The following is a 144,179-nucleotide window of genomic DNA, read 5'->3' on the forward strand; positions in this document are numbered from 1 at the left end:
GTATAGAAAAATGATATTTATTTGATGATCAATAAGGTACCTCTTTTTGTTCAGAAAAATATGCTCTAAAACTGATTACTACAATATCAACAATCAACTTTAATATATATATAAAAGCGAAGTACTACTCACACATCATCACAAAATCTCCAGAACCATAAAGCCTAAAAACATGAAATTTGCCACATATGTACCTCTTGGCTTCTAGGTGCTCACTAAGAAAGGATTTTTCAAAATGACCATCAGAGCATTAGTATTTCCTATATTATTATTAACACATTCTGATGCTAAGGAGTTCTATTCCCCGTCCCCACCTGAAAAGAAATCTGTTCCAAATGCAAAACACAAGCAGAGGAGAGGAGTTTCAGTTTCAGTTTTTTTTAACTTTCACAGCAGCAAGCAGGGGATAGGATAGGGGAGGTTTCTATGAGGCAAAGCTGAGTGAGAGAAGGGGGATAGGATAGGGGAGGCTTCTGTGCAGCAAGCCTGAGGGAGAGAAGGGGATAGGATAGGTTTCTGTGGGACAAGCCTGAGGGAGAGAAGGGGAGAGGAGAGGCAGATTTTTACTACTCATTAATTTTCAAGCTCTAAGTGTAAATTTATCAAGCCCAATCACACAGTTTCATAGCGGAGCACAGGTATTCAGGTAGTAGAAGATAAAACTACAGAGTTTCAGGCCTGCCTCCATTCAAATCCTAAGAAAAAAAAAACCCAACTCCCATTGAAATAGAGAAGAGGTACTTTTACTGAATTTGAAATGATAGCAGTGAAAGAAAAGCAAGATCTGAGCCAACAAATCCCTCCCCCGAGGGACTCAGGCTGAATGTCCAATCCACATCCTGCATAGTGTCATGTGAAGCACATATTCAGGTCCTTTCGTCCATCTGGAGTTCTAGGACGGTTTGCCTTGACTGGGTGTAAACAACTCCATGTCAGGCCTGGAAGCCATCTTTGCATTGGATCTTCAGGCCTGCCAGATTTAGTGCTGTGGGAAACTGGGAGGGGGGAATTGTATGGAGCAGGGGAGATATATAGTCATAATAACATTCCTTTCTCTCAGAGTCAAGGCCATCTTGCCCTGCGCCTTAAGGGGATGTGACTGGGAGGCATCTCCAGTTGGGATGGTGCTTTGATTGGGCCATGTGATGGACATGTGGGTGCTGGGCAGGGACTTGGACTTTTCTATAGGTGGGGAAAACCTGGAAGCTTTCAGATTCGGGTTTTCCCAGATGTGCCAATATGACATCTCTGATAAAATGGAACTTTGAGGAACTAGCTTCGGAGTCTTCTTTCATTGGGGTGTTACTTGGAACCCTGATACATTCAGCAGCACAGTAATTCTTGAGAGCAAACCTCCCTTTTAGTTCACATGGGCCTTCATCACACCAGCTCACTTCCCAAACCCCAATGCCATGCCCCCCCCTCCCCATTACTATGGCAGCCAATAGCAAGCATGCATCAAATGGAAAGCCCAAGCTGGAGATCCGGCTGAGACAAAGAGTACATAAACACATCAAGCACCTCAATGCAAAAACAGAAATAAATAATGAAGCAAAGAAATTAAGACAAGATCAAGAAAAGGATGCATAGCTACATTTTTTGGGGGGGTTTTTTTGTTTGTTTTAAAAAACAAACTTTATTAGCTTTTTAAAAAATAAAGTTGTATAAAACATTCACAACCTTAAAATACAATCAACAGTATCAACAAACAACAAAGTATATATAATGTATATAAGTACACATATATACAAAAACTTGTTTTCCTTTTTTTCCTTAATGACGGTGTATAATTATTACTTTTAATTTCTTACTAAATTTTGACTTTACCTTCTTTTCCATTGGTTTATCCACTCATACCAACTGTCCCATATCTTAAAATACTGTGAGTCTTCCTTATCTTTCAATTTCAACGTTAGTCTATCCATTTCTGCACATGTGTAAATTTTTTGAATTATTTGCTGCTCTGTTTGCAATTGATCTGTTTTCCAGACTTGTGCTAGGGCTAACCTAGCTGCCGTAATTATATCTAATATTAGGTACTTTTTTTTCTTTCTAATGTTTTGTTTAAGCATTCCTAACAAAAAAAATTCTGGTTCTAACTCAATATCCTCCGCAAATATTTCTGATATCCAAATTTTTATTTTTATCCAATATTTCTTAATTTTTGGGCAAAGCCACCAGACATGAAAGAAGGTTCCCTGTGCTTGCTTACATTTCCAACACGTTGGATTAAGATTTGCATACATCCTCGCCAATCTCGCAGGGGCTAGATACCATCTGTTCCACATCTTGTAGTGGTTCTCCTTATATGCTACGGATTTTGTTATTCTATAGTTGGTTTCCCATACCCTTTCCCATTCTTCCAATTGTATGTTTTTACCAATATTCCTTGCCCAAGCTATCATTTGTCCTTTGACTAGATTTTCTGCTAGGTCGAATTCTAATAAGTATTTGTAAATCTTTGAAATCAAATTTCCCTCTTTAGCTCCTAATAATTTGTCTAGTCGGTTGGGATTTATTTCGATTCCTCCTTCCTCACTATCTTTATTGTATCTAGTTTGTATTTGTAGGTAGGGCCACCAATCTATTTCTATACCTTGTTCCCTGAGTTCCTGCCGTGTTTTTAATCTTCCTTGGGGATCCAGTAATTCTTTATATCTTATTAATTTATGGGGGGCTAGTGTGTTGGGGTGCGTTGCCACCTCCAATGCAGATATCCAGCTGGGAACCTTCATATAATGTTTATTTTTAATTTTGAACCAAGTGCCAATCAGTGAATTTCTTATTATGTGGTTTTTAAAATGTTTATATGTTTTGTTCCCGGCGTTCCACAAGAAGGCATGCCACCCCTTTAATAGATCGTGGCCTTCCAATTTTAATAATCTGTAATTATATCTGGATGGGGAGGAACAGGCTCAGGCTCAACCCTTCCAAGACTGAGTGGCTGTGGCTCCCGGCCTCCCGATATAGTCAGTTGACTCCATCACTGACTATTGGGGGTGAGTCGTTGGCCCCCACAGAGAGGGCTCGCAATCTGGGAGTCCTCCTGGATAGGCAGCTGTCCTTGGAGGAACATCTGACGGCTGTAACCAGGGGGACCTTTTGTCAGGTTCGCCTGATCCGCCAGTTGCGGCCCTTTCTTGATCGGGATTCCCTGTGCACAGTCACTCATGCCCTCGTCACCTCTCGCCTTGACTACTGCAACGCTCTCTACATGGGGCTCCCCTTGAGGAGCACCCGGAGGCTCCAACTGGTCCAGAATGCAGCAGTGCGGGTAGTGATGGGAGCAGCATGGCGCTCCCATGTAACACCGCTCCTGCGCGAGCTGCACTGGCTCCCAGTGGTCTTCCGGGTGCGCTTCAAGGTGTTGGTTATCACCTTTAAAGCGCTCCATGGCATAGGGCCTAGCTATCTTCGAGACCGCCTGCTGCCACCGACGACCTCCCATCGACCCGTGCGCTCCCACAGAGAGGGCCTCCTCGGGGTGCCATCAGCCAAACAGTGCTGGCTGGTGACCCCCAGGGGGAGGGCCTTCTCTGTGGGGGTACCTACCCTCTGGAATCAATTGCCTCCAGAGATAAGGAGAATCCAAGACCTCAGTGCCTTCCGCCGTGCCTTAAAACCTTCTTTTTCCAGCAAGCCGGGCTGGCCTAATTTTTTAAGTGTTTTTAAGTGTTTTGTTTATTGTTTTTAATTAATGGGGCCAAATTTATATATATATATATATATATTAACTGTATTTTAATATTTGTACTTGATGTTTTTACTTGGCTGTTCACCGCCCTGAGTCCTCAGGGAGAAGGGCGGTATACAAATTCAAAATAAAATAAAATAAAATAAAATAAAAATAAATTATCCAAATTGACCCACTCCTTAATGCATGTTAAACTTGCTGCCTTATAGTATTTTTCCCACGCTGGTAGGCCAAAACCCCCTCTAGATCTATCATCCTGTAATATGTTTAAATTTATTCTTGGTTTTTTCCCCTCCCATATGAATTTTGATGTTATTTTATTCAAATTTGTAAAAAAGATTTTTCTCTAATTTAACTGGAATAGTTTGAAATAAGTAGAGGAACCTCGGGAGTATATTCATCTTTATCGCCCCAATTCTTCCTAGCAATGATAACTTTAGTTTCCCCCATCTTTCTAAATCATTTTTAATTTGTTGTACTAACTCTCTGTAATTATTATCTTTTATAGCCATATTCCTAGTTGTCAGATTAATACCTAAATAGCTAAATTTTATTCACCCCACTACCAACTACTATGCCATCTCTTTCAAGTCACTGCTTGCCATTTATTTATTTTATTTATATGCCATTCATCTCACTGTCAAGAGATTCTGGGCAGTTTACAACCGTAATCTTTTGTCTTTAATCTTTTTGCCTCTTTTTCAGGATCTCATCAATTCCATCCAACCATCACATTCTCCATTTTTTTCTTCCTATCAGCTTGTTCTATCTTCCTTCCTATTCCCAAATACTTCGTTTCCTGTCCTCATACCTGCTCTTTTTCATTATCCTGCAATCATCCCAATCAGTGGTGAAATCCATTTTTTTTTTACTACCGGTTCTATGGGCGTGGCTTGGTGGGCGTGGCAGGGGAAGGATACTGCAAAATCTCCATTCCCACCCCACTCCAGGGTAAGGATATTGCAAAATCCCCATTCCCACCCCACTCTGGGGCCAGCCAGAGGTGGCATTTGCCGGTTCTCCAAACTGCTCAAAATTTCCACTACTGGTTCTCCAGAACCTGTCAGAACCTGCTGGATTTCGCCCCTGATCCCAAAGTATTTTTTTCACACTAGCCGTTCAATCCACATTCTTTCAGCACCCCTTCATTCTTAATCCTCTCTCCAGCTGACCATGCATCCTTCTTAAATCCCTATTCCAACTGCATTCAATTTTACTTGTATGTTTCTTCTGGCATCTCTCCTTTCCATAGAAGAAAAGAGGCAAAAGCAGCTTCATACATGCAACCCTGTGATATGGTCAATTAGACTAATCAATTAATAAATTATCTGCCAATACACAACCTCATTTACTTCATTAGACTATGCATCTAATATATACTGTATGTATCTGATGAAATGAGCTGCTGTTCACGAAAGCTTGTCGTTTTTATTAAAATTTGCTACTAAGAAAAGATGCTATTCAATTCCTTATAATATGCAGTAGTTCGTTACAGGAGATAATACACAAAACATGGAGTTTGGGTAGAAGAACGATTGGGCTTCAGGACAAATAGAACTCTTCTCCCACTATTCTGCCCACAATCCTTGGGAGGAGCAGCTGTCTTCCTTTTCATCAAGCCAAAGTTTCTGAATGATCCAAAGCAGACTGTGACTTCATCCTTGCTCTCTTAACTGGGGCCTCCAAGATCTCCATCAGTCAGCTGGTCTTTCCAACACTGACACTTAATTATCTATTACTATAGACTTAGGCTTTGGTGCTTGGACTGGACTCTCAACATGGTCAAATAGCAAAGCCTTGACAAGCATCCCTCTTACTTTACTTTGGAAGAGTGGATAATTGAAGGTCAAGGAAGCTACTGGGATGCTAAAGTAAAGCAATTGGGAAGGATTTTGAGTTGAGAAGGCAAGCCATCTATTTTGTTACTAGTTGCAATCAACTTTACAAAGTGTGACCCAAGTGAGCATCATTTTGCTGCCAGCTTCAGCAGCATCTTTGGACAGAAAAATCAAGCTGCGGATTGCAACAGTGAAAGCAAAGACTTGCCCCCCCCTTTTTTTTTACATTTTTATCTACAACAAATGAATAAAAGGGGGGCAGGGCTCCTTCTCTTACCTTCTCCCCTTTATATCACCATGAATATGAGATCCAGTCTGGGATACAGGCATTCCTTGACTTATAACCACAACTGGGACCAGAATTTAACCGAATCATATCGAATTTATGACCTTTTACTCGAGGGGCTGCCACAGAGAGGAGGGGGTCAAGCTATTTTCCAAAGTATCTGAAGGCCAGACAAGGAATAATGAATGGGAACTTATCAAGGAGAGATTCAACCGGGAAATAAGGAGAAATTTTCTGACAGTAAGAACAATCAACTGATGGAACAGAAGTTGCCTTCGGAAGTTGTGGGAGCTTCATCCCTGGAGGTTTTCAAGAAGAGACTGGACTGCCATCTGTCAAAAATGTTATAGGGTCTCCTGCTTGGGTTGGGGGGGTTGGACTAGATGACCTACAAGGTCCCTTCCAACTCTGTTATTCTATTCTATTCTATTCTATTCTATTCTATTCTATTCTATTCTATTCTATTCTATTCTATTCTATTCTATTCTATTCTATTCTATTCCTGCAGTTGTTAAGTGAATCACACAATCATTAAACAATTACAGCTTCCCTTATTGACTTGCCTTGTCGGAAGCCAACTTGGAAAGTCAAAAATGGCAAGCACTTGACCATGGATGTGTTGCAGCAGTCATAAGTGTGAAAACTGTTTATAAGTCACTTTTTTCAATGCTGTTGTAACTTTTGACAGTCACTAAACAAATGGTTGTAAGTTGAGGACTACCTGTTGTGGTGATGGTGCTGGCTTTGAAACCAGGAGATTGTGACTTCTAGGCCTTTCTTAGGCATGAAAAATGGCTGGGTGACCTTGGACCAATCCATCTCTCTCAGCCCAATTCACTTCACAGGGTTGCTGTTGTTGAGAAAATAGGAGAGAAGAATATTATTTTATTTTATTTTATTTTATTGAAGTTCTATACCGCCCTTCTCCCGAAGGACTCAGGGCATGTACAGCCAAAAATAAAACCATGACAATATAAAAATTAAAAGCAATTTAAAACAATTAAATAAATTGGCCAAAAAACTCTAATAAAACAACCCATTAAAATAGTAAAATGTTATTATTATTTAGGCCAGCCCTGCTTGTTGGAATAACGTTTTTAGGGCGCGACAAAAGGTACGAAGGTCGTGAATCCTACAAATTTCCGGGGGCAGCTCATTCCAGAGGGTAGGGGCCCCCACAGAGAATGCTCTCCCCCTAGGGGTTGTCAGCTGACATTGCCTAGCCAACGGCACCCGGAGGAGCTCCTCTCTGTGGGAGCGTACCGGTCGATGGGAGGCTATTGGTGGCAGAAGGCGGTCTCGTAAATACCCAGTATATACTCACTGCCTTTGTTTGTTTGTTTATAATTATTATTTTTACAGATAACTCTAAACATATTCAACACATCTTCCTGCTCCTATTTTCCCCACAACAACCCTGTGAGGTGGGTTGGACTGAGAGAGAGAGAGAGTGACTGGCCCAACATCACCTAGCAGGTTTTCATGGGAAAGGCAGGACTTGAACTTACTGTCTGCCCCTTTAACCACTAGACAAAACTGGCACAAATTAGCTCACCTAGATCAAACTATCTCAAATTTCCCAAACATTAAAAAAGTAGGATCATCATCATCATCATCATCATCATCATCATCATCATCATCATCATCATCATCCTTGCATTACTTAATGCAAAGCACAACTCAGAAGCAAACGGGCCAGGTCCTGGGACCAAAGAGTTAATCCTCCAAGTGTTGGCAATGAGAGCAACACAACAGATCAAGGAAAAAACAAATACAACTTTTCAGCATCTGCACGCACACATAGCAACTTAGATTTTGTTTGGACTGAAAGCTGGCAATCTTCCCCATGGGACAGAAAAATAAAACAGTCACTGACCCAGGATTCTGTCAGCAGATTGACACCATGTTGGCAGCTGGTGTCCTGGGATTCGAAGCAAGAAGGGAGTGATTGAACATCTGGAATTGCTGCCAACGAATCAATGGCAGAGTGAACCTTGTGCAACGCTGAATGAGAAAACATTTTTTCCTCAGATGGTAAACACTTAATTACCTGTTAGGCTTAGCGGGATACACAAGAAGTGCTTTTTATGCCCTCACTCAATCAATACCTATATTAAATGATCAAACAAGAATGCAGAGCTAGGTTCTCTCTGCTCTACAGAGCCTGTCACGAAGCTTACATAAAAGGGGGGAGGATATATTATAAAAGGACAGGGAAAGAGGGTTAGCATCTTTAAAAGTTAATTGCATGAAGTCATTAGTGGTTAACTCATCTGCTCATTTCTGGAAGTCGTCTCGGCACTCCGAATGGGGGTGGGGGAGAGGTCTGGGCCTCCTAAACCAGGCGTCTCATGGATGGGGAAAGCTATTGGCTCCAAAATCATTAATTTGAAAACTTAATTGCATTTCTGGAGGGTTTAACCTTATGCTGCAATTTTCAAGCAGTCCTTTAAGAAGCTATTTTTCAACCACCCAGGGACCCATTTCCTTCAGCAAACAGAAGACACATAGTTTACTTGTTAGTGCCAAGGCCTTAAAAGGAAGTTATTCGCCTCTCCCCCTCTTAATCCTTCTTCAAGATTGCTAGTAATGGACAATTCATCAAAAGGAAATAAGATTTGTCCTGGCTGTGGGGTTTTTTTCTCCCTCAGATTCATCACTCAGAAACTTGTTGGCTTTGAATGGGCTAGGGCAGTGTTTCTCAACCTTGGAAGCTTGAAGATGGGTGGACTTCAACTCCCAGAATCCCCCAGCCAGTGCTGCTAGCTGGGGGATTCTGGGAGTTGAAGTCCATCCATCTTCAAGCTACCAAGGTTGAGAAACACTGGGCTAGGGACTGGTAAATGATCTTGGACAGTTCAACACAGAGTTATCTACACCGAAGTGTACACACACACACACACATACCAACTACCATCATTAATACCACAATAAAAGTAAACTAGATATAAGCATGTTGGATGGTCCTAGCAATCAGTGTGAATAACTTGGATTCTAAGGAATAGCAAAGTACAGTAACAGGATTTTTCTTGCACATTGCAGAGAGTTGGATTAGGTCGATGTTTTCCAAATTTGGATACTTTACATTGTGTGGACATCAGCTCCCAGAATTCCCAATCATCCATGCTGGGTGGAGAATTCTGGAAGTTGAAGTCTACCCACCTTAAAGTTTCTCAGTTTGGAAAACACTGAAGTAGCTGATTTTTGTAGTCTCTTCCAACTCCGTTGATTCTATTGAAAGCAATGTACATTATTCTCTTATGCAATTATTTTATCTCACCCATTTGATTTTACTTTCATGCTATAGATTTTCAATTTTTGCTGGTCATTGACTGAATAAATCAATGTTTCTCAAACTTGGCAACTGTAAGATGGGAGGACTTCAAATTACAGAATTACCCAGTCAGCATGGCTCACTGTAAAGAACTGTAAAGTTCCAAGTTTGAGAAACACTGAAATAAACAGTATTTCAGATTTCTGATTCTATTGAAGGCTACAATTGAAAACAAGACTGAAGAAACCAACAGCAAAATATAGGTAGGAATGAACTCCTTGTTTTCCTGGTATTCCATTTTGTTTTCTTTCTGAAACCTTTTCTCCATCCTTACAACCCATGATAAGAAGTTGCAGAGAAGGAATACGTAGTTGTTTACAGCAATTTGAATGTCTCTTACATAAATTCAATTCCAAAACGAATGGCCATCAATAGCCTACATAGGCCTAACAGAACCCAGAGCCAGTAGAGTTAAGGTTTTGTTTTGTTTTTTTGCAAATTATTTAAAAGGGCAAAATTCAACTGCAGTAGAAGGTGCCTTGTTCGTATTAAGCATCTGAGGCTGCTGTAGGCAACCCTCTCCTTTCAAAATTGGCACAACATTGCACTTCTTAATGCTTGATGATTTTACTGATTAATATAATGGGGCAATTTTGTGAGGAATAACTCTGGGGACCTTAAAATAGAATTTGGGGATGGCCAACCCTGAGAAAGAGACATTTGAGCTTCTCTAAAAAAAAAGAACATACTCAGAATTAAGAGTCCCAGTACATTCAGAAAATATCAAGTTATGGTAGACTAAAAGGCTGATATACAATATATTGCAACATCTTTCCTCTCTCCAACACAGAAAAGAAGACAAGGGATCTGATCAATTGAGCTTCTAAAGAGCCATTATTCAAGGCTGATTAATAAGGTGATACAAACCCTATTAAGTCATTCAAATGACTTAAACATTTGAATCAATTCAAAAGATTGATCCCATTCAATTCAAGTATGCAGATTCAGTGCATGGATCCAATACAATGTGGCTTCACTTGGACTGATTCAGACCATTAGCACCTATGTACAGAAGAACAGATAGGGTCTTAATTGATCTGAATCAGTTTGACTCCATTTCAATACATTCATTTGATTGATTCCAAAGTCTGGATCAGTCCCATATGTTCAATATTCAGATTATTCTACAGAATATAAGCACCAGTTGGGCATGTCTGAGCAGGCAGGGGTGAAATGCTCCCAGTTTGGACCGGATCGCCCAATCCGGTAGCAATGGAGGCGGGTGGTTCGGAGAACTGGTAGCAAAAATCCCTACCCACCCCCCATACCCAGCTGAGCCGCACAATCATCAGAGGCTTTTTTTTTTACTTTTAAAAGCATTTTTTCTACAACCTCTTTGGTCGAAAAAATGCTTTTAAAAGTAAAAAGAAAAGCCTCTGATGATCATGCGGCTCAGCTGGGATCATCAAAGGCTTTTAAAAGAAAAAAACCCTTTTTTTCTTTTAAATGCCTCTGACGATCCAAGCTGAGTTGCCTGATTGTCAGAGGCATTTAAAAGAAAAAAAGTCTCTGCCGATCAGGCAACTCAGCTGGGATCATCAGAGCCTTTTGAAAGCATTTTTCGCTGAAGAGGTTGTAGAAAAAATGCTTTTAAAAGTAAAAAAAAAAATTGGCCACACCCACCCAGTCACATTACCCCACCACCACCAAGCCACGCCCACAGAACTGGTAGTAACAAATTTTAGATTTCACCACTGTGAGCAGGTATCAGGTTTCTAGAGTAAACCTGATGGTACAGTGGTTAGAATGCAGTACTGCAAGCTAACTCTGCCCACAGCCAGGAGTTCAGTCCTGACCAACTCAAAATTGACTCAGCCTTCCAGCCTTCCAAGGTCAGTAAAAGGAGGCTCCAGATTGTCGAGGGCAATATGCTGACTCTAAACCTCCCAGAGAGTGTTGTAAAGCACTATGAAGCGGTATATAAATCTATCTAAAGTATATAAGTGCCAGTGGTGAAATCTGAACTGGTTTACTACCAGTTCGCTGGCCGCATACGCGTGCTGTGCACCAAGTGTGCGCATGCGCACCAAATGCATGCTGTGTGTGCATGTGCAGTGCACACGAAACATGCGCTGCATGTTTAAAAAGCTACCAGTTTGGTCAAACTGGTCGTTAAAAAAAGCTACGATCCGACTATCACCTGTGCCACGCGGTTTAGGATTTCCTGCTTTCTAGCTAAACTGTGCACCACAGCTGATTCCCCCCCCTCACTGTTCTATTTACCTTCCCAAGCCTCCTTTTGGCGTGTACTGCGCACGTACGCACAAAGCTTTTTTTTACTACCGGTTCACCAAACTGGTAGTTTTTATCACTACCGAACTGGAGCAAACCGGTAGCATTTCACTCCTGATAAGTGGTATATATAATAAGGTGTTCTGCCCCAGCTATGGATCCCAAAGAATGCAGCACACACAAAGTCTGTACAAACCTTAGTTTACTAATTAAGGACTACTAATGAGCTTTCTTAGTAGTTGTTCCAACACAAGTACAGTTTAAATCAGTCTTTTCTGAACAAGGGCTGTTAATTTAACTTCATTAATAGCCAACAAGAATCCAAAGAATAATAATTCAATTCTGAGGCACAGTATTTCAGATAACCGTAATCTTACTGTGGTTGGCAGAATGCCCAGAAGCAATTTACAGGAAAACTGACAAGAGAGAAACAAGAGCCGAATCAAACGTTTCTGGAATCAAGACGCGAAGGAATATGAATGAAGTTGTTTCCTGAAAATTGCATCAGTCATTGTCCTTCCTTAAATAGGCTAAGGGAGTGGCCAATTAGCCCCAAGCCTTACTCTCGAGGAGACCTCCTCCTGAGGAGCTACTCCTGTCTTTTGGCAGTTCTGCGCGCCCGTGCATCGAGAAGAGGCTCCTCCTCTTCATCCTCTTCACTTAAGGGAGCTTCTGGAGGTTCTGAAGGCCCTGGCTGAATCCCCGCCTCACCACATCTCCCCCAGCCTCCTCATTGTCCGACTCGAGCGCCAGCTGCACAGGCTCTGGCGCAGCACCACACCAGCCTCCTTGCTGTCGGAATCAGCTACTAATTCCACAGGCCACTGATGGGCCACAACAATAAGGTATTGCTAATATAGATAGATAGATAGATAGATAGATAGATAGATAGATAGATAGATAGATAGATAGATAGATAGATAGATAGATAATTGTTTTCTCAGGTTTTCGCGGGTGTTTGTATGTAGGTCTTTGGTTATTCGGGTCTTCTCCCACGTAAAATTGGAAGTGTCTTGGCGACGTTTCGATGAAGTCTCATTCGTCATCTTCAGACTGGTGTTCTCGGCTTCATGCTTCCAGGAGCAATTCCACGAAGCCGAGAATACCAGCTTGAAGATGACAAATGAGACTTCGTCGAAACGTCGCCAAGACACTTCCAATTTTATGTGGGAGAAGACCCGAATAACCAAAGACCTATATATAGATAATTTATATATACATATAAATAAATTTTATGTCTAGAGGAAAAACATATACATACTTATATATATAATAAGGTATTGCTATTGCCACTGGTATCGCTAACCGATCTCTACAGTGATTTGTAGGATGAATTGTGTGTCAAAGACCAGATGAATGTGAATGTTCAGACATGGGCGAGCAAAGAGAAGTCCTGCTGATTGTGATCATGTTGGAATCAGGGACAATGGGCTTTACACATCTCACCGAGTCAAAATGCAACTTTCCTGGTTTTGATTTTGCCACTTGAAACTTGATTGTGGTTCATAATACAATGGTATCATTTCACTCAACTATCTGACAATAACTACTTCTTTAAGTTCCTACAAGCTCATGCTTGTGTCAACAGTGATAATCTCTGGCTACCTTGCCTCCTGTCAGCCTCTATTTTAGCTGCCTTTGATTTCTCCAAGCACTGCCATTTTTGTTCTCCAGCGAGTCTTCCTTTCTCATTATGTGTCCAAAATATTTAAGCTTTAGTTCCATCTTTAGTGCTTCCAGAGAGCAGGGTGGTTTTATTTAATCTACAATGAATGATTTGTTCTTCTTGTAGTCCATGATATTCTCAATCATTTCTCTAGCACCAGAGTTCAAAAGCGTTGATTTTATAATACGTGTCTTTATTGCCAGTGTGAGATCTCTGCACTTTAATATTTTGTCTTGATCTGTCATTATCTTTCTTCCAAATAGTAACCATCTCTGTTTCATGGTTACAGTACTATTCTGGTGAAGTTATGGGTTCATTATTATCACTTCCAGCAAGGTATTCTCAGCAGGTCCCCCACCCCCACCAAACAATAATTCAAACCACCAGTAGCCTATGAAGCCAATGGAAACTCAGTTGACCTGTTTCATCACAGCATTTCCTTTTACTGGTTACCTTGTTGGCTTCCAAAAGAAATCAATTTGCACCCCCTCCTGGTGAAAATGAAACCCTGTTCTGGAATGGCTTTCCTGGCTTGGTGCCCCGCAGAGCTATCGTGATAAGAAATAGATCCCAGAGTTCCCCAGCCATAGGAGCTGAGTGTCAGCCACCAGCCACCACAGCTACTTTTAAACATCTAAAGTGAGCCACTTTATTGTACTTTCCCCAGACTGCTTGACTTTCTCTGGGAATGACCAGACAAGGCTTCGTGGAATCTGGGGGAGGTAAAATGTATGCCTTTTGTGGCTATGCAAGAACTTTAAGCTAAGCCCCCACTTGACTCCTCCTTCCCAACACTAAGAATCCTAATACCAACCGTCCAGAGAGTATCTTGTAGGGGAGTTTGGTCTGGATGGCACTCTACAAGAAATGTTTGGTGAAGCCCCAGCCAGCTGCTTTAGAAACATAAATAGCAAAGTAGAGATTTTCATAACGTTCAAATTCTCCCTTTATGCAGTCTCCCAGGAATCTTGACGAGACTCACTCTGTGGCCTGAAGTCTTTCAGGCACCGACTCTAATTCTTTTATTGACAAATCCTCCATAGAAACTTTCCCCAGAGAGCTCTTTCATCTGATGGTGTTGAGTTTGTTTCAAGGAATTTTCTTCTGATGCCAATTCTCCTGCCTTTGCACTCTATTACTTCCCCTGTTGGTTCATTTGCACTTCATTAAACTGTAATTTATTAATGTGCCTCCTCCCTGTCTATTATAAACCATTTAGGTGTTACTAACAGAGGTTAAACAAAGTTCAGTGAAAGGAAGTGGAATAGCCAACTCACCCAGGCTAAATAGCAGCAGATGAAGACCAGAGTATGGTTGCATGGCATCTGCTGTTGTTGAAGGTCACTTGATGTCTGTACTCTGGAATATGAAGGTCAGGCCATTGCCAGATATTCTTTAAAAGAAGACATTTTGCAGATTCAGAGGTGATTATCGTTAAACTGTATCAACCATCTTTCCCCAACTGATTTGTAACCTTGAGATCAGGGAAGAATTGAGCAACCTTTAAGGAGGACTTCTGAAAAAGTTACTCAGTCCTACAAAAGAGGTACACATGAATAATGCTATTTGTTTAGGTGTTGAAATTTTATTTTATTTTTTATTTTGCTGTTTTTATGGCTCCTTGTCATGTGAGCTGCCCAGAGTCAATCTGGAGCTGGGCAGTGCTTAAATTGAGCATGCAAAGAAACAGATACATAAAAGGAGAATGAAACACAAAATAAATGGCAAAGATTGATGTTGGTATGCTTTTCAGCTGGCCTGATCCTAACTTCTACAGTTCTTTTGCAGCATTTTAAGGATGAGGATATCGGTGCCATATTTGGCCAAGTTCTTCTGGTGGAATCCTCATCAAAAGACAAAGGCGATCTACCAGGCAGCTTGAAGATCCTACTTGATTTGAAATAAAGCTCAGGAAGCAAAGATTCAGCACTTGGAGATGCCGTCAGTTAAAACAGTATTGGCAACTTTAAGGTGTGTGGATTCCATCTTCCAAGCTGGCTGGAGAATTCTGGGAATTCTTCCACACATCTTAGTTATCAGACTTAGAAGGATAAGTCAAAGTCCCACTGCCATTAGCCCTAGGGAAGTGTGAATGGAGGAGGAATAACTTGCTTGTGCAGATGTGTGTTTTAATTCACCTTTACAGTTAGATGTAGTGGGAGCATGGCCAATGTTTTAGTACCAGCACCTGACCTTCTGTGTCCCTGAATTGCCTTGGTTCTGTTTTAATCATCTCAGTCTCAGCATGATGTCATATCCAAACATTGACTTGAACCTGGACCTTTCTCCTTTCTTCACCTCCTTGGGAAATCAGAAAAGCGGGATAGTGAGGAATAGATTGGCAACCCAATTTAAAGGAGACCCTTTGGAGATGTGCCTACTCTGTTGTAACTGATATAATTGGCATCGAGCTAATCACACCTTTCGTTCCCCTCACCATTCCCTTTTGAAAGATTGCTCCCTGTGGCTCTGATAATGAGCAAAAGCCAAAATATTTTGCCTTTCCGTGCCATCCATCAGTTTTAAAGTTCCAGCTGCCATCTGTTTGCAGCACAGCTACAAACAGGTGATGAGTGAACCCTGGTAGTGAGCTTCAAAAAAGTTTACCTGGGCTCACATCAGTGAAAATCTGGATTAGTTCATTCTTGATTTCACTCACCTTCCATTGACCCATCCATCCACTAAAGAGGCTTTGAGAACACGATGTCTTCTCTCTCCAAGGGAAATGGAATATTGCAGCATTGAAGACAGGGGCATTATTTTTACGGATCTCCCCATCAGTAGATCAGTTTTCCTCTAAGTAACAGTTTGGCCAGATGGTGCAGAACATTGCTGTGAGTTTGATGGTATCCATTGGAGAGCCTTCCAAACCTTCTTGAATGTGAAAAATGGTGGCATCTCATTTAGATGATTCTCAACACCCTCTGAACGGACATATGCCCCAAGCCCATCAACTCAGATCTTGAACAGCTTTATGGCGCGGGTGGTTATGGGAGCAACATGGAGCTCCCATGTAACACCTCTCCTGCGCGAGCTGCACTGGCTCCCGGTGGTCTTCCGGGTGCGCTTCAAGGTTCTGGTTACCACCTTTAAAGCGCTCCATGGCTTGGGACCTGGTTACTTACGGGACCGCCTACTACCATCAACAGCCTCCCACCAACCAGTACGCTCCCACAGAGAGGGGCTCCTCCAGGTGCCGTCGGCCAAACAATGTCGGCTGTCGGCCCCTAGGGGGAGAGCCTTCTCTGTGGGGGCACCGACGATCTGGAATGAGCTCCCCCCAGAGATACGGAGGATTCCGGATCTGCGCACCTTCCACCGCGAGTTGAAGACGCTTTTATTTCATCAAGCTGGCCTCGCCTAAATCTTCTCCCTTTTAAGTGTAAATTCTAAATTTTTAATGTATTTTAAAATATGGGTATCTTAAATTATTGGTATTAATTCAGCCAAATTTATTTAATTCATTTTATTCGATTTTAAATTTTGTATATCTATGTGTTTTATCTCATGGCTGTGCACCGCCCTGAGTCCTTCAGGAGTAGGGCGGTATAGAAATTCAATAAATAATAAATAATAATAAATAATATGGCAAGAACAAACATTCTTGAGGGTACATAAGAACAAATTGGAATTAAAAGATGGAGGAAAGAGACTATTCAACAAGGAATGACATTAAAGGAGGATCTGGCTGAAGGATCTGACCTCCCTAATACTATTTAGAGGACCCTGAATAGGTTGAGAGTTGGAATGCCTAAATGTACAACCAATATGTTCAAGAAGAGGCTCTTAGAGGATAACACACTATATGAATGTGGAGAAACACAGGAGTCCGGCCCATCTGCTGGTATGTCAGCTACTACCAGAAACATGTCCCAATAATGACTTATTTTTGGTCAATCACAAAGCCAAGAAGGTGGCTTCATTCTGGCAGTTTGATCTAGATACAGAAGAAGAAGAATTTCATTTAATGGAGAGGCAAGCTTGACACCAGAAGGGACAACTTTTCTGCTCACCTGTTTCTTAAAGGAGAAGCAGCCATTAACAAAAAGTTTCTGTCAGATGTAAATGCCTTATTCCCTAATGTGTAAATAATGTATATATGGGATATCAGGGGTTAACTTATTCTTTGTTTCTTAATGTATTCATAATTCACCACTCCCACTCTTGGCTCCACCCTTTGTATATATAAGGAGCCACCTTCACCATTTTCTTTGCTTCTATCTGTGAATATTCAGTGAATATAGAATGCCTATTATAATTAAAGAGAAATATATTTAAACCTCTAACTCTCATTATTATTATTGAGTCTGATCCTAAAAATATTGCAACAATCTGGTAGCAGAGGATGGTTAATTGACTCAATAAATACCTAAAAATGTCTAAGAAAGATAGGCCCAACACCAGGGCCTACAGCAAAGAAATAGAAACTGAACAAGAAATAATCAACGAATCCACAAACACGATTTCGAGAGAATCCGAAGAATACACCACTGAAGAAGAAGAATTAATAAATGAAAATGATGGCCAGGAGGAAATCGAAATAGAAAATAACGAACTCAGGTCAGAGATACTGAAGCTATTAAAAAGCCAGAAGAATGATGAAAGCCTCATCGCGAACCTCCAAGAAATGCTGAAGAACAGCGGAGCAGCGAGAGAGAAAAACATCGCTAAAGAGAAACCCAAAGACCAAAAAAATGTGAGTGATATAACTACAGAGAAAGTCGTTATGAAAAAGAAAAGATGTGATCCCGCGCGAAATTTTGAATGGCAGCCATCTTGGTTTCAACAAGCCTCCAAAGTGAGCGAAGCAGAGCCAATCAAAATGCTCAGTTCAAAATTTCTGGCGCAAAAAACGTTATCAGACAACGAAAGTGAAAAGGAGGATTCAAACTCTTCGGAAGAGCCAGAATCAGAAAATGAAGACGACTTAACGAAATCCCAAGTAAAGTCAGCAATGAAGACGCTTTTTGCTGCATTTGGGCCAAAATTAAAAATTTCCAAAGCGCCAACGAAGAAGCAAGCGAACAAGCCGATACTTCAAGACCTGCACGCTCCCATCCTGACTTCGAGAACGACGACGCCCGAGCCCAGAGAGCCATGTCGATTCCGCCCTACACCGCAGACCGAAGCAAGTGCCAACGCACCCAAAAGAAAGAGAAGAACAGTCGCCGCCATCAGAACTCCTAAGACCGAGCCAGAGACCGACTCGTCTGAAGAGGAGCGGAGCGAGCGAGCTACAATGGAGAGAACCTTCCACGACGACGTCAAAGAAGAAATGAACAACGCGCATGTGCGAAACTACGTAGACGGTCCGGAAAGACTTGAACTGGCCAGAGAACCGCGCAGACTCGTTGCGAGCATTCCCATGCCGTTTTGCAATTTCCTACACTTGCGAGACCACGGACTACCTCAGGTTGTAAGTAATGGACAAAACAATGTGGGTAACTTACCCAGTGACTTCCCAAAACTTAGGGTTGATGGCATTAATTTACAAGAATGGTATCAACAGCTCCAGGTTGTCTTTATGAAAGAAAATTTACTATTTTTTATCACTAGTCCCCCAAGAAGACCTTGGACTTTAAAAATAGATTGTTTACACCATAAGGCATTTTTCTTAATAATATCTAGCGTGTCTCCTGCAATGTATCATAGCATCAAACCAAATCTAACTGTTTCAGAAATAATTCAATGCATGTTTAATTTGTTTCACAGCGATAGTGTAGCTACCACCACAAGAATGTCTAAGGACTTCTTTTCTTCCAGAGTAAAACCAGGGGTTTCCATAAGTGAGCATTTAATATCTTTAAACAAAATAAGAGCTGAGCTGCATTTGAGGGGGGAAGTGATTTCAGATCAAACAATGAAAAGTGTTATTATCAACTCACTTGATTCATCATGGGATAGTTTTATGTCACACTTAGACACCATCAATCTAGGATATTTGTCAATAGAAAGTCTGTCTAACAAATTGATAGCAGAAGACAATTCAAGAAAAAATCGTTATAGCAATCACACAGAACACAAATCTTTTAGGAAGGTAGCTTTCCAAGAAAAATATAATGAAACTTTTAAATGCCACAATTGTGGGTCCAGAGAACACAATAGAAGAGATTGTCCCAAAATTTCAAAGGAAAGACATAGGTCAGAATATAGGAATAAATACAATTATAGACAGTCTTCCACAGATAGACATAAATATAGAAGCCCACCAAATTACAGAGAAAGTAGAGGGGGCAGAGAAAATTCAAAAGAGAGAAAATCTGGTTCACTGAATGGACTAAATAAACAAGACAGCACTAAAACGCAACAAAATGAGAACAATAATTGGCTTATTGATTCTGGAGCAACTAATCACACCACTAATAACAAAAATATATTGTCTTCATTTACAGAAGATAAGTTTGTAATAAAGGTAGCTAATCAAGAAAAAGTTCAAGTATTAGGCAGAGGGAATGTGACCTTGCCTGGTCTAGGAAAAATAGAGGGGGTATTGTTAATACCAGAAATACCTCATAACATACTAAGTGCCATAAAACTAAGCAGAGATTCTGACATCAATATAGTTTTCTCAAAGGGAAAAGCAACTTTAGAGAAGAATAAAACAAATGTAGGCACTGTCATGATTAAAGGAGGCCTACCCTATCTGATAACAAAAGAAAGATGGTTACATAACATTGATTCAAATATGGAAGATTGTATTGAGGCAGATGATGAAAATATTAGTAACAGTGACAATGATGAATGTAAAATATCTCATGATCACACAGATACACACAATGAGAAGAAACCAAAAATAGGCAAACCAATTCATGACGAGTGTGCTCATATCTTACATAGGAAGTTAGGACATGCAAGTTTTCCTGTAGTACAAAAAATGACTGAACACGCAGAAGGTGTCAAAATAAAAAATTGTGAAAATTATTTGGAATGCTCAGTATGTAAATCTACTAAATTAAAAACTAGTCCCAGGCCAAAAAAATCCACCAGATCAACTAACAAAATTTTTGACTTAGTACACATGGACTTAGTTGGTCCATTAACTCCATCAATCACTTATAGAAAACGTTACTTCCTAACAATAGTAGACGATTACAGTCGCTATGGTTTTGTTTACACATTAAAACACAAGGATGAAACCTTTCAAAAATTTAAGGAATTTTACAAACGCATAGAAACACAACATAATATCAGAATAAAACAAATTATGACAGATAGGGGATGTGAATTCATGTCTAAAGAATTCTCCCAATGGTTAAAGGATAGAGGAATGCTACATTACACGTCTAGTCCATTTTCTGCGTTCCAGAACGGGATTGCAGAGAGAAAGAATTCCACATTACAAACCATGATTAGATGCACATTAGAGGATGCTGGTTTAGGCAAACAATTTTGGTCAGAAGCCCTACATTATTCAAATTACACTCAAAATAGAACCTGGTCCAGTATTGTGAATAAGACACCATATGAGGTGATGTATAATAGGAAACCAAAATTAGCACACATGCACATATTTGGGGTCACTGCAGACGTACACATACCCAAACAGTTGAGAAGAAAGGGAGAAAACGTATCCAGAAGACTAAGATTTATGGGATATGAAACTGGCACCAAAGGGTACAGATTCATTGATAATAATAATAAATTTATAGTTTCCAGAACAGCTGTGTTCCATGAACAGGCCAACTGGTCTAAATTACATCTTAATGAAATATTTCCGAATAAATGCAAAGATACCAAATCTCGTGAGGAAGGGACAATAGAAAATCAAAATGTCAACAAAGATAAAAACAAAACCAAAACATGGACAAATAGTCAACACAAAATAAAGACAGACACATTAACAAAAAAGGAAGCAAGATATTTGCATGACTACCATAGCAAACCAGAAAGAGCTATTAGGAACAACAGAAATCAAATACCAAATAAATACAGAGATTACATAATGCATATGGATGGTGAACAAATAACACCTAATACATATGAGGAAGTATTAAAACTACCTCGTGAAGAAAAGGAAAAATGGGAACTAGCTATGAAAAAAGAGATGGAAAGTTTGCAAGGATTAAATGTATTCACACCTGCGATTGCACCCAAAGATAAAACAATTATTGGTACCAGGTGGATTTATAAAATTAAGAACCTAGAAGGAGGCAATACCTTATACAAAGCTAGATTGGTTGCACAAGGTTATGCACAAAAATATCCGGAGGACTATACTGACACATACTCCCCCACAGTAAGAACAGAGAGTGTTAAAACAGCTCTAGTAGTAGCATCCGCACTCAATCTTGATGTATTTCAATATGACATACAGACTGCGTACCTACACGCAAAACTAGATAAGGAAATATATGTAAGAGCACCTCACAGTCAATACACTAATAAAAATGAAATTTGGCTATTGAACAAGAGTTTATACGGATTAAAGCAATCTGGCAAAAGATGGTACGATTGCTTGGTAAAAGTACTTAAGACCATGGATTTCAACGCTACCACTGCTGATAACTGTTTCTTTGTCAAAAAGAGTGATGATCACATTGAATTTGTATTGATTTATGTAGATGATATTTTATATATAGGAAAACACAAAGAGAGAAGAGAAATCTTTGTAAACAAGTTAAATGAACATTTCTCGTTGAAATCTCTAGGTAAAGTAAACAAATACCTTGGTGTACAAATTAACAAAACTAGAAGGGGATTCAAACTTACTCAGAAAGATAAGATTATTGAACTTCTAAACAAATGCAATTTAAACAATGCCAAACCCTGTGACACTCCTATGCAAACTGATTTCCTTAGAAATACTGATGAATCTTCCCCTGAATTCAGGGATAATACATTTTATAGATCAGTCATAGGTTCACTTCTTTATATATCTAATTGGACCAGGCCAGATATTGCATTACCACTCAATTTATTATCAAGGCACGTTAGCAAACCAACAATGTATCACTGGGAAGCTGTCAAAAGAATTTTAAGATATCTGAAAAGTACATTAGACTTTTGCCTAGTATTAGAACCTAGTGATAATAAAGAACCAAGACTTACATGTTACGCAGATGCGGATTGGGCTGGAGATATATCATGCAGAAAAAGTACTTCTGGTTATATTTTTCTGTTAAATGACTGTCCAGTTTACTGGTACACTGGTAAACAAGAACTGGTAGCCACTTCAACCACAGAAGCGGAATATGTTTGTTTATCCAAAGCTGCAAATAACCTTGTATGGTTTAATGATTTAATTTCAGATGTTTGGAAAAAACCTGCTTTGCCTTTTGTTATGCATGAAGACAATAAAGCGGCCATTGAAATATCTAGATCCGATGCCATTGGACAAAGATCCAGGCATATAGATATAAAATTTAAGCATGTGAGACAATTGTCTCAAGATGGATTTATCAAAGCAGTGCATTGTGATACCTCTGAACAATTAGCTGACATATTGACGAAGCCTTTACCTTCTAAACAGCACAAATACTTAACTTCCAAATTGTATGTCTTATATTGTCCTGAATCTGAATGTAATTGGTGTTGTATAGCGAACCGGCATTTAGAGGGGGATTTGTCAGATGTAAATGCCTTATTCCCTAATGTGTAAATAATGTATATATGGGATATCAGGGGTTAACTTATTCTTTGTTTCTTAATGTATTCATAATTCACCACTCCCACTCTTGGCTCCACCCTTTGTATATATAAGGAGCCACCTTCACCATTTTCTTTGCTTCTATCTGTGAATATTCAGTGAATATAGAATGCCTATTATAATTAAAGAGAAATATATTTAAACCTCTAACTCTCATTATTATTATTGAGTCTGATCCTAAAAATATTGCAACAGTTTCCAATGCAATTTTGGTGAAATTCAAAATTTTTCCCTACCGGTTCTGTGGGCGTGGCTTGGTGGGCATGGCTTGATTGTCATGGCTTGGCGGTCATGTGACTGGGTGGGCGTGGCTTGGTGGTCATGTGACTGGGTGACTGACTCTCACAGAATGTAAAAGCACACAAAATGTCTCCTGTAACAATCAGGAACCTCACAGAGTCACAGAGAGCTCAAAAACCAACTATCACACTTTACACACAAAATGTCACATACAGCTTTGTGAGATTTTGTGTGTTTATGTAGTGAGGGTGAAACACTGCAGAAAGACACAAAACCTCACAAAGCAGCACAAATCTAAAAATATAAAAACAGCTAAAATTTCCTAAATTTTATATGGCTATTTCCTAAAAAAAAAAAAAAAAATCCTTTAAAAAAAACCAATTAACTATTAAAAAAAACCAAAACACCTACTTACCCAATTGAAGGCACAAGGCAGATTCAGTTGCTCACTGATGAGATGGATGCAGGCTGCAGCCGTGGGATTGCAGCAAGTGAAGCAAGGCAGGCTTGTCTGCGACCAGCGGCTCGGGATTCGGTCCAAAGAGTGAAGGTAAGCAAGCTGGAAGCTGCGGGGAAGGTGGGTAGTTAGCTAGGCCCGCCTGGGATGGGGCTGAGGTGACTTAGACAGCCAGGCAAGCCCGGGGACAGGGGGACGGCATGCTAGGTCGCAATTGATCCCTGGCAGCTTCGCAAACTATGTGAGGGCAGGGATGGGGGGGCAGCACACTAGGCCGCAACCGGCAATGCTTATCTTTGAGGTGGGCGTCAGTGAGGCGACTGAGCGAAGCGCTGAGCTGAGCAGGCATCAGCAAAGCGAGTAGCTGGGCCACGTGGTGAAAGGAACTTAAATAGGGCAGGGGAGGGTGGGTAGGCCGAGCAGCCAGAAGCAGTGAGCGAGTCAGAAGGGGCGAGCCAGCTGGAAGAGGTGAGTGACGAACGGGCAAGCGCGGGTGAGCGGTGTGTGTGTGTGTGTGTGATTATTACCGGTTCGGTGAACCAATGCAAATCATCCCTACCGGTTCTCCCGAACCAGTCCGAACCAGTCAGATTTCACCCCTGTTCCAATGTCAACCAGAACCTCTGCTTGAAAGACAAAACAAATCCATTTGGTTCATTGGTCTAGAACAGGGGTCTGCAATCTGCAGCTCTGGAGTCGCATGTGGCTCTTTCATCCCTCTGCTGCGGCTCCCCTGTCACTCAAAATACGTGTCACAACCACCAATATGTGACACCCGCCGGCATGTGATTTATTGAGCTTTTTGACCCATCTTTTTTTTTTTTTTTGGAGTTCAAAATGTTTTTGTTGCATGCAGAAATACAAATTTGTTTTCTCTGTAGCCCTTCATTGATTTCATAAATGCAACACATTATAGTTTTTTTATACATAGCATAAAGGTAAAAAACGATATATGCAGTGTTATCTTCATTTTGGATGTCAAAAGGGTTTTGTGGCTCCCGATGTTTTCTTTTCTGTGGGAAACGGGTCCAGATGGCTCTCTGAGTGTTTAAGGTTGCTGACCCCTGGTCTAGAAGTTTAGAGACCCGGGTGCTAATCTACACACAAGCACTGAAGCCTCTCTTTTTTTTGTCCCTTGCAGGTTCCTCATGCATTTGCTAAAGGTCACTTTTGTCCCTTGAGCCCAACTCAATAAATGTACGGTTTTCTTGGCTACAATATAGAAGAAAATTGACTGTGACTTTTGTAGAATATGTACTCTTACCCACTCACACCACTATTGTTCTAGCAATGACCTTTGGATTTCCTGGTGATTACCCATGCAAGTATGAACCATCTCCCACCCTTATTAGATTTTTCAGATCAGCCAAGGTCAGTTAGATGTTGCCACTAACTGGTCTTAACACTTCCCAGTGTCAACTCAACATCTGATATTTATATGGAGATATTCTTGGGATGAATATGAAATAACCTAAGTCAGTGTTTCTTGACAACTTTAAGATATGTGGATTTCAACTCCCAGAATTCATACTGGCTGGGGAATTCTGGGAGTTGAAGTCCCAGATATCTTAAAGTTGCTAAGGTTGAGAAACACTGGCCTAAGTCAGTTGTGGATTTTGCCAGTTTTCCTTTTCTAAAGTTGTCAAGTTTACATTACTAAACTTGAGAGGTTTTTTTTTTAAAAAAAGTTTTCATTTTGTTTGTATCTTTTCGCTGCAGGTTTTTCCAGGCATGCAATGTTTTCTCCATATGCCCTATTTTCCCATGTTTACCACTATAATGCATTCTGTACAATACATGAATGTCTGAATGTATTTTTCGGAGTATAAGATGCACTTTCCCCCCCCCTAAAAGGGGGTGAAAATTTAGGTGCGTCTTATACACTGAATGTAGCCCCGCCCACCCACTGGCCCCCACCCTTTGGCCTCTGCCTTGCAGCAGTTACCTTCTTGCAAGCAAACAGCAAGAAAAACATCTCCTTTCAGCTTCAACACAGCCTAATTAGCACAAGTTGATTGGATCGGCCTCCCAACTCTCAGCTGATTTGCTCTCAGCTGTTTTGCACAGGGCTCTGCTGCTTGCTGCTGGAGCAGATTTTTTTTCCCCTTGTGCTAATCAAGCTATGCTGAAAACGAAAATGAAAGTAAAGCAGGCTGTTTGCTGCAACAAGGCAAAATTGCTCAGAAGCAGAGGGAGATTTCTTTTTCTTCTTTTCCTCACCCAAAAAGGTAGGTGCATCTTATACTCTGAAAAATACAGTACTTTTTTTTAAATTGGCAAATTGGCAATTAAAACTCAGAAAAGTGTCAGTTCAAAAGAACAATCACATTTTTGACTCACATATACCATTTGGCAATGCAAAAAAAAACCCCAAGCCCACATTTGAATGTTACACAGATTTTAGCTCCGTCCATAAATGGATAAAAATCGGCAGGCGAAATACTACCTTGAAGACGCGCACGATATAAAATGCAGGATACAAATTTTATAAATAAACATGAATAACGGAAGATGGTGTTCTGGTCGGCAGAAAGACATCAATGGTTTGTCTCAGGCCTGAAGGAAAACTTTCTTCAGAGCAAAATCATTTCCATGGGGAGAAGCCTGTTCTGAAACGAAGTTGCAAGAAGGAAATGTAAAGATATAAACATGTTCAAGCAAGAATTTCAAAGGTCATTTCTGGCTGTGAATTTTAATTTGTGCTCACAGACATGAAGTTCATTTGTTAATCATAGTTTATATTTTTTAAAAATTGAGAGATCTCTGAAGCAAGCTGGGAGAAAAGAAGGACAGGGCAAATTTGAATTTCAAAGGCAAGCTGTTTTCTGAATCAACAGAGAGGAAACTGATATCCAGAGAAAAGCAGGAAAGTACATTAGACCTCTGGGCAGCCTTTCCTTTTTCCTCTTCCAGGGACTGGAGGGGCATGATCCCATGTGAAGGTGGTGTCTACACACCATTTTTTTTCCCCAGTGGTGATCGATCCATGCCTTGACAAGAATGATGGGCTATATACTCATACATAGCAGGGCCTGTAAGTCACTGATTGGTTTCTTGGTTGAGGGGGAGAACATCAAGAGAAGTACACAATTCCCTCAATGAATTTGCTGGTCTGCTGGAAAGAGATTTTACTGCCTTGAAGTTCTTTCAGATCTATCAGCTCCACATAGTCCCCCTCTCTAGCTTAATGTAAATGTTCCTACATGTGAAATTTTCTGTAGCTGTAAACACATCTGAAGAAGAGGAAGAGGCATACGTACCAAAGGACCAAGATACTAAAGGACCAACACACACACACACACACACAGAGAGAGAGAGAGAGAGAGAGAGAGAGAGAGAGAGAGAGAGGGAGGGAGGGAGGGAGGGAGGGAGGGAGGGAGGGAGAGAGACTTTTCTATTCTTACTGGAAATTGGGATGGATGGATGGGTAGAGATGCTCCCCAATTGCAAAACACTCTTTGTGGCTCATAAAGAACAACATTAAAAACAGCAAGCAAATAAGGATACAATAAAATTAATCCACCTCCTATTACAAAATAGTTACAAAATGGCAATTCTGAAAAGCATTTCAATCTTAAACAGGAGATCCATCCACCTTACACCAAAGCCTGAGAGAAAAGCGAAGTTTTTAAGGCCTTTGGAATGTCATCAGAGTGATGTGGAGTCCAAGACCAAGAATGATATGTGGTGATTCTTCCAAGCTGAATTCATCGTTGTTCCAAATGTACAGACAAAAATCTTGCCAGACTGAGTACACTACTATCTGCATCTACAACATACTCTGGGAACTGAGTATATATGGGCTGAGTTGCCTCTTCCTCCTCTGGAATGCATCCCCTCCCTCCTGGGAATCTATTCCATCACAGGTGGGAGGGAGCATTTAGATCTCGAGAGGAATTGCTACAAAGGAGGTGTTTCAGGGATCTGATAGATGGCATTGTTTAATCGAGGGAACCCAGAGTGCACCAACCCTGCAAGATTGATTGGCTGGGCAGGTATTATGGGAGACAAGCGGTCCCACAGATTACCGAGTCTCATGCTATGTAGGGCTTTCTAGGTAACAGAATAACAGAGTTGGAAAGGGACATTGGAGATCTTCTAGCCCAACCTGTTAGATACCATTTTAGATAAATGGTTGTCCAGTCCCCTCTTAAAAGCCTCTAGAGTTGGAGGATCCACAACTTCTGAAGGCAAGCCATTCGGCTGATTAATTGTTCTGTCAGGAAATTTCTCTTTAGTTCTAGGTTGTTTCTCCCCTTGATTAGTTTCCATCCATTGCTTCTTGTCTTGCCTTCTGGTGTTTTGGAAAATAGCTTGAACCCCTCTTCTTTGGGCAACCCCTCAAATATTGGAACACTGCTATCATGTCACCCCTAGTCATCCTTTTCTCTAAACTAGCCATACCCAATTCCTGCAACCGTTCTCCGTACATTTTAGCCTCCATTCTCCTAATCATGTTCATCACTCTTCTCTGCATTCTTTCCAGAGTCTCAACATCTTTTTTTATATTCTGTTGACTAAAATTGGATGCAGTATTCCAAGTTTGGTCTTACCAAGGCATTATAAAGCAATAGTATCATTTCATGTGATCTTGATTCTATCCCTCTAACAACAACAACAATTAGCACTAGAACAGTACCTGGAAATTCAGTGCAATTTTATGGTGGCAACTAGCACAGCTCGCACTATTTAATGCCTTAGATAAGTCTTCAGCAGGAATGTTCAGATGTGTTGGATCATGCCTGCTGGTTATAATTAAGAACTATAATCCAAAAATAGGATGTTCTTGAAGGTTGGCAGTTGTAGAAATTTACTGAAAATTTAATCAGGGTTGGGAGAGAGGGTCATGGTGACTTACTAAATGAGACAAATGGCTCCAAAGTTTGGGTTTGTTTCATTTTGCTGAGGTTGTAAAATCTTGCTGCCAAATGAGGAACATGCAGAATTCCTTCAAATCCCCTGATTTGCTACCGCTTCGGTAGTGATGGTGGCGGGTGGTTGGGAGAACCTGTAGCGATGGCAGCGCGAGGCTCCGCCCACCCACCCGGTTGTCGTTACTTCCTGGTTTTAACCAGGAAGTAACCTGTTTTTTACCCTCTGCGCATGCACAGAAGAGTTTGAGCATGCGCAGAGTGTACAGGCGCTCATGTGACGCGGTGAGTGCACTCCCGAACCGGTAGGGAAGCTAAGTAGATTTCACCCCTGCTTCAAATATATTTGCCACGTGAGAAGGTTCAGGGAAGAAATGTACATCTCTTTTTTTTTTTTTACTCCTGTGGATGTTCTCTTTAAAAACACATGAAATCACATTTATTGAGATTTACTAAAGAAGCATGAAGTAAAGAAGAATAAAATAAAGCCCACCAATGCCTCAAGTGAACAAGCTGGGATTTTGTGGCAAGAAAACTGACATATTCACGGAGAAAGTTCTCTATACATTTCTCTATATTATCTGCTGCAGAACAATAAAACATAAGTAAGACTAGCTGCTGCATTTTTATTGTATTTTATTGTAGGTTTTATTGCGAGTTCCTCTGTACGTTTCTTCAGTAGCGGATATGGAGAAATCCCACCTCGAGAGGTTTGAACATGAAAGAGTGGAAGAAAAACTAATCCTGCCAATCTAGAGAGTGGGCAGACATGATCAGAGCACAGAAAAATCGAACTCTGAGAAACTAATCAGGAGCGAGAAAATTTCCCCTCTCAGGAGAGATAGAAAAGGAGGGAGAAAGTCAGCTTTGCCTTTGTTGTAGCTTCTTCCTCACGGGAGAAGCCCAGCAGAACTTTCCTGGTTGATTGAGAGCCAGGTGAGCAAAGCTCCGAGTCATAAAATTCCAGAAATTTTAAGGAACGTGTTCATGGTCCCATTAGTCAAGATAGTGGTCCTGGCTAGGCAATCTGAGCTCTGCTATTTTTAGGTGATTCTCAAAAATGAAACATTTATTATGTACCATATTTTTCGGAGTATAAGACACACCTTTTTCCCCCAAAAAAGAGGGTGAAAATCTGGGTGTGTCTTATACTCCAAATGTATCCCCTCCCAGCCTCTCAAACAGAGGTTTCAGAGGATGAAAAAAGCCTTAGAAACGAAGCTTCAGAAAAAAAGCCTCCAAACAGAGCTTCAGGGGGAAAAAAGCCTCTGAAACAGAGCTTCAGAAAAAAACTTCGTTTCAGAGGCTTTTTTTCTGAAGCTCTGTTTCGGAGGCTTTCAGAGGCAGGAAAAAAAGTTTTTTCTGAAACAGTTTCAGAAGTTTCAGAGGCTGGGGAAAAAAAGCAAGGCACAGAGCTCACAACCAAGAAGCCTGTTGCTAAAATTCACCTTTGGGAACAGCTGATTGGGGATTATTCTGGGAGGCAGATCCACCCGCCAATCAGCTTTTTTCTTATTTTCCTCCCCAAAAACTAAGGTGCATCTTATACTCCGGTGCGTCTTATACTCTGAAAAATATGGTATTTATTATAAATCCCACTTTTATTATTTTTATAAACAACTCAAGGCAGGGAAAATATCTAGTATTCCTTCCTCCTCCTAGTTTCCCAACAACAACCCTGTGAGGTGGGTTGGGTTGAGAAAGGGGGACAGGCCAAAGGTCACTCAGCTGTCTTTCATGCCTAAGGCAGGAATATAATTTACCATCTCCTAGTGATTGACCCAAAGTCACCCAAATGGCTTTATGCCTAAGGTAAGACTAGAACTCACTGCAGCCTGGTTATTGGCCTTAAGTCACCCAGCCAACTTTTATGCCTAAACTGGGACTAGAACTCACAGTCCCCTGGTGATTGGCCCAAAGTCACCCAGCTAGCTTTCATGGCTAAGGCGAAGTTAGAACTCACAGTCTCCCAGGTTCTAGCCATGTGCCTTAACCACTAGACCAAGCTAGCTCACTAACCTTTAGCACAGGGGTCAGCAACCCGTGGCTCTGGAGCCGCATGTGGCTCTTTCATCCCTCTGCTGAGGCTCCCTGTTGCTAGTCAGCTCCACAAATGAGAGGGCTTTCGGTTAGGACAGGCAGAGGAAAAAGGACGCTGTGTTAGGAGGAAACTCTATGGTGGGGGAACTGGACTTCCGGTCAGCAGAGAAAAAAGGATGCTACATTGGGAGGAATCTCTATGGTGGGGGAACCGGACTTCCGATCGGCTCCAAAATTGAACGGGGGCTTCGGGACCTGTGTGGCTCTTTGAGTGTTTAAGGTTGCCGACCCCTGCTTTAGCATAACACATCTCAAAAAAGAGGGCTCCATCATCACCAGGATCTTGACTTTTTGACCCCTCCTTCATGTTCCTTATTGCAGAATCAAGAACAATACAGCACTTTTAAGACCAGTTAGATTATATTTCATTTGTGAAATTATTGGAAGTGCTGCTTATTTTTGATCGCTATTATTTCAATTTATTATCCTGTGTCCTATTTTTCTCTGGCCTGGTTCTGAGTGGAGGGGCGCTTGACTGAGAGAAGCCGACTTGAGACAGTAACTGAATTCTCCTTTTTGTTCTTCGTTCCCATTTCTTCTGTCTTTCTCTCTCTCTTGTTAATTCACTATCTTTGATATACATAACAAAATACTTAAATTCTTTACTGAATCAGCCCACTCATTCCGAGAGGATTTTAACTTTAGCACATTTCCTAATAGGCTGACCTACTAAGGAAAGACACAGGAGGTACTGCCTGACTACTCCCAAATTAAATTCTTGCAGACAGGAACTTTTTCTGGAATATAGTGAAAGAAAGTGCCATGCTCAACTCAGATTTGGAAAAGTCTGAATTAGAAGATGCTGCTTCTGATGCCCTGCACAAAAGTATTTATTTATTAAATTTTTTATCTTTATTACTATACTAGCTGGATGCCCATGCTTCACTATGAAACTATGTGCTCGGGCTTGATAAATTGACACTTGAAGCCTGAAACTTAATGTAGAATGTGTAACTCCATAGCATCAGAGTGAGTTAATGTAATGCAACTGGCAGTTGGAACAGTGGGGGAGGGGGAGTAGAATGTCCCAGCCTGCAGCATCCATTGGTATTCATCTGGCTAGCATCCTGTCAGTGTGTGAGAGAGTTGAGGGGTGTTTGGAAACTCAAACAGTATTTGCTGTGTGAGCAAGAAGGAGACAGGAAGGAGGCTGGGCATGGCTTAGCTCAATTGTTCTGTAGTAAAGCTTCTTGCTGCTGTGAAAGTAAAACTGAAACTGAAACTCCTCTCCTCTGCTTGTGTTTTGCATTTGGAACAGGTGGGGAGGGGGAGTAGAACTCCTTAGCATCAGAGCGTGTTAATAATAATATAGGAAATACTAATGCTCTGATGGTCATTTTGAAAAATCCTTTTTAGTGAGCACCTAGAAGCCAAGAGGAACATACGTGGCAAATTTCAAGTTTGTATGCTTTATGGTTCTGGAGATTTTGTGATGAATGCGTGAGTGGTTTTTGCTTTTATATATATAGATAAATCACTCAAAGAAGCAAAAGTACCTAACACTCCTTTTTCCTCATTTTCTACACAACAATACAGAGAATCTTTGACTTACAACAGTTCATTTAGTGACCATTCAAAATTACACCAGCACAGGAAAAAGTTACCTATGACCATTTTTCACACTTACGACCACTGCAGCATCCCCATGGTCATGTGATCAAAATTCAGGCACTTGACAACTAACTCATAATTATTACGGTTGCAGTGTCCGCAGTCATCTGATCCCCTTTTGCAACCTTCTGACAAGCATAGTCAATGGGGAAGCCAGATTTGCTTAACAACCATATTACTAGCTCAACTACAGCAGTGATTCACTTAATAACTGTGGCACGAAAGGCAAAATTCACTTAAAAGTCTCACTTAGCAACAGAAACTTTTGGCTCAAATGTGGTCATACATCGAGGACTACCTGTAACATTGTGAGATGGCTTTAGATAGAGAGGATGCCAGCTTTCATTAAAACCTTGAGTGAGTGAGTGAGTGAGTGAGTGAGTGAGTGAGTGAATGAATAAATGCCAGGATGAGCTGAAGGACACCATCCCAGAAGCCGAAGATGAATGCCAGCCTCAGGAAGAGCCTAGCCACCAGGCACCCGAGGACGACAATGTCAGGGACCATATAAGTACCTGGCAGCATCAGGTGACAAGGGATCGGATCTAGGATCCCTCCCAACCTGGCAGTACAACACACCGTACGTACTGGACTGTGAAAGCATTCTGCATGGCTTCTCGCCCATCAAGGGTATTTCTGTCCTTGACTGCCTGAATTGACAGCAAGCTCTATTTGAAAAACATCACCACCCATCAATCTTTCATTGGGAAGAACTGCTCCATTTACTCAATATTCTGCAGTTCGCTTCCTGAAAAACCTTGCTGTGGGTAGGCTTCTCCCTTGCAAGCCAAACAGGCTGGCAGCAGTAGTGAAATCCACATTTTTTTACTACCAGTTCTGTGGGCGTGGCTTGGTGGTCATGCTGTGGCTTGGTGGTTGTGGTGTGGCTTGGTGGGCATGGCAGGGGATGGCTATTTCAAAATCTCCATTCCCTCCCCACTGGGGCCAGCCAGAGGTGGTATTTGCTGGTTCTCCGAACTACTCAAAATTTCCGCTGCCGGTTCTCCAAACTGCTCAAAATTTCCGCTACCGGTTTTCCAGAACCTGTCAGAACCTGTTGGATTTCACCCCTGGCTGGCAGCCCTGCTACAATGACCTGCCCCCCCCCCCCAGATTATGCCTCTGTTTGTCTCAGATCCAGAGAACCAAGAATCAGGAGCCTGAGTGGCGCAGCAGACTAATGCTACTGTTAAAGATAGTATTTAGTTTCCAGCTGTCTGCAATTACTGCGAGTTCAATTCTCACCAGGCTCAAGGTTGACTCAGCCTTCCATTCTTTCTAAGGTAGGTAAAATGAGGACCCGGTTTGTGGGAGAAATAAGATGACTTTGTATAAAATATACAAAAGTATGAAGGCTATTGCTTAACGCATTGTAAGCTGCCCTGAGTATCCGGAGAAGGGAGGCATATAAATAAATAAATAAATAAAATGTGTGGAGTTAGTTCTGAATAATTTATTTATTGTTGTTCACCTACAAACAGAATCTTGCCTGACTAACGTGATTATCTGCGTAACTATAGATATGCTCTGCAAATTTCTAGGGAGGAACCAACCTTGTTCTCTTCCTGCCCAAAAGACATTCCAAGCTTTGCAGTCTCTGTGACCAACCCTCTCTCCTGTAACCAGATGTTTCACCACAGTTTGCTCCTCAAGACTTTGACTACCAGTAAGCTCATCCTGGCAAGTTTTTCCGGATTGGGAACTCAGGGAACTGTGTGTGCACATTCTTCCATGCCCTGCCAGGAGTTGCTACCTAATTTTGCCTCTCCCGGTAAAAACCATTCACCTACGGCGCCTCTGTATTTGTACATGCTTAACCTGAGACAGGACCAGTGGCCTACTGAACAGCTGTCCTCAAGGAGTGTAGGAGAATATGGTAGTTGGAGTCAGACATTTGGTAATTAAATATTGCAAATTCAGTGGGTTGGCTTTTCTGATCTGGTTAAAGCTACTGTAGATAGCTTTATTCCAGTGGTGAAATGTAAAATTTGTTACTACCGGTTCTGTGGGCGTGGCTTGGTGGGGGGGGGTAATGTGACTGGGTGGGTGTGGCCAACTTTTTTTTTTTTTAACTTTTAAAAGCATTTTTTCTACAACCTCTTCGGCCGAAGAGATTAATGTCTTTAAAAGGCTCTAATGATGAGGCAAATAATGATCAGCTGGGATCGTCAAAGCCTGTTAAAAGCATTTTTTTTTGCAACCTTTTCAGCCAAAGAGGTTGTAGAAAAAATGCTTTTAAAAGCCTCTGATGATCCCAGCTGAGCTGTGTGATCATCAGAGGCTTTTTTTTTTTTTACTTTTAGAAGCATTTTTTTCTACAACCTCTTCAGATATTTTAGAAAAAATGCTTTTAAAAGAAAAAAAAAAGCTTCTGATGATTGTGCAGCTCAGCTGGGCATGGGGGGGGGCAGGGATTTTTGCTACCGGTTCTCTGAACCACCCGCCGCCATAGCTACCGGATCGGGTGATCCGGTCCGAACCGGGAGCATTTCACCCCTGCTTTATTCTTTAGATAAGAATACATAGGGGCCTGTTGGCTCAGCAGACTGAAAGCATTGTGATTAACACCAGCTGTCTGCAATTACTGTAAGTTCGAATCTCACCAGGCTCAAGGTTGACTCAGCCTTCCATCCTTTCTAAGGTAGGTAAATTGAGGACCTAGTTTGTGGGGGCAATAAGCTGACTTTGTATAAATATACAAAAGTATGAAGGCTATTGCTTAACGCATTGTAAGCCGCCCTGAGTCTCCGGAGAAGGGCGGCATATAAATCAAATTTTAAAAAAAAGAGTAGCTCAATATCAATTCATATTCAAGAAAACAGAAGCTTGCAAGGAGCTGAAACAGTCAATCAAACCCCATCAATGCAGGGCTAACATTTTCATCAAGGATGGATCACCAAAGCTTCCGTATGTGGCCTGGGGTTGAAGTGGCTGTGAAGTCGAAGACGGACAAGTGTGGGTTTCCCTCTTAGGTTGAGAAATAACAAAGAATCAAATGCATGTGAAGAGAGGCAACCGGAGAAATGTTTGAAACTGCTGAGTGACACTGTCCTCTCCCAACACCTATGGAAGGCTTCAGCTTGGGAAAGCCAATGTTGGCACTTGCAAAATATTTCCAGCTCCTTCACCTCGGCTAATGCTGAACGCGCAGCACTGCCATCAAATGAAAAGTCAAACATTTATTTTTCTGCATGGATTCAAAGAGCAAACTTGGTGTGAAACACACACACGTACACACACACAAAGAGAGAGAGAGAGGCTTAGCAGAAATTGACTTAAAGGGTTGGCGGCTTGATTAAGTGGGCAATTTGATGGAGTAAAGAGTTTTCATTTCTTTCGTTGGTTCATGCACGGAGTTACCAATAAGTTGTGCCTGAGGTTGTCAACGAAAGATGAAAGAAGGCAAAGTTATAGAATTAATGAATGAATAAATGAACCACGCCATTCAATATTAAAAGTTTTGGATCCATATTATTTAGCCAGTCCAGAGATTTCTCATAAGGTTCTCTGCAGGCATTTGACATGATTTGTACAATATACCTTCTGGCTGCAAAGCATGCAGTGATGTAAATACAGGGAAGGTGGGAAGGTGATTCCTTAGGCGTAATGAGGCTTCGAACTCTTCTCAGTTTTTCTCAACGTCAGCAACTTTAAGCTAGATGGATTTCAATTCCCAGAATCTGCAGCCAGCATGTGCCCAAATTCTTTTTTTAATTCCTTTAGGGTGTAATAGGACTGAGTTGAACCTACAGGCAAGCTGGGGTCATTCCCATCAATGCCCCTTTTTTATGGTCAACAAGAAAGTGCAGTGGGCTGATACAACAAGGAAAAAGGTGCCATATTTTTTGGAGTATAAGACGCTCCGAACTATAAGACGCATCTACCTTTTTTGGTGAGGAAAACAAGAAAAAGAAATCTGCCTCTGCCTCCCAGCAATTTTGCCTCGTTGCAGCAAACAGCAAATAGCCTGTTTTATTTTCATTTTTGTTTTCAGCATATCTTGATTAGCATGAGAAAAAAAAAATCTGCTCCCAGCAATTTACCTCCTTGCAGCAAGCAGCAGAGGCCCGCGCAAAACAGCTGAGAGTTGGGAGGCAGATCCACCTGACAATCAACTTGTGCTAATTAGGCTGTGCTGAAGCTGAAACGACCTGTTTCTTCTTGCTGTTTGCTGCAAAAAGGTAAATTGCTGGGAGGCAGAGGCCAAAGGGTGGGGGCCAGTGGGTGGGCGGGGCTACATTCGGCCACCCACTAGCCTCCAAGATGCACCTAAATTTTCACCAATTTTTAGGGGGGGAAAGGTGCTCTTTATACCCCGAAATATATGGTAAGTGGAAACTTTGTGGAACCCACCAACCTCCTTAACCTCCTTAACCAACACCTTCTTCTAAAAACAACATCAGTAAGAAGAAGAGTGTAGAGTGTGAGGAAGATGACTTTGATGGGAGAGATATGCAGGTACCATTTTCTAGCAAAAGGTGCTTTTTAAAGAGGCAATTGGACTTTCTTGTTTTTCTTTGAAGATGTCTCACTTCTCATCCAAGAAGCTTCTACAGCTCTGACTGGATGGTGGGGGATTGAAGGATTTATACTCCTTGCAGACAGTTGGTCATTTGCATCCTTTTAGAGAGTCGTTGAGGCCTAAACTTAAAAGAAAACACCTTTGGGACAACCATGGCTTGGATGACTGAGAATCTCCATAGACAAGGGGCTGAAATATTTTTCAAGTCCAGAATAAAAGGATAATATTTGAAGGAGAGGTACCACACAATCAGACTTTGCTACTAGAGCCAATCTCAATAAAAGTAATTTTGGCCCTCCTATGGAGTTGAATTTGTGGTCTAGTGCGGGGTGAAATCCAGCAGTTTTGACAGGTTCTGGAGAACCGGTAGAGGAAATTTTGAGCAGTTCGGAGAACCGGCAAATACCACCTCTGGCTGGCCCCAGAGTGGGGTGGGAATGGAGATTTTGCAGTATCCTTCACCCAGGAGTGGGGTGGGAATGGGGATTTTGCAGTATCCTTCCCCTGGAGTGGGGAGGGAATGGAGATTTTGCAGTATCCTTCGCCCAGGAGTGGGGTGGGAATGGGGATTTTGCAGTATCCTTCCCCTGGAGTGGAGAGGGAATGGAGATTTTGCAATATCCTTCCCCCAGGAGTGGGGAGGGAATGGGGATTTTGCAGTATCCTTCCCCTGGAGTGGAGAGGGAATGGAGATTTTGCAGTATCCTTCCCCTGCCATACCCACCAAGTCACACTACACCCACCAAGCCATGCCCACAGAACCATTAGTATAAAAAACTGGATTTCACCACTGGTCTAGTGTACATGATGGGGCTGACAGAAGCATAGAGAGAAGGAGGCTTTAATTTTTTCCCATGTCCTTTCATAAACTGAGCCCTGTATTTTGCCTCCGGTCTTCAAGGTAAGTCTTTTAAATATACTACCCCCAGTGGACAATGAGCAATGAGAAGTTCATTTCTTCTGCAGGATTCTATTGCCAACCATGCCAACAATCCCTTTCAACTTGAGATGAACCTGTGCTTCCATTCTGTCCTTAAATTCAATTTGAAGCAGTTTCAAAATAACAATTGTAGGTTTCTCTACTGTCCTTTTCCATAGGAGTTAGCACGATCTGTTGGTAGGAAAACCAATCATCAATTGCTCCCTTGTACCTGTGGTGGCTGAACATTTGACTGTCGTACAATTCTTATTGGTTGAGTAACTATGAAGGCAGGGGACAGAGTAGCTCAGTAGGTAAGACATTGAGCTTGTCGATCGAAAGGTCGGCATTTCAGCAGTTCGAATCCCTAGTGCCGCATAACAGGATGAGCTCCCGTGACTTGTCCCAGCTTCTGCCAACCTAGCAGTTCGAAAGCACATAAAAAGTGCAAGTAGAAAAATAGGGACCACCTTTAGTGGGAAGTTAACAGCTTTCCGTGCGCCTTTGTCATTTAGTCATGCTGGCCACATGACCACGGAGATGTCTTCGGACATCACTGGCTCTTCGGCTTTGAAACGGAGATGAGCACCGCCCCCTAGAGTCGGGAATAACTAGCACATATGTGCAAGGGGGACCTTTACCTTTACCTTAACTATGAAGGCCTTGGAAAAGATGTTCAGGTATGGTGATGTGCTATACCTACAAGGAGGCTGGTTAGGGAATTCTGGGAAATGAAGTCTATACATCTTAAAGTGACTAAGGTTGAAATATAGTTCCATAAAGTGTTACAGAGCTGCATAATTCTGATGTTTGTAGGGCTGGCCATAAACCACTTTTCCAAAAATGCAAATCTACAATAGAACCCAAAAAATCCAGACATTGCATATCCTAAAATAAATGGGAAGTTGAGAAATAAGGACTCCTTTTTAAATAAATATGCAGCACCATTGTACCAAGTGATTAAGGGCCTTTTGGAAGAGGCCATCTAGTTAACAGCCTTTAGCGAACTTTGATTGATCTTGAAAAACAAAGCAGGCCATAAACATTATTAGATGCTCTTTGTTTTGTTTTGTTTTTTGGAGATGGAAGACCTCAGGACATCTCAGGAATGCAAGTTAGAATGAAAAATTAAACAAAACTTGGAAGAAGCCATGACATGCTATTTTCTGCTTTATTGCTAAACCCCAAGAAGCAGTAAGCAGCAAAAACATAATTTTAAGGAGGAGGAATACGATTCCCTGAAATGTCCATGAAGTTCCTATGGTTTGAGCTTGCCTTAAAGCAAGTGGAACTGTGAGTGGGGAAGTCAAAAAAGTCAAGTTTGTGGCCTTCCCCATGTGATAGAAACCATATCACTAGAAGTAAAGATGGTGGCCAGGATATCCCAAAGTCATGGCTGCCATCTTGTACTTTTTGACCTCCTTAATAACAGAATATCAGAGTTGGAAGGGACCTTGGAGGTCTTCTAATCCAATCCCCTGCTCAAGCAGGAGACTCTATACCATGTTAGACAAATGGCTGTCCCATAGCTTCTTAAAAACCTCCTGTAATGAAGCACCCACAGTTTCTTGAGAAAAGCCATTCCAATGATTAATTGTTTTAACTGTCAGGAACTTCTCCTTACTTGTACATTGGTTCTCTCCTTGGTTAGTTTTCATCCATTGCTTCTTGTTTTGCCTTCAAGTGCTTTGAAGAAGACGTTGAACCCCTCTTCTTTGTAGCAGCCTGATAGATATTGGACCATTGCTATCATGTCACCCCTAGTCATTCTTTTAATTAAACTAGACAGATGGAAGATTGGCCTATTGACATAACAGGTGTGAGGAGGAGGAGCTTCGAATTTGGTTTTCTTCCTTATATTTTTGGCTCATTATTTTTATTAAGCTCGAGTTGAACCAAACATCTCTCCAATAGAGAACCAGTTTGGTTCAGTGGTGAAGGAACCAGGCTAGAAACTGGGAGAGTGTGAGTTCTAGTCCAGCATTAAGCACAACAATTGACTGGATAACTTTGGGCCAGTTCCTCTCCCTCAGGTCAGTAATTAATAACCTCATGTGGTTGGAGGAAAATAGGAGGAGGGAGAAGTATTAATGCTTGCTGTCTTGAGCTATTTATAAAAATAATAAAGGCAGGATGATAGAGATAATAGAGATAGATAGATAGATGATAGATGATAGATAGATAGATAGATAGATAGATAGATAGATAGATAGATAGATAGATACCCCGTTTTCCCCAAAATAAGACATCCCCTGATAATAAGCCCAATCGGGCTTTTGAGCACATGGCAATAAGGCCAAATGCTTATTTCAGGGTTCAAAAAAATATAAGACAGGGTCTTATTTTCAGGAAAACACGGTAGGTAGATACATAGATAAATAGATAGATAGATAGATAGATAGATAGATAGATAGATAGATAGATAGATAGATGATAGATAGATAGATAGATAGATAGATAGATAGATAGATAGATAGATAGATAGATAGATATTCATATCCTGAGGCATTGGATTAAATCTTTGATATTTAAACCTTGGATATTTGGATAATTAAACCTTGGATATTTTCTTCAGAGACCTCAAAAAAGTTCTTACAAATTGGAATTTTTAATGTGCCAAAAAGGGGCTCTTATTAAATACATGCTTGGAGACTAATCCTGTTAACTGGACTTAATTTGAATGCACTCTAGCTGGAGTTCTCCTCAAGATGAATCTGGAAGTTGAGAATTATGCCAAAAGGCAGCCAAGAGGTTGCTAACAAGCACACAAGATTGCAATTGAACGATTCCAAGGTTGAGAAGTCGGCTCTCTTTGCCAGATGTTTCCTGGAGGTTATTTATGGTATGGGTATTCATTTTTTAAAAAGCCCCAGTCTAGAGTGCATACTCAGGGACTAGGACCCTGTCCTGGCATCAGGAGAATAAAACTGCCCTTTCTTGCCCAGGACCCGTCTATCTGACCTGCAGGAAAAGATCTGGAGAAGATCCAGATTACTAAAAGCCCTCTCTTGAGAGCTGTTGTTTATGCCAACAAAACTAGCAATGTTTCCTTCTTCTCTTATTTGCATAGTGTTGCAGGGCTACAATTTGCTGCCAAGGGGGACATGCAGAGAGAGCGGGATAAATGGGCAACTAGGTGCATGGCTGACAGTTGGCTTCCAGCACTAGAGAGGGTGGGGAATGGAAGCAGCTGGGTTGCTGCTGCCTTACATTGGGGTACAAGGAGCAAGATGGGGCTACTCTTGCCGTCTCTTCTACCCGCGTTGCCAGATATGGCAGGGCTTTCTGTCCCTCACTTCAGCCGATTCACTGAACTCCAAAAAAATTTAGCTATTAGTTCTACCGAACCGGTGCGAACCAATGCGAACTGGCTTAATCCCATCACTGGACAGAGGGAATTAAATATCTGCCCTGTGCTGACCCAATTATCCATGGTTTTCTGCTTTCCTGAGTTTGTTAACTTACTTACTTACTTATTTACTTACTTACTTATTTATGATGTCTATGGAGATTCTCAGTCATTCATGTCATGGTTGCCCCAAAGCTGCTCTTTCAAAAGGCAACTGGATTTTGTTTTTCCATGAAGACTTTTAACTTCTTATCCAAGAAGCTTCTTCAGTTCTGACTGAATGGTGGAGGGTAGAAGGATTAATGACTACAAGGAATATAAATCCTTCCTTACTCTGCCATTCAGTCAGAACCGAAGAAGCTTCTTGGATGAGAAGCGAAACGTCTTCATGGAAGAAGAAAGTCCAATTTGCCTTTTGAAAGAGGCATGTTTATTTTAGAATAGAATAGAATTCTTTATTGGCCAAGTGTGATTGGACACACAAGGAATTTGTCTTCGGTGCATACGCTCTCAGTGTACATAAAAGAAAAGATACATTCGTCAAGAATCATAAGGTGCAACACTTAATGAGTGCTGAATTAGGGTTTTTAAAAAACTATTATTTTTATAAACAACTCAAGAAGTGATAGAAAATCCTTTGTATTGCTAGTGTTGTATTGACACCAATACTATTAACAATTATGTGTTATCAGCCATGGGGTTTTCTGCCAGCAGCAGAGTTGTTATTCCCCATTCAAGTAGCTGGACAACAAATTTCCCTGACCACCATATGGAAATGATTTCTCCTTGCCATCTTCTGGGAGAGGATTCCATCTTGTGGGATTTCAAGAGGATCCCCCTCCCCAATTACTATCCAGAGCTGATCCTGTTTAATTTCTAAATCCATCCAAGTTCATGTATTAACCCCCTGCTATGCTATTTAAAGATGCAGAACATCTATAACATTAGATGTCTTTAGCCTGTGAAAAGCAATGATTTCATAGTCACTGTTTTAATTTACTTTTGGATGTATACAGGCAGTCCTCGACGTACGACCACAGTAGAGGCCAAAATTTCTGTTGCTAAGTGAGACATTTGTTAAGTGAATTTGGCCCCATTTTACCACCTTTCTTGCCACAGTTGTTAGGTGAATCCAGTGGTAAAATCTAAAATTTGTTACTACTGGTTCTGTGGGCATGGCTTGGTGGGGTGGGGGGTAATGTGACTGGATGGGCGTGGCCAATTTTTTTTTTTTTTTTACTTTTAAAAGCATTTTTTCTACAACCTCTTTGGTGAAGAGGTTGTAAAAATGCTTTCAAAAGGCTCTGAGGATCCGCTGATCTGCTGAACTAGCAGTCAGCTGAACTAGCTGCAGTACTGCACTCTAAGCACTGCGCCACCTTGGCTCATTGTCATTATTGACAGATGTTCTGGTCCTAATTGTGATGGGAAATCAAGGACTACCTGTATTTGGGATGCCAGCAGACTTGAACACTGGGCCCTGTCTAAAAAAATGAAATTCAATTAAAAAATAAGGTTTTACACTTAGGCAAGAAAAACCAACTATACAGGTACAGACTAGGTCAAACATGTCTCAGTGCCAGTGTCAATGGTCTGACTAGCAAACCCAAGAAAAGTAGGCACTTTAAGGAACTTCGTAATCCCAAAAGCAAAACTTTATTGGAAGCACCATTTCGATACTGAAGAAACGAAACCAGCTCTGAGTTTTTCTGTGCAATGCTCACATGGTTAAACAATAGCTTCTCCCCACTCATGGATGATCACACTGTCCAATTATGAATTAGTCTTTTGTTTTGAGAAAAGTTTGTTTCTTGGCAGATCCTGCAGTAGTGACCTTGGTGGGTTCTTGGCTCACATGGTCTATTCCTGGAGCCTCTTCATTCTTTCTCGCCCTTCCCTGTAGGGAGTTGGACTACATGACCTCTAAGGTCCCTTCCAACCTTGTTATTCTACGGTCTATGTAAACCAGATTTCAAGTGCCACCTTTGGTCCACAAATATAAACTGTAAAAGCATGCCTAACCCTGGTGGAAATCAGGATTAGACTCAAGCATAAAGCTGTTTTCTAAGCATTTTTTTCCCCAAGGATCAAGACCAGTGGTGAAATCTGAACCAGTTTGCTACCGGTTTGCTGGCTGTGCATGCGCAGTGCAGACAAAATGCACGCTGCGTACATGTGCATGCACAGTACATGCCAAACACGCGGAAAAAGGAGGCTTTGGAAGGTAAGTATAACAGTGAGGGGGGGGAACAGCTGTGCCACACGATTTAGATTCACTAAAAAGCAGGATTTCCTGCTTTCTAGTGATTTTAAATCACACGGCATAGCTGATCATCAGAAATACCGGTTTGCAGGAACTGGTAGTTTTTATCACTACCGGTTTGCCCAAACCAGTGCGAACCAGTAGGATTTCACTGCTGACCAGGACTCTTTAAAATCAGTGGGATTACATTTTTAGTTGACCTGTGCAGGATCCCTCAGGTGTCTCCCTCCTGAGGTGGATTTCAAGCTCTTCCAGTTAGCAGGACCAGACTCCTTGCCTTTCTTTGATTCTAGACCCATGGAAATTAAGGCAAGAGTGGAAAGATATCAGCATTCCAGAAAATATTGCCATGCAAAAGGCGGCAGGGCATGGGGGGATAGAGAGAGAGAGAATCAGTTAAGCGAGGAACATAAATTTCAAAATTATCATAACATTAAAGAGTAAGTGCAATGGGGTGCCGCCAATTTCTTTCTCTTTACAGCCACTCGCATGAAAAATACAGGATCCAGAATGGCCTTTGGAGATTACGAGCTGAACAAAAGCTCTTAAGTGCTGGTTCGCCTCTGTCTTTATTTAAAAGGAAAACAATAACCCCAAACTGAAAGCAGAGCTATAAAACTTCACAAAATAAGCCCCCTGGATGCTCCACGATACACATCCCATCCTGGCAATTGTAGCTGAATGTCTCCACTATAATGCGGTCTATAAATATTTATACCGTCGCAGGTTTTGCAGATATAAACAGTGCTTCTCTTTCTGCCATTGAAATATATCTTCTCCCTCTTCATAGAGTCTTTGTGGGTTTCTCCTGATACAAGGATTTGGGGCGGGGGGGAACATGCAGGGGGCTCTTAGATGTAGGGTGCAGAGTGGGCTAGCCATTCCTAGCCTTCATGGGAAGAGCTGGCCAAGTTAAGCCCCCAATACAATTGATCCCGCAGAGGAGCAGTTTGGATGAATGACAGAGCTTGCAAGTTAACACTTGAACTAACACCGGTGAATTACAGATAAATGAGCGCAGAACAAATGTTACAAAACGCACCATCTATTTATTCTTTAATCAGAAGGTTCCCTGGTTGGCTTGCTCTTGTATTATCACTGGAACAAATTTTGCATTTTAAATCTATCAGATCTTGGCTTCAGCTCCACTAGAAGTAGCAAAAGGGAGAAATCAATGCTGGACATTGCCTCACTGCGAAGGCCAGGGACCCACATCTGTGTAAGCGACATTAATGCATTGGGTTAATGTATGGTACATTTATTAGAAAAAGCACAATTTGGTGAGCTTATATTTTGCTTGGTGGTAGGTAGACAACTTTTAGAACATAGGACATGGAATAATAGAGTTGGAAGGGAGACCTTGGAGGTCTTCTAGACCAATTCCTTGTTCGAGCAGAAGACCCTATACCCGTGCTGGCTAACCTTTTTGCCGTTGCATGCCAAAAGCAGGGGGAGTACAGGGGGTCGTGTATGTGTGTGCCCACACCCATAATTCAATGGTCCCCCGCGCCCCATCCCCCCCACATGTGTCTGCGACCTTCCCACGCTCACCCCGCTTTTGGCAGACGATGGCCAAAAGGTAACCGGTGGGCCCGGTAAGCCTGTTTTTCACCCTCCCCAGGCTCCAGAGGCTTTCTTGGAACCTGGGGAAAGCAAAAACAGCCTCCCCCCCACCCCTGGAGGCTCTCCGGAGGACGGAAATGGCCCATTTTCCAACTTCCAGTGGGCCTGCAAGGCCCACTTTTTGTCCTTCCCAGGCTCCAGAGGCTTTCTTGGAGCCTGAGGAGGGCGAAAAGAGCCTTCTCCCTCCCCCCTGGGGGCTCTTCAGAGGTTGGAAATGGCCTATTTCCCGACTTCCGATGGACTCGGAAGGCCCAAAAATCAGCTGGCCGGCACACGCATGCACGCTGGAGCTGAGCTAGGACAATTCTCGTGTGCCCACAGATATGGCTCCGTATGCCACCTGTGGCTCACGTGCCATAAGTTCGTCATCACGGCCCTATACCATTCCAGACAAGTGACTGTCCATTCTCTGTTTGAAAACCTCCAGTGATAAAACACCCACAACTTCTGAAGGCAATCCATTCCACTGATTAATTGTTCTCACTGTCAGGAAATTTCTCCTTAAATCTAGGTTGGATCTCTCTTTAATGATCTTCTATCTGTTACTTCTTGTCTTGCTTTCAGTACTTTGAAGAATAGGTTGACCCCTTCTTCTCTTTGACAACTCCTCAAGTACTTTTTAGGAATTAGGAGCCACACCTGACTTTCTTGGAGAGGTACAGCTTAGAAGATATGAAATAGATGGGACAATGTGAAAAGGCTGGAGAGGGTAGGTTTCTTTTGGTTGTCCCTAGCTGGAGAAGAGAGGGAAAAATGGATGTTCCTTTTTCTCACATCTATTTTAGAGTTTACACCTACACAGTGGTGGGATTCAGCCAGTTTGCACCACTTCAGGAGAACCAGTTGTTAACTTTCTCAGCAGTTTGGTGAACTGGTTGTTGGAAGAAATCATTAGGGCAGAGAACCAGTTGTTAAATTATTTGAATCCCACCCCTGCACCTACATGTTGTCTCTAAACAGTCAATCATGACTCAAATGTTTTGGTCAGATAGGGTTGAGAGATACACAAAACTTCCTATATAAAATGAAAAAAGAAAATAAGGAAAATAAGAGATTGGCCTTTTCATGAAGTAGTTATTGAATTAAATCTTTCAGTCATAGGCCAGAACAAAATAAGAATTACAACCTTACAATAATAACACTGAAATCCACAATATTTGTTTTATTTGATTGTTGTACACTACCCAGAATCACTTCTTGGGAGAGGGGTAGCCATGTAAACTGATATGCATATGCATATATAGTACATATGCAAACACACAAATACTGCCAACACTGCTATAATATCACAGCCAGATCTTTATATGTTGTTCTTAATATCTAGACTAAGCTTATTAACTAAGAAGTGGAAATAAAAGAGAATGTAAAGTAGTATAGTATAATGGCAAAATGATTAAAATTCAACTACTAATTAGTTCTTATCTAATCTACTAATTAGCCACAGTAAGTACATCCAGTCACAAAAGCCCAATTTACCAGAAGTGGTACAATGAGTATTTATTTATTATTCAATTTATATAGCTGCCCATCTCACATGCGTGACTCTAGGTGGCTCACGGAATGAAAAATAACAAACAAAAAAGCCCCAAAATACATATAAATAGATAATCAAAACCAACAATATCAAAAACCATTAAGCACAAGCTGAAACGGTTAAAACAATTGAATGCTGGAGAATGCCAACCCTCAGCTTTTGAACAACACAGCCATTTTGCAGGATCCACATCTCTAAATGATCTCCAAGCCTGATGCCACTAAAGTGGCCTCCTGGGTTTTCTGAAAGGCCAAGAAAATCAGGATGAAAGATCTTTCAGAGGGCAGGTACCATAGTAGAAAATGCTCTCCTCCTGAGTCACATCAGATGAAACTCATTGGTAGATGGGACCCATAACATACTCCTTTTGTCAGATATGATGGAATGAGTAGATGTAACCTCAGAAAGATGGTCCCTCAAGTAACCCAAACCCATGCCAAGTAGGGCTCTATAGGTCATTGGTTACGTTTGATTGAGCCCAGAAGCAAACTGCAACCAATGCAGCTTGCAGAGCAGAGGTATATAATATGCACTGATTCTGGAGTGCATAACTGACTGCATCACCACCAACTTTTGGATGCTCTTCATGCATGTACAGTGATACTTCCAAGAGGTGAACAGGACATGAATGACCATTCAGGATGGTCTCAACGGAGGTACAATTTGACCCTGTGCAAAGGACCTCTTAACCATGACTGTCACCTCTTCATCCAACATGAGTCATAAGTCCAGAAGGATCCCTCAGATTGCACACCATGTCTGTTTGGAGCAGTCCAACCCCATCCAGCACCAAAGATGATACGTTCCCAAATCCTGAAGGTGCCCAAAGCCAAATACACTCAGTCTTGCCAAAGTTTGTTCTCCATCCAAACAAGCCACATAAACCCTCCAAACACTGAGACAAGACATCGGTTGCATTTGCTAGGGGTGGAGAGGTACAGCTGGGTATCATCAATGCTTTGATGGTGCTTCACTCCTTCAAGATGGTATTCAGTCACACAGAGATGTCTAATCCTAACCATGATGAAACATGTGATTTCATAATGCAGGCTCTGCTTTACCATCATTGTGCTGCCACGTTACATAAAAGTATGGAAACAATCTTGTTTGCATCACAATTGCATGATATGTTCCTGGGAGATTCCTTTGATCCCATTCTTCCTCTATCTATCCCTGTGAGACCAAGAATGGAAATGGGGATACCCAAGTCCACGTCCTCTTTTCAGTCATAGAAACTTGGCTGTGTTCATTTCACACCTCCTCCCTCCAATCCCCTTCACATTTATAGGAGTAAAACCATAGGGAGCACTTACATGCATAAGAGAAACTGCTAGGGCGGCACCCTGTCATTTTTGCTAGTCACACACCTCCTCCCGATTTTCATCAATTTCCAATTTCCATTGTCTTTTTAACTGTGCATGGGTGGGTTCTTTAAAAGACAGAGCACAGAAGCGCTGCCACCCTCTACTTTTCTTTTCCAAGAATAGTTATAGGGCATATGTAGAGTCTAAGGATTAAAAAAAAGAAGATTCTGAAGACTTTGCAACATGCTAGCTTCCTATCGAATTTTGCTTAAACTTTCAAAACCCCAAAGTTAAAACCAAGATAGTGGTACCAAATCAAATATCGGTGGCCTCGCAGCACTAGCACTAGCATTCTCCTTTCAACAGAAGGCGATCCCACTTTGGATGACTGTCACCCTGCTGTGATGAAGATCAAAGGTTTGGAAGAAGCATGTGAAATGCTTGGCTTTTTGGTGGAGGTCATCCGTTGCTTTGAAGGTATATTGTAGGTTGGCTAAGAAACTGCAACCTTGGATGGCTTTCTGAAAATGCATCAAATAGGAACTACAAAGAGAATTACGTGGAAGTGGGTACCTTATGTCTTTCCCACAAGTCTCTTTCTAGAAATTCCATTTTCAAGATATATATATATAGGGAGGAAGGAAGGAAGTTGGTTTGCTTCCCCTAATACAGGGGTCAGCAACCTTAAACACTCAGAGCCATCTGGACAATATATATATTGCAAAAGCAGATTCCAACTGCAGGTATCATAGTTGTTGTGGTTTTGTGGGATGGATGGATGGATGGATGGATAAGAAACAGAGGGAGGGAGGGAAGAAGGGAGGGAGGGAGGGAGGGAGGGAGGGAGGGAGGGAGGAAGGAAGGAAGGAAGGAAGGAAGGAAGGAAGGAAGGAAGGAAGGAAGGAAGGAAGGAAGGAAGTTGGATTGCTTCCCCTAATACAGGGGTCAGCAACCTTAAACACTCAGAGAGCCATTTGGACCCGTTTCCCACAGAAAAGAAAACATTGGGAGCCACAAAACCCTTTTGACATCTAAAATGAAGATAACACTCCATATATTGTTTTTTACCTTTATGCTATGTATAAAAAAATTATAATGTGTTGCATTTATGAAATCAATGAACGGCTACAGAGAAAACAAATTTGTATTTCTGCATGCAACAAAAACATTTTGAACTCCAAAAAAAAAAAAAGATGGGTCAAAAAGCTCAATAAATCACGTGCCTGCAGGTGTCACACGTTGGCGGTTATGACGCATATTTTGAGTGACAGGGAGCCACAGCAGAGGGATGAAAGAGCCACATGCGGCTCCAGAGCCGTGGGTTGCAGACTCCTTTCCTAATACTATATCCACTATGCCCTCAGACTCAAATATAAAAGACTAGGCAGAAATCTCATTCAAACCAATATATTGTCTAGAATGGGCTCATTTTCTCAAATACCCTGGAGAATGTACTTCAAAAATGAAATATTTACATAAGATCTGATTGAAATAAAGTAACACCAACGACTTGCAAAGATTTCAAATCTGAACAATCAAATCCCCTGCTGTCTTTCTTTCTTTTTTTCCCCTTTTTTTCTTTCTCTCCAATCTTCAGATAGATAAATCACCTGTTTTACCTCTGTCAATATTGGGGAGAACAATTATAATTCCAGAGTTTTAGTTTTAGATTGGCTAAAACTAAAATTAGGTTAGAAAAAGTCAAAATAACAGTCACAGCGGTCATGACAGCCACAACCTCTAATCAACCAACACACACACATTCACAGCACCACAATCATCATTAGCACCACCACTAACTGGCAACTAGCAAAAGTATATTACTTTGATCTGAAACACCTTTTTTGTACATGGATTGTGATGTTGCCTGCATGTCCAAGATTGTCAACACATGTTTGTTGATGACAGCACAGTTCTATGAACATCCAAGGTTTCTCTTCCTTCCTTCCTTCCTTCCTTCCTTCCTTCCTTCCTTCCTTCCCCCGTCCTTTGCTCTTTTTTCCTCTTCCTCCTCCTCCTCCTGCTCCTGCTCTTCCTCCTTCCTCTTCCTCCTCCTCCTCCTCCTCCAATTTATTTGTGCAATGTTCAGAACTCTTTGGATTAAGAAGCAAGGTTTCAGGCTGGGAGAAAAAGGAAATATAATAAATAGATGAATTAAAAATAAACATTTACACTGAGCTCACAATACTCCTCTTATGCAAAACACAGAATTCATCTGTGGAACTCTGGCCTTTAAATTGTTGTCATAGTTCAGCAAGGCAGCCAGAAACAAAGAGATGAGATTTCAATATATGTAATGAAAGAACTTGTCTGTTATTAACACTGGCCTGAATACAAATGTACAAGATGTATAAAACCATCTACTTGTACCACTGTTAGCTCAGCCACTTGGAAACATTTTCTGCATGGCCTCCTTGCTGCAGAGATTTGAATTGCGTTCTACTCAAGGCTGTCAGGAAGAGTTATTTTAAAGCACATCAAAGCTATTGATATGTATATGCAAAGAGAGCTCTATGAAGCGGTATACAAGTCTAAGTGCTATTACTATGTATATGTGAAATATACCCTAATAGGAGCTGTATCTCAGGTGACTTTGCATACCTGGCTCAGGCTATGACCCAGTTGTATCTCTATTGGGCAGGCTGTGGCTTGAGTTTTCCAATATCTAGTTTATTAAGTGAAATTTAGTTGCCCCCAATTATTTCCCACTCTATAATGGGCAACCCCAAATGATGCTTTCCCCAAATCTATTTGCTTTACAGATTTGTCCTGTATTCACAGTATCTTGGCAATTTATGTTGAATTTTTGTTATATATGGTATTTGTTGCTGGAGGCATAATAGTAGATATGGCTGTTTTGTAATTTCTTATTATGTCTGGCTTTTCTACAGAGAAAACAATTGCTACCAACCTGCCTTCCATTGAGGTCCTGTATATTACATGAGTCAAAAAGAAGGCTGTGAAAATATTTACATACCCTTCGCATCCTGAACATAAATTGCTTCAACTCCTACTCTCAAAACAACGCTATAGAGCACTACACAGCAGAACAACTAGACACAAGGACAGTTTTTCCCGAACGCCATCACTCTGCTAAACAAATAATCTCCTCAACACTGTCAAACTATTCACTAAATCTGCATTACTATTACTATTAATCTTCTCATCCTTCCTATCACCCATCTCTTCCCACTTATGACTGTATGACTGCAACTTTGTTGCTTGTATCCTTAGGATTTATATTGATATTGTTTCCTGATTGCTTATTTGTTCCCTATGACTGTCATTAAGTGTTGTACCTTCTGATTCTTGACGAACGTATCTTTTCTTTTTATGTACACTGAGAGCGTATGCACCAAGACAAATTCCTTGTGTGTCCAATCACACTTGGCCAATAAAGAATTCTATTCTATTCTATTCTATTCTATTCTATTCTATTCTATTCTATTCTATTCTATTCTATTCTATTCTATTCTATTCTTATTCTACTCTACTCTACTCTACTCTACTCTACTCTACTCTACTCTACTCTACTCTACTCCATTCTATTCCATTCTATTCTATTCCACTTTTCCCAATCTAAAGAAGCCTCAGGGGGGATTTATTCGAAGTGGAAGAAGCCAAGAAGGTAGCAGACCAATGCAGAAGGGATTGTTCAATGAAAGAAACACCAGGCATAGAGACCTTTAGCAGTATTGTAATAGATCAATGCAAGAACACCACATCACCACACTTTTTTTCAAATGTTAGGGCAGGGATAAAGTGATTTTGGGGGGGAGGGAGGGGGGGTTCAGAAATAATGAGCACTCAAGCTAATAAAAAGATTTGAAGCTTCGCAATAGTGGTGTATCTCGGGTGTAGGATGGTGAAGGAGGTTCGTTCTCGGAGCTTGTGGGTTGGTTTCTGAACTTTTCCTTACCAGGCTAGGTAACATCTTCAGTAGAGTTTAGTGTCAGTTTTCTTCTGTTTATAAGGGCTTCCGGTGTGGGTGTGTCAAGTGAGGGTGTCAGGCTTGCCTCCGTTCAAAACTCAAGAAAGAAAAACCCCAACTCCATTGAATTAGAGAAGAGGTACTTTTACTAAGTTTGAAGGCAAGATCTGATTCAAAACGCGCAAAGGTTACACATTGAAAGTCACCCCAAATCCCTCCCCCCAGGGCCCAGCCCTGAGAGTCCAATCAACATCCAGTACGATGTTGTGGGAAAGCTCCTCTTCAGATATTTCTTGCATCTGGAGTCTCAGGACAGTTGGCCTTGAAGAAGTATAAACAGCTCCACTCAGCAGCACCATAATTCATGAGTGCAAACCTCCCTTCCAGTTCTCATGGGATTACTACACACCAGTTTGCTTCCCCATTCCAAATGCCCATGCCCCCCTCTCCGTTTCTATGGCAGCCGATAACAAGTATGCTGCAGAAACCCATGCTGGAGATCCGGCTGACCGAGGGTGAGTCATCAGTGAGTCACAGTGAGTCTTGTGATGGGTCTTGTGATAAGGAGATTACATCAAGTCAGGGTCATTGGGAGGTGAACTGCTGGTGGGGGTGGGGGTTGTGGGGGTTGGTTGTGTGTTGGTGCTGTCTCTGGTTGGCTGTGCAGTTTATTTGGATTCTGAGGGATCCATAGGCTAGTCATAGGTCAATATGTCTATTGATGGTGTTGGAAGATATGTCCATCTGGGTTCAGTTCCAAGTGGGGAAAAAGACACTGAAAACATGGAGACTGCTTGGAAAGATGGTTTAATGGTGGACAGGAATCACATGGCTTGAGTTCCTGAGCAGAATCACATGGCTTGAGTTCCTGGGTAGAAAACAAAGAAGCCCCAGATACTGGGAGTGCCTTGGTTTTATGCCCTCTGTTGGGCCTCACCTCAGAGTTTCCTGTTCCTGTATAAGAAATGTATCCTGATTGGTTTTGAGACTCCCAGGGGGTGGGAGTCTCCCAAGTTTGCTTGAGCCTTGCCATGTGGTGTTTCTATTGTTAGTGAGTTTCTGTTGTTATATGGGTCCTATTGTGTTGCAGATGATGATCCATTGACAAAAGTGGGGGGAATGGGTGAGCTTGGCTGAGGCCTTAATAGCCCATTGACAAAGGTGGAGGGGGGACAGGGAGCTTCAGGGAGTTGCTTTGTCTTTAAAACATGTTTCTCCATTTCTCATCCAGGGAAATATAATATTCTGCCTTTTTAATATTTCCCAAAATATTTCATTCTTCCAGGAGAGGGGTGGGTGCTAACTTCCTACAATGGAATTGCTTGTGGAGTGCCAGGCTTTGATGAACTCATGAGTGTGGCGGGTGGTAGTGTGGCTGATGATTTTGGTGTTGCTCTAATCGAACTGGTGCTCTTTGGTGTCAGTGTGGGTAGAGACCTTCACCCTCATTTTAACCGTCATTATTAATTCAAGCAAACCGAGACTGCAAAACCTGACCTTGATTGGGTGGGCACAAGACTCTGGAGTGGGAACCAAAAGTCTGAGCCTTTCTCAGTTTTTCAGCTGTGTGAAGCAGTGGTGAAATGTAAAATTTGTTACTACTGGTTCTGTGGGTGTGGCTTGGTGGGAGGGTAATGTGACCGGGTGGGCATGGCCAACTTTTTTTTTTACTTTTACTTTTAAAAGCATTTTTTCGTCCGAAGAGGTTGTAGGAAAAAAAATGCCTTTAAAAGCCTCTGATGATCCCAGCTGAGCCACGGGATCATTTTATTTATTTTTTATTTATTTATTTCGAATTTATATACCGCACCTTCTCCCGAGGGACTCAGGGCGGTGCATCAAAGGCTTTTTGCTTTTACTTTTATAAGTTTTTTTAAAAAAACCTCTGATGATCGCGTGGGTCAGGTGGGCATGGGGGGGGTGCAGGGATTTTTGCTACCAGTTCTCCGAACCACCCACCGTCATCGCTACCAGATCGGGCAATCTGGTCCAAACCGGGAGCATTTCACCCCGGTCTGAAGATCAACCGTCCCCCCACCTTCTCTTTATCTCAGCAGAGAAGAATGAAAAACAACAATGAGCTGTAAACATCTAGACATTTCTTAATATGAAGGAGAAATTTAAATGTCATTAAATTCCTTGAAATAACTATGGTCTTCTGCATTGCCCCTATGTACACTCAACTCAAAATTTCTTCTAAATATGCTTCTCCTTTCAAAGTAATGTTAAAGAAGTCTCTCTCTTCTACCTTTTGACTGACAACAGCGGGGAAACTGCTTAAGATTTTTTTTACCACAATCGTAGTACTTTCCTTAGTGATTTCATAAAGGAAATCAACCCTGATCGTTCTTTGGAAGGACAGTTACTGAAGCTGAAGCTCAAATACTTTGGCCACCTAATGAGAAGAGTGTCAGGTTTCCAAGGAACACCCCCAACGAAAGAAAACTCCAAGGCTTGAGTTTCCTCAAAGTTCCATTTTATTAGAGATGTCATATTGGCACATCTGGGAAAACCTGAATCTGAAAGTTTCCAGGTTTTCAAGTTTCCAAAGAAAAGTTCAAGTCCTGCCCAGCACCCACATGTCCATCACATAGTCCAATCCAAGCACCGTCCCAACTGGAGATGCCTCCCAGTTCCAGCCAGGTACAGGGCAAGACGGCCTTGACTTTCTGTGAAAGGAATGTTATTATGACTATATATCACCTTGGCGCCATACAATCCCCCCTCCCAGTTTCCCACAGCAGTAATTGTGGCAGGACTGAAGGCCTAAATGCATAAGATGGCTTCCAGGCAGTGGTGGGTTTCAAATTTTTTTACTACTGGTTCAATGGGTGTGGCTTGGTGGGCATGGCAGGGGAAGGTTATTGCAAAATCCCCATTTCCTCCCGATCAGCTGGGACTCGGGAGGCAGGGAATAGACGGGGGCAGGCCCAGTCAGAGGTGATATTTACCGGTTCTCTGAACTACTCAAAATATCTGCTACCTGTTCTCCAGAACTGGTCAGAACCTGCTGAAACCCACCTCTGCTTCCAGGTCTGACAAAGAGAGGACTCCTTGGAGAAGACAATGAAGCTGGGAAAGATTGAAGGCAAACAGAGAAGGGGATGGCAGAAGATGAGATGGTTAGATAGTGTCATTGACCCAAGGAAGATGAATTTGGGCAAACCCCAGGAGACAGTGTAGGACAAAGGGGCCTGGCATGCTATACTTGTGAAGAGTTGAACACAACTTAGCAAATGAACAACAAAGTAATTTCCTTCTGCCAGACACTTTTCCTGCTAAGTACAACAAAATGGGAACCTTTAAGGAAGCATTAATTAAAAGCTGTCCACACACTTCTCCAGATCTAGACTCCTAGGAAAAAAATATCTTGTGGCAAAGCAGGGCTATATTGTGCAAATAGCCAAGAACCACTCCTAAAATGGCGGTCTTGTAGAAAATTCTTCAGAAATCAATCTCTTTCTTTTGCCGGTCTGGAGGAAAAGCTACATAAAATGGCTTACAGTCAACCATGAAAAGCAGTTGCAAGGTCAAAAGCTATTCATGGATATAGGAACGCATGCATTTAATTGGAATAAATGGAACCAGTTTTGCACACTTTGTTTCATCTCAGTGAAGCTACTCTCCAAGAGTACCTTCATAACGGATGTAATCATGATGGACAGTGACAGAAGGCTGATATGGCTCTCTGCAAGGCAATTGTTCCTTGAAAAACAACAGGGTTCCTGTGGGTAAGGCCTCTCCACAGCCAGAAGAGCATAAAGCAGGGGTGAAATGCTACCAGTTCGGACCGGTTCGGCCGAATTGGTAGCGATGGCAGTGGGTGGTTCAGAGAACCGGTAGTGACAGTAGCGTGAGGCTCCGCCCACCCGCCCAGTCGCAGTTACTTTCTGGTTTTAACGAGGAAATAACCTGTTTTTTACTCTCTGTGCATGTGCAGAAGGATTTGCGTGTGCACAGTGAGTCCGTGCGCGCACGTGATGCAGCGAGTGCACTTCCGAACCGGTAGGGAAGATAAGTAGATTTCACTCCTGGCATAAAGTGCTTATTGGCTAGATTCATACAAGGCATTGAATTTGGTTCTTGAATCAATTGGTTTTTAGGGTTTATACCATATCTGAACCATAAACAAACCCGAAGTGCTGAGTTTGCTCACACAATTACAAAAGGAAGAAATACCCAAAATTAAAATAAACCAAGTTTGTTTGAGTTGCAGTTTCAGCTGGTTTTCAGCTGATGTAGTTAAATGAGTTGCGCGCATCAACCCAGGCAGTGCAGAGATATATTTTATGTTGTAGGCATGTACCCTCTTTCTTCATTAATGCCAGGGAATATAAATGAATGATGGGGGTGACAACTCCATGTTTGTGATTCATACCCACTGACATCCCCAACTGCAGCCTTAGAACTTTTCAACAGCTAAGTCAAACAGACATCCTGGGCAGGGGTGAAATGCTCCCGGTTCAGACCAGATCGCCTGATCCGGTAGTGATGGCAGCGGGTGGTTCAGAGAACCGGTAGCAAAAATCCCTGCGCCCTCCCACCATGCCCAGCTGAGTCGCTCGATCATCAGAGGCTTTTTTTTTTTACTTTTAAAAGCATTTTTTCTACAACCTCTTCCGATGAAAAAATGCTTTTAAAAGTAAAAAAAAACCTCTGATGATTGCGTGGCTCAGCTGGGATCCTCAGAGGCTTTTCAAAGCATTTTTTTCTGCAACCTCTTGGCCGAAGAGGTGGTAAAAAAAATGCTTTGAAAAGTCTCAGATCCCAGCTGAGTTGCCTGATCGGCAGAGAGGCATTTTTTTAAAAACCTCTCTGACGATCCCAACTGAGTTGCCTGATCGCCAGAGGCTTTTCAAAGCTTTAGAAAAAAATGCTTTGAAAAGTTAAAAAAAAATTGGCCACACCCACGCAGTCACATTATCCCCCCCACCAACCAAGGCATGCCCACAGAATCGGTAGTAACACATTTTACATTTCACCCCTGATCCTGGGGATCTTTATGGAATGCGTGGATAACCTTGGGGGGGGAGAAGGGGGGAAGATGGTGTTAAGGAAACAATCAGATAAGAGAGTCAGGAGCCCCCAGGGGCTTAATGGTCAAAGGGAGAAACTTAGAAGAATTTGTCCTAATGGATCAAGCATTTAAAAGTGGAAGTAGGAATTTGTACTTTCAGATTTGCAAGATTCTGTTAATGCACCCTTACAATAAAGTAGAATTTGATCCCAGGTCTGCAACCTTAATCACCCAAAGAGCCATTTGGACCCGTTTCTCACAGAAAAGAAAACACCGGGAGCCACAAAACCCTTTCCGTGCCTGACTATTTCTTGAGCGGCCACAAAACTAGCATATGTAGTTGAATTAAAGGTTCTGTTTTCTTCTGAAACTTTTCTTTTCTTGGATTTATCCATGGTTGGGCTACCGGGGGTTGAAAAGCTCAATAAATCGTGTGCCAACGGGTGTCTCACATTGGCAGTTGTGACGCATATTTTGAGTGACAGGGAGCCGCAGCAGAGGGGTGAAAGAGCCACATGCGGCTCCAGAGCCGCAGGTTGCTGACCCCTGATCTAACAATATTTTCTGTCTACTTCACTTAGAAGGGTTGACAGGGCCTGCTGTTTTTATCAAATTATAGCTCCAGCATCTCTTGAATGGTCCCTTTCTAGCATTTTGGAGAGTGGAGGGGGGGCTAAAGGGCAAAACCGAACCTTAATTCTTGGTAGATGCTGGAGTCCTGCCTTCCTTAAACTATATGAGCTGGAGCTTCTTCCTAAATAGGTCCTGTCATTACCCATTTGGGGAATGGACCAATTTCAAATTTCTATTTACTTCAATCTCTTGTTCTGGAAAGCCAGTTCTCTCCATTTTCATTGACCTAACTGAGCATTTTCTATACTTTTCTTTGGACAACTGGAAGAATGTCAAACTGTTCCTAAGGTGGCAGACCTCCCCTCTTGTGGAGACTTTTTCAAATTATACTGCTGATTTTACGTATTATATAAGTTTCTTAAGCAAAAGTGAGAGAAAAAAAGTAGAATTTGCACAGATGAAACACATTTATATGCAAATTATGTTATTTTTGTCTTGAAACGTGTCATTAGTACTTTTTTTAGCAATCTGGGGAAATTGGTGGCATATGCATGGTATATGCAGAGAGAGAGGGGGGAGAGAGAGGGGGAGGGAGAGAGAGAGAGAGACTCATTAGTCATTAATTGTTGAGGGACACAGAAAAATGCAAGAAATTGATTGAGCTCTAAATCTCTCTAGTTCAGGGGTCAGCAACCTGTGGCTCCGGAGCCGCATGCAGCTCTTTGGGCCCTCTGCTGTGGCTCCCTGTCAGATGATCCCACCACTGGCTAGCCCCACCCCTTGCCCTCCCCTCCCCATCACTCCTCACCTGGCCGGAGAAGGTAAGGGGATGGAGAAGCGGTCAGGGCAGAGACAGAGAGATACAGAGAAAGAGGGGGAGAAAGGGGGGAGAGAGAGGGGAGAGAGAGAGATGTCAAAAGGAATTTGTGGTTCCCGGTGTTTTTTAACAACTGGTTCTCTGCCCTAATGACCGGCTGGCTATGGGATCATGTGACTGGTGGAAGTGAGTGACATCAAATTGGCCATGCCCACCTAGGTTTTATGGCTCCAGGTGTTTTCTTTTCTGTGGGAAACGGGTCCAAATGACTCTTTGATTATTTAAGGTTGCAGACCCCTGCTCTAGTTTCTTAGGCCATTCAGAGAAAAGGGCAACTAAGGAAATAACTTGAATTTGGTGAAACTAAAGAGTGATGAGAACTCCTTCCTAGTTGTTATCAGCTATCCAAGGGAAACCAGGCAGAAAACACAACTAGATGAACTACTTAATTGTAAAGCTATATTAAAGAATTCTACAAGTCTGGAGGCACAAACTTTTTCATCTCTACTTTTAACTGCTTATCTATTAAAGTGGGTCCTGACAGACTCAAAGAATGAAGAACGACATGCGGAGTTACTTCTAAGTAATTCCTTTATTACTGTCTGGCTGCAAGCAGAATCTTTTCAGACTAAAGCAATTACCTGCATAACTATAGATATACTCTGGGAACTGCTATGGAGGGTCCGACCTTGGTCTCTTCCTGCCTACCAAGGAGACAAGCTCTTCCTGCCTACCAAGGAGACAAGCTCTGTTGTCTCCTTGCCCTCTGGGAAGCAGCCCCTCCCTCCTGTGATTTCAGACTACATTCCATCTGTTAGATCCGGCGCAGGGAAAAGAAGACTGGACCAGCTCGATACATTAAGCAACTTTTATTCATTCCAAAGTAACGAGTCAAGACTGCTGGCGCGCTGCCGGAGCTCTCCTTATATTCGCTCCCGGCAGACGCACCGCCCCTTGACAGGGATTCAAATCTCCCGCCCGATGGCTGGCAGCCAATCAGGGCGGATGTCCTTATAAGGACATAACACTCCTCCCCCCTTAGTCCGAAATGTCAATCTCATTCACAAACGTTACGTAGTCGCGCAGGTACGCCGGACGCCTCGGCACCCTAGCTGACCTGCGCAGTCTCACTTCTCCTCCGTCTCCGGCCTGGAAGGACGGGGGTCTTTCGTCTCCTGGTTCCCTCTCCGGAACCGGGCTCGGTTCGGCTGTCGAGTGAGCGGGGCCACCCCCAGCGCCTCCGGCCGGACCGCAGACCTTGGATCGCTGGTCCTGGTGGTCTTCCTCCTGTCCAGTGGATCTCTCGCCTCGCCTCGGCTGCTCGGTTCCAACCCGGGAAGAGCGTCTGAGTCTCGGTAAGTCCATTCCTCGCTCTTCCCTGGTCTCCCGGGCGCTGTAGTTCGGTCTCGGTCCGGCTTGCTGCCGCTCGGGTGGCGGTTCCGCTCGGTTCGGGTGGTGCTGGCTCTCGTTGTTGTTGTTGTGCCGTCCGACCTCGCAGGGGTGGCGTTGGTCCCCTCGGTTGGGCTGGCGTCGGTCTACCTTGTCTGGCTGGCGGTGGTCGACCTGGTCGGGGTGTTGTTGCGGTGCTACCCCCGCGGGGCGGCGGAGGTCTCCCCTGCCGGGGTGGTGCAGGTCTCCCTGGCCGGGTTGTTGTCGACTTCCCCTTCCCCCTAGTCCCTGGTCTACCGTTGGTTGGTGCCTGGGGCCATCCTGGTCGGGGTGTCGTTTCTTGGCTGTCTCTTGTGATGGGCGGGGGTCGTGGGTTGCCCGTCTTGGCTGGGTCCCGGTCTACTCGCCTTGAACTGCAGTCTCCCTGGCTGGGCTGGCATGGGCTGCTGTCACTGGTGGGGTGCGTTGCTCCTCCTCTGGGCAGGTCCCGGTCTACCTGCGGGCTGGGTTGGTGGTCCCTGGCCTTGCTGCGCCCGGTGCCCACCTGGCTGGGTTGTTGTTGCCATCCTCCGTGCGGTTGGCCCCGGTCTACCTCGCTGGGCTGCCGGCGTGACAGCATCTGGTAGTGGGCTGGGCCGACCTTGACGGGGTGGTGCTGCTCTGCCTCGCAGGGGTGTGGTAGGCCTACCTCGTCGGGGTGTCGTAGGCCTACCTCGCCGGGTTGTTGTAGGCCTACCGGGTCTGGGTGTGGTAGGCCTACCTCGCTGGGGTGTTGGAGGTCTACCTCATCGGGGTGTTGTAGGCCTCCCTCGTCAGGCTGGTTTTCATGCGCTCCCCCCCACCTTTTTCGGAGTTGGTCGATGTGACGTCTCGCGAACTGTCCATCTTCCAACTCGACGATGTATGATTTGGGGCCGGTTGTGCTGGCAATCTTCCCCTTCAGCCACTTAGGAGAGCCGCTGAAATTCAGCGCGAAAATTGAATCTCCGTTGCTGAAGGCGCGAAGCGGGCGGCTGGCGGTTGCGGTCACTTCCGGGCTGTATTGGGGGTGCAGCCGGTCCAAGGGTGACCTCAACCTTCTGCCCATCAACAGTTCGGCCGGGCTCTTGTGGGTGGTGGCGTGTGGCGTGATGTGCTGGGTGAGGAGGAAATTGTCTATGCGCTCTTGCCAGTCCCCCGGGCCCATCTTGGTGAGGGCCTCTTTGGTCAGTCGGACCATGCGTTCCGCTTGTCCGTTTCCGGCCGGCCTGTAAGGGGCGGACAGGGCGTGGCGGATGCCCAGTCCCGCCAGGAAGGATTCCATGGCCAAGGATGTGAGCTGGGGGCCGTTGTCTGAGACCAGCACATCCGGTAGACCATGAGTGGCGAAGAGACGGCGCAGGGCTCGGATCGTCACGTCCGTTGTGGTAGATGCCATGGGCACCACCTCGAGCCATTTGGAGAAGGCATCTACCACGATGAGGAGGTGTCGCCCCTGCATCGGACCCGCGAAGTCAATGTGGACCCTCGACCAGGGGTTGCCGGGGGTCTCCCACTTCGCGACCTCGGATTGCGGCGGCGCTGGGCGAACTTCTTGGCACGGGTCACATCTGGAGACCCATTGTTCAATGTCTTTGTCCATGGAGGGCCACCAGACATAACTCCGTGCCAGTGCCTTCATGCGGACGATGCCCGGGTGCCCCTTGTGCAAGGTCTCCAACGTTCACCGTTGCAGAGTGCTTGGAATCAGCACCCTGTCTCCCCATAGCAGACAGCCCTTCATGGTGGACAGCTCCTCCTGTTTCCTGGCGAACGGGCTGAATCTTTCCTCTGGCTTTCCCGACGGCCACCCTCTGAGGATCCAGGATTTCACTGTGCGGAGTGTGGGGTCCTTTTGCGTGTGGACGGCCACATCTGCGGATGACACCGGGCAGCTGGCGTCGTCATCAATGTGCAGTAGGTGGAGTGTGGGGGCTGGGTCTTCGACCGGCTTCTTCGACGGGCATCTGCTGAGGGCGTCGGCGTTTCCTATGGCTGTGCCTGGCTGGTGCACGAGCCTATAGGAGTAGCCCGCTAGGAAGATTGCCCATCTCGTCATTCTTGGGGACATGAAGGTCGGGGTTGGTTGGTCGCCTGCGAGGAGTCCCAGGAGAGGCTTGTGGTCTGTGACTATGGTGAAGCTTCTTCCGTAGAGGTATTCGTGGAAGCGCTTCACTCCGGCCACGATGGCCAGGGCTTCTTTGTCCAGCTGGCTATAGTTCCGTTCTGCGCCGGACATCGTCTTTGAGAAGTACGCGATTGGGGCTTCCGAGCCATTGGGCAGTTCGTGGCTGAGGACTGCCCCCACCCCGTAAGGCGACGCGTCGCAGGTCAGTCTGATGGGGAGCGTCTCGCTGTACTGAATGAGGACGCTTTTGGACGTCAATAGTCCTTTGATGGCCCGGAATGCCGCTTCCTCTTCCTGGCCCCACTTCCAGGAAGCCGATTTTCCCAGCAGGCGGTGGAGTGGCTCAGCAACTGTGGCTTTCTGTTTTAAGAAAATGGCGTAAAAGTTGAGCAACCCAAGGAAAGCCTGAAGCTCCGTTTTGTTTTTTGGGCTTGGAGCTTCATGGATTGCTTCCACTTTTGATTTGGTGGGGTGGATGCCTGTGCTATCAATGAGGAAGCCCAGGAACTCGACTTCCTGTACCCCTATGATGCACTTGTCCCGCCTGACCCTCAAACCCTTGGCCTTGAACCGCTGCAGGACAAGCCTGAGCCTTTCAAGGAGTTGGGTTCTTGAGTCACCGGAGATGAGCACATCATCGAAGTAAGGCACCACCCCTGGAACGCCTTGGAGAAGGCGTTCCATCATGGATTGGAAGATGCCAGGGGCAGCGCTGACTCCAAATTGGAGACGGTTGCATTTAAATGCCCCTCTGTGCGTGACAATTGTTTGAGCCTCCGCCGTTTTGTCATCCACTGGCAGTTGCTGGTAAGCCTGGGCCAGGTCCAGTTTCGCGAAAATTGATCCAGATCCCAGGGAATGCAGCAGATGTTGCACCACTGGGACTGGGTATGCGCTCTGTGCCAACGCCTTGTTGATGGTACAACGGTAGTCAGCACAGATGCGCACAGACCCATCATGCTTCAGTGGGGTCACAATGGGGGTCTCCCATGAGGCATGATCGATCGGTTCCAGGACGCCCTGGGCGATCAGCTTATCCAGCTGCTCATCTACTTTAGGCCGCAGGGCAAATGGAACTCGGCGGGGCTTGAGCCTGATTGGGGTGATTCCCTTGTCCAGATTAAAGGAGATTGGCCTCCCCACAAATTTCCCCAGCTTACCATCGAAGACTTCTTTGAACTCTTCGATGATGGAGTCGAGTTCGTCCCTGCGGATCTCGTGGATGCCCTGAAGTGAAAGTCCCAGCGGCTTGAACCACTCCACACCCAACAGGTTCGGTCGGCTGTGCTGCACAATGGTGATGGGTAGCTTTCCGTTGAAGTCGTTGTACTTCACCCGGATTGTGGCACCTTGTGGACGGCCATTTCCTCATCAGACTCGGATTGAGTGGTTGCCTCGTCTGATGAGGTCGGGCCCGACTTGTGGATCTTATGGATCCCCCTTGCTTTTACCATCGCGGCGGCTGCTTGCTCAGACGTTTCAGCCGCCGTTGCCTCGTCGAGGACATCTTTGAGCGGAATCTTCTTCCGGCTGAGGAACTTCTTCTGCAGCCCCACATCTCGCATTCCAAACACAATGCGGTCCCGGATGGCATTGTCCACATTGTCGAACTCGCAGTTGGCAGCGATTTGGCGAAGTGCTGCCACGAATTCCTTGATGGATTCACCTTCCCGCTGGTTTCTTTGCTGGAAGGTGAACCTGTTTGCGATGGGGGTGCCTGTAGGTGCATAGTGCTCCTGTAGGACTTCCTGCAGGTCGTTCCAGGACATCTCCTCGATGTCCCTGGGTGCCACGAGGTCAATCGCCATCTCCAGAACGTCCGATCCGCAATGAGCCAGGAAAAGGGCTCTTTTTCTCTCCTCATCGAGGTTCTGGTATCCATTGCCTCGCAGGAACTGCCGGAATCGGACCATGTATGACCTCCACTTCTCCCGGGATGGGTCGAATGGGTTCAGCGCGGTCATCGGGGCTTGCGGGGTAGCCATTCTGGAAGATCGCTGTGGTGTGGTGATTTTGTTCGGTGGGCGATCGTGCCAAGAGTCTTGTGAAGGTTCTTCTCTCTAGTCCTTCGTCGCCAGTGTTAGATCCGGCGCAGGGAAAAGAAGACTGGACCAGCTCGATACATTAAGCAACTTTTATTCATTCCAAAGTAACGAGTCAAGACTGCTGGCGCGCTGCCGGAGCTCTCCTTATATTCGCTCCCGGCAGACGCACCGCCCCTTGACAGGGATTCAAATCTCCCGCCCGATGGCTGGCAGCCAATCAGGGCGGATGTCCTTATAAGGACATAACACCATCACAGGGATTATGGGATGATTTCTTATATTTGGTGGCAATGTTAGACCCCAAACCAAGAATGCACATGGTCATTTTTGCAAGCTTTTGTTGTGGTCCGCCAGCAGCCTGTGGAGCTGGCGGCAGAGTCGGACAGTGAGGAGGCTGGGAAGGAACATGGGCCACTCCTGGAGTCTGGGGAAGGCTCGGACGAGGGCTCTGCGTCGGAGGCAGAGATGGGGCCAGGGCCATCTGGGAGTGATGCATGGACTACAGAGCCTCCAGAGTAGGACATCAGAGAGGCAGAGGAACAGGGGGAGCTTGTTCCCAGTGTGCCCAGTGAGCTTCCAGAAGGCAAGAACAGTTAAAACAAAAGGGATGACTCGGGAATAAGGCTTGGAGATGATTGGCTCCTCCCATAAGACATAAAGGAAGAGCAAAGGCTCGTGGGCCTTTGCAGGAAGCAACGTTGTGGATGGTGTCAGTACTTTGAAACTCCGTTTTTAACTCTGTGTTTCCATGTGGCCTTGCCAAGATAATTGCCAGTTAGGTCTTTGGCAGCGTGTCAAAGAAGATAAAGGAAGCCTAGGTCAGAACAGCTTTATAGTTTCATACCTATAGACAAAATCTTGCCAGACTGAGCTCTCTACTGTCTTTGCCACTACAATATATCTGTGAACTATTAGGGAAGGGCTGTCTTCACCCTCTTTCTCTCGCACCTGATATCTGGGCCAGTGGTGAAATCCAATTTTTTTTACTACCAGTTCTGTGGGCGTGGCTTGGTGGGCATGATGTGACTTGGTGGGTGTGGCTTGGTGGGTATGGTAGGAGAAGGATACTGCAAAATCTCCATTCCCATCCCACTCCAGGGGAAGGATACTGCAAAATCCCCATTCCCTCTCCACTCCTGGGGGAAGGATATTGCAAAATCTCCATTCCCACCAGTGGTGGATTGCCCCCGGTTCGGACTGGTTCTATAGAACTGGTAGTAAAACTGGCGGGAGGCTCTGCCCACTGACCCTGATGACCCAATGTCATCAGGAAGCTTCTGCATATGCGCACATGCGGCCCCATTGTGAACCAGTAGTAAAGGTAAGTAGAACCCACCCCTGATTCCCACCCCACTCTGGGCCCAGCCAGAGGTGGTATTTCCCGGTTCTCCAAACTACTCAAAATTTCCACTACCGGTTCTCCAGAACCTGTCAGAACCTGCTGGCTTTCACCCCTGATCTGGGCTGAGTTGCCTCTTCCTCCTCTGGAATATACCCTCTCCCTCCTGGGGATCTACCTCCTTACTTTGCATTTCATCATAGGCAATGTTATAAAGCCCAAGAATTTGGAAACATGATTTAATGACTGAAACACATTCTTTTCGTTTTAATTATTATTGCCAGTTTCCATTAAGTCTTCCAGCTTCTAACTTAAGAGACTTTAACCACTACATCAGACTGACTTTCAAATATTACTAAGCCTTAGATTTCTACTATGTATACCCAACTGGCTTTGCACATGGTAATAACTACTAAGATTGTGTATGCTTCTCACTGAAAAAATTAAACAATTCCTTCCACAGAAAAGTTAACAGTTAAGTTATGGGTACATATTGATGTCAAAACTAACTTAATATCAATAAAACAAAGCTGACAGAATTTAATTCAATCTGGAAATCATTTTTTGATTACAGTCTTATAAATGGATTTCTACCAAGTCTAAAGTTCGTTTTTTTCCTAAGGTAAGAATATGTTGAGAAACATCCAGGGAGGAGGGATAAAATGGGAAATCAGCCTTGAGTCATTGCATAGCTACAAGAGATCCAGGAGTGATTTTCCCCCCTCCTTCCAAGCTCCATAGAGCCTTAGCTTTCTGTTCCCAAGGAAGCCAAGAACCTGGGAAAATTCCTGTATTATAGGCTGAATATAATAAAGTAGTTTGCTTGAACTCTACAAGTGTGGATCTGGTTGCTTGTGTCTGACAGAATATTATAATTAATACTTTTATGATCTTTTACATTTACCAAATTTTCCAGATTTATTGCAAATATCTTTATCTTAGTCTACAACTTATAATTTGAGTTATGCTGGCTACAGTTGTTAAGTATTAAGTAATGAACCAACTTTAATTTTGACTTATTTTAGCATTGACTTAAACCTTCAATATGATATAGGACAGTGGTAATAATAACAATTATAAAAAATGATGTAAACAAAAAGGAGGCTGAAACTATATTATGCTCTCCCTCTAGAATGGCAGCTGATTAATAGGCCAATCTTCCACATGAAGCTTGAGTATATATTGCTTGAAGATGGAGGTTAATCTGTTTCACAGATTTTTTTAAAGTGCCCACTGTACTTGCTCAGGGGATCAGAGCCACCACACTTGCTCTTGAGTGTGATAAACCCCCGTTCATGAGGAGCAGATTGAGGTATTCTCATTAAATTACCAATACCCAGGAGTTTCAAAGGAAAACTCCTTGGTTTTGATGCTTTTGCTTATAGATACCATTTTGTGCCTTTTATTAAATGTTACCTTTACAGGGTTCTTCATTTTATATATGTACCGTATGTATTTTTACATTCTGTGATTTAGTCTTAGGAAAGAGAGAGGTAGAGATACAAAAAGAGATGATGGATGGATGGATGGAGTAATAGAGATGATAGAGATAGATAGATAGATAGATAGATAGATAGATAGATAGATAGATAGATAGATAGATGGATGATAAGGAGGGAGGGAGGTACTGTAGGTAGGTAGGGAGATAGGGAGGGAGGGAGGGAGGGAGGGAGGGAGGGAGGGAGATAGATAGATAGATAGATAGATAGATAGATAGATAGATAGATAGATAGATAGATAGATAGATAGATAGATAGATAGATAGATAGATAGATAGATAACTATGAGGCCAGCTGCTTGATATCCCTCACAGACTGAATATAGCTGGATTGCATCTTCAGAAGGAACAAGAACCACGGGAGGCCTACATAAACAACAGACTGATATGAAATAAAGAATTACAAGGATAAGAAACCACTTGGTTATAAGCAGCTTGTTAAAAGTGTGAGAAAAATACAAGAATAAATCAATCAATAAAGCCCAGCTTCAATATTAAATATATATTTTCATGAAGAAGAAGATGCGAAAAAAAAATTGATCTGTGGAGGAGAGAAAACTGCTACAACTTGCAAGACTTAATTAATAACAAAACAAACATGTGCATTAAAAGGTGTAAATTATGAGAAATGAACAATGCAACTGGAAACTTCAAACTACTTGGTATAGACTCCAACAGATAATTAGGACTGCAGAAAAAATAATTGCAACATCAGCCTGCCTTCTATAGAAGACTTGTATATTGCAGGGGTCAAAAGGAGGGCTGAGAATATATCTACAGACCCCTCACATCCTGGACATAAACTGTTTCAATTCCTAACCTGTGGGACGGTGCTATAGGGCCGTGATGGCGAACCTATGGCACGCGTGCCAGAAGTGGCATGCAGAGCCCTCTCTGTGGGACGCACACTGTCACCAGCTGGTCTTTGCACGTGCTGGAGCACCGGAAACCCAAACACCAGCTGGCCGGTGCACACCGCACACATGCACATGCACACACACACGTTCTGGTTTGGGCACTTGGTGCCAAAAAGGTTTGCCATGACTGCTATAGGGCATCGCAAGCCTAAACAACTAGACACAGGGATAGTTTTTTCCCTTCGTGCCATCACTCTGCTGAACACCTAATTCTCACAGTACTATCTCATGTCTAAGTATATTTACCCATGTTGTACAACTGCAGTATAATTATCCTTCTCTTCTCTTCTCTTCTCTTCTCTTCTCTTCTCTTCTCTTCTCTTCTCTTCTCTTCTCTTCTCTTCTCAATAATAATAATAATAATAATAACAACAACAACAACAACAATAATAATAATAATAATAATAATAATAATAATAATAATAATAATAATAATCTCTGAAATTCTGGAAGAATTTGTGGGAAAACAACAAGAAGCACAAGAAGCACAACAGAAATGCAAAATGCACTCTATTAAAGTGCATAAAATGGAAGACGTGAAAATAACAAAAGCAATGGTGCAAAGACAGTCAAGAAAAGTGAAGAACTGGAGTGCACCTGGACTGGATGAGCTGCATGGCTTCTGGTTAAAGGCACTTACAAGTCTGCACAAAAGATTGGCAACCCAGATGAACCAGATCCTAAAAACACCTGAAAATGATGAATGGATGACAACTGGAAGGACATTTTTGATCCAAAAAGATAAAGAAAAAGGAAAGGACCCTGGAAACTATAGGACAATCACCTGTTTGCCAACAACATACAAGCTTCTTACTGGTATCATTGCAAACCAAATCTATGGATACCTGGAAAGAAATAACTTGCTTCCTGTAGAACAGAAAGGATGCTGCAAAAACTCAAGAGGAACAAAGGAGCAATTGCTGATCGACAAGCTAATCCTAAAGAACTCAAAGAAAAGACGAACCAACCTGTTCATGGCTTGGATAGACTATAGGAAAGCATTTGATTCAGTTCCCCATAGCTGGATCAAGAAATGCCTGGAAATATTAGGCATCAGCAGCAACATATAAAAATTCATGGAATCTTCAATGACCCTCTGGAAAACGAAACTTATGGCTAATGAAGAAGAATTGGGTGAAGTTGAAATTAAACGAGGCATTTTCCAGGGCGATTCCCTTTCACCCCTACTTTTTATACTCTCAATGCTACCACTGACAATCATTTTGAAGAAGATGAACTGTGGATACGAACTTGCAAAGAAAGGACTGAAAATCTCGCACTTGATGTACATGGATGATTTGAAGCTGTTTGGTAAAACAAAAGCTGAACTGAATTTATTAATTGAAAACACAAAAGAATTCAGCCAAGACATTGGTATGCAGTTTGGAATTGACAAATGTGCAACAATAGCAACCAAAGCAGGCAAGATCATAGAAGAGGATGGGATAGAACTAGAGAATGAAGAAATGATAAAGGCAGTAAAATCAGAAGAAGGCTACAAGTACTTAGGGATTTTAGAAGCCTCTGACTTAATGCATAATAAAGTCAAGGAATTAACTTCAGCCAAGTACATTTGGCGAATTCGTAAGATATTAATGTCCAAATTGAGTGGAAGAAACATCATAAAAGCCATAAATACCTGCGCTATACCTGTGATTAGATACTCTGCAGGAATAATTGACTGGACCCAGATGGAGTTAGACAATTTGGACAGAAAAACAAGGAAGCTTATGACAATGAATCATGCCTTGCACCCTAAAAGTGATGTTGACCGATTATATTTACCAAGAGCAGAGGGTGGTCGAGGAGTCCTACAAGTAAAGCAGACTGTGGAAGAAGAAAAATGCAGCTTGAATGATTACATCCAGAAAAGTGAAGAACCAATGATTAAGGAAGTAAATAAAGGAGGCCTTTTAAAGACAACTAAAACAAAAGCAGAATATAAGAAAGAAGTAATTGAGCAGCGAGCTGAAAATTGGAAACACAAAGCTCTGCATGGCCAATACTTGAAAAGAATTGAAGGCAAAGCTGACCAGAAACTAACTTGGAACTGGTTAAGATCAGGAGTACTGAAAAAAGAAACAGAAAGCTTTATTTTGGCAGCTCAAGAACAAGCCCTAGCCACAAACTGCATGAAGGCAAAAATTCAACATGTTACCACCAACAGCAAATGCCGCCTCTGCAATGAGAAAGATGAGACAGTCGACCACCTGATCAGTGGGTGCAGCAAAATTTCACAAACTGACTACCTACAACACCATGACCGCGTTGCTAAGATCATTCACTGGAAATTGTGCCAGAAGTTTGGATTTGAGTACAGCAAAAACCACTGGGAACTTCAGGTTGAGAAAGCTTTAGAGAATGAGAAACTCAAGATCTTGTGGGACTTTAGGATTCAGACTGACAGCACTTGGTCCACAACACACCTGACATAACAATAGTTGAAAAGAAAAAAGTATGGTTCATTGACATTGCAATACCTGGTGATGCACGGATTGAAGATAAGCAGCAAGAAAAAAATCTCAAAGTACCGGGACTTGCAAATTGAAGTTGAGCGACTGTGGAAAAAGAAATCGTGTGTTGTCCCGATTGTAATTGGAGCCCTTGGAGCAATACCCAAAGGGCTACCCCGCCATTTAGAAATTCTAAATTTGCCGGACTTGAACATTTTGACTCTACAAAAAACCACCTTACTCGGAACAGCTTACATCCTCCGACGATACCTTAACAGTTCCTAGGTCCTTGGTTAGGACTCGAGCTGCTGAGCTATTAACTGGCCTCAAAGGCTGTGAATCTCACTAAAGATTAACCAATAATAATAATAAGTAATAATAATAATTAATATCATCATGATCATCATCATCATTATTATTATTATCATTGTGTTGCTTTGAATGTACACTGAGAGCTTCTACACTGGAGACAAATTCTTTGTGTATCTAATCACACTTGTCCAAATAAGCTCTTCTCTTCTCTTCTCTTCTCTTCTCTTCTCTTCTCTTCTCTTCTCTTCTCTTCTCTTCTCTTCTCTTCTCTTCTCTTCTCTTCTCTTCTCTTCTCTTCTCTTCTCTTCTCTCCTCTCCTCTCCTCTCCTCTCCTCTCCTCTCCTTCCTTCCTTCCTCCCTCCCTCCCCTCCCCTCCCCTCCCCCCTTCCCTTCCCTTCCGTTCTACCCAGGCTTGCCTTATTTTAATTTGCTATAATTGCTCAGCTTGTCAAGGCACATGGATCTCACAATCCTCCTTATTTTCTCCCTGGGTGGCTCTGATCACTATTGAAAACCTGGCCAACAGTGGGGAAAAGGATCCTGGATATTTGCAAGTTACTTTCAACCAAACACTGAGGCTATGAAGATGCCATTGGGGCATAAGGAAGCTGCTAACTCAAAGCTCCAATAAAATCTTATTGATTTTTTTTTAAATGCAAATGTTCTTGTATGCACTCATTTCTCCTTCACCCCCCGCTCCCCTTTCCCCAAAGCTTCATCAACTTAGCACTCTTTAGAGGAATGGTAGCTACCAAGCCCCAATCCACATGTGCTCCAAGATCCTTTTTTTTATTATTATTATTTCTGAAAAACCTTGTTTCATCATTTGGTTAAATTCAGCAACTGTTGATGGGATTAAGGTACTCTCTGGATTGGCGCCCAATTTCTCTTTGTCCTCTGATGGCATTTCTTTTGTGTTTCCTTTGGCTCTTAATGATTTGGTTCCTTCTTATCTTTTTCCGAAAGCATCCTTTGACAAATTTCTGGCTTTTGTCCTCCCAGCATGCCTGCCCAGTTCATTTTTAAATTACAGCTGCAAATGTCCGTTTCAGCCTAGCCTTGCGAATTCTAGGTTTATTTATTGACTGGTATCTTTTTATTTTCTCCCTTTTTGAGATATTTTTCCTCCTTATTTTTGATATGTGTGTCATGAAACAAGACAAAAGAGGGAAAGGAGGGTCTTACATCTCCTGGTGGAAAAAAACAAATGATTGGTTCAAAATTGATGGATAGTAGGAAGGTAGAGACAGATGGAAAAGTAGACAGACAGATAGACAAGCGTGAGATAGATACATGGCTCTTGTTTTATTTGAAACCTTTAAAAATATATATATCCAGGTTGTGCGAGCAGTTGTAGCTTTCTTCATGTTGAGAACATCTTTAGTTTTTGCTTCTTGTCCAAAAATTCTTTTCGCTCCCATCCTTCGTATTGTTCTTTACCTCTTGAGATATTGTGATTCATCATGTCCTCGCCCCCCTTTCTCAGGAGCTGCCTGAGTCATGATTTTGGAAGGCAGAAGATTCAAGTTGCAATGCTAGCTCACAGGCTATATGGAGGCGGGATCATTACTCATGCTTTGCCCACTGCAAGAAGGAATTAACAGCTCAGTTCACATAACAGGGGGAAAAAATAGCTGTGTTTGTACTACATGACATCTTGCCTAGTGGTTGTGCCTAGGACGTAGAAGATGGATTGGTGTGCTGTGCAAACTCAGCCTGTGTGGATGGTTTACATTCAATGTACCATACTATGAAAACTAATAAAAGAGAATATTCCTAGCTCAGGGTTGAAATGAGGGGTCCCTGATGCTCTCTGACCTTTTTTTTTGTTTGTTTGTTTGTTTTAAATTTGATTTATATGCCGCCCTTCTCCGGAGACTCAGGGCAGCTTACAATGCGCTAAGCAATAGCCTTCATTCGTTTGTATATTTATACAAAGTCAGCTTATTGCCCCCATAATACGGGTCCTCAATTTATCTACCTTAGAAAGGATGGAAGGCTGAGTCAACCTTGAGCCTGGTGAGATTTGAACTTGCAGTAATTGCAGGCAGCTGATGTTAATAACAGTGCTTTAGTCTACTGAGCCACCACGCTCTTGGTTGTTTTCTTGTAGACATTTCATTACCCAACTAGATAACATCATCAGTGCTCATGATCAGAATATGATGATGTTACCTAGTTGGGAAATGAAATCTCTTCAAGAAAACAACCAAGCTCAGAGAGCACCAAAGACAGGGGTGAAATCCAGCAGGTTCTGATAGGTTCTGGAGAACCGGTAGAGGAAATTTTGAGTAGTTCGGAGAACCGGCAAATACCACCTCTGGCTGGTCCCAGAGTGGGGAGGGAATGGAGATTTTACACTATCCTTCCCCTGCCATGCCCACCAAGCCACGCCTACCAAACCAAGCCACGCCCACAGAACCGGTAGTAAAATAATTTAGATTTCACCACTGACCTGTATTACAATTAAAACCTTAAAAATATTTTAAAACAATAAAAACTATAAAAACAATCAAGCCACTAAAAAACATTGAAATGTCTAATTCAAGTACATACTGAGCAAGGCATCTGGCCTGTTAACAGTATAGCCAGGAAGCAGGACGCTTGGTACACGTAGTACCCCAGGGAACATAACCAGGTCTTTAAAGCTTTACAGAAGACTAACAGGGCTGGGATCAGGGGTGGGTTCTACTTACCTTTACTACCGGTTCACATTGTGCCCATGCACACTCTTCTGCGCATGCACAGATCACCTATGATGACGTCTGGGGTCAGTGGGCAGAGCCTCCCACCAGTTTTACTACCGGTTCTTGTGAACCGGTCCAAACCGGGGGCAATCCACCACTGGTTGGGACCATTCTAACCTCCAAAGGGCAGGGTCTGCTGCAGAAAAAGCTTTTCTTCTAGTACCCATCAGCTGACATGCTTTGGCTGATGGGATCTGCAGCATGCCCATCCTATTCCAACTAATTGGATGGGTAGAGCATTCTTGGATAAAGTGTCTCCATGCATTTGCATGAGGCGTTTTCTTTGATCTTGTGTGATATGGGAGTGATGGTGATGGTACTATGATGAAAAGGTGGTGGAATCTCCAGTTAGGCTAGAGGGAGATGTTAAGAGTGGGCCAAGCTTAGAATCCTTTTCCTATTAAATACTAATCCCCTTTTGTGAAGCAGCATTCGTTTTCCAAGTTTCTTCTGAAAGGAAGACCATGTTTGTGCAGTCCTTTTTAGCAAGTGATGTTCTTGTCCTTCCAAAATGACAAGATGACGAAGAGGAATGTTTGTCTTTCATAATACAACCTCTCTCCAGTGGAATGTAACTTCTATGATGCTACCTTTTTCTGTCAAATAATCACAATTGCTTCACTGAAATTAAATCATGGCAAAGATGCTTTCTGGGGAATTTTCAATACATTCATTTACAACTACAATCGAAACTGGAATTTCCATTGTAAATTGTTGTAGTTATAAGTTGAGTGAGAACTGATTTTCCAACAATTTTTACAGAGGTTATAACCGAATCACCAGTCATTAATCAAATCACACAGTTGTTACGTGAATCCAGTTTTCCCAAGGGGTGTGTATCAGAGGTGGGTTTCAGCAGATTCTGACCAGTTCTGGAGAACCGGTAGCAGAAATTTTCAATAGTTCGGAGAACCGGTAGTAAAAATGCTGACTGGCCCCGCCCCGCCTCTGCCTCCCAAGCCCCAGCTGATCGGGAGGAAATGGGGATTCTGCAGTAACCTTCCCCTGGAGTGGGGAGGGAATGGAGATTTTACAGTATCCTTCCCCTGCCACACCTACCAAGCCACCCCAACCAAGCTATGCCCACCAAGTCATGCCACGCCCACCAAGCCACACCCACAGAAAGAAACCCACCACTGGTGTGTATGGAGATTCTCAATCATCCAGGTCATGGTTGACCCAAAGGTGATTTTTCAAGGGGCAACTGGACTTTCTGTGTTTTTTCTTGTAGACATTTTACTTCTCATCCAGTTCTGAAGAAGCTTCTTGGATGAGAAGTGACACATCTTCAAGAAAAAACAAAAAAAAGAGTCCAATTGCCTCTTGAAAAAGCACCTTTGGGATTCCCAAGGGGTGGGATTATTTTGCCAAAAATAGGCAAAAATAAATTGCAAATCCTAATCACTTGACTGAAGGACACCGTAACTGGTTGTAATCAAGCAATTTGCCAAGCACCCAAGTTGTAAATGTGACTACAGGTCTTAAGTCACTTCTTCTGAGGCCATGGTAACTTTGATCAATGTAAGTTGAGGGCTACATGTAGTGGTGTATTTGTCCTCACTATAGAAAGGCCCTCTCCTTGAGAAATTATTTGAGACTTCCTTTTATTCTTGGGGAGGGGGGGAATAGAGGAATCATCATTCAATTTTACTTTAATTGTTTGCCGACGGATATCAAAAGGAATTGAATTCCAAAAGTCCACCTCCAGTTTTTCATCCCAAGCAAAATTCATCTCTCATCTTGAAAGTTTGGGAGTCAGAAAGTTCTCGGAATTTCCACCATGTTCCTATTTTCTTTCATATTCATTTCTTTTATAGTGGACAAGAGATATTACAATTGCAACATTATATTTATTTTTGACTCTGCATGCAGGCAGTCATCTATTATAGGCTGATGACATATGTAGTGAAATTGTTATTGCATTTATAATTGGTTTTTGTATGATGCACCTCTCAATGAATTGAGGATTGATTTTGGCCTGCTTATGTACATGATAAACATCTCTATGGCAGAAGATGGTCTTTATTACAATATATTGCATCTGTTGTTTGAGTCATATCCCAGCATCTGCACATTGTCTATTACCCGACAGATGGCTCAGTATTAACAGATATTGGTAAGTGAAGCTACAGCCAGGAAGTAAATTCCCAAAGACCCTGATCAATTCTATCCTATCAGATGTGGACGTTATCTACTAATGATGCATAATTAATGCTTGAATATGGTTTGCAGAAGAAGCAAGAGAGAAGGAGGACTCTAGTTTTGGAGAAGACCCCTGAGAATGCCACGGAGAAACAAGAAGACAAACAAATGAATTATCAAATGACTCAGAGTTCTCATTCCAGGCACAGATGATCAGGCTTAAATTATTCCACTTCCGGCACGTTATATGAAGACCCAGGTCTCTGGAGAAGGCTCTAATTCTGGGAAAATAGAGGAGGACAACCAGCAACAAGGAAGATGGACTCCGATAGAGGGGACGCTGTTGGAAGACTAGAGATAGATTGTCATGGAGAAAACCTATCTATGTCTTTGTTAAGAGTCAACATTGACTTCAATCAATCAGTCATTTTTGAAAAGTAAAGGAAGCTGAACTTTCTTACATGCACAGCTGGACCTTTTAGAATATAAATAAAATTAGTTTTTAAAAAAATCTGCCCATCTAGTCAGCAAACAACTCTGGGTAGCTTCCAGAATTAAAACATGCACCAAAATGGAGCTACTTTTGAATTCTCCATACTGTTAGGTCAACTATGTCTCTGGACATAGATATGCAATGGGTGTTTTCCAGTGATGGGTTTCCAAAAATTTTTACTACTTGTTCTGTGGGTTGGCTTGATGGGCGCAGCATTGCTTGGTGGGTGTGGCTTGATGGGCGTGACAGGGGAAAGATACTATAAAATCTCCATTCCCACCCCACTCCAGGGGAAGTTTCCTGCAAAATCCCCATTTTCTCTCAATCAGCTGGGACTCAGGAGGCAGAGAATAGATGGGGGCAGGGCCAGTCAGGATTTTTACTACCGGTTCGCCGAACTACTCAAAATTTCTGCTACCGGTTCTCCAAAATGGGTCAGAACCTGCTGAAACCCACCTCTGGTGTTTTCTCTAATAAACCCTTGACTTTAAAGTAAGAGGGGAAAACTCTATATTCTCCCCAAAAGAAGTTCTCCAAAATTCTCCTCCCTGTTGAAACAATTTGTGATGTGGGTCTGCCAATTGCAAACAATCTACTTCAGTGAGGTGTTTCACCTCATCAAGGAATCCAAGGAATGAAGGTATCCATAGATGCAGAGATGCAGTGCCTCTTAAAGAGTCTAATTTTAGGTTTTGATTGTGAGATTGATTTTGTTGTTATAGAAATCACTTCAAATATTTAGAAATGTAAAGCAAAAGGTTGAGGCTATAATTTGTTTTGTATTCTACAGCTCTGAAAAAAAGTCAGGTCACCTTTTTTTCTTTCTTTTCTATCTTTCTTTGTGCCTGGAGTTTCTTTGTGGTAAGTCATTGCACTCATCTGTCAAGTCATCACATGCCTGGAGTTAATTTTACAACCATTTTATGGTGATTATTAAGTGAGCCACCATAGTTGTGTTACATACAAATGCCTAACACAGTGCACTCATGGCAGAGCAAGGGTGAACACTATCCATCCCACCATGGCCTTTCCCTTGACCCCTCCTTACCTTGACTCCGCCTCCCAAGTATATAAGTTATTGTCCAAGGGTCCAGCGCCATTCCAGATGTTCACCTGCAAGAGATAAGTAAGATATAAATAAATGTCTTTTGAATCAAACTTAACCTGCATTGGAGTTATTGGGCTAGATCCTTGGAAATACGCAACAGAATGGTAGCAAAGAATGGTTATCAGCCCAATTGACCCAAGAAATGCAAGGAACCCCCAAACTGCCTGAAGCAAAGGGGAGACTCAACACCCGAGCATTCAAGAAGAGGATGGCGGCACAGCTATCACCTGCGGGAGCCTCACCAAGGGAGACGCAAAACGAGGACGAGCAGATCTCTAACCCAAGCACCCCAGAAAAAAACGAAAAAGGAAACAGCCCCATGATCGACACCAGAAAAGGAGGCAACCTGAAAAAGAGACTGCTGAACCTGATAGATTCAGCCCCGGACAACCTGGACCTAATCACGAACCTCTGAGACCTGATCGAGGACTGCGGAGCAGCGACTGACGAGGACGAAACAGAAACTGACCACAACGAAGACTACACAGTAAGAAACACAAATACTTACCATATTCCTACTGAAGAAGCCGGGGCCGAATTTGCGCCTTTTTCACGATGGCTATCTTGGATAGCAATGTCACCAAAGATGGCCGACCAACAACCAATGGGAGCCCGAGATTTGAATTCCATGGCGGGAACTGGGGCCTACTTGCAAGCCACCGAAGAAAACACTAAACTAAATAGAGATGAAGAGGGAATCAACCAAACTAGATCACTTACCGATCTAGAAATCGACAATGCCATGCGGGTGCTAATTGCGGCCTTCGGCACTAAAATAAAACTACCGGGCCCACGTCCGGATGCTTCGAGTGGACCTGAAAAAACAACCAACACACCAAGGCCCCCAAATGAAGACTACCCAGGGGACGAGGCAACCGTGCATAGACTGCCGCGCCAACAACCCACCACCGGGAACACCTACGCGTCGCACCCGAGGACCATCCCAGAACCCGAGGGAATCGCCCAACACTCACCAACCCAGCGACCACCTCCAAGGCACCCGGACCGTCCAACCGACAAGTACCTCGACCAGGTCCCGACTTACGACTTCCACGCCGAACCAAGCCACCAGGACTTCCGACCGGCCTTCGCGGGACATCCGAGCCTCCGGAATGACCTGGCGGCACAGACGACTTCCTGGATGACCCACGACCAATCGAGACCTACCAAAGCTGAGCCTTGGACTCATCCTGCCGATTGGGGCCTTCATCCAGGAGCCACGAACACAAGCTCCTTCTTCGGCGACTGCTGGACGAAAATGAATCCAGAGTATGCGCAGAATCCACCTGTAAGAAGAGAAGAGAGAAACATAGAGATAAGTCAGTTCAGAGTCACAACAAGCATCCCTGTACCATATTGCGAGTTCCCTCATGTGCAAAACCATGGACAGCGACAGACAGTGAGTAACTTCACAAATAACACAGTGACATTACCAGCTGATTTCCACAAACTAAAATTAGATGGGACAAATCTCCTGGAGTGGAATCAGCAGCTCTAGGTTGTTTTCTTAAGAGAGAATATGTTATTCTTAATCAATGACCCACCTAACAAACCTTGGACATTTGAAGTGGACTGCTTGCACCACAGGGCTTATTACATACTAATAGCTAGCATTTCACCCAGCATCTATCCTAGTCTTAATCACCATTTGACTGTATCAGAAATGTTACAAAAAATATTCAATTTATTTTACAGTAAGAGTGTGGCCACCACCACCAGAATTTCTAGAGAGTTTCACTCAGCTAGGCACAAAGCTGGGACCTCCATGAGTGAGCACATCTTAAACTTGAACGCTACCAGGGCTGAACTGATACAGAGAGGGGAAGTCATCTCTGAGGGTAGCATGAAGAGCATAATTATTAATTCACTAGACTCTAGTTGGGACAATTTCATAACACAACTAGACAGCCTCAGTCTACAACATCTCACCCTAGAGACACTCACGAACAAACTAATAGCTGAAGATAGCCTAAGAAGAGACCGCTCCATATGCCACAGAGATAACAGACCAGCAAAAAGAGTAGAGTTCCAAACCAGGAACCACAACACACCAGAGTGCTTTCTATGCGGTTCCAGGAACCATTATAAGAGGGACTGTCCCAGAAACACAAGGGATAGAGACCACACCCACCACAGGGACAGACAAAGCTGGAGACCGGGGTTTTCTGACAGGCATTCCTCAGGCAACAGGTACAGACACAGGGACTCCTCCAATCCGAGAGACAGGAAGGGACGCAGAGACAGTTCCAGGGAAAGCCAATTAGGGTCACTGTATGGCCTTGGAGATCACAAACATACACACACACAGATAAGTGAAGGAAATGCGTGGCTCATAGATTCAGGAGCCACCAATCACACCACTTACAATAGAAAGCTTCTCACATCATTCACAGAAGAAAATTATCACATCAAGGTAGCAAACCAGGATAGGGTCCTAGTGACTGGAAAGGGAGACACATACATAAATGGAATAGGCAAAATAGAGGGGGTATTACTCATACCCGAAATCCCCCACAACATACTAGCCACACTTAAGCTAAGCAAGAATATGGGTATCGAGATTACATTTAAGGAAGGAAAGGTTTACATGACCAAGAACAAGAAGGACATTGGCAAGATCATTATTAATGGGGGGCTAACATACCTCCAACCCGAAGGGGATCGCCAATCAAGCGTAAATGCTCATCTAGAAAGCAAGGAAAACAAGGTAGATGTCTCTGAGGAGACAGAGGGGAATAAGACAGATGACACCACAAAAGACAAACACACTCACGATACAACGCACAAGGGGAAACTATCTATTGGCAAGCCTATACATGATGACTGTGCCCACTTACTCCACAGGAAGTTGGGCCATGTTAGTTTTCCAGTCATTCAAAAAATGATCGATTGTTCTAATGGTTTAAAAGTAAAGGGTTGTAAAAACCTTGAGTGTTCAGTGTGTAAATGTTCCAAACCCAGACCAAAGAAGGCCATACGCACCACCAACTCCATCTTTCAGTTAGTATACATGGACTTAGTGGGCCCCATGAAGCCCTCCATAAAATACAAAAAAAGGTTCCTCTTGACCATAGTGGATGATTTTAGTCATTATGGGTTTGTTTATATACTCAACCATAAAAATGAAGTATTTCAGAAGTTTAAAGAGTTTTACAAAAGGGTAGAAACACAACACAACACCAAAATAAAACAAATAATGATGGACAGAGGGTCTGAATCCCTATCAAGGGATTTTTTGAATTGGCTAAAGATGCATGGGGTACTACATTTTACTTCTTCACCATTTTCTGCATTTCAGAACGGGGTGGTGGAACGAAAAAATGGCGTCTTACAAACCATGATGAGATGCGTGCTAGAAGACGCAGGGTTAGGGCAATCTTTCTGGACTGAGGCACCCACATACTGTAACTATACCCTGAACAGGCTATGGTCTAGTGTAGTAGGTAAGACCTCTTATGAAATAATGTACAACAGAAAACCTCAAATAGCTCATTTACACGTATTTGGGGTCACGGCAGACGTGCATATCCCAAAACAGTTGAGACGCAAAGGTGACAAGGTCTCTAGAAGGGTGAGATTCATGGGGTATGAGTCTGGGACAAAAGGATACAGGTTCATTGACAAAGACAATAGATTTATTATATCCAGGACAGCGGTGTTTCACGAACATACCAATTGGTCAAAAATACACCTCAATGAAGTATTCCCGTGACAGGAAATCACAAGCAATGTAAGGGATGAGGATAAGCAAGACACAGTAGAAACCAAAACACATGAGAGACACAAACCCAGACACCAAGGGGTAACTACAAAAGAGTGGAAAGAAGACCATCCCATCATAAAGCTAGACACATTCACAAAAAAGGAAGCCAGATACATGCATGACACAGAGACACAACCAAACAGACCCATTAGATCCAATAGCAATAAGACCCCAAAAAGATTTGAGGATTACATCCTATCCATACACACAAACAAGACAACACCTAACTCATACGAAGAGGTGCTCGGACTGCCACAGGAAGAAAGGATTAAGTGGGAACAAGCCATGGAGAAGGAAATGGCCAGCTTGAGAGAACTAAACGAATATACTCCCTCTAAGGCCCCAGCCGACAAAGCACCCATTGGGATGAAATGGATCTTTAAAATCAAGGAACTTGAAGACAACAAGACTCTATATAAAGCCAGACTAGTAGTGCAGAGGTTCACACAGAAATACCCTGATGACTATACAGACACATACTCACCCACAGTTAGGGCTGAAAGCGTCAAGAGTGCCCTAGTAATAGCATCCATTCTAGGCCTTGAAGTATATCAATTTGACGTACAGACCGCCTATCTCCACACAGAACTAGATAAAGAAATTTTTGTCAAAGCACCCCCTGGGAAAGACACACAAAAGGGAGCTACTTGGTTGTTGAATAAAAGTTTGTATGGTCTGAAGCAGTCTGGAAAGAGGTGGTACGAATGCCTAGCAAAAATTCTAAAAGACATGGGTTTCACAGCCACTTCTGCGGATCTCTGCTTCTTCATCAGGAAAGAAGGCGCATCTATTGAGTACGTACTCATTTACATGGATGATATATTATATTTTGGCCAACATAAACATAAATGTGATAAGTTTGCTGAGAGGTTTTTTTTAATTTTTTTTTTTAAATTTTGATTTATATGCCGCCCTTCTCCGGAGACTCAGGGCGGCTTACAATGCGTTAAGCAATAGCCTTCATACTTTTGTATATTTATACAAAGTCAGCTTATTGCCCCCACAAACTGGGTCCTCATTTAACCTACCTTAGAAAGGATGGAAGGCTGAGTCAGCCTTGAGCCTGGTAAGATTTGAACCTGCAGAAATTGCAGGCAGCTGGTCTTAATAACAGGGTGCATTAAACCACTGTACTACCAAGGCTCCTGGTTAGGGAAACACTTCACACTAAAGACATTGGGGAAGGTGAACAAGTACCTAGGGGTCCAAATCAACAAAACAAAAACGGGATTCAGAATCTCCCAGAAAGAAAAGATATTGGAACTCCTGCACAAATGTAACATGAAGGATGCCAAACCATGTGAAACACCCATGCAGGCTGACTTCTTAAAACATATGTACGATGAAGGTGAACCATTCAAGGACAACACACTCTATAGATCCGTCATTGGATCCCTATTATACATAGCTAACTGGACAAGGCCGGACATTATCCTTGCAGTCAACCTCCTGTCTAGGCATGTTAGCAAACCAAACACATATCACTGGGAGGGAGCAAAACGAAGACTCAGGTACCTAAAATACAGCATAGATGCTTGCCTATGTCTAGAACCAGAAAACTCCAGAGAACCTATCTTAACTTGTTATGCGGATGCTGACTGGGCAGGGGACACGAAGAGCAGGAAAAGTACTTCTGGCTACGTATTCTTCATCAATAACTGTCCGGTGCATTGGTATACCGGAAAGCAAAATTTGGTAGCAACATCCTCTGCAGAAGCAGAGTACATCTGCCTGTCAAAAGCAGCCAACAACTTAACATGGTTCGATGACCTGCTTTCCAACATCTGGACCGAGCCAGCTTACCCAATAATTATACATGAAGACAATAAAGCAGCTACAGACATATCCATGGCGGACACTGTAGGTCAAAGATCAAGACATATAGATATCAAACACAAACATATTAGGCAATTATCAAACATTGGTTTCATCAAAGCCATACATTGTGAGACTGTTGAACAAACTGCGGACATCCTGACCAAACCCTTACAGAACAAACAACATACTTATTTAACTTCAAAATTAGGTGTATATATGCAACACACACACATCTCCAATTGTTAGGCATTTAGAGGGGGATTTGTTACATACAAATGCCTAACACAGTGCACTCATGGCAGGGCAAGGCTAGGTGATTTTTGCTGGAAAATAGCAAAAAGATTTTAAAGAAATGATCACATTGCTGTGATATGCTGCAAATGGTCATAAAAATGAAGACTACCTATATATGTCAGAGCAGGGCTGTCAAACTCATGGCCCATGGGCTGAATGCGTCATGTGCTGGCCACGCCCCCGCCCAGTTTAATAAAGTGGGGGGAAAGTCCTGATACGTCATGTGACGCTGCCGTGACGTGAGTTTGACACCCCTGTATTAGAGTGACACTTATTTTCAAGCACCTTAACCTACCCCAATCATGCAGGATATAAACTCTGAATTGTCTTGGGCCCCTAATTGCATTGCAGAGGGGTCAGTTGAGCATAAGTGAGTCCATACACAAGAGTGAGCAAAGAGAAGGCCTCTGGCTGAAATTAAGGGGATGAAGACCAACTCTGCCACTTCAAAGAGCTCTGATAGGGAGAGAATTGAGTGAGGCAATAACTCCCATTGGCTACTGTCCCTGTTAGCATTCACACCATTCATGCCCTCAACCCAGCTTTCTCCATACTAGGAAGTGAAATTGCAGATTTCCAGAATCCCTTCAAAAGCAGGTTTTCTGCGCAGGCAACTGTTGGCTGCCAGCCTACAAGATAGCTGTCCGGCTGCCTGCCCGCAATCCAGAGATATGCAAACTCTGGCAGAACCTTGAGAAGTAAAGGATTCTTTTAACCTAGAGCTAAAGACCTGCATCCCTAACACAGTCAAGGCTTGGCACAGGCTCAGGGCAGGAAATGATAAACAAGCGATGAATCCAAGGGAAAAGATGAACGAAAAGGTCAGCGGTGGGTTTCAAAATGTTTTACTACCGGTTATGTGGGCGTGGCATTGCTTGGTGGGCGTGGCTTGGTGGGCATGGCAGGAGAAGGATACTGTAAAATCTCCATTTCCCTCCCCACTCCAGGGGAAAGTTACTGCAAACTCCCCATTTCCTCCTGATCAGCTGGAACTTGGGAGGCAGAGAATAGATGTGGGTGGGGCCAGTCAGAGGTGGTATTTACCGGTTCTCCGAACTACTCAAAATTTCTGCTACCGGTTCTCCAGAACTGGTCAGAACCTGCTGAAACCCACCTCTGGAAAAGGTGAAGGTGAGATCCGGAGTTCAAAGCCCAGCACAAGGTAGAGCTGAAGCTTGAAAAGTTACTCTCAGCAGTTTTTTCACAGGAAAAAAGACAAATAGGCCAAGCTGAGCCACCATCCCCATGCTGAGGTACCTTATTCGTTGGAGTCTCTTCTCCTGATTCTTGGCCAGGCCAGTCTTCCTGACTTGGGGAACTCAGGCTTTTGCTGTTGTCTCTTTAAAACACACCTCTACTCAAAACTGAAGTGGGGGCACAATGGCTCAAGGGTTAAAGAAAAAATTGTAACTAAACAGAAAGTCAACCGCTGTGACTCAAGACAGTTAAGTTTCAAGTCTTCTCTTTTCTCCTTCTTGTATATGCTAACAGACCAATAAAGGTTGTTTCACTGTGGAATGGTGGTTCCCCTATTTGCTTTGTTACTGTTTTGAGAGGTGGGACTGGAACCCAGACCAGGGATGAAATCCAGCAGGTTCTGACAGGTTCTAGAGAACCGGTAAAGGAAATTTTGAGCAGTTTGGAGAACACAAAGGTGGCAAATACCACCTCTGGCTGGCCCCAGAGTGGGGTGGGAATGGAGATTTTGCAGTATCCTTCCCCTGCCATGCCCACCAAGCCACAGAACTGGTAGTAAAAAAATCTGGATTTCACCACTGCCCCAGCCTAATACGATATGGTCTACATTCAGTGACAATGATGGCAGTTTGTGGACTTTATTTATCATTACAAAGATATTCACTGTCAGGCAACAATAAATAAATAAATAAATAAATAAATAAATAAATAAATAAATAAATAAATAAATAAATAAATAAATAAATAAATAAATAAATAAATAAATAAATAAATAAGCCCAAAGGTACAAAACCTTAAAATATTAAATAACACAGAAATTAAATAAGTTAAATGTGTTTCCAAAAAACATCATATTAAGTAATCAGATTAGACCTTCTGTAACTTAACACCTCCATTTTCTTTTGAGATAATTGCAAATCCTTGCCAAAAAGTAACCAGAGGGCAATCAGCCTTTCTGCCCCTGATTGTTCAGGGACCTTTGGCTCTTAAGAGTCGCAACTGCTCTTCCTGGTTAAGATAGGCCCGTTTCATCAACGCTGCTTCTGGTTCCCTTGAACTCTACCATTCTGAGAAAACAGCCCACAGCTTACATGAGCGTCTTCAATTGAAGGACCACTTCACAATAACAAATGTTACAAATGGGTGTTTGCAAGCAATTGCATCACAGAGGAATACTTCTCAGGAACCCCTGATTAGCAGAGCTTCGCTGTGATAACAGCAAGCCCAGGAATATTGCAACTTAGTATATCAATGGCTTGAATGAAGCACCTCCTGATATTTTCTTTACTGGAAGCTCTGAAGAGCTCTAGAAAAAGCAAGCAGCAGTCTCTTGTTTGATACTTTCTAGAATGGTCAGGTAAACCTACTTTTCAACACCCTTGGTAGTACAGCAAAGTCGCAAAACCTTTCTGAAAGGTAAGGAAAGACAGACAAGGTTCCTCAATCCACCAAGCAGTTTTTTTTTTCCTATGGAATTTTAAGGGAAAATCAGCTGATTACAATAAAAGGATATCAGGATATGGGGTCATCCAGATCCATTCATGTCGGAACAAGAGTTTAGGATATTTTCTTTTGAACTCTCAGTGTTTTCAACATGAATTTTCTAAGCAACTGTTGTTTTTCCAACCACTTTTCTCATCCTCTAGTACAGGTTTCGGCAACCTTAAACCTCAAAGAGCCACAAAGTTCCTAACCGGAAGCCCCCATTCAATTCTGGAGTCGACCGGAAGTCCGGTTCCCCCATCATAGTCTTCTCCTAGCATGGTGTCCTTTTTCCTTTGCTGACCGGAAGTTGGTTCCCCCACCATAGAGTCCTCCTAGCACGGCATCCTTTTTCCTCTACCTGTGTTAACCGAAAGCCCTATCAATTGTGGAGCTGACCAGCAACAGGGAGCCACAGCAGAGGGATGAAAGAGCCACATGTGGCTTCAGAGCCGTGGGTTGCTGACCACTGCTTTAGTGCAGTGTCTTGGAGGGCAGTTCATTTTCTAGTCCTCCAAACAGGCCTGAATTCAAGTGCCTTTGTTTATAAATCTAACATGTTTTGCTAATTTATTGGCTCAGCTACAGCTCGACAACCATCTTTGGGCAACTTGGAACCATGCAAATTGACAGTTAGGCACTCTTTATCATTTCAGAGAATGCTCTAGGAGTCTGCTCATCATCTCTTTCCATGACCTTTCGTCCTGTCTGAGTGCCTTTGGAGAGGCAGATTTTATCATCGCGCCAATTTCATCCGAGAGTTTCATTTTGCTCCTTGAGGATTGCTTAATGATTCAGGACAATCATAGCAGATGAAATACATCCCTGGGTTTGTTAATCATGATAGAGCAGCTGTTTTTTGCTTCTTTTCTGTGCCTGGCATCTTCCCCAGTCCTAGCTAGAAATGGTGGTATCTGCACCTGGTCATGGGCATCTCTCTTTCCCCAACAGGAAAATATATTTCTAACTCCTAAACAGAGTCTTCTTGACCTCCATGCCAGGTGTTCTCACTATGATCAGATAGACCAGTGCAAAATAAAAATTAAGACAGAATTGAGGAGTCCTTGGTGCTCTCTGAGCTTGATTGTTTTCTTGTAGACATTTCATTACCCAATCCAGGTAACTTCATAGTGCTAGTCTAGACAGAATTAAAACGATCGAAATAATATCTATAAGTGAAATCCAGGATTCAGCCTGCATTAAATTACTGTCAGGCACAAATAACCAGGAGATTGGTTGAGTTCAAAGCACATAAGAGTTTATTGTTGCTACCTCTAATACAAGAACCTAGTCAAATAACAGTCAAAACTAAATTGGTGCTTGATAAGGGTCAATGGAATTCATGGGGGACTGAATGTAGGTCTTTTGTGACAATGCAAGGACTCCAAACCAATGGCACATTTAACCCCGCCTTCCAGCTCAGCCTCTTCTTCTAACAGTTACAATGTAAACATTAAAATTATAATAAATATGATAACATTTAAATTACAACAAAGCAAAAGTGTCTAAAATTATTAATATCAACAAAGCAATCATTTCTAACATTTCAATGAATTGTAGTTACAAAAGGAGGCATTGTGGAATATTGGGCCATCAGGGTTTGATGGATCTTCGGTGCTGCTGCACAAAATCTAAGTCCATGTGCAATGGTAGGGGTTCTTGGTCTATGAGCAACATTTGAGCGAAGCTGAATTTGGGTGGAGTGCCTGCATCAGCCTGACTGTGCCCACAGCCCTGGACAAAACAGAATACTTGCTTAGCATATCACAACTTTCAACACTGTAGAGCCTTCTGCTTGTACACTCCTGTTGGTCTCTGCCTCATTCTTCTTCGGGTAATTAACCAACAAATACAGTACCATCTGCAATTTGTCTGTTGTCAGACTTCGATGCTATCTCAAAATAAATGAATTTCCAAACTGCCAATCTTTAAGGAAATCTTCTCTTTATTTGAGCACAGCAACCAGATCATGACTCGATGCGGACAAGACTGACCTTTTGCCCCCCAATCCCTCCCTTTCTGATCCCCAATTATCTGCTTCTCATTGGCCATCTTCCAAGTCACTCTACTGACTTCTTGTCTCATCATTTCACAGGAATGTCCCCCCTCCCTTCATTTCCACGACGACCCAGCTTCAAGGGATTTAGCAGGCAAAAGTTCAGGGCTTATCTCTCTCCTCTCTATGCCAGCGGTGAGACGCTGACATCTGTCACTGTGTTTGAACCACTCTGGTTTATTTCTGGCATTTCTGGTTTAAACTGTGTCTTCTGATGCTAGCTCATTCCAAGATATGCACACTAGAGTCCCAGGTTCAGATGATACCATAAAAAACCCCACAGGCCAGGGGTGAAATCCAGCAGGTTCTGACAGGTTCTAGAGAACCGGTAGCGGAAATTTTGAGCAGTTTGGAGAACCAGCAAATGCCACCTCTGGCTGGCCCCAGAGTGGGGTGGGAATGGAGATTTTGCAATATCCTTCACCCAGGAGTACAGAGGGAATGGGGATTTTGTAGTATCCTTCCTGTGGAGTGAGGTAGGAATGGAGATTTTGCAGTATCCTTCCCCTGCCATGCCCACCAAGCCACCCCCACCAAGCCATGCCCGCAGAACCGGTAGTTTAAAAAAATTGGATTTCACCACTGCCACAGGCAATGCTCATTTTTATGAGGAGCCAAAGGGAATTATTGAAAGTAAAGAGGTTTAGGTCTTGTATTTACAATCTAGGTTTAAAATATTGGTTCAGTGCAGCTTATTCTCTGATACGTGTAGGAACGTAGAATCGTGTTTTAGAAAATAGCTCTTCATTCCCTTCCCTTCCCTTTATCTGTGTGTGCAACTGCTTAATGTCCCTGGATGTTCTTTTTTTGTTTGTTTCTTTTCTTTTCTTTTCTTTTTTTTTTTTTTGTAGTGCACTGTGGTAAAGTTGCCACTTCCTCCCTCCACTAAATTGTATTTTTGTCTGCCATTTGTGCATCATCTCTGATATGCTTTCTTTCAGAAAAAAAAAAGGGGGAAATTCAATTTCTAAGAAAGAAGCACTGGGGGAAGAAATCTTCCTCTCAAAATTAATTGCATTATAACTGATCAAAAGCCACAGTAATATCTGGGGAGTGAGTGCTGCTGAGCTGAATTTGAGAAATGTCCTTTCGGGGGGTTTTCGCACCTGGATAAGTCTCTAAATTCCCTTATTTGCTTCCCTACTGGGCTGAAGAGTAACGTTCCTTGTTTTCTGTCATAATGCAGACTATTTCTTCTTGCTCAGAAATCTATAAAAACGGCCTCTCCACAGCGTCATTTCCATCCTTTGGCTGCTCTGAGTCTTTCTATCAGAGGTGGGTTCCAACAGGTTCTGATCAGTTCTGGAGAACCGGTAACAGAAATTTTGAGTAGTTCAGACAACCAGTAGTAAAAATTCTGACTGGCCCTGCCCCCATCTATTCTCTGCCTCCCGAGTCCCAGCTGATCAGGAGGAAATGGAGATTTTACAGTATCCTTCCCCTGTCTCACCCACCAAGCCATGCCCTCCAAACAATGCCACGCCCACAGAACTGGTAGTAAATTTTTTTTGAAACCCACCACTGATTTCTATGTAACTACAAGTCAAGCCCAAGACATTTTCCACCATGTACAAAACAGTAATCCTTCAACAGTCTATCTTACTTGTTTAGATAGTTCTGCTGAAGCTTGTCTTGCTTTTTCTCCAACACGTTTTTCCCTTGCAAAATTTTTGTGAGTTCATTTGTGCGACCCCAGTCACCTTTGTCAACGTTCATTATGAAACTAACCGTGGACTACTTATTTGAATCAATGCAACCATTAAATATGAATCATCTTCTGTGTTTATGCATTCTTCCCTTTCTTCATGTACCACCTATTACCTCAATTTGACCTTTGATACAGAACAGAACAGAACAGAACAGAACAGAATGACAGAATTGGAATGGACCTTGGAGGTCCTCCAGTTCAATCCCCCGCCCCGGCAGGAAACCCTACACCATCTCAGACAAATGGTTGTCCAATCTCTTCTTAAAAACATCTAGTGTTGGAGCATCCACAACTTCTGGAGGCAAGTTGTTCCACTGATTAATCTAACTTGGAAAGGCTTGAGAGAGAAAGTGATAGAATGACGAGAGTCCTGCTGAACCCATCAATCGGCCATTTTATTTCAGTCATTAACCAGCAAGGCAAAAATGCAAGGCTTTGACCAGCCTAATCTGGATTGGAATTGCAATTCCAGAATTCCCAACTAGGATTGCTTTTATCAGAATAGCTACAATGAATCTATCTTTCCAAAGGGTTAATCTCATTAAAAGTGGGGATTGAAAAGCAGAGAGTGATATCTAAACATAACAAGGTTTAGGCACCATTGTAGTAAAAAGATCGAGCTACAAGTCCATAATTGTCAATGATTCAAATGCTGTCTTTGCCATAAACTCCCTCACAATTGGCACACTCTTTGACAGCCCAGATCTCCTTCCTTGGGAATAAGGAGAATCATGCCAAGGTGGTCAGAGAGTGTCCATATGGTAATTGTTGCAATTAAGTAGATGTTAAAGTGTCTAAATGGTTTAAGATTGGCATTTAAGATCTCATTAAGAACTCAGTAGATAGGATTTTATAAATGACTGTCAAATATTTTGATGGTGATCCATGCATGACAATCAGTGAAAGGCCCAAGGTACCAGAGTCTACCTAGTAGAGTCTGAAAGTGGATTTTTCAAACCATAAAACAACCTTAATGTTCAAAGAGCTCAGGAGAGTCCAAAAATTCTTAAGAAGAGGTTTTGAAGTTAAAGGGTCCATAGTCCTTCCAATCTTCACTCTCATCACTGACCCAAACTGGAAAATTATAGAGAACAAGATCATTTTTCCTCAGTGGCAAGCAGTCTGAGCATTCTGAACAGTGGGTTTAGGCTGCTATATTACTCTACTCATGACAAAGAAGACAGATCTACCAGAGAAAGAAGATATACAGCAAATATATAGAAATGCCGTACAAAATAAATCCTCAAACTGACAACAGTTTTGATCCCTGAACTAGAGTTAAGGAAAGCTAAATGGGGTTTTATACAGTGCTGCCCTTGATGAATACTCAGCTGATTACAAATGCAGAGAGCCAAGTGGCATATTAGTAAAGGCACCAGACTAGAAATCAGGAGACCGTGAGTTCTAGTCCTGCTGTAGGCATGAAGCCAGCTGGGTGATCTTGGGCCAGTCCCTCTCTCTCTCTCTCTCAGTCCTAGGAAGAAGAAAGCAATGGCAGACCATGAAAAAGTTTGCCAAGAAAACTGCAGGGAGGGAGGGAGGAAGGGAGGGGGGGAGAGAGAGAAAGAGAGAGAGAGAGAGAGAGAGAGAAACAGAGAGAGAGAGAGATAGCACATCAGTTTACACACTCTGACATTAGGACTGGTATAACAGGGGAATCCAATAAATGTGTGTGTACGTTTGTTATGTACTGCTTGGTTTCTTTTCTGTTTCAAATATTTTAATTTTGACTGGTCATAGGGTTCTTTTATGTTGCTTTTTGCAAACTGGTTGTTGGCTGCCCAGAATTTTGTATTTAAAAAGGCAGCTGAATTTTTTTTTAATAAATAAAAAATGGAGCCTAGAAAATATTGCTATTTGGTTTTACAAAATATGTTGTTTGTGAGGTGGTATGGAAAACATGGGAGTGGCCACAAGATTGGGAAATTTACATTTTAGGATCAAAGAAGTATAGTATTAAAGAACGCTCAAACTATGCTGACTTGCACTCCTCTCCCATTCTAGCAAGATAACAGTTGAAATTTTGTGGTCCATATTTCAACAGCAGATGTCATGAGAACAGATAGATACACAAGCTTTGATTAAGAAAATGCAAAAGAAATGAGAGGTGTGCATTCTTTATTGATTATATAAATGCTTTGGCTATGTATACTGCAATGAATTGTGAATAGCTTTTAAAAATACGGAGCTAGTAAATCAACTCGTCTGCCAATCAAACAGTTGTACGATGGCCAAGAAGCAAAAGTTAGAATAGGAAGATGAAGCTACAAAATGATTCAAAATTGGAAAGGCAGGACACCAGAGTAATTCCACCTAATTAATTTAATTGAAGTATTAATTTAACCGTTGGATATATAATGAGAAATGCTGGACTAGAAGAAACAGATTGGAATTAACATCGCTGGGAGAAACAGCAAGAATTTCAGATAATGTTGATAATATTATGAAGCCTGGAAATGATGAAGACTTAAAGAATGTCTAGTTGAATGGGGGTGGGGAGATTGACAAAGCTGCTTCTGCTTTATCTTATTGCAAACATATAGAAAAGTTTGTGTTGACAGACAATGCCAGACCACTGAAAATAGGCAACAAAGAAGCTGAAACAGCAACAGACCTTATCTTCCTAGGGTCAGAAATGTATAGGAATGATGTCTGCTTCCTGGAAGAAAAACTATGAATGATTGAAAGATAAAATCACAGGGATAACTAAGGTATGTGAAAGAGGTAGTTTTCCCTCTTGTCAAATATGCCTGTGAAAGCTGAACCATCAAAAAGGCTGAATGAAGCAATATCTACATCCGGAAGTGCTGGAGAAAATAATTGATAATAATTTGGACTGCAAGAAGAGCAAATCATTCAACAGCTGATGAAGGAAAACCAGGCTGCACTACTTGACAAAAGCCAAAGCTTAACAATTTAGGATGTATAGTGTGAAAGCAAGGGTCATTGGACTAACCTTCAAAGAATATCGTAGAAGGTTATCGAGAAAGAGACCAACAAGGTGACTAGATGCTCTTATTCATGAGACAAGTGTGACTTTACAAGGACACCAAGAAACAGTTCCTTCCAAAGAGCGCAGTCCTGTCAAATGAAGATCCTGAAAGGTCAGATATGGATGAACAACAATAAAACTTTTCTAATTTCCAGGTTAAACCTCAGCAAGTAATGATGGGGAAGATTTTTATGTGCCCTAATTTTTATTTTGGATTCTGAAGCCTGGGGGAATGGTGTTCTCAGGGTTGCATTTTTCTAATCTGTTCTTCTCAAATTTCAGAGGGTTCCTCCCAAAATGTAGGTGAGAAGACGCCCACATTTCACTAAATCTCAATGTTGTGAAAGTGTCAACAGCTTTTTTGAGCTGACAGTGGGAGCGTGGGATCAGTAACAGTTACCACTCATTTTTAGTAAAGCAATATTTAACATTTTTCTGTTTTGTTCTTTGCAATATTAACATACTGGGATAGAAACAATCCTACAAAGAAGCAAGTGGGTCTTTTGAGTCATAAATACACTGAGTAAAATTTGCCTTCACTGTTTGATTAACTAAGGCTTCAGTTTGTTAATCTGCCAATTAAGCCAGTGAAAGGTTTCAATCTTAGAAATTAACCACTGCATCAATACAATTCTCTATTCAGTCAGCGAGTCCAGGAGTAATCAGTTTGGATGATTCCTTGTTTCTAAGAAATTAAACCAAGCATGAGATCTTCAGCAGGGCCTGAAAGCATATTTGGGGCAGGAAAGGAAGGAAGCTTGTGTTAAATCTATGGATGCAAAGTTCTATGGTCCACAACCTGGAGGCTTTCAAATCTTGGCAATAAGCCCATAAAAACTGCTGTGAAATCATCACCTCTAATGTGATAGAATGTGGGGGAAAACAATGACATGGAGTGTAAACTGTAAGAGGGATCTTGGAGTCTTAGTGGACAACCAGCTAATATGAGCCAGCAGTGTGCAGTGGCAGCTTAAAAAGCCAACGCAATCCTAAATTGCATTAACAGAGGGATACAATCAAGATCAAGGGAGGTACTAATACCATTCTATAAAGCCCTAGTAAGACCACACCTAGAGTACTGCATCCAATTTTGGTCACCGCACTATAAAAAAGATGTTGAGACTCTAGAAAAAGTGCAGACGAGAGCAACCAGGATGATTAGGGGGCTGGAGACTAAAACATATGAAGAACCTTTACATGAACAGGGCCTGGCTAGTCTAGTGAAGAGAAGGACCAGGGGAGACAGGAGTGTTCCAATACTTGAGGGGCTGCCACAGAAAGGAGGGGGTCAAGCTGTTTTCCAAAGGAATAATGGATGGAAACTGAGCAAGGAGAGATTCAACCTAGAAATGAGGAGGAACTTTCTGACAGTGAGAACAATCAACCCATGGAACAGAAGTTGCCTTCGGAAGTTGTAGGAGCTTCATCACTTGAGACTTTCAAGAAAAGATTGGACTGCCAATTGTCAGAAATGGTGTAGGGTCTACTGCTTGAGTGGGGGGGGGTTTGGACTAGATGACCCGTAAGGTCCCTTCCAACTCTGTTAATCTGTTAAGTATTTACTACTTATTTGTTTGTTTGTTGACAAAGTTTATATGCTGCCTCCATAGAGGGCTACATTCAATTCATAAAATAATGCAACCCATAAAACAACAAATCTGACAATATAATGCCTACAGAATGAAACGTTCATGGCATTTCAATGAACTCAATTCCATTTTTGTTCCTCTCCTCTCCTTTTTGGAATCCACGATGCAGCTTGCCACCCAAGAGTCAGGTGTGGCCCTCAGAATTAAAGGAGTGGAAATTTTACATTTCATTTCTGGAAGAGAGATAAGCAAGCCACTGTCTCTCTTTCTTATGAAGATCCCCAACAGTTCTACCTTAACCCAAATGAATCAAAGTTTGGATGTGTGATGTATTTGTGTGGGACCTGTGGATGGGTGGGAAGGCCAGAAAGGTGACATAAATCTGAGTTCTCAGTAACAAAGAAAGAAGAAATATGACAATTGACTTTATTAGTTTGTGCCCTATTTACTCTCTGAAATTAGGACATTAGAGGTGCTGCTGCAGTGAATATCTGGGGATTATCAAAACCCCCAGAAACAATGATAGGTCGTTGAAAGAAAAAGCAGGAAAAGAACTGCATCTCCTTTGCTCTACATCAGAGTTTCTCAACCTTGGCAACTTGAAGATGAATGGACTTCAACTCCCAGAATTCTGGGAGAATCTGGGACTTGAAGTCCACTCATCTTCAAGTTGCTAAGGTTGAGAAACACTGCTCTACATGGAGATTGCGATCATTGCCACAATATTACCCTCCTTTTCCAGTAACAGTACACTCTTATTAGAGAAAATGTACCAGGAGAGGAACTGGGGCATGAATGCAGTTTTTTCAGTGGCGAAATCCAAATTTTTTTACTACCGGTTCTGTGGGTGTGGCTTGGTGGGCATGGCAGGGGAAAGATACTGCAAAATCCCCATTCTCACCCCACTCCTGGGGGAAGGATACTACAAAATCCCCGTTCCCTCCCCACTCCTGGGGAAAGGATATTGCAAAATCCCCATTCCCACCCCACTCTGGACCCAGCCAGAGGTGGTATTTGCCGGTTCTCCGAACTGCTCAAAATTTCCGCTACCAGTTCTCCAGAACCTGTCAGAACCTGCTGGATTTCACCCCTGAGTTTTTTCTACTATTCCCCCCCCCACCCTATTTGAGGAATGGGGAGAAAATGCAACATCATTTTGTACATTTATACTTAAGCTACTTTTCATTGGGTTGAAATTTAGAATGCATTAGCCTGCAGGAAGAAATAACATAATGAATGATTTCGATAGAAGATAATGGCTAAAATGCTGCATCAAGTCTGTACTCAGAATCTCAGCCAGAAAATCACCTTTGTCCATCCACTGGCATTTCTGAAACTAATCTAACTCCCTGTGCATCATGTTCAGAGCAAGCAAAAAGTAAGAAGTCCCTGCAGATTTTACTCCACTGGTTGTTGCTGATTTTAGGGGGCAGAGTTCATCTTCGTTTCAAGGCAATTGAGTCAGCGCTGTCTAAAGATATTTCCATGGTCATGTGACCATGAGCCTGACATCACGGAGCGCTGTTACCTTCCCAATGAAATGGTACCTATTTATCTACTTGCATTTGCATGCTTTCAAACTGCTACGTTGGCAGGATCAAAGCAAGCAAGCAAGGCGATAAACCAGGACTGAAATCCTATACAGTACAGGTAGTCCTCAACTTACAACAACAAAAACCCAAAAGCACATATATAAACTGGGGGAAACCAGGCTTAATAGCAGTGACTGTGAGAGGGATCTTGGAGTCTTAGTGGACAACCAGCTAAATATGAGCCAGCAGTGTGCAGCGGCAGCTAAAATAGCAAATTGAATCCTAAATTGCATTAACAGAGGGATACAATCAAGATTAAGGGAGGTACTAATACCATTCTATAAAGCCCTAGTAAGACCACACCTAGAGTACTGCATCCAGTTTTGGTCACCATACTATAAAAAAGATGTTGAGACTCTAGAAAAAGTGGAGAGAAGAGCAACCAGGATGATTAGGGGACTGGAGACTAAAACATATGAAGTGTAGTTGCGGGAACAGGGCATGACTTGTCTAGTGAAGAGAAGGACCAGGGGAGACAGGAGTGTTCCAATACTTGAGGGGCTGCCACAGAGAGGAGGAAGGGGGTCAAGCTATTTTCCAAAGCACCTGAAGGCCAGACAAGGAAGAATGGATGGAAACTGATCAAGAGATTCAACCTAGAAATGAGGAAGAACTTTCTGACAGTGAGAACAATCAACCAGTGGAACAGAAGTTGCCTTCGGAAGTTGTGGGAGCTTCATCACTGGAAGCTTTCAAGAAAAGATTGGACTTTCTGCCATTTGTCAGAAATGGTATAGGGTCTCCTGCTTGAACAGGACCAGATGACCTATAAGATCCCTTCCAACTCTGTTAATCTGTTAAATCTGTTAAACAGTTCATTTAGTGACCTTTTGAAGTTACAACAGCACTGAAAAAAGTGACGTTGACCATTTTTCACACTTATGACCACAGCAAACTCCCTGTGGTCATGTGATCAAAATACAGGCCCTTGGCAACTCACTTATTTTTATGACAGCTGCAGTGTCATGGGGTCATGTGTTCAACCTTCTGACAAGCAAAGTCAATGGGAAAACTAGATTCAATTAACAGCCATGTGAGTAACGTAACAGTTGAAATGATTCACTCAACCACTGTGCCAAGAAAGGTTGTAAAATGGTACAAAACTCATTTTAAAAACTGTCCCACTTAGCAACAGAAATTTTGGGCTTAATTGTGGTCATAAGTCAAAGGCTACCTGTACCATTTCTGTGGAATTGGGATCGTAGAAACACCCAGGAGCATAGAAGAGTTCAGAGGCAGATGCATAAATAAATGTCTTAAACGTATTTATTCATATGATAAATCATATTAACTATGTACAACAGAGATCAAGCCTCACGAGGAACAAACATGAAAAGAGAGATGGAGAGAGAGCAAGAGAGAGAGAGAGAGAGCGAAGTGGAAAAGGTTGGAGGGGGTTTTATACTCAGGGTAAGCCCCTCCTTTCCACATAGAGGTGGAGACACTCTCTGCCTCCACTGGTGTCTATATGACACATGTGCCAATGGCTTGCAAATACTTGACAATTTCCCAACTGTTTCTCTCTGTGAAAAAGAAAGTTCAGTTTTTCTGCTTCATTGGCAGAGGGTGTGCATGAGAATTCATTTCGGATTTACTGGGGAGATTCTTTTTTGAGCCAACTTCATTGCTGCTGAAATGTGGAGGGTGGTGATAGTGGGCTCTGTGTGTCTTTGCCACTTTGTCACCTTCCTACTGTCTCTGTTTTCTGATCTGAAAAAGCCCAAGGAGAGGCATTTCTACAAGGTTAATGGGATGGAGGATGGAGACCATGGCAAACTTTATTATATGATGACCGAGGAGACACGTATGCTAACTCATAACTAGAATAAATGGATTCCACACTCCATCTAGGAGAGTTCCATTAGATTCTCATTCTTTGAAAACAAAGAATGCTAGCAATTCATTTTCTATCAAACCGAAGGAGAAAGACCTGGAGAAAAATACAGAAACTTTATGACACAGAATTAGCTATACATGCCTTCTCTGACTTCTTTGTCGCAAGTGAATCACACTGTATTTTGAGCTGATTATTGCTGCCACAGTAAACAACTGTGCCACAACTGTGCCACAGTAGACAACAAGAACGTTACAAGTGGCAGCCGATACCTGTTCTGCCCCAGCTCCGGATTCCCAAGGATTGTGACACACACCAATGGTCCTTATCAAAGTTATAATGTACCGAGAATAAACAAAGTCCGGCAAAGGTTGGCAACCAGCCCAGAAAACAAGATACGATAAGACACTCACTCTCCAAAATGCTCTGTAATAATTACACGTTGTTTCCAGCAAGAAATTAGTAACTGCGTGCGAGGAGACCTCCTCCTCCTGAGTAGCCACTCCTGCCTTTTGGCAGCCCTGCATGCTCGAGCATTGAGGAGAGGCTCCTCCACTTCGCTCTCTCCACTTAAAGGAGCCTCTGGAGGTTCTGAAGGGCCTGGCTGAGTCTCTGCCTCTGGCACCACATCCTCTTCAGCCTCCTCGCTGTCCAATGCGAGCGCCGGCTGCGCAGGCTGCTGGCGCGACCCCACACCAGCCTCCTCGTCATCGGGATCAGCCACGATCCGCGCAGGCCACTGGCGGGCCACAACAGTACCTATGGCATCCACAATGTTTCAAAGGCATCAAATGTTCTGAAGCATTGTGGGTAATTAAAAACTCTACCTTGGAATGATGCTTAAGAAGAACTGACTCTCAGATCTAAAGAACATGAATCTCTGCTGGTCCATTTGCAGAGGACCACAGAACAAGGGAGCTGAATTTGGCATTGCTCAGAGGATAAGGGAGGACTGTTTATGCCAGCGTTTCTCAACCTTAGCAACTTGTGTGAACTGATGTGTGAACGTCAACTCCCAGATTTATGAAGGGTCAAGGCTCACAGCTTGCTCCTGTAGCTGTGGGTGCCCCATCATTGTAGGTTTTCAGAACTTAGACTGGACAACCATTTGACTGGGATGGTATAAGTTCCTTCCTTGAACAAGAGGTTGAACTAGAGAATCCTGGAGATCTCTTCCAGCCCTATTATTCTATGTTCTATGCTCCTTGGCTCAGAAATTTGGGGAGTTGAAGTCCACACATTTTAAATTTGTCAAGATTAAGAAAGACTGGTTTATAGTCACATGCAGTGGTGAAATCCAATTCTTTTACTACCAGTTCTGTGGGCGTGGCTTGGTGGGCGTGGCTTGGTGGGCATGGCAGGGGAAGGATACTGCAAGGTCTCCATTCCCACCCCACTCCAGGGAAGGATATTGCAAAATCTCCATTCCCACCCCACTCTGGGGCCAGCCAGAGGTGGTATTTACTGGTTCTCCGAACTACTCAAAATTTCCACTACCGGTTCTCCAGAACCTGTCAGAACCTGCTGGATTTCACCCCTGGTCACATGCATTGTCTACTATTAAAACCGAGCCATTTTTATTTTTGTCCCGATCAACATCACATTTAGAAAACCAGAATTTTATGAATAAAGCACGCAAAGGAATTGAAATTCTCAGGAAAAGGACAACAACTGATGAAAATAACAATCAACAAATTGACATGCTTCCAACCCATTTTTCTTTTTTTAACCTGTTTATATATATTTACACTCTATATTCATTGGAAGCTGCACATTTAGGTTTAACAAAGTCAGCACAAATATTGATATGTATGTAGTTGTTAAAATACACATTTAAATATGCAATGTTTCCCCAAATGCACTTTGTTCCTTCAATTATTTTTAGCTTCATTTGGTTGTTTCATTTATATTCACTGATATCATGCTTTGAGATTGAATTATAAAGGCCATTTTATTAATATTTTAATACATTAGTTTCTTTTGAAACCTTTAGTTTTGAATTGTATTGGAATTTAATTGCATTGAAATCCTCAGGAAGTATGGAAATCTTAAAGGGGCTTTTTGCTGAAAGGAAAAAAAGAAATGATGGGATGATTTATGGATTTGAGGATTAAAAAGAGGTGGACTAAATTGAAGGGATTTGTATAGCACCTAAGAGAAGATTGTAAGGTTTTAATTACTGTACCTGTTGAAGGAAAGGTCAGAAGTTACTACATTCCATAACTTTTATTTCTTTTTTCTTTTCATGCATCTTTTCTTCTTGCTTTTTTTCTTTAGATTGGTCTTTTACTTCATGTAATTTTTTGAAATGAATATAAATAAAATTTAAAAATCAATCTTTAGGAAGTGCTTCGTGGTGACTTTGTCTAGACTAGTTCAACCAGATCATACTGGGATTCTCAAAGGGTGAATTTTATATGCAACTCTGCCCTTAACAAAATAAAAGTGGGTTTTTAATCCAAGTTTATTGCCTCCTGGGACAATTTCTCTCCATAAATATTCTCCAGAAAAAAATATTTCTTATTTTGAAGAACTCATAATCATTACATTGTGCATGCAAACAACCAGAATCCCAAGGGATTGATGAGATTTGATCTTGTAGAGTAAAATTCAATGAGTGAAGCAAGTTAGCTACTGTACATTGCTGTTGTTATTTTGCTTAATACCTCCCCACCCCATGTTGCTTCCAGCACTGCTAAAAACAGCTAGAAATATAATGCTTCATTGAAAGTCATGAAGACAAACACAAAATGAGGGAGGAGATGACATTTATTTTTTACTCTGATTCTTGAAGCAAATGGATGCAGATTTGAAATCAACACCCTTGCGTTGAATCATATGCTGCTCTTACTGCTAAACAGGGAAAGAAGTTCAAATTATTTGCTAGTTACATAAGGAAGGATGTTCTGTTACAGATGAAAATACCTAACCTGATATCTGTAAATATGTGTGCTTGTTTATATGTCATTGTGTGATGTCATTGTGTCACTTACCATTGGTTAGTACTTACCATTAGCCCCGCCTTCTCTGTATATAAGTTCTTGCTCCTCCCAGATTAGTGCCTGTCTAATTGTGTTCCTGAGGAAAAAAAAGAAATAAATATTACTATTACAAGAAAGCCTACAGTCTCTTATATATGGGCCTAACCAGGATAACCAATCTAGCAACAAATTGGTAGCAAGAGGATGGTTTGGTAGGCCCAACCGAACATAAAGATGCAAGACTCACATAACGACAAAAGAAGACCTGCCACCAGATACATAACGAAAAGAATGGCAGCTCAACTAACTCCTGACAAATATACACCAATTGAAAATATTAAGAAACAAACGCAATTACAAGAAAATGAACTGCTAACACCAAACAAAGAAGATGAGGTAAAAAGAAAAATACTAGAATTAATAGAAACAACTACAGCTGAATCAAATCTGCTTGTGAAAATCCGCAGCATAATAAACGACCACGGAACAGCAGCAGATAACGAAAATAACAAACAAGAAAACTGCAAGGTAAGAAATTCAACCCCTGACTTCAAAAATGACACCAAAGATGGCGACAGCTTCCCGCCTTTTTCATGGCAGCCATCTTACCCACCTAATACCTCTAAAATGCCTGACCAATTACTAAAAGAATTCCAAACCTCAAACTACGAAATAAAAAACAAAACCTACCAAGAAGATGATTACCCGAGTCCAAAAACAAATAAAAAACAATTATTTAAACAAAACAAAGCTCAACCTACTGAAGTAGAAATAGACAATGCTATACAGGTGCTAACTGCAGCACTCGGGACTAAACTAACAATACCAAACAAACAACCAGAAAATGAAATAGAAAATTCTAAACTACCATCTACCAAAGGCCAAAAAGAAATAGACTGTCTAAAGAAAGGCCTAGCCACCCGAAGAAAGACAAGCTGGCAATCATACTCACCTACTGAAGAGCAGCTCCCTGAACAACCCGGCTCCATTGGCAATGGCGGCCCGCCTCAAGCTCCACTTACTGACGACCTCAGAGAAGACTCCCCGATGAGCAGAGCAGCACCCCAGGCATTCTTCAGTCACCAGAGGCCCTCCGGAAACAAAGCAGAGCAACAGAAGGCCGTCTGGGACTTCACCCCAGGAGCTGCAGACACAGGAACCTCCCTCATCGACTGCTGGAGAAAAATGAGGACTGAGCACGCCCAGAACGAGCCTGCAAAGAAAGAAGAAGGAAACATAAATACAAGTCAGCGCAACATAGAGATAAGTAAATACAGACATACATCTACCATACCCAGGCCTTATTGTGAGTATGCTAAGGTCTTAAATCATGGACAGCTACTAAACATGAATAACACCTCACTACACTCAGGGACAATACCTCCAGACTTTATAAAATTGAAATTAGATGGAAGCAACTTAATGGAATGGGATCAGTGTTTACAGATTGTATATATGAAAGAAAATGTTTTATTTTTTATTGATAACCCACCAAATAAGCCTTGGACCTATGAAATAGACTGCCTCCACCACAAAGCATACTATATGTTAATTGTTTCTATTTCCCCAAGTATACTCCCCAGTATAGAGCATAATTTAACTGTATTTGAAGTATATCAAAAATTATTCAGACTGTTCTATAGCAAAAATGTAGCCACTACCACAAAAATCTCTAGGGAATTCTATTCTGCCAAACTAAAACATGATACATCCATGAGTGAGCATATCTTGAATTTAAACGCTGTAAGAGCAGACCTTATTCAAAGGGGAGAAACCATTTCTGACAACACCATGAAAAGCATTATAATTAACTCACTAGATCACAGCTGGGATAACTACATTACACTAATAGATAACCTAAGTATAGAGCAAATTACTTTAGAAAACCTTACCAATAAGCTTATTACTGAAGATAGACTTAGAAGAGAGCGATATACACAACAAAGAGAAGGTAGAAATCAAAGAAGGACTGATTTCAGGGCCAGAGACAGATACCCACATGAATGTCTCACATGTGGATCTGAAAGACATCAGAGTAGAGACTGTCCCAAGAATATAGGATACAGTGACTCATATAAACACAAGGATAGAAGAATACACTTTTTAGACAGAACCTCCCCAGATTACAGGTATAAGAGAAGAGAATCACCACACTCTAGAGAAAGACAAACATACAGAAATAACCCTAGAGAAAATAAGAAAGGATCACTATATGGAATAAGAAATAATAACACTTTGATATCTGATTCACTCAACACCTGGCTCATAGATTCAGGAGCCACATGCCATACAACTCATAATAGAGAAATATTAAGTAACTTCACTGAAAAGAAATATTATATTAAAGTAGCAAACCAAAATAGAGTCCTAGTGAGAGGAATAGGAGACACGCATATAAAAGGTATAGGAAAAATAGAGGGGGTACTATTTGTGCCCGAAATTCCAAATAACATATTGGCAACCCTAAAGTTAAGCATAGACAATGCAATAGAAACCACTTTCAGAGGTGGAAAGGTATTCATGACTAAGAACAACAGAAACATAGGTAAACTATTTACAAATGATGGACTAACATACCTACTGCCACAAGATAACGAACTAGTCTATGCAAACTATCAATTAAGAAACAAAAAACCAAATTCAGATAGCCATGATGAAAATAATGATAAGAATGCATCAAACACTGATACTAATATGTCTGAAAATTTAAACAATGGAAAACCTATTCACGATAATTGTAGTCACTTACTCCACAGAAAGCTAGGACACGCGAGCTTTCCAGTCATACGAAAAATGTTAGAGTGTTCCGAAGATTTAAAAATAAAGAACTGTAAAAATTACTTAGAATGCTCTGTATGCAATTCTTCCAAAATTAAAAACAAGCCAAAACCCAAAAAAGCCACCCGCACCACACAATCAACCTTTCAACTAATTCATATGGATGTAGTAGGCCCATTAAAACCTTCAATTAAATACAAAAAAAGATACTTCCTGACCATAGTCGATGACTATAGTAGATTTGGTTTTGTATACACCCTTAACCACAAAAGTGAGGTTTTCAAAAAATTTAAGGAGTTCTTTAAAATGGTAGAAACACAATACAATACCAAAATCAAACAAATAATGACTGACAGGGGGTCGGAATTCCTATCCAACGAATTTTCAATTTGGCTAAAATCACAAGGAATATTGCACTTTAAATCTTGTCCATTTTCCCCATTCCAAAATGGAGTCTCTGAAAGGAAGAATGGTTTGCTACAAACCATGGTTAAATGTGTGTTAGATGATGCTGGTTTAAACCAGTCATTCTGGGCTGAAGCCCTTAATTATTCCAATTACACTATAAATCGCTTATGGTCCAGTACAATCAATAAGACCCCATACGAACTCATGTATGGAAGGAAACCAAAAATTGGGCATTTACACGTATTTGGTGTATCTGCTGATGTATATGTGCCCTCACAGTTAAGACGCAAAGGAGAGAAAGTATCCAAAAGACTGATATTTATGGGGTACGAATCAGGAACCAAGGGATATCGCTTCATTGATAAAAATAATCACTTCATTGTATCCAGATCTGCCGTGTTTCATGAACACATGAACTGGTCAAAATTACATCTCAATGAAATTTACCCAGAATCAAAAAATATTACACACACGCACGCAAAACATCACACATCAGATACGAACCCCAAATCCACATCTACTAACAGAATCAAATGCCCAGTAATAGTTAATGATGAATGGAAAAAAGGACACCCCACTTTGAAAGTAGATCAATTAACCGAAAAAGAAGCTAAGTATATGCATAGCGATGAACATCCCCAGAATAGGCCCATTAGATCCAATAGGGGCATAATTCCTAAAAGATTAGATGATTACGTACTGTCTATCCAAGCTAAACACCTGACTCCTAACACATATGATGACATACTTAAGCTACCCCTAGAAGAAAAAAGTAAGTGGGAGGAAGCAATGAAAAAAGAGATGGACAGTTTGAGAGAACTAAATGTATATACACCAACAGACCTGCCCACTGAGAAATCCCCTATTGGCACTAGGTGGATCTATAAAATCAAGGAGCTAGAGGATGGTAAATTCCTATACAAAGCCAGGTTGGTGGCTCAAGGCTTTGCCCAAAGATTTCCGGATGACTATGAAGACACTTACTCCCCAACCGTTAGATCAGAAAGCGTGAAAACAGCACTAGTGTTAGCTTCTATCTTAAATCTGGAAGTATATCAATTTGACGTGCAGACAGCCTATCTGCACGCTGATCTAGATAAAGAAATTTATGTGAAAGCACCCCCAGGAAAGGATACAAAAAAGGGAGAAATTTGGCTATTAAACAAGAGCCTTTATGGACTAAAACAGTCCGGTAAGCGGTGGTATGAGTGCTTATCAAAGATACTTAAAAATATGGGTTTTGTAGCTACTTCATCTGATTTTTGTTTTTTCACAAAAAAAAATAATGATTCTATTGAATATGTTTTGATTTATGTTGATGATATATTGTATTTTGGACACGACAAAATTAAATGTGATAATTTCGCTGAACAACTAGGCAAAAATTTCAACTTAAAAATATTAGGAAAGGTAAATAAGTATCTAGGAGTCCAAATTGACAAAACAGATAAGGGGTTCAAATTATCTCAGAAAGACAAGATTATGGAACTCATACAAAAATGTAATTTAATTAATTCAAAAATTTGTGATACTCCTATGTCAACTGATTTTTATAGGAATGTGTATAATGAGTACGAACCATTCAAGGATAACACGTTATATCGATCAATTATTGGGTCCTTATTATACATATCTAATTGGACCAGGCCTGATATCACCCTTGCTGTAAATTTGTTGTCAAGACATGTAAGCAATCCTAACTCATACCACTGGGAAGGAATTAAGAGGATTCTAAAATATCTAAAGTCTAGCATTGATATGTGCTTATTCTTAGAACCATTCATTTCTGAAAAACCAACTTTGACCTGCTACGCTGATGCTGATTGGGCTACTGATTCAAAAACCAGAAAAAGTACTTCTGGATATGTTTTTCTTATAAATGGCTGTGCGGTGCACTGGTACACAGGCAAACAGAATTTAATTGCCACTTCCACAGCGGAAGCCGAATATGTTTGTTTATCCAAAGCGGTCAACAATCTAACTTGGTTCGATGACTTGTTAACCAATGTGTGGGATGAACCTGTTTATCCAATTATTATCAATGAGGACAATAAGGCAGCAATTGATATATCAGCTTCCGAAGCAATAGGTCAACGATCTCGACATATCGATATAAAATATAAACATGTAAGACAACTGTCAAGTATAGGATTTATTAAAGCTATCCATTGCAATACTAGTGAACAAATTGCTGATATCCTCACTAAGCCATTGCCAACCAAACAACATATGTATTTGACTTCCAAACTTGATGTGCATATATAATCTTAATAACCCACCATTAGTTAGGTATTTTAGAGGGGGATTTGTTACAGATGAAAATACCTAACCTGATATCTGTAAATATGTGTGCTTGTTTATATGTCATTGTGTGATGTCATTGTGTCACTTACCATTGGTTAGTACTTACCATTAGCCCCGCCTTCTCTGTATATAAGTTCTTGCTCCTCCCAGATTAGTGCCTGTCTAATTGTGTTCCTGAGGAAAAAAAAGAAATAAATATTACTATTACAAGAAAGCCTACAGTCTCTTATATATGGGCCTAACCAGGATAACCAATCTAGCAACATGTTCCCAAAATATGGCAATGGCAAGTCACATTTTTCATAAAAATAAGTACAATTCTATGCATGTGGGTTCTAAAATAAATCAAATTACATTTAGTGGGGCTAATTCTTCGCTAAATCCGTACTGCTTTCAGCCAGAAATAGGAATCAATTAACCTCCTTCTCATTCTTATCTTTGAAAGTGACTGTTTTAACTTGGAAAGGAAAAATCCTCAAGAACCAACAATATGCAATCTGACCCCTCCAGAATCCACATATAATGAGAAGGGGTGATGTTTTTACAATACCTTTAATCTTCTTACTGAATGAACCCATTTTCTAAGTTTGTACAATATGAACCATAAGCTAACAAATCAGACTGAATGAATGTGTATATTACATTGAATTACATGCTGTCTCCCACACACCCAAATCCTAAATAAATGTGAACACTAAGCAAGTTAATCCTGCTAAGGTAAAGAGCTCCCCTATAGAGAGAGGTGTGCAAGCAGATTATATGACAGTCAGGGAAATAGGATTGTGAAAGAGCGGAGAAGATAACATAGATGATAAAGGTTATGGAGGCTAAAATATATGGTGAATGGCTGAGAGAGCTAGGTTCATCTAACCTATTGAAGGATTACAAGACACCAAAACTATCTTCCAGTGCTAGGGGGACTCTCACCGAGAAGAGGGGAAGGAGGAGAGGAGAGGAGAGGAGAGGAGAGGAGAGGAGAGGAGAGGAAGCAAGGATGATGTTATTGCATTCTGAGACTAGTACGTGGGATGACAAGCCCGTGGCATCTCCAGAAAAGGGCCTGAATAGGAAAGATTTCTTATTCTTTGCTGATACCCTGAAGAAGCACCAGAAATCCAAGTAAATAATAGTCAGCCAAAATGGACCAAGAGCCAATCCTCATATTGTCTGGAATTTTAGGCTTCATCATCATCCTTTTAAAAGATTTATATTAGCATTTTTAACATGGTAGTCTAGGCTTCTTTTTTTAACTTCAGGAAAAACATGTCTCCCCCCCCCCACTTGGCCACTTCATTTGGTATGCAAGAACTTGTTTTTTCAGCACTAAACAATAGAGAAAGTATTCTGAAAGACCTTGAATACACATGCAAGCATTAAGATACAAAACCCAGGTGGGAAAGAGTAATGTAACCCATAAATTTTGCAGTTTGTAGAATCTTATCTAGAATCAGTGTTTCCTATTGTTCCAGTTTCACTTGTAATCAATGCCTTTATTGTTTGATCACTTGCTTTCTGACGTATTACATACACAAATGTATGTATCATTTGTTTCTGTACCCTGTAAAAGGACTTAGCCCTCCTAAATAAAAACATTTTGCCTTGCCAATTACTTGGTGATTTGTGTTTCTGGGTGGGCAAAGAAGCCCCTTTGCAAAGGTAAAAGTGTCTCTCTCAAAGTTCAGGGATCAAGATCTTATCATCTCCATGCGAAACTTCATGGCAACAGTAGGGCAGGACCTCCCCTGCTGCCCAGCAGAGTAAAACAATTGTTTGAGAGAGGATGGTTCAGTGCATGAATGTGTCTGAATGGACCTAGTGATGGTGAGGTACTAGTTAGATTCCCCTTCAAGCAGCGAAATGTTTTGGAGCTGGAATCTATAACTTTCTGTAAGATTCTAAAAATGATGCTACTAGAGCTCTGCAAATATTCAACTTCTTGGTTACATCTGAAGGCAACTTAAGCAAATGCCTAGACTGGTAGTTCAATTCAAATCATTGACTCAACCTGCATGTTTCTGAATTGATTTGGACAACTGTAGTTCTTCAAACATGCACAGAAACATTATCTATCTATCTATCTATCTATCTATCTATCTATCTATCTATCTATCTATCTATCTATCTATCATTTATCTCTATTTCTCCCTCCTATCTTCTTTCTCTTTCTTTCTTCTTTCTCTCTCTTTCTCCCTCCCGCCCCCTCTCTCTTATCTATCTATCTATCTATCTATCTATCTATCTATCTATCTATCTATTATCTCTATCTCTCCCTTCTTCTTTCCCTTTCTTTCTTCTTTCTCTCTCTCTTTCTCCCTCACTCCTTCCTCCTCTCTCTTTTCAATCTGTCTATCTATCTATCTTCTATCTATCTATCTATCTATCTATCTATCTATCTATCTATCTATCCAAAATTGATTAGAAAGTCTGAATTGAATCTGTTTGATCTGACAATGTTGTTTGGATGCCTGAATCAAAACTGGATTGATTTTCCAAATGACATTTAGATGCCAGATTAAATTCAATCCTGAATCCAAACAGGTTAGATTTTGTATGGTGCACCAGTTCTTTGCTTACATTCAGCAGAGCCACTGCTGTTCAGGGAAGAAGGGAAGAAAAACAAGAGGAGTCCTGCAATCTTCCCAGAGATGCACCCCATCTCTATGGCAACCAGAATGCAATGAACTCAAGAATGTTTCATTGTTGTTGTTTTTCTTTTTCTTTTTTAAAAAAAACCCAATTGTATTATATTCCAACACAATACTTTCCCAGAGCACTGAGGGGGGTCACACAAGTCCCAGGAAGCATTGGAGAACTATGTTTTAACAAGAAAGGAAATTAAGCATGCAACTCTCAATGCATTAACAATGGCAAGTCCTCCAGAAGTTTTATTTTTTTGTGCCTTGGTTAGCACCATGCTCAGCAAAGAAGAGACTAGGAGAAAATGTTTAATGAGCAGAAACTGTGAGCTGAGACTTGTTGGTCTTCCCCTGTCCTAACCAATATTTTTGGGGTCACCTCATCAGACTGACAGTTTAGAATCATTGAATGGAAGAGATGGAAAGGATAAGAATAAGATAAGATGGAGATAATTGAGTTTAACTTTCTGCCCAATGGAGGAATCCACTATCACACTATTTTGGACATAAATCTTTCTTCACAATTAATTAATGCTTGACATTGCTTGCCATCAAATGCCATGGACTTAGAGAGGATTTTCTAAAAGTATTTAGAAGAAAAAGTCCCAGCAAGAGATTCAAAAACCAAACCCAAGTCATTCTGGCAATGTCAGAAATTTGAGAAGTGCCATCTCTTCTGCAGGACATTTTGTGAGAAGTTGAGGGTTATTTATTGGACATCCTACACAGGGTGTCTTACAGGGGTGAAATCCAGCAGGTTCTGACAGGTTCTGGAAAACCAGTAGTGGAAATTTTGAGTAGTTCAGAGAACTGGCAAATACCACCTCTGGCTGGCCCCAGAGTGGGGTGGGAATGGAGATTTTGCAGTATCCTTCCCCCAGGAGTAGGGAGGGAATGGAAATTTTGTAGTATCCTTCCCCTGCCACGCCCACCAAGCCACGCCCACAGAACCGGTAATTTAAAAAAATTGGATTTCACCACTGGTCTCTTACCCTTGGGGATTTTAAGACAAGTGGACTTCAACTCCAAAAATTGTTTGACTGGTTCCTAGGGAATACTGGGAGTTGAAGTCCACATATTGTAAAATTGCCAGTGACCTGGAGAGTTGCACCAAGAAATGAAAATTTGGGGACAGAGTCTGTTATAAAGAAAAAAAAAAAGCTTGGAAACAATGAGTGGCTCAACGCCTATGGAGATTCTCAGTCACAATTCCATAACCAACTGCACTCTGATTTAGGTGACCCTGAGGGCACAGATAAATGTGGCCCACATGGCCTTAGCTCTCAGAGTGCTAAGGATCAGATGACCACAAATAAATCCAGTCCTTCCATCCAGGGGTGGGTTCTACTTACCTTTACCACTGGTTCACAACGGGATAATGCGCACACATCTTGCTTCTGCGCATGCGCAGATCGCTGATGATGACATCCAGGGCGGTGGGCGGGGCCTCCCACCGGTTTTACTACCGGTTCTTGCAAACCCGTCCGAACCAGGGCAACCCACCACTGCTTCCATCCTACCTCCACCATCCTATCAATCCTTCAATTCCCCACCCCACCCCCCATCCAGTTTCAACTGTTAGTACCTATCCTTCCATCCCCTCCCCCCCCATCAGAACTGATAAAGCTACTTGGATGAGAAGCAAAATGTTTTTTTTCTTCTTCCTCAAGGAAAAACCAGTCCAGATACTTTTTAAGACAAATGATGAGGATATGGAAATCTGTAGCAAACTGCTCTATGAGGGTGAAGGTTCATTCTCCGAGCTTGTGGGTCGATTTCTGAACATTTTGTTACCAGGCTAGGTAACATCTTCAGCAGAGTTTAGGGCAGGGGTAAAATCCAGCAGGTTCTGACAGGTTCTGGAGAACCGGTAGCGGAAATTTTGAGTAGTTCAGAGAACCGGCAAATACCACCTCTGGCTGGCTCCAGGAGTGTGGTGGGAATAGGGATTTTGCAGTATCCTTCCCCCAAGAGTGGGGAGGGAATGGAGATTTTGCACTATCCTTCCCCCAGGAGTGGGGAGGGAATGGGGATTTTGCAGTATCCTTCCCCCAAGAGTGGGGAGGGAATGGAGATTTTTGCAATATTCTTCCCCTGCCACACCCACTAAGCCACGCCCACAGAACTGGTAGTAAAAAAAATTCTAGTCACATGACCACCTAGCCACACCTACCCAGTCATTAGGGCAGAGAACCAGTTGTTAAATTATTTGAATCCCACCACTGGGTGTTCCCATAACAAGGATATTACAACTGATATTAAAGTTATACTGAAACAGACAATGCCTCCCTCTCATCTCCTGCCTTGAAGTGGCGATAGACGGATGCCTATAACCAGGAACAGGAGTTGAGTTCAAAGCATTAAGAGTTTATTCTTGCCACCTGTACCCATGAATCTGAGCAGTTAATAATGGTCCAAGCTAAATTGGCTCTAATTCAGGATCAGCAGACTTCACGGAGGGCTGGAATTCTTGTGGCTGCGCAATGATTCCAAACTAATGACGCATTTCACCCCTCCCTCGGGCTCTGCCTGCTCATCTCTTACGTCTTCCAAGTCACAGCTTGCCCTTTAGCAAGAACATTCCAAGAACAAGAACTTAGTTGGCATTATCCATGATGGGATTCATCCAAATTGCCCTCTGGTATTTAAACAGTTTCAGCAATACCATTTGGTGATACTAGTTGTTGATTTCTCTCTTTCTCCTTTTTCACTGTAATGTTAAACCAGATCCCATTAAAGAGACACTTGTAACAGTGTTTTTTAAGGGAAAAAAATTGTTTTTAGCTGGTTGTAAACCCAGACAGGAATAGCTATTAAGGGTGCTTTTTAGTATGTGTGTGTGTGGGGGGGATTGTTTTCAGCTGGTTGTTACGTATCAGAATCCATAAGAACCTCTCCTAAAATCCCTTTATGATTGTCACTCCAAGAGTTCGTTCTTTCTTTCTTTCTTTCTTTCTTTCTTTCTTTCTTTCTTTCTTTCTTTCTTTCTTTCTTTCTTTCTTTCTTCCTTCTTTCCTTCCTTCTTTCTTTCTTTCTTTCTTTCTTCCTTCTTTCCTTCCTTTCTCTCTCTCTCTCTCTCTCTCTCTCCCTCTCCCTCTCTCCCTCTCTCCCTCCCTCCCTCCCTCCCTCCCTTCCTTCCTTCCAGTAACAGGATTTCCATCCTCAGAAAAAAATTGAACAGGGAGAAGAACAAGTTAAAGAATGTATGATAAGAATGTATGGCTAAGAATTCTGACTATACTATTCAGATGGAGAAACAGAAAGAATATGGTTAAAAGGTTTGAAATTCACCTTGTCCTATAACAGTGATGGCGAACCTTTTAGAGACCAAGTGCCTAAACTGCAACCCAAAACCCACTTATTTATCGCAAAGTGCCAACACGGCAATTTAACCTAAATACTGAGGTTTTACTACCTAAAATAATGATAAACAAGGCAGAGTTCAGCTAATTGTTCTAAAAAAAATGTGATGAATGCACTTTTATGCCCCTTCATTTTTTTTTTGCTTTTGAAATATTACATTTAGCAACAATAAAAAAGAAAAAAAAAAGTAATATCATTTCTCTCTCCCCCCCTCTCTCTTTCCCTCCTCTCTCTCTCTCTCTTTCTCCCTCCCCCCTTTCTCTCTCTCAAACCCCAACAAAGCCAGTGAACTCTTCTTAGAAGGATCTACTCAGGCAATTGGAAGACAAACTGACTTTTGAGAGTGACTGCAAACTTAGGAGAAAGGAAGCAAACTGAGTTTCTCTCTCTCTCACACACACACACACATACCCACACATTCTCTCTCACACACACACCACCCTCGCGATGGCTCTGCTGTCCTCATCCCTACACTGGGTCAGCCAAGTCCTTCTGGCCAGGGAAGGTCTCAGCATCTGCGGGGTTCCCACCACTGCCCTCCCCTCCCCAGGCCAGATCTTTTCCGGGCACCCTGCCAAAGTCCCAGGGCAGCCCATCTCCCTTGCCCTGCTGCTGCCGCTGGTGTGGGAAGCAGTGGGGAGGGTAAGAGGAGGCAGCAGTGCCTGGCTAGTCTTAGAAGGGAGATCAGGCGGCCTCCCAAAAGGAGATTGGGGAGCAATCCTTGTAGGAATGTGGCAGGAAAGCGGGGTAAGTGTGAAGGATCACTGCAGCACAGGAGGGTGCGAGAGAGCCAGACCGAAGAAGGGCGAAGCTAAAGAGTCCTCCTCTCCTTCTCTCCTTTCTATTGCTCTGGTGAGAGCTGAAAATTTGCAGGGGTTGATTTGAAAAGCACTCTGCACATGAACGCACTCTGTACATGATCCGAGACAATCCTGCCACAGGCAAAGAACACACCTAGGGGACCAAGCACGGGGCGAGAAGGTGGTCAGCAAGGGATCTGTTATTGCTGCATAGATAGAGAGCGGTGTGGAAGATCCCTAAAGTCTAGTCTTACACACACACACCATTCTTTGCAATTAGATCTCATCAATGCACAGATTATTTGCTTGTATATCTGTATAATTTTTGAAAGAAGGTAAGTAAATAACAACAACCAGAGGGAATCCGGGGTAGAAAAAGCGAAAGGCCGGGGAGGGTTTTTCGAAATAGAAGGAAAGAAGTGGGGACCATTTGCAAACAGGCCCCTGGCTGTCTATCAATTTAAACGGGAGGCAAGAAATGAAACTGCACCACCAATCAGTCTGCCCATTGTTTGTTCAAGTGCATGTTCGGCAGCGTTTCGTCTGTGCTGGGGCGATGGCACATGTGTCCACACAGAGGGCTCGCCACCCTCTGGGTGCCATAGGTTCGCCACCACGGTCCTATGATTTAAAAGAGGTTTTTTTTTAAAAAAAAACTCTTTTTAAAATGATGTACTGTTGGTATATGACACCAGCAAATTTGTCTAAGATGGATAACGATACTTCTAATCAATATTGGAAATGTGAAAAACATGAAGGGACATTTTTATCATGCACAGTGGACTTGTGCAGAAGTTTAAAGATACTGGGCACAAATACTTAGACTGATTAATATTCAGATGAAAGTGGAATTTTTCTTATTAGAACTAATGGGCAATCAGTTAGAAAAGGCTTGCGGACATTTGATTTTATAGATGGTAGCTGCAGCAAGGTTATTATACGCGCAAATATAAAAGAGCAGAGAAAAGCCCATAATGTGGAGGGATGGATCATGAAGATGGCAGAGCTTGCAAAAATGGCTAAATTGATTTGTTTGATTAAGGATTATCTTTATAAAAGATTGGAAACCCTTTATGAACTTTTTGCTGAGAATGGGCGACATTGAACTGGTGATTTATTGATTTAAGTTTTGTTTATTGGAAGCAGACGATATGTAATTTCAGAGGGTGGAGTTGCCAATTACGGTGTTTGTAACTGCTGTAAAGAAGATCAGAAGTGATTTCTTTAGATTTTTTTTTCCTTTTCTGTTTCTTTTCACATCCTTCGCTTGTTCTTTTTTATTCTTGTATATATCTTTCTTCTTTTTCAGTTTTCTTTTTATATTTCTGTACTTCTTTAACCTTATGTTAAATTCTCTTTCAATAAAAAGAAAATGAATCTAGGAACCTATAAATAGCTTTGTTCAATCACCTAAGGATTATCTTAGTCCATCCTTTAGTTCTTCATCAGATATTTATGGGTTGCTTGCAAGCAGGAAGTAGAGACACACAGGCAGTCGTTGACTTATGATTGGTTGCTTAGCAGCCATTTGAAATTAAGACTGACCATCCAAAAGCTACTTATGACCCAGATTCAAAGTTCCAATGGCCAGCTCCACCCACCCACCCCCATAGTCATGTGACTGCAGTTTGGATACTCGGGACCCAGCTGCATTTACGGCGGCTGTTTGCAGCATCCTATAGTCACACAGTTGCAATTTATGATGGTTTTGCAGGAAAGTGGCATTTATGTCTGATTTCCAGCAAAAAAATACCCCATAGCAAGTCATGATTTGCTTAACAATCACAGTTCATTTTACCACCCACCCCATTTTCTTAACCACTGCAGCAAAAAAGATTGTAAAATCAGTCGTGGTCATATAATTACCTATTTAGCTATCGCAACTTATGACTGTAATTATGGGCTCAATGCCAATTGTAAGTCGAGAACCATCCGTATCATTTTCCTACTGTTGTTCCTTCACAACCAAACTTTGCTGGCATGCTTTCCACAATCCAGAGGTAGCTGTCAGGATGCCAAGTAACACCCCCAATGAAATAAACCTCTGAGGCTTGAGTTTCCTCAAAGTACAGTTTATTAGAGATGTCATATTGGCACATATGGGAAAACCCAAATCTGAAAGTTTCCAGGTTTTCCCCACCCAAAGAAAAGTCCAAGTCCTTGCCCAGCACCCATATTGTCCAATCAAAGCACCGTCCCAACTGGAGATGCCTCCCAGTCACAGCCCTCTGGGTGCAGGGCAAGATGTCCTTGACTCTCTGTGAAAGGAATGTTATTATGACTATATATCACCCCTGCTCCATACAATCCCCCCTCCCAGTTTCCCACAGTAGTAAACATGGCAGGTCTGAAAGCCTAATGCAAAAGATGTCTTCCAGGAGTGACAGTAGAGTCCTCACAAGAACTGCCTTTTCCAGAACAGGAGTCTTCAAGAGCAGGCATTCCTAATCCACCTGACTTCTATGAATTCATCCCATCCGTTTTTAAGACATCCAGGTTAGTTGGTGCCATCAACACCTCTCACCGTAATGAAATTTGAAAGGTTCATTATGAGCTTTGTGAAGAAGTACTTCCTTTTTTTTTCCCCCGTTGGAAATCTCCTTCCAGTCTTCCCCAGCAGCTGATCCCAAGAGGGGAAAACGTCTCCCTATCCACTTTATCTCTGTCATGCATGATTTTATTTGCCATTGATCATGTCTCATCTCAATCACTTGTCTTTCAAAGAAAAAGAGACTTACCCTTTCTAGCATTTTTCACAGGGGAGGCATAAACAATTATTTTTTAATTTTTGTTTATCTATTTATCTATATCCTGCCTTTATTATTTTTATAAGCAACTCAACAAAACAGAAACATACAAAAACTTCTTCCTCTTCATATTTTCCCCACAACTACAAACCTTTCAGATGAATCGGGTGGAGAGGGAGCACCGGCCCAAAATCACCCAGTTGGCTTTCATCCCTAAGGCAGGACTAGAATTCATAGTCTTCTGATGTTTGACCCAAAGTCACCCAGCCAGATTTGCTGCCTAATGCAGGACTAGAACTCACAGCCTCCTTGGTTCTAGTTTGGTCTAGACCACCTTCTTCTCCTCAGCACCTGCTATATAGTTTTGGGGCTAACTTCAAATAAAGCCCTTCACAATGAAAGCCCACCAAGGCATGAATATTTAGTTAAATCTGCCAGTTCAGTGGTTTTGCTCCTTGCGTGACTACTAACATGTTAATTGAACCTTTTGTCCTAGTTACTTTGTTTTTTCTTCTATGACTTTGTCTTTTTTAAGCATCAGTTGATCCCATTTTTATTTCATCCTTAGTTTACGCTGAAGTAGAGATGGGTAACAAACCTGCTGGAACATTTCTATTCTCTTTTTCTATTCATTTCTCCAGATATTCATTTTTTTTTTTAAGCATTTCTCTGATGGTACTTATTTTTGAATATATTCCTCCTACCATACGTATTTTACGAGCAATTTCCCTTTTTTTCACACTTCATTTCTGATTGGAAAAACTACTTTCCAGAATCAAACGAATATAAAAAACAAAGGAAAAACGCATTCTGGTTTGTCTACTTATTTAAGAGATGCTAATTAGGCTGGTGTATATTAAACAGGAGTGAAACATACATTCCAGAGCCACCAGTATATTAATTCAGATTTGGCATAAGGGTCTATTAGAAACCATGATGACATGATGGGTCGTGACCTAATGGTGTAAGTGATTATTTGCTATGACATCACAATGAGCTTAACATCATTTGGCTTTCCGTGCTCCCATCCCAGGTGCCTGTGCACTTTTGTTTCACTCAGTTTTGTTAAACACAATGAAGTGATTTGGAGACTTACAAGGCCCAGCAGGTGGCAGCACATAGCTGGCCTTGTTGAGTTCAAAAAGCTAAGCAGGACTATTCTTGGTTAGGACTTTGATGGGAGTCATCGGGAGATTGCCTCACAGAGATAAGGGTGCTGATTTCTGGCGGTCTTGAATAAAAGATTGGACAGCCATTTGTCCAGGATGATATAAGAACTCCTGCCATGGGCAGAAGTTAGATTAGAAGACCTCTAAGGGCCCCTTCAGCCTTATGAATCTTCAATTCTATTATTTCAGGACTGTTGGCTAGGTAGAGTGGAAAGTGTTTTTTTTTTAAATAAAGAAAAGAAAACCCAGCACCATTTTACAAGGAGGCAAAGGCAATCCCTGTCTTCAACACTGCCAAGAAAATTTCATCCCCAAGATTCAAATTCCACCTAAGGGCTTGGTGGCCATACTAAGTTCACTCTGGCTGGATCACAGAAGAGCCAGATAGAACTTCTCCTGATTTGTACTTGGATGGAAGACAACCAGGAAATCACAGGGTTTGGGGCTCAATTTGGAAGTTGAAGAAACATCTCTGAAGAAGATAATGGCAAACCATTTCCATAATGCTAAGAAGTAATTAAAAGGAAGAGAGGAAATAATGGAGGAAACTGGTTGGGAGACACTCCTTCAAATTTATGTGAATGGCTGGGCATTGTTTGAAGGAAAAGCAGAGTTCTTCCCTTCTAAGAATGTGACCACACAGATGTCTCGGTTCTTAGACTAAGTGCATGATAGGAACAGACATGGCAATTTATAAACCAGGACTTGCTTATTTATTTATTTATTATTTTGGTTATTCGTTTAGGAGTTCAAGACATCATGCTGCCTCCTATTTTTCTTCTTCTCAACCTCAGTCTAAGTGGAGAAAAAGGAATTGTCCCAAAATCACCCAAGGGCTGAAGGTAGTGCAGTAAAGGAAACTGCTTAGAAGAAACTCTGTGTGTCTTTCTTGGTTTGGGGGCCTGACAAAAAACAAACCATCCAGGAGAAATGATCATGTAGCCTCTTCTTGAAAATCTTGAGAGATGGAGAACTCAACAAGCTCCACTGCTGTACCAATCGTCAACTTCCATCAGAATGTTGGCAAGGAAATTTCTCTTCATATGTGAGCAAAATCCAGGCAAAGAAATAGCTCTTATATATCTGATCCTTTTTATTTCTTTTTATTTCTTTCATTCATTCATTTTGTATGTTGCCCTTCGTATTTTCACTATAAAGTGAAAATAGTTAGTGACCATGGCACTTGTTATGTAATGAACACAAATACCATTTTTTTCTCAACCTTTTCTTCTCCAGACTAAATATCCCCAGTTCCTTTTGTCTGTTCTCAAACTCCTGTGCCTTCTTAATGCGCCCCCCCCCCCCGAATATATACATCTGATCTACCCCAGCATGTGGGAGGGGACATTATGCTCCCTTTTGCCTTTCAGCTCCAATCCAGGAGCCCTCAAGCAGTCACATTCACGACAAACCATTTTTATACCAAATTTATATTTTGCTGATAAAGAAATAAAGGGAGACTAGTATAGATCTATTTCAAGCTATTTAGCTCTCATCAGCTAGCCATACGCTTACTCGGATTCATAGAAGAATAGAATAGAATAGAATAGAATAGAATAGAATAGAATAGAATAGAATAGAATAGAATAGAATAGAATAGAATAGAATAGAATAGAGTTGGAAGGGATCTTTGAGGTCTTCTAGTCCAACCCCCTGCCTAGGCAGGAAACCCTACACCACTTCAGACAAATGGTTATACACAGGTCCGGATTTAGATGAAAAGAGGCCCTAGGCTATTCCACTTATGAGGCCCTTTCACCTATAGTGAAAGTGTAATTTTAATTTTGCTAACAATTTGAATGTAGACCCCTCTTGATCTTGAGGCCCTAGGCTGAAGCCTAGTTAGCCTATAGGAAAATCCGGCCCTGGTTATACAACATCTTCTTAAAAACATCCAGTGTTGGAACATTCACAACTTCTGGAGGCAAGTTGTTCCACTAATTAATTGTTTTCACTGTCAGGAAATTTCTCCTTCGTTCTAAGTTGCTTCTCTCCTTGATTAGTTTTCATCAATTTCTTCTTGTCCTGCCTTCAGCTGCTTTGGAGAATAGCTTGACTGCCTCTTTTTTGTGGCAGCCCCTGAGATATTGGAAGACTGCTATCATTTCTTTTCATAAGACTAGACATACCCGGTTCCTGCAACCGTTCTTCATATGTTTTAGCCTCCAGTCCCCTAATCATCTTTGTTGCTCTTCTCTGCACTCTTTCCAGAGTCTCCACATCTTTTTTACATCGTGGTGACCAAAACTGAATGCAATATTCCAAGTGTGGCCTTACCAAGGCATTATAAAGTGGTATTAACACTTCTCATGATCTTGATTCTATCCCTCTGTTTATGCAGCCCAGAACTGTGTTGGCTTTTTTGGCACACTTGATATAATGCTTCTTCTAAAGCAGCCTAGATGCAGAACATGGCTCGTAATGCTTCGGAGCCATTTTAATCTTCAAATAATCTTTGAGAATTCTAAGGAAACTTGCGTTACTAAAAGTGAGGGCTGAACTCAGGCTTGCCTGATCTGATTCAAGCATTTTGCTCTAAGTACTGGTGTATTGTTTCTACTCCATCCCTTTGAGGCGGTTGTTTGAACAATGCCCAGATGAGAAGTTCAACTTTGAAAACACTTGGCCAAAGCTGGAAAGACTCTGGTGATTTTTCATTTGCTTTGCTTTGCTGGCTGTGATGGAGTTGGACAATACTCCTTCACAAATTCAGCTCCTAGGAGAGAAAATGCTTGTGCTGACAATGATGTTTATGATCTCTTGGTCCCATTTCTCTGCCCCATTATTGGCTTCATTATTTCCTTACGCATCTCCTTCAGTTGTCTCCATGTCTTTTGTTCTCGCCTCTGTTCTTTCTCCTCTCTCTGATCTGCTGTCATTGTGCTTGGTACAATTAAGGCAACTAAATCAGCCTCGGCAGGCAGGCTGAATCCTCTCAGCTTCTTAATTCTCTTTCAAGACTTGAATTTCATCAAAGCTCTGGCCTTTTGTTCTCAGAGGTCTTGGAATTACTCAGGAATTGTGCAGCCAAAACCATTTGCAGGGTTGGAGATGGGGTGGGGGGGGGGAAGGATTTCTTTAACACTTTAGATGTAAATCTCCCTAGCCTTTTCCACACTTTTCTATTACAAAGATACCAAATTCAGGGTTAGGGAATAGTTAGATTGCGCTTAGGGCGTTTTCTTCTGGCAGGGGAAGGCTTGAAGAGTTGATGCCCTCCTCCTCCACTCCATGCCCTGTAGAAGCTTTGCAAACTATTGTCCCCCCATTCCTTGCTAATGCTGAAGATGGTGCCAGACTAGAGAAGGCTGACTAAAACATCACATTTCTTCCATGCTCATTTTCTTCTACATGGAAAAACCCAGTGGTGATTTTTTTTTTTTTACTACCAGTTCTGTGGGCATGGCTTGGTGGTCATGGCAGGGGAAGGATACTGCAAAATCCCCATTCCCTCCCCACTCCTGGGGAAGGATACTGTAAAATCCCCATTCCCACCCCACTCTGCAATCAGCTAGAGGTGGTATTTGCTGGTTCTCCAAACTGCTCAGAATTTCCACTACCTGTTAGAACCTGCTGGATTTCACCCCTGGACAAACCTCTCCTGCTTGGAGTAGGTCTCTGCATTTTCTGCCCGCAGGATACACAGACTGAAGGACCATTACTTGTGACAGAGCATGGGGATTCCACCCAAAAAACAGAAGACCTTCTCATTAATTTTAATAACTATTAATATTATTAATATTGAGGGGCTGTCACAAAAGAGAACCTATTGTCCAAGGGCAGGACCAAGAGTAATGGGTTGGAAGATCATTAAAGAGAGATCCAACCTAGAACTAAAGAGAAGTTTCCTAACAGTGAGAACAATTAGTCAGGGAAATATCTTGCCTGTGTAAGTTGTGGGTGCTCCATCACTGGACAGCCATGTATCCAGAATGGTATAGGATATCCTACTTGGGCAGGGGGTTGGACTAGAAGATCTCCAAGATCCCTTCTAACTCTATTATTCTATGTACTGTATCCACTGAACTGAGTGGCTTTTGATAAAGATTGGACAGCAATTTTCAGAAGTGTGAATAAGTATCTACCTTTGAATTGTCAAAGTAGCCAAACTTCTTCCAAAGACAGGCAATGTGGTGGAATGTAGTCTGGATTCCCAGGAAGGAGGCACTGCATTCCAGAGGACCAAGAATCAGCAAAATTCAGATAGTTTGGTTGGGAGGAAGAGGATCAAGACAGCTCCTCCCTAGAAGTTCTCAGAGTCAATTTTTAATGATGCAGGGAATAGCTTTAGTTTAGCAAGATGTAGGTCTATAGGTGAGGAATAATAAAATAAAATGTTTAGTAGTAATTCTGTGTGTCTTTCTTCATTTTTGGAGCCTGACAGGCAGCTGCTTCAGAAGCCACTCCCTGCCATGTGCGTATGTGTGTGCATGCGTGTCCAAACAACATTCCTATTGGGATTTCCAGTGAAATATTGGAAAACATCTTCAAATACTTTGATATATGATTATACCCTCTTTTGGGAAAACTATTCTATCAAAGTCAAACCACCGAAACTCAAAAGGAATCCTCTAATTTACAGTAGTGCCCTTTCTACTTATTTCTTCAAAATAAATCCGTTGATGGGTCTCTCACCTGGTTGATTAATTTTCACATCTCCCCAAATGCAGTAAAAAGGGGTAGGGGAAATTATTTCATTCATTCCACTTCTGTTCTAAGCCCCTTTGGAGACGACACAAATGAATAAAAGGGCTTTTCAAAGTATCTCCTTCCTACCAGGGGAAAACCTACCATAGATTTAATCTCTGGTGTCTTCGGGCTCAGCTAAGGAGACCCTGCTGAGAACCTTAATGGAATCTTTGCTGTACAGTGCAATGATAAAGCTTAGGGTGTCCCAAGCTTCTGAGTCAGTCCTAATGTCCGTTCCCCCAAAACCAAGAAAGATAAGTAGAGTTATTTCTGAGTACTTTCCTTTATTGTTCCACACCTATAGACAGAATCTTGCCAAATTAAATGACATCATTATAGATATACTCTGAGCATTGCTAGGGAGAAGCCTTCTTAACTCTCTTTCTCCCAACCAAACTATCTAAGCTTCATTATCTCTTTGCCCTCTAGAATGCAGCCCCTCCCTCCTGGGAATCCAGACTACATTCCACCACACCCAGGGACCTTCTCATCCCATTTCCATTTCCTCTTTGGCATTTCCTAAAAGCCTAATGAATCCATTCAGCCATCCATCAATTCCTGTGAGGTTATCCAGTCAATGGTGAATCAAACATCTGGTTTTGTATGACACCTGACCCTTTCATCTTTTGAGCCCATTTCCCTTCTCTGCTTTGTTCTCACGTTAATCCGATATCTCTTTCCAGCCAAGGTAGCTATAAAAATAAAATACGGATCATTTACTGTAAAAGTTTATTGATGGAAAAGGTGGGGAGGGGGAGGATGGAGAATGAATGCTGCCTTTGCAGACATGTCTTTACCCCTCAATAGATGTTTGGGTTTTTTGATTTTTTTTGTTCTTGTTGTTTTGATAGGAACAGGAACAATGCATTTCTAGAGACCATACATTCATTTATAAATGTTCTCCTTGACATTTCCAATCATGCAAACCTAGTAGCAATCTCTGAAGGTGCCCAGGAGTTTTGAATATTACAAGGTTTCAAAGGAGAAGTGCTATTTATAATGGGAATCTGAAATACAAATGATTTACCCTTTCATGAGATGCATAGCAACAATCTCTCCCTTCCCCGTGGACAGTAAGAATGCTGCAGTCTAACTCTACATCAGGGTGTAAGGCTTAAGTATAAGTATAAGAGCCTGTAGAACAGTGGACTAAAGCACTGTTATTAACATCTGCTGCTTGCAATTACTGCAAGTTCAAATCTCACCAGGCTCAAGGTTGATTCAGCCTTCCATCCTTTCAAAGGTAGGTAAAATGAGGACTCAGATTGTGGGGGCAATAAGCTGACTTTGTATAAATATACAAAAGTATGAAGGCTATTGCTTAACGCATTGTAAGCCGCACTGAGTCTCCGGAGAAGGGCGGCATATAAATTAAAGCAAAAAAAAAAAAAGTAAGGATGATTTACAACTTGAGTTTATAAAAGTGGAAAGAGACCGCTTTCAAAGTAGCTCAACTCAGGGATTCATAATTAAATTCACTCAAAGCAACATTCAGAAAATGCTAAACAAAAATTGCTTTAAAAGATTAAAATAAAACAAAGCAAAACCAGAAAGTTATTTGTTGAAATAGTTGTTGTCTTCTTTAATGCTTTTCCTTGTTTTCCAGCCCAAAAGAAAGTTGGGCCAATGTCACATAAAGATGCTCGAGCCTGTCCATCTATCTAACAGCAGGATAACTCTCCAAAATCTGAACTGTTGAAGAGCCAATGTAGGATTGGAGGTGGGGGTGGAAGGGAGAACCTCAATTTATGAATGAATTGGATGTAGCTAGGAGAGCAGGAAAAAAATGAGAAAAATCCCTCACACACATGAGAGAGGCTGAAGCTGGACAGCGGCTTAGGAAGTTGCCAAGTCCTCTATTCTAAGCCTTCCTCCCTCTTCCTTCTCATCATGTGACCCATCATGGAGCTTTTTAAGGGATTGAAAAGAATTCCTAAACCTTTGCTCTGCTTCTGTCCCCTACCTTGTGTGAACAGATCAAAACCAGGATGCAACAATTGCACAGCAGCATTTTTAGTAGAAAGGAGGGACCCTAATGTTAGAAATAAAGAAATATTACATGCAAGGGAATTTGGAAAGGTGCAAAAACAACTTGTTTCAGTTTTGCCAAATGGGATTTGAACATGATTTAGCAGTAAACGGCACTGGACAGTTTATCATTGCAAGCTCTAAGGCAGTTTTTGTTGTGACCTAGGCTTACTGAGTCATTGCAATACACAATTAGTCCCAAAAAAACTAATTTTATTTTAACAGCTGAGAATTACGTTCATTCCCAGCTGAGTCCTATTAGTTGCCAAAAACAAGTCCTTCGGAAGAAGTCCTTTAGGATAATCACCAACCTTTATCTTCTTTGACACTCTGCCAAAGGCCTTACTTGGCAAAGCCCCACGAAGTTCAGAAACAAACAAGAGATGCCGACTGGAAACAGACTTAGCAACTTTGCTTTCCTGCAAAAGGCCCAAGTACCTTTGTTTCTCTTTTAAGCCTTATGGGGGGAGCCAATCATCTCCTGGCCTTACTCCTGAGTGGTCCCTTTTGCTTTAGCTGCTCTTGCCTTCTGGCAGCTCTGCACATGCCTGCACTAGGAACAGGCTGTTCCTCTGCCTCTCTGCTGTCCGACTCTGGGGGCTCCGGAGTCCGCGCATCACTTCCAGATGGCCCTTGTTGAGTATTGAATGGCAGATTTGAATGGACAAATCAGGAACATGAGCGGGAAATTCAGAGTAACGTCAGTGGCTGAAGCCACGGACAGCTCCTAGCTATAAAAGGAGCTGCCGCGGCTAGGATTCCCCATTGCTATTACGGAGCTAATAAAAGGTGTTTAATTCTACTGCATGTCCTGTCCATTCTTGTGCCCATGACTTAACAGCCCTGGCCCCATCTCTGCCTCTGACACAGAGCCCTCGGTCGGGCCTGTTCTGTCCCCAACTCCACGCACACACACCAACAGACGTTCAGGAGTTAAAGACCAAACCAGCTGGCAAAATCCTTTTCCTTATGATAACGGAACTTGGCAACAACCTAGTGGCTGCCTGCCAAGAGTTTATTATTTACAAAGAGGAGAGATAACTTCTCCCCACTTCTGATACATCAAAGGAAAGCAGCTCAATAATTACAATCAAGTCCAGAGATAATCCAGTCTTAAAGCAAAAGTCCGGCAATGCAGAATAGCGTGGAAGCTTTCAGTTTTGTTCGTCACAAGGTTTGACTGGCCACCATGCTCCCTTTTATATCCTGTGGGGTGTGGTCTGGTGACTCAGCCTAATCTCAGGCACGCCCTTTCTTCTGTTGCACGCGCTTATCTCTGCGATGCTGGCATGGGTCCAGCCAAGACTCATTACCCTCATCACTGTCCATCTGTGGCTGCATGGACGTGCTTGGCCCTGGCCCTATCTCTTGCCCTTCGGCGGGCACCGAAGGCATTGCCAGAGAGGAGGGTCCTGGAGAGGGAGGCCTTGCCAACTCCTCCCCTTCACTCTCGGAGTCCTCTTCTGACAATGATACATCGGTAACGGAGCCACAACAGGGCCTTCCCCAGACTCCAGGACTGGCCCATGTTCCTCCCCAGCCTCCTCACTGTCTGACTCCACTGCCACCTTCGCAGGCTGCTGGCGGACCACAACAGTTTTTCAAAATTTGCAATGATAAGATGTGTGGACATCAACTCCCAGAATTCCCCAAGGATTATGTTGCCAAGTTTGGAAAGATCACTGCTTTGGGGGATCCCTGAGAAAAAGTCAAGACAGTAGGCATGTCTTCAGAGGATGTCAACAAGTTATGATAGAAGGCACGACTATGCGATCGAAGCTCTGCCTATTTTATTTTATTATTTTCTTTGTATCCTGACCTTATGATTTTTATTCAAGGTAGCATACATATCTTCCCCACAACAGCCCTGTGAGGTGGGTTGGGCTGAGGAAGAGTAACTGGCTCAAGGTGTCCCAGCTGGCCTTCATGGCTAAGGCAGGACATGAACTCATGGTCTTCTGCTTTCCTGCCTGGTGCCTTCACCACTAGACCAAACTTGCTCTTTTTTACTTTTATGAACAATAAATGACAATACACTTTTTGCTATCTTGCTGCTAAATGAACAGGTGCTTAAAACTATAGCTGGATAAAAATGGTTTTTCAAAAGTTTCCACCAATTTTTTCTCTGGGTGCAGAAAAACTGCATGTATGATTTCTTTAACATTCCTCAGGAAAGATTCTTCTTCCAGTTCTCAAAAGGAGAATGTTTTCTTACTGGAAACAGTTGTCCCCCTCCCCAACTGGAAAAAGCCAGGTTTTTCTTCTAAAATGTAAGGGAAGTGGAGGCTGCAAAGACTGGTGATGTGTTTATACAGGAGAAATTATAGCATTGATAACATACTCCTTCAAGTACACTTGGCCTTTTCATCACTAACCAAGGGCAAGAACATTACACTTTGCTCATCTTCCTATTTGAAAGATGGTTTGAAACTAAATTATTGTTCATCAATTTGAATTGTAAACTGATAGGAGAAAAATGCAAGGGCTGTTTTGGGTGATGAGAACTGCTAATTACATTGGGTCCCTGCTGGAGAAACTCTAATGCCATCTTTCTTTCCCTGAGCTCAAGAAGAATTGTTCAAGTGGTCCTCCCACCCTTTTGGAATACAGAATAACAAAATAACAGAATTGGAAATGAACCTTGGAAGTCTTCTAGCTCAACCCCCTGCAGGAAACCCTTTTGCTACCATTTAATGGTCTTCTCCCAGCCCCTGTTCTACTGTGTCCTGCCTTCTTTATGGCTGTGTTTCCCAACCTTGACAGCTTTAAGATGAATGAACTTCAACTCCCAGAATTCCGCAGCCAGCAAAGTCCACCCATCTTAAAAGTGCCAAGGTTGGGGAACAGTGCTCCATGGCAACATATTAAAATGTCTTCCCATTGTATGCAAGGTTCTCTGAAAGCTAGCATATTTGTAAGCACTTAAGTAGGTAGGCTCCAGCTAACAGGAGCTAGCACAAGCAGATGGCATCAGACTGAATTTACCGTATTTTTTGGAGTATAAAATGCACCTTTTTCCCCCTAAAAGGGGGTGAAAATTTGGGTGCGTCTTATACACCAAATGTAGCCTTGCCCACCCACTGGCCCCCACCCTTTGGCCTCTGCCTCCCAGCAATTTACCTCCTTGCAGCAAGCAGCAAGAAGAAACAGCTCGTTTCAGCTTCAGCACAGCCTAATTAGCACAAGTTGATTGTCCCCGACTCTCAGCTGTTTCAGGCTGCAGGGATTGCCATTGCCTATTGCTGCGTGGGCCTCTGCTGCTTGCTGCAAGGAGGTAAATTGCTGGGAGCAGATTTTTTTTCTTGTGCTAAGCAAGCTTTGCTGAAAACGAAAATGAAAGTAAAGCAAGCTGTTTCCTGTTTGCAGCAACGAGGCAAATTTGCTGGGAGGTAGAGGCAGATTTCTTTTTCTTCTTTTCCTCACCAAAAATAGTAGGTGCGTCTTATAGTCCGGAGCGTCTTATACTCCAAAAAACACAGTACCTTCTTGTTTGATAGTTACTATCTGAGTCGATCAGTGGAAACCCATGAACACAGTGCAGCCGGACTTCAGAAAAGTCTTCAACATAGTCTCACGATAAAATAATGAGTCGTAGGTTGGATGGTGCTCATTAATGGTTCCACTTCATCACAAAATCATCAGGTGGAGTGCCGGCAGCTTTTGTCTTGGGCCCTGGACTGCTCAACACTTTTATCAATGGTTTAGATGAGGGAGTTAAAGGAACACTCAAAGGTAGATGACTCCTAACTGGGAGGGTTGATAAAAGAGACAAAAGAGAGAAGGTTCAAAAATATCTACATAGGTTTGGACACTGAGCTGACATGAATAGGATGATCTCTAAGAGAAAGAAATGTAAAGTTCTGCATTTAGGTAGGGAAAAAATATAAAGCACATTTATAGAATGGAGCATAAATCTGGCCGGCAGTTGCGTATATGAGAGTAACCTGAATGTCCTTTGGTCCACAAATTAAACATAAGCCTGTATGACTATATGAATTGTCAACCAGAAGAATAGATGTTGCATTAAAAGGCGAGGTGGCACAGTGGTTAGAATGCAGTACTCCGGGTTACTTCTGCTGCCTGCTGGCTGCCTGCAATTTGGCAGTTCAAATCTCACCAGGCTCAACCTTCCATCCTTTTGAGATCAGTAAAATGAGGACCCAGATTGTTGGGGGCAATATGCTGACTCTGTAAACTGCTTAGAGAGGGCTGTAAAGCACTATAAAGTGGAATATAAGTCTAATTGCTATTGCTATTGCTATTAAGTGGGATGCTCATGGAAGATCTTCAGACCATGACTAGATGGTCATCTGTCAGAATTGCTGTCAGGTTTTAGACTGAGAAGGGGAATGGACTAGTTGACCTCTAAAGACCCTTCCATCTATAATTATATTAAACAACAAACCCAACTTGATTCGGTCCAAATATATTGGACAACTACTATTTATTTATTTATTTATTTATTTATTTATTTATTTATTTATTTATTTATTTATTTATTTATTTATTTATTTATTTATTTATTTATTTATTGGTTCAATTTATATGCCACCCTTCTCCGGAGACTCAGGGCGGCTTACAATGTTTTTAAGCAATAGCCTTCATACTTTTGTATATACCTGCTTAGTAGGGCTTTTGGCCCCCCCTGAGCAGTGTTCTTTTTTTATATAGAAAGTCAGCTTATTGCCCCCACAATCCGGGTCCTCATTTTACCTACCTCGGAAGGATGGAAGGCTGAGTCAACCTTGAGCCTGGTGAGATTTGAACTTGCAGTAATTGCAGGCAGCTGGCAGCTAAGTGAATGTTAAAATTCACATCTAACAGCTTATCAGGCTAATGATTATGAGAAATTAAATCCAATATACGTGGAGGGCAATAGGTTGATAAAGGCTGGTTTATGATGACCTTAACATGCTCTCAAGAAGTCGTCCATCTTGGACAAAATTGAAACTGTGATCATGCAAAATATGCAATTTGCTATTGAAGTATAAGTCTTTATTTTCTACAGGTCTAGCTTTCCTTATTTTAAATTGGATGTCTTTCTCATTGAAGTGAACATAAGATCTACTACACCTACTGCAAGAACTATATTAGTAGTATTAATATATAATTTAGTGGTAAAAAAACCCCGACAATGGATATTACATCTCATTAGTGGAAATGCTAATGAGATGGGGGAGAATGCACGTCTCTTCTAGTATGGCTTCTTTCCAGCATGGACCTCTGGAGATCTTTCCATTGGTGATTAGATTTAGATTTTAGATTTTATTGAACTTCTATTCCGCCCTTCTCCCAAAGGACTCAGGGCGGTGTACAGCCATATTAAAACACATATAAACCACAAAATTTAAGAACAATTTAAAAACAAATATATAAAATTTGGCCCACAAAATTAAAAACTAACAAACACCCAATTTAAGAATTCCTATTAGGCCAGCCCGGCTTGTTGGAATAAAAGAGTCTTCAGGGTGTGGCGAAAGGTACGCAGGTCGGGGATCATACGAACCTCTAGGGGCAGCTCATTCCAGAGGGCAGGTGCCCCCACAGAGAAGGCTCTCACCCTGGGTGTCGCCAGCCAACATTGTTTGGCCGACGGCACCCTGAGGAGCCCCTCTCTGTGGGAGTGTATTGGCTGGTGGGAGGCTATCGGTGGCAGAAGGCGATCTCATATATACCCTGGTCCTAAGCCATGGAGCACTTTAAAGGTGGTAACCAACACCTTGAATCACACCCGGAAGACCAACGGGAGCCAGTGCAGCTCGCGCAGGAGAGGTGTTACATGGGTGCTCCATGTCGCCCCCATAATCACCCAAGCGGCCGCATTCTGGACAAGTTGGAGCTTCTGAGTGCTCTTCAAGTGAGCCTCATGTAGAGAGCATTACAGTAGTCCAGACGGGATGTGATGAGGGCATGAGTGACAATGCGCAGGGCATCCTGGTCCAGAAAGGGATGCAACTGGCGTATCAGGTGAACCTGATAAAAAGCTCCCCTGGCCACAGCTGTCATGATCTTCCAAAGACAGCCATGCATCCAGGAGAACAACCAAGCCCTCTCTGAGGGGGCCAAGATCTCACCCCAATAGACAGCGATGGAACCAGCTGACTATACCGGGACTCCGGGAGCCACAGCCACTCGGTCTTGGAAGGGTTGAGTCTGAGCTTGATTCTCCCCATCCAGATCTGCATGGCCTCCAGGCACTGGGACATCATGTCAAGGACATCATTGGGATGATCCGGGTGGAGATGTACAGCTGGGTGTCGTCAGCGTACTAGTGGAACTTCACCCCGAAACCACGGATGATCTTACCCAGCAGCTTCACATAAATGTGGAACAGAAGGGGTGAGAGGACTGACCCTTGCAGCACCCCACAAACAAGGCGCCTTGTGGTCGACCTCTGTCCCCCTGCCAACACAAACTGCGTATGGTTGGAGAGGAAGGAGGAGAACCACCGCAAAATGGTGCCCCCCACTCCCAACCCCTCCAATTGTTGCAGCATGATTCCTTGGTCGATGGTGTCAAAAGCCGCTGAGAGGTCTAATAGGACCAGGACAGAGGAACAGCCCCTGTCCCGAGCCCTCCAGAGATCATCAACCAATGCGACCAATGCCGTTTCCATGCTGTACCCCGGCCTGAAGCCCAACTGGAATGGATCTAGATAGACAGCTTCATCCAGGTACTGAGGAAGTTGTCATGCCACCACACTCTCAACAACCTTCGCAACAAAGCAAAGATTGGAGACTGGACGATAGTTCGCTAATACAGCTGGGTCCTGGGAGGGCTTCTTGAGGAGGGGCTTCACCACCGCCTCTTTCAGAGAGGGAGGGAAGAAACCCTCACTCAAAGAAGCGTTAATAATCCCCTGGAGCCAGCCTCGTGTAACCGCCCGGGAGGCCAGCACCAACCAGGAGGGACACAGGTCCAATAAACATGTGGCAGCGCTAAGCCTACCCAGAATCCTGTCCACGTCCTCGGGAGTCACAAGGTCAAACCCCTCCCAGATAATATTCACAAGACCTACCTCCGTCATTCCATCCGGATCTACCCAATCAGAGTCCAAGCCTTCCCGAATCTGAGTGACTTTGTAATGCAGGAATTGCACAAAATCCTTAGCCCTGCCCTGCAAGGGGTCTTCCCTCACTCCCAGATGAAGGAGGGAGCAGGTCACCCTAAACAGGGCTGCTGGGAAGTTCTCTGCAGACCCAATAAGAGCGGAAAAATAGTTAGATTTTGCCGCTCTTATCGCCACTAGGTAGATTTTAATATGAGACCTCACCAGTGTTCGGTCAGATTCGGAGCGGCTGGCCCTCCAGTCACTCTCCAGGCATCTTTTCCGGCACTTCATCTTCCTCAGCTCCTCGGAGAACCAGGGAGCCACCTGGGATCGGCACCGGGTCAGAGGCCGCAAAGGCACGACACGGTCCAAAACTCCAGTGGCCGCCTTATCCCAGGCGGCCACCAGTTCTTCAGTCGAGTCATGAGCCAGAGCCTCAGGGAATGGCCCAAGCTCCATCAGGAACCTATCTGGATCCATCAGGCGCCTGGGGCAGAACCACCTTGTCGGTTCTGCCTTCCTGCGGCAAGGTGTGGAGGTACGAAAGTCGAGTCGAAGGAGTGAGTGATCTGACCATGACAAGGGTTCAATAACTATATCCCCTATTTCTATATCACTCAACCACTGACTTGAGACAAAACACAAGTCCAGAGTGTGTCCCCCCATGTGGGTAGGGCCATGAACTAACTGGGTCAGGTCCATAGCTGTCATGGAAGCCATGAACTCCCGAGCTGCCCCAGATGCTTCACCGACAGATGGCAGATTGAAATCCCCCATGACCATAAGTCTGGGGGTATCAACCGCCACCCCGGCTATCATGTTGAGCAGCTTGGACAGGGCTGCTGCCACACGGCAGGGAGCCAGGTACGCAATCAGCAGGCAATCAGTGATGGTAGGGATCAAATCTGGGAATTTTTTTTTTTGCTACAAAGCACATGTTTCACTGCTGAGTTACCATAGGAGAAATATCTTGAAGTTTTTCCGGGAAACAAATTCAGCAGATAAAGTGTCTGTATTACCAGCCTCTATTGGAGGAGAGATCAATCGAAAACTTTGACTAGATTGTAGCAATCAGCTAGATTTCTTATGGGTTTATGTGCTTATTTGTATATGCATGTACTGTATGTAGGAGTTTATGCCTGCTTCAGATATTGATCTCTATTTCCAAGTTGAAAAATGTCTGTCAAGGAATTGATTTTGTTGGAAGCTGACTGGGAAGATTGCAGATGCTGATCACAATAAGACAAGCCCATCCTAGAGCAAGATCTGAGTTGTTGGATTTTGTGGCTAAACCTGAGCACTTTTACCACTTGGCATATTGTGAGAGGTTCCAGCCACTGAAAACATTGCTCATGTGTTCTTTGATTGTCAACTATATGTCTCTGTTAGGCTGAAATACTTAACATCCCTACTTGAAAGAACAGCTCACCGGGATCTGAACTTCAAATTGTCTTATTTCACTTTGGGCTTGAATCTGTACATCGTGAGCAGAATTGCTAAATTTATAGGTAAGGCAGTTAATCTAAGAACATGTTACAGGTAGTCCTTGACTTAAAGTTAAAGGTAAAGGTTCCCCTCGTGCATATGTCCTAGTCGTTCCCGACTCTAGGGGGCAGTGCCGATCTCCGTTTCAAAGCCGAAGAGCCAGCACAGTCTGAAGATGTCTCCGTGGTCATATGGCTGGCATGACTAAACGCAAAAGGCGCACAAAACGCTGTTCCCTTCCCACCAAAGGTGGTCCCTATTTTTCTACTTGCATTTTTTACATGCATTTGAACTGCTAAGTTGGCAGAAGCTGGGACAAGTAACGGGAACTCACCCCGTTACACAGCACTAGGGATTCGAATGCTGAATTGCCGATCTTTTGATCGACAATCTCAGCATCTTATTACAACAGTTCATTTAGTGCCCAATCAAAATTACAACAACACTGAAAAAAGCGACTTATGACTATCTTTCACACTTATGACCATTACAATATTTCCATGGTCATGTGATCAAAATTCAGACACTTGGCAACTGACTCATATTTATGATGGTTGCAGAGTCCCAGGGTCATGTGCTCACCTTTCTAACCAGCAAAGTCAATGGGAAAGTCAGAGTCACTTAACAACCATGTCATTCACTTAACAGCTGCAGTGACTCACTTAACAACTGTGGTAAGAAAGGTCATAAAATGGGGCAAAATTCACTGAACGACAAAAATTTTCAGGCTCAGTTGCAGTTGTAGGTTGAGGATTACCTGTATATCAAACAAATCAGGATATCCTATAAAGACATGTATTTATCTGACTGTTGAGTCTCTGTATGTAGCACATACGTATTTTAGTACTGTATTTTCTTTTATCTCTTTTACCCTGTAATTAGGTCCCCTGTTTTATTTTTATTTTTTTATATATATGGCCGTAAGACTGATCAATTAATAAATTACCTATCTATTACCTATCTATATCTATTACTCATAACCAGACATTTGTCCCTGATTATAGACATGTGACATCTGGTGAAAGCTCTCCCAGGGCATCTCACCTGTCTTCCAAGAAGGTGTGCCACTAATTGAATTAGAATCAACTGCAGCCCCATTACAATTAAAATGCAATTACATGGGCAAATTGCATTTAATTTAGCTGCAACAAACAAACATCTTTTATCACTCAAAAGAGAGGGAGAAAATGTCATTTTCTGGTATGTCATTTTCAGCCTGTCTGAAAAATACTTTATCTTATTTAGGTTATATTTAACATGGAACTGCAGGGTAAACTTTGCATAGGAAATGTTGAACTGCATTTCCAATCAGTTGCAAAAATAAAAAAAACACAAAACAACAACAAAAAAACCCCACACTAGTTTCAATAAACAAGACACTTCAACAATAATTGCAAACAAGCAATTTGCAATCCAATTCTGTTGGGAGGGGGGAAGCAAAGTAAGATGTGAACTATATAAAATACTGACTGCGTGATTTGAGTGTGAAAATATCTCAATTTGCAAAGGGGGTGAGAATAAAATAACTTAAACAAGGAAGTATAAAATGCCATAAGGCTAAAATGTTGGGAGCATTGAAGTGTGAATCCAAATTAAGTCTGAATGAATCTATTCAAATGTACATGAAGCATCAGGAGCTTGTATCCAGTTCAGAGAAGATTAGCTCACTGTGATGAATCTTTATTTGAGAAAATATTTCTGGGTGGAATCCTGAACTATTTCATAGCTAGGAATCCTGGTGAATTCACTCTTAGTGAAATTCTATGTCAGTGACCAGGTCTACTCTTTCCAAGCTCATAGAGAGAAGATCATCCTTCTCTGAACTTGATGATGATTTGATTGCTCTGATTAATCATCTCTTCCAGGAAAGAGACTTGGGAACTCAATTACAGTAGCCAGTAATTGATCATGGATATTGGTGGATATCTTTGTGGGTTGGAATTTAAAGTGCAGGTTTACATTCTGGTGATAAGAACAGCAAAATAACATTATTTCCCCAACTTTATGGCATCTGCCAATAGCCACCTGGCTCCATATTGAAGGTGATCCAGTCCCTGCTGGGAAGGGATGGCTGCAGGACCATCTGCATGGATCCTATGATGAATATTGGGCTTGTCGAGTCCAGATCAAGTTCTTTATGGAATCAGATTAAAACTCAATAATATAAAACCCCTGAACTCCCTGTGGCAGTGACACTATCATACAAGCCACTTTGTGGCCTCTGAATCATCTCCAGGCTCATTGACAGAACCATGGCTTCAATGCATTCCAGAAAAAATAACAAGGAAGAGCCCAATTTTATTTCCAAGGAAATAACAACAGCAATAGCACTTATACTTATATACCGCTTCATAGTGCTTTACAGCCCTCTCTAAGTGGTTTATAGCATCAGCAACTTGCCCCTAACAATTTGGGGCAACCTTGAGCCTGGTGAGATTCGAACTGCCAAATTTCAGGCAGCCAGCAGGAATGGTAGTCTAAAGGGAGGAAGCCACTAAAGAGAAGGCTCTTCTTTTAGGTCCTAGATCTCATCCAGTGGTGGGTTGCTACCGGTTCTCCCTGGATTGGGTGAACTGGTAGCAGTGGGAGGCTCCACCCACCCGCCCGGACGCTTCTGCACATGTGCAGAAGCTCCTGTGCATGCACAGAAGCATCACGCAAGCACGCATGTGCCCACAAGCGAGCCGGTAGAGACAGGTTTTGAAACCCACCCCTGATCCCATCAGGTATTTTTCCTTAATAGATAGGATCCGCCACATACCTGTCTACCCACTCTGGTGGGACAGGTTGATGTAACCAAGGAGATCACTTATAAAGTCCCTCAGAGCATGGGGCCTGGCTACCTGGAGGACAGCCCGTTTCCATATATGTCTACCCTTCCAATCAGATGAGCTAGAGTGGGAAAACTCTGGGTTTCTCTCAATTAAGCAGTAGCATCTTGTGGGACCCAGGGAGCATTTATTTATTTATTTATTATTTATTTATTATCGGACTTATATGCCGCCCTTTCCCCACAAGGACTCAGGGCGGCTCACAGCAATAAACAACAACAAGTCCAATTAAAATTCAACCATAAAAACTAAAATTCCCATTAAAACCCCATTCAGTCCAGGCCAGCTTGACGAAACAGCCATGTTTTAAGGTCACGGTGGAAGGAGCGAAGATCAGGAGCTACCCGGAGCTCCAAGGGGAGCTGATTCCAGAGGGTAGGTGCACCCACAGAGAAGGCTCGCTCCCTAGGGGCCGTCAGCTGACATTGTTTGGTCGACGGGACCCCAAGTAGGCCCTCTCTATGTGAGCGAACGGGGCGATGGGGAGCTGTTGCTGGCCGCAGGTGATCCACCAAATACCCCGGGCCTAAGCCATTTAGCATGCCTTCTCATTGATGTCTTTTGCCCTCAGAGATTCTCCTAGGCCTGGGGTTAGGATGATGGTTGAGCCCTTTTGATTTTTGGTTCTTCTTTTTGATTAATTTTATTTGGTTTTCTTGATATCAATTGCTTTCTTTTTAATTATTTAATTGTAAGCTACCTAGTGTTGCTATGGAGTCAGGCAGCCTTGAAATTGAAATCATAAATTAAGTAATTTAATTGATGGTTCTGTTCATACCTACCCAAAACCATGGCTCCGTGGTACTTTCTCTTCTACTGTTTAAGATCTACAGAAAGACACTGAGGGTCATCACCTGAAGATGTGGGGTTCCATGTCATGGATATGTTCATGTCATGCAACTGAAAAACTTTCCATTCTTCATGGTCTTTGGTTGACTTTGCAGGTTTTGCTTTTTTGAAAAATAAAAACCAAATTGAAAAACATTTGCATGACTAGAAATAGAGAATAATAAATACAGGGGAACATCTAAAAATGTAAAACATGTATAGAATAAATATATAGAAATGTATAAAAATAAGGCTATTGGTATTAGAAAATACAATGTAACCAAAGAAAAAGGGACAATGAAGAAAAAGAAATAATAAGAGAGATACGGGGGGAAAGATACAAAATGGAAAGAAGACCACCAAGAAACATTGTTTAAAAAAGAGGATATATGTATATGTTGTATGTTATGTGTTTGTCATATTGTGTTATAATAAAATATTTAAAAAAAAGAAAAACATTTGCATTCAAAACTGTAATGGAATGTTGTCTGGATTACAGGAAGAAGTGGGGAATGCATTCCAAGAAAGCAAGAGACAGCACAGTCTGCGTGAGAGAAAGAGGGTGAAGACGGCTCCTCCCTAATAGTTTCCAAAGTATATGCTTTATGTGCTGGTAGTGTGCTTTACAGCAAGTTTTCTATCTATAAGTGAGAAATAAATGAAGGCTTAGAAGGATCTCAATGTGTCATTTTTGGTTTTTGGAGCCTGTCATAAACATCAGATAAATAAACTCAGGTATCAATCTGTTCCAGGAGCTATATGTTTGATTCTCAAGTATTTGATAGATCTCCTCCCTTCAAATTAAGTTCCTCTGAATTCTAATAAAACTAATGTCTCATTCAAGTCTTGATAACTTCATGGATACATCTTTGACATTTTCTGAACAATAGTAGAAATGTGTTTTGACATTTGCCTTTTTTCTGAGGTGTTTTGCAATTGCTTAAAGGTAAAGGTAAAGGTTCCCCTTGCACATATGTGCTAGTCGTTCCTGACTCTAGGGGGCGATGCTCATCTCCGTTTCAAAGCCAAAAAGCCAGCGCTTTCTCTGTGGTCATGTGGCTGGCATGACTAAACGCCAAAGGTGCATGGAACGCTATTACCTTCCCACCAAAGATGGTCCCTATTTTTCTACTTGCATTTTTTACGTGCTTTTGAACTGCTAGGTTGGCAGAAGCTGGGACAAGGAACAGGAGTTCACCCTGTTACGTGGCACTAGGGATTCGAACCACTGAACTGCCGACTTTTCGATTGACAAGCTCAGCGTCTTAGCCACTGAGCCACCATGTCCCTTTTTTCAATTGCTTAGCCTCACCTAAAGGCTAATGTTTCCTGATGGTCTCCTACCTAAATGTGAATATGGCCTGACTCTTTCTCAAATTAAGATAATTAAGGGGTTGCTACCTAGCCTGCATTTTCTGGTGGCCATGTTTTGTTAATCCAGGTTTAAGATTTAACATGTATGAACCAGCCCAAATATTCTAGCTCTTCCAATGAACTTGGGAATGTCATCTTTCTATTTCTAGAGACTTTTATGCTCTTCTGCTGGCTGAGATTTGCTTGTTTATTCATAGTCCTGGTTAGGTATCTGGCACAGCATTAATTTAACAGATTGAGTGCTGACTGATTACATTTCCATTTTGATGGGGGTGAAGCTTGTTTAAAAATTTCATTTTCTGTCTCTTTCCTCCACAATGCCTAGTAAGCTGCTCACAAAGAACAAAGAACAATGCAAAAGCCAAAGCAAGACTTCCTCCATTGAGAAATTTAAACCCTCGTAAAAGATTCTGCATGGCCACAAACAAATGAAAGAAACAGAATTCCATATGGGTTGTTGGATATGAAGCTAGGCGTTCATTTTCATGAAGATGGCAATTAACCAGAAATTATACTCATGAATTCAAAACGGCTCCTTTTTTTCCAGCTCTGCAGAAGGCCTGAGCTTCAAAGCCATCCTTGCTTCAAAGTCAAACCTTCCATAAAAGACATCCCTGTGATGAATCATTCAATGCTTTTAAAACGTTTTTCTTTGCTTTTCCTGCTGCCAGCTATTTGCAGCTGGAATATCTGTCAGACAACCAAATATTTTGGATGTAATTTTGGAGAACGACAATCAATTTGGCTCCAGCTGGTCTCCTCCTTTGGTCACCTTTATGCGCTGTCCTTGGTGCTGAACCAGGAGTGATTCTACGGACCTGCGCCAGGGAGAGATGGAGGGGGAACGTTTCTCCATCAAAGGTCCTGACAGGTAGTCAGAGGAGGGCATCTGAAGTCCATCTCTGAAAGCCAATGGAAGACAGCTCCATCTCTCTTGAGGCTGCCTAATAAGACCAGCAGCTGTGCACATGATTGGCTTATATCAGCAGCTTCAAGCACAGGTGATATTGTTCCCTGCTCTTGGCAGCTCACTCTGGACATGGAGTCAGTATTCAGATGGCCTTTTCTGATCTAAATGAGACTCCCAAGGATTGCAGAAGGATAAGATGAATTTACTTGTGTGTTTTCATTGGAACCAGAGTGGAAAGAATGGTATCAATTCAAGCTAAAGGGGCATTATGAATGGGTTCCTTTCTCCCTCTCTCTCTCCTTCCCTCTCTCCCTCTCCCCCCTCTCTCTCACCCACCCACCCCAATCTAGTCCACCCTGAACAGCATCACACAGCAGCAGACCTGAGGCTGGGCCTGAAGCACAGTCCAGGACCTCAATTTCAGCCCTATTGCAACCACTGCCCTTCAAAATGGCCACTTTGCACCATTCCCCAAGGTGTGAGCACAGCCTCCAAAAATTATGTGCTTTCAATAACAGTTGTTGGTGAATGCTTGTGTGTCACCCAAAACATCATGACATGCCATTTTTGACATGTGTGTCATAGGTTCACCATCACTAGTGGGATTCAAGAATCCCAAGAACCTTCTGTTGCAGCACCTGTGCTTTGGGACAGTAGTATTAATGCAACCTTCAGCTTGCCTGTCTTCATGTAATCTTTACAAACTCGGAGTTTCCTGAAGCTTTGAGTTAGGGATTTGGAATGACAACTTTGAGTTGGGGGTAATGTAGTTGGATGTTACGTTGTCACTTGGATGGTGGTTATTTTTTAAACAATTCATTTCTTTTCACTGTAAGCCCCCAGAATCATGTTGGACTAGAGTCTATAAATTCAATCCAATCATCCAACCATCTATCCATTCATCCATCCTCCCAGAGAGGTTGTGGTTCAGGTGGCATGTAGAACTGTGGACCAGAGAGGCCAAAACTCTTGAAAACTTCTTGGTGTCCTGAGGGACCAATATGCTGGTGCATATTGTGTGAATAGCACCCTATGCCAAAAATCCAGGAGCCTCTTCAGCACACCCTGTGAGATCCTCACTCCAGTCTGTGTGGAAGGCACCAAGACCAAGATCTCTCTTAGCTTCCAGTTTCCTCCAACCAGTTCCAAGAAAGTTTTTTCAGCCTTCTCTTGAGGCATGAACTCTGCCAAAGAAGCTGAGATGCGTCTGAAGTGGAGAAATGAAGCAAGGTAGCTGCTTTTAACAGTGGAATCAATGATTCATGGAGGTTATCAGCTCTTCTTTGCTAAATGTGTTCAAGGAAAACCAAAAGGAGTGGAAGAATGGAGATGGCAGCTCCCTCACATTTTTTAGGATCTTTGAAAACAGAGGTGCTGTTTAATTCTCATGACTAATATCCACTGACAACTTGATCCTCCATGAATTTTTCAAAATCCTTTTCTTCGAGCCATCTAAATACTTAGATTTAGGTTCAAATTATGCTAGTTAATCTCATGAGGTTATGATGCCTTTTTTTCTTAATGAGTTGTGACATACCTCGGGTGTTTAAAACCCAAAATAATATCCCCACTTCTTCCTCATAATCCAATTTCCTTTAATTCGGCTCATCTGTTCTCAGTTTGAGGTTATGAAATTTGCTATCTTTTGAGTAATTTGCCTTCATTTGTGTGACTCGATTAATTCATTTAACTTGTCTTCAAGGAAATGAAAATGGAAGCATCACAAGCTGATCTGCAGCAGCTTGTTCCCCTGTTACAACCAGGATGGAAACTGTCATGAAACTCTGGAGGACAAACTCAACCGCCTGTTTTTTTCTGTGTCCTATAATAGCTGGGAAAGCCGCAGTAGGAAATCTTCCCAGCTTAATGGAATCTTTTCATTGCTTGCTCCAAGCACCATGCAGAGGGAAAAAAATGATGGGTTTGAAGATTAAACCATCTTCCACTTTATCTGCACTGCCCCTTCTCATATCTTAAGCTCCATTTCCCCAAATGAGGCCTAGTTCTCAATTGCATAGACATTGCTGGCTCTTATGACATTCGGTTGTTGCTTTTTCTTTGACTCATGTGTACGTGTTCATTAGCCTTGTGTAATATTGGAGAATGACTAGGGGCAAATGAACTTCTTTGATTAGAGAAAAAAACAATATCTACATTTACGCCTGACTAGAAACCCTATATAAACTTGGCTTTGCATAAAACGGAAACAATTCACTCATTTGTGGATTTGATGATTAGCAAAAAAAAAAAAAAAAAAGACACTGGATAATAGAATAGAGCGTGCTTTCTTTTGTAATCATAGAGTAAGAGATAATTTTGTAATTGTACTTCTTTTTTTGGCAAAGGAAATCCAAATCTATTTCTTTATTTAGAAAATGTACAGCATATTGCTGCCTACTCACACACGGTGACTCAGGGCGACTTACAGGACATAAAAACACAATATAAAAGAAATAAAAATAATTAAAAAATAAAAATAATAACCCCCCACTCCAAGGAAGGATGTGGCAGTGGAGTCCTTGGTGGTCTCTGAGCTTGGTTATTCTGTTTCATTATCCAACAGTGCTTGCACTGATGATGCTATCTAGCGTGGGAATGAAACGCTTCCAAGAAAACAATCACACCCAAAAACACCAAGGATCCCGCAGTCCAATCTTCTTCTCTTCTTATTGAAAACAATGGGAACAATGTTGTGGCAACAACACGCAGAGAGCAAAATCAAATTCTCAAGTTAAGGTGTCTGCCAGTTGGAGGACTTCAGAAATAATGTTGGGGGTGACCTTTCCCCAAAACCCATAAAAACTGGAATGCTGGTTTAGGAAACCTCAGAGTGGGGGGTGGGGAGAGGAGAAAGGACGAAAATAAATATCCCTTCCTTTTTGTTTCACATCAGTTGACAGGTAAGCCTATATTTGAGACAGAAAAATTTTTAAAAAACAGCCAGAGAGAGGTGAGGGGAATCACTCCCTGTAGCAGAGAAATGAGTGGGTGGGATAGGTGGAAAAGAAAGACTAATTCTCAAATTGAGTTTACCATCTAGAGAATCACTGCTGGAAGCAAAGTCAGCTCTGAAATTCTGCTTTTTTAACCGCTGTTGGTTCTCATTCAATTGAATGAAGCAGAATTCGCCTTTGGGATTTCTTCCAAAGGAGAGGAGAGTTGTGGAGAAAGCGTGAGGAATCCTTGCACTTTGGCCAGTTTGGTGTGTGTGTGTGTGTGCGCGTGCGTGCGCATGCTCATGCATATTTCTGTGAAGTGGGTGTGCAAATGCCGTTCATTGCAATACAATACTCCTCTAGCAACTTCTCCATTAATGTTAATGTTATTGATTTATATCCTGCCTTTATTATTAAATAATTATTTAAGTAATTTAAATAATAGGTAAAGGTAAAGGTTCCCCTCGCACATATGCGCTAGTCGTTCCCGACTCTAGGGGGTGGTGCTCATCTCCGTTTCAAAGCCGAAGAGCCAGCGCTGTCCGAAGACGTCTCCGTGGTCATGTGGCCGGCATGATTAAACACCAAAGGCGCACGGAATGCTGTTCCCTTCCCACCAAAGGCGGTCCCTGTTTTTCTACTTGCATTTTTTATGGGCTTTCGAACTGCTAGGTTGGCAGAAGCTGGGACAAGTATCAGGAGCTCACCCTGTTACGCGGCACTAGGGATTCGAACCGCTGAACTGCCGACCTTTCGATCGACAAGCTCAGCATCTTAGCTACTGAGCCACCACATCCCAATTTAAATAATAAATAATATTAAATAATGGAAAGGCTCTGGAGGCAGACTCACCTTGGAGAAAGGATTGGAGAATTTCTTCTTCCCTTATAGAAACTCAAGGAACTCCTCGGCTTGCTTATTTTTCTGTTCAATTTATGCCGTACCTCACATTCAAGAGGTCAGGGGTCCTCTCCCCCACTTTCTCCCAACCATAACAATCCTATCATGTTGGTTAGGTTGTAATGGCCTCCAAATACCCCCAAGGAACTTGCATCTTAAGTTGGAAAACTTGATCTGGGCTTTCCACTGTGCCTACTCAACACCTTAACCTTGACGCTATCCTGGTTGCCACAAGAAATGGTTGAGCATTAAAAAAAAAAAAAACAACAACCTTGGAATGCAGCCATAGTTGAGAAGCAGGCCCCAGTGAAAAGTGGCCTAAATTACAGATGCATGTTTACTCAAATTCGGTTAACATTGTTAATATTCCTCAATTGCCTTTTTTTGTAATAATTATACTGGATATTCATTATGCAGTTCAATTTCTTAAACAGCATTTGAGGCAGTAAAAGAGAGTAAAAGTAAAATTTTGGGCTTAGACAACTTAGAACTACGCCAGTGGTGAGATTCAGCCAGTTCGCACCACTTTGGGAGAATTGGTTGTTACCTTTCTGAGCAGTTTGGCAAACTGGTTGTTGGAAGGAATCATTAGGGCAGAGAACCGGTTGTTAAATTACCTGAATCCCACCACTGTCTACGCCGACTTCTGTCTGACCTAAGTGTAGTACATAAAATTATCTGCCACAATGTCCTTCCTGTCAATGACTACTTCAGTTTCAACCACAACAATACATGAGCAAACAATAGATACAAACTCAAGGTAAACTGCTCCAAACTCGATTGCAGAAAATATGACTTCAGCAACAGAGTGGTCAATGCCTGGAATGCACCACCTGACTCTGTGGTTTCTTCCCCAAACCCCCAAAACTTTAACCTTAAACTGTCTACTGTTGACTTCACCCCACTCCTAATAGGTCTGTAAGGGGCGTGCATAAGTACACCAGCATGCCTTCCGTCCCTGTCCTAATATTTCCTTTTACTCTTACTCTTTTCATGTATTCAAATTATGTTTATACTTTTACCTGTTATCTTATATATACTTGACAAAATAAATAAATTAAAAAAAATTGAAAAAATAGAGCCGCTTCTCTCCCTCCTTGGATCCCATCCCCCGTTTCTCTCTGCCTACTTGCTCATGACTCATGCCATCTAAAGCAACACCCCCCTTTTCCTCCCACTCTAAAGCTGTAAGGACTATTTTACTAAGGTAGCAACAACGGCTTCCATTGTGCATTTCCTTTATACAGATGCCATTCAGAACAGTCTTGCATCCCCTTGGGCAGGGAGGACAGAAAGAGAGCCCAAAAAGGATCCTTTTGCTCTTGGAAATGAGTAGGGCTGATTTGCTCAGCCTGAAACAAAAACAGCAAAGGGGAAGGGAGAGAAATGAAAGAGTTCTAGATTGAATGCATGCTGAAATTATAGAATAGAATAGAATAGAATAGAATAGAATAGAATAGAATAGAATAGAATAGAATAGAATAGAATAGAATAGAATAGAATAGAATAGAATAGAATATCAAGCAGCATCCCTGACATGGCTCAAAGATTGGATACAACTTAAAAATAAGCGTTACCTTCCCACCAAAGGTGCTCCCTATTTTTCTACTTGCATTTTTTACCTGCTTTCGAACTGCTAGGTTGGCAGAAGCTGGGACAATTAACGGGAGCTCACCCCATTATGCAGCACTAGGGATTCGAACTACTGAACTGCCGACCTTTCGATCGACAAGCTCAGCATCTTAGTCACTGAGCCACCACTTCCCTTAAATCTCATGTACTTGACCAGAATTTGAATTTCAGTGAAATGGTGGAAATCTTAATTTGGCATCTCAAGATTGCAGTCAATTGGGAATATTTGTTATACACATGCTTAACAGGTAGTCCTTAATTTACAACACTTTGTTTAGAGACCATTCAAAGTTACAACAGCACTGAAAAAAAGTGACTTATGACCATTTTTCACACTTATGACCGTTGCAGCATCCCCATGGCCAGTCAGATGATCAAAATCCAGATGCTTGGCAACTGGTTCATATTTATGACGGTTACAGAGTCCCAGGGTCATGTGATCCCCTTTTGCTGCCTTCTAACAAGCAAAGGAAATGGGGAAGCCAGATTCTTAACAACCATATTATTAAGAACTGCAGTGGCAGTGAGTTACTTAGCAACTGTGACAAGAAAAGTCACAGTAAAATGGGGCAAAACTCACTTAACAACTGTCTCACTTAGCAATAGAAATGTTGAGCTCCATTGTGGTCATAAGTCGAGGCCTACCTGTAGTAGTACATTCGCGTTCCTATCATAATATTTTCCTAATATAATATCTGAAAGGTGTCAGAAGAATCTGCTTGTGACCCCCTCACTGTCATGAAATAAAATAATGGGGAGAAGATTGTAGGTGCACCTGTTTGGTGGGGTATCCACACTTTGGAATTGCCTCCTCTCAAAAATTCAGCCTACTCCCCGCCCCCCATTTTACTGGGTTTTTTATTAACAACTGTCTCACTTAACAATGGAAATTTTGGGCTCCTTTGTGGCTGTAAGTTGAGAACTACCTGTCCGTGTCCTTCATGCTTTTTAGGGCTATAGTTTAGAGCCTCATCTTTTTAGCTTCTAGGAAGTGGCATCTTCCTAACTGCAAATTTCTCTCCCCTCCTGCCCTTTGCAAACCTGCTGATGAATGCAAAGCTTCACTTGGGAAGAGTCCTCTTAGTATGACGAAGGAGGAGCTATCGCCTTCCTCCCCTTATCTCCACTGCTGCCCAAACCTTATGAAAGATGTTCAGCAGTCATTTGCTCAGGCTTGGAGGAAGAGAAAGGCTATTGCGTTGGTGAATTCACCTGTTGCCTCAGCCTCCCTCCTCCACTTTGCACCACTTACTCCCACCCCAACTGTACATAAACAGAACTGTCACTTGGTGGTGTCTGAGTATGCTTTTATTTCCCTCCTCCCTCCCTCCCTCTCCCCTTTTCCTTTCCTGCCATCTCTTTTCAATGGCAAACTTGAGAGCCAGGACTCCAGCTGACCTATAAATCTGCTCAGAAAGGCTTTGTGGTTGCAAATCAGGATAAAAAGGCCTTAAGTAAATAAGCTAGCATTACTATATAGTGTTAAGGAAGCTAAAAGTGGACTTTGTGTCAGTAAAAGTCAAAGGCGATCGATGTCGTGCAATCCTCTCAAATTCGTTCCCCAGGTGGCTAGGAATTCTCGGAGGTG

The sequence above is a fragment of the Pantherophis guttatus genome, chromosome 10 (genome assembly GCF_059756535.1).
Source record: "Pantherophis guttatus breed Tessera chromosome 10, ASM5975653v1, whole genome shotgun sequence".
NCBI classification, from domain to species: domain Eukaryota; kingdom Metazoa; phylum Chordata; class Lepidosauria; order Squamata; family Colubridae; genus Pantherophis; species Pantherophis guttatus.